This window comes from Ciconia boyciana, chromosome 8 (assembly GCF_034638445.1).
Source record: "Ciconia boyciana chromosome 8, ASM3463844v1, whole genome shotgun sequence".
Taxonomy (NCBI): Eukaryota; Metazoa; Chordata; class Aves; order Ciconiiformes; family Ciconiidae; genus Ciconia; species Ciconia boyciana.
This window is the reverse complement of record NC_132941.1, coordinates 29,764,918-29,906,235: the sequence shown is the minus strand read 5'-3', so window position 1 is coordinate 29,906,235 and position 141,318 is coordinate 29,764,918. Positions and strand designations below refer to the sequence as shown.

The following is a 141,318-nucleotide window of genomic DNA, read 5'->3' as shown; positions in this document are numbered from 1 at the left end:
GATTGCACTGAAAAGTGAAAAATGCCAAAGTCCTGTTAGGTGCCCTTCTTCTGGACAAGCAAAAAATAAAGCAAACTGGCAGGGAGAGGAGCAGGGTTAGTTTGTTTAAGATGTTAATTCTAAGCCAGCTGGTGGGGATGTTTTCCCAGTCTTGGAGCCCAGTTTTGGAGCACCCGCAGCTGGCTGTGGCAGTGTTTCCATCTCAGTTCAGTATGAGCAAGGAGAGGGTAGCAGATGCATTCCCAGAATCAGCCTGACCAGTACTGCTTCACTCGCTACTGTGTGAACCTCTGCCTGGTGTCAGCGAATACCAGAGGGGAATTTTCTACCAGACACAAATTGACTAAGTTTTCCCACAAAAGTGTCTGTGTGGAATGGGCCAGAAGCAGGTAGTTCAGGGAGAACTTTAGCTCTACATAGGAATTCCTCTGCATTTATTGGGCATCAGAAATTCATACAAAGAGCACAAATAAACTTACGACTGGCATTTGCAGGAATGGCAAAGCTTTCCAAAGAAGAAAACAAGGTCCTTTCCCATGCTGGGTAACATTCGGTACTATTTTGCTTGCCAAAAGCTCAGCAGGGTGGAGAGCAGGATGGATTCAGTGCTGCTGCTAGGAAAAAAACCCAGAATTTGTGTGCGTGTAGAGATAGAAATGTGTGTGTGTGTGTAACACAATAGCAGTTACCCTGTAAAGCCTGGGGGAAGATCCGCTGCCCCTCTGCGCTGTGATGAGTGCGCTCAGACTCTCAGGGGGTTGTGTTGAAGGTATTTGTTGTGTCTTTAGTGATGCTGAAGGGGTTCAGGGGCTGTGCTGTGGATGGGGAGGGAGCATTGATCCTCACTGCTTTCCCAATAGGCTCATTTCCCTGAGACTCTCTCTTATGCGAGCAAAGGAGGGACACCTGAAAACTCCCTTTCCCTCCCAACTTCAAGCTTTTTTTTCCTCCTTTTGCTTCAATGTCTCGAAGCATGCTGCTCAATTCTGCTTCCCAGGGTCAGCAAGATGCTCCAAGCATCCCCTGCCTCAATCTTTAGCTTAGTGTTTTCCACCCCAAAGTCATGAGATCTGCTTTTTTCTTCCAATTCCTCTGGTAGCTAAGTCCTGTTTCCTTCCAGCTGCCTGCAATCCTTGAACCTAGATGGTGTTATTTCCAAGCTTTTTGCTCCATCTAGGAGGGCTTGCTGTTGCTCTATGCCACATGGTCCTGCGATTCCAGGAGCTGGGCCTTTAAGAAAAAACAGCTAAATTGGAGATAAAACAATGAGACTTAACAAAATCACCGGCCCTTGAAATCCTCCTGGTGGTTGTAATAGATTATCTATTTGAGACATGTTTCTTTTAGCTGTTGGAGATAGTGGTGGGAAATGATTTCACCTCCCCGGGTGACTGCAAACAGCTACGTCTGCTAAAGAGCTATTAATCCGCCCCCTTTGAAGAAGTGCCCTCTCTTTCACCTAATCTTAAGTGCCCATCCAAAATAGGCAGGCACTTGCAAAGTTTAGGAGGTCACAGCCATGGTCCTTTAATGTCAGAAGAGGTCTTGCTTTCACTGCTCTGTCCTCTCAAGCCAGCCCTGTTCTGTCACACTAGCTGTGAGTTAACAAAACCCACGGGAGAAACCTGTGCTAGCTGTATTGCCCATTTCCAGCACGTGTTTCAGCCCGACCCTTCTCCCCTTGCCCTCTTGCAGACAGAGGTTTTTCCCCTTTCCTCCGCACTCAGCGGTGTGTGATGGCTCCCTAAATACACAGAGGTGCACATTCCCCACATGAGAGCCAGTCAGCTGTGGCCCCAGTGCTGGCAAAGGCTTTTTCAGCCACTTCCATATGTGTAGGGGGAAGGTGCAGCCGTTATGTCACTGGAAAACATGACAAGCAAGAGCAAGCAGGCTATGCTGACAAGCCAATCCTCTCTGTAAGAAATGTTTTCAGCATTTCTGCCAGGGCGAGAGCAGCCAGTTGCTGCTCTGGTGTTTCATGCTCTAGGTGTCCCCCAGATGAAAAAGTAAACCCCAGATCCCAGAAAGGAGATTGCAGACGCTAGGTTGCCAGAGACCACATTCTTTTGTTTTTGCTTTCAGAAGTCAACTTTGCCCTAAAATTGAATGGTTTTCTGTTGCTTGGGAATGGAAGTTTTCTCTTGGAAAGGCCAGTTTTAAAGGAAGACCCTTTCTTTCTGCTCTCCTGAGCAAAGCCAGCTTCTCGTGTTGGACCAGGCGGTATTTTGCACCATGCTAATGAGGGAAGCAGAAAAGGCTGGGAATTCGTTTTGTTTCGCCATCTCAACCCAAAGTTGAACTGAGGTCTCCAGAAGCCAAGGATTTTTTCTGCTGCAGTCAATGTTTTTTTAATAGACTGTGCAGGAAACTGAACTCCAGGCGCTCCTAAATTCCTGGTAGGTTTTGCCTCCCACTGAAGGGGAGCAATCCCACGGCACCACTGCCCTTTGTACTCCCCAGGGATGTGCAGAGGGATGTGCAGCCCTCCTGGGCTCCAGGGAGGCACCACGATGGCCAGGGATGGGGAAAATGCCCAATGCTAGTGAGCGCTCCATGGCTGGGTGGTACCGGTGCTCGGGGCGGTGCTCCCAGCCCTTCCCAGCAGCACCCGCACCTCGCTCCTGAGGGGCACCCGTCCTTGAGAAGGCTATTTCAGTTGTCCCAGGTGTTTCCACTACCCTGACCCCACAGATAAAGTCATGGGGAAATGCTATCACTCCTGTTCCTCTCCCGGTCAGGCTCAAGTCCTTCTCGGTCATCACATCCCCTGGTAAGTCCAGTTATGCTGCTTCTCAACTTGTGTGCTGGCAGAGCAACCCAGTCAAGGCTCCTCGCAGCAAACCTGAACTCTGCCTTCCCCCCCAGCCATTCCCCCTTGGTCCCTGGGGTGCCTCTGCACTTGGTGGGGCAGGGATCTGTTGCATGTTTCCTTGCAGATTTCTGTCCTATAAAGGGCCCTGCTGCAGTGTGTCAGACCCTTGCTGGATAGGAAATGACTTTTTGCTCCTGCCTGTGTGAACCATCACCCCTTCTCTGTGCTAAGCCCGATTCCCAGACATGGGAACCCTACCCAAATGTGGCAGTCTCATGTTCAGACATTTTGGTTGGCACATGTGTAGATCGAAACGGGAACGCGTATGTCTACATACCAGTGCAAGTATCCAAATAAAGGCTCCACTGTCCTATTTGTGCCCATGTTTGACCATTAGCACAAAGTGTTCGAAGCCAGGCAGTGCTGCGGAGCAGAGCCTTTCCATCTGGGGGTAGCAGCTAGATGGGAACATGCCCAAATGCAAAGATTCACATGTCTATGCTTTTAAACTGAGAAGGTAAACACAGATAAAATGCTGTATGGGAACTGGCAATTCTCCTTGCGTGAAACCCTCTCCTCACCCTGGTATCAAATCAACTCACTATCAAAACATTTCAGTCTACCATGCAAAAAAAAAGCTCTGAAAATATTCAATTTCTAGTCAGTCACAACAACCCTTACTGACTTTGACTTGCAATAAGGAAGCCAGTCCTTTCAAAGTGAAAAATGGAAGTGTTCCAGCCAGTTCTGCCTTCCCTCATCCCAGGCAGAAATATGTTGCTTTATTTTTTTTCCTCTCTAAAAGAAATTTTCCCTAAACCGATGCCTTCTTGCAGGAAGGTGCCCACTTACTTTGAAAATCAAGTCATTTCTATATGATCGTGGGCATGGGCTTCTGTTGAGCCCAACATAAGGCTATTGCTTTCGAAATGTTGGCCCTGGTTGTGAAGTAGGTCAGACAATAAGAAGATGCAACTGGGATGAACAGTTGGGCTTGAGGGTTAGAAGGGAAGAGGGAGTGACTCCTTAGCACAGGCACCCTGGCAGCTCAGTCTTCTCAAATAATCTCAAATCATTAACCAAGTGCGGTTCACAGGCATTAATGAATAACTTATTTGGATTGATTTGCATTTTCTTCACTAAATCACAGTTGTTGTAATAAAGTCTATGAGGGGTGGTGTGGATGCTGTCCCTAAAGTGCATTTTGCTCAGGACATGGGTCAATTTTAATGACTTTTCCAGTGAAGGAAGATGCAGTGGCCTCAGGTGAGGCCTCTATTGCCCCTTTAAGAGATACACAGATGGGGCCAGAGAGCAGGAGACTGACATGCCGGCACCATTAGAAATCCAAACTCATTGGAAATGAACATTTTGACATGATTCCACCTTGTGGAAGCTCTTGATAGGTTTTGTCTTGTTCTGCACTTGGAGAAAAATTAAGCTTCACAGCCTCTGAAGGTTTCAGGAAATGCCGTTGCTGTTTTCAGGCCACCTTCAGCTGCGATTTTTCAGTGGGACCCTTCTGTCTGTCCAGGTGTCTCCGTGAGCATAAGGAATCTGCCGCAGAGGAGAAGAGTACCTGCTTCAGATCTTCATTTTTCATCTGCTGAGTGGGTCTTCTGAGAAATGCGCCTTTCTCATGGGGACACAGTCACCTCTTTATTCGCCACTGCGGGCTCTTGATTTTGTAATGCCTGTCAGGAGGACCACATTTGGAGGCCATTACGAAACTCCCTCAGCCTGCTTCCAATCAGCCCCCACATTTCTAGTAAAAGACTATGAACTTTAATGCCTTTCTTCATTCCCAAACTGTTCTGCTCTGTCTCTCCCATCTCTACTTGGGCAGCATCCTCCAGTCCTACTTTTCCAAGAATTTGAGGCTTTGGTTTCAACGGTACTAATGAATCCTTTTGCTCTTTTTCCTCCCTTGACAGAAATTAAAGTTCCACTTGCCGAGACATCGAGAAGTTCGAGACACACATCAGCGATGCAACTGCCCGGCAGGTAGGAATCTGGGACAGCTAGCACTTTGGAAGGGCCTTTTTTGTCTACATCTTTTTGAAAGCTTTTTTTAATGCCGTGTGGTATATGAATGCAAAGTTATGCATACTTGCAGTGTGCTTGAGGTATACGAAATCAATACAGAGATGTGTGTAACAAGGCGGGTACATATGTAAATACTAACTCCTCATATGACAGAAACAGTAGGAAAAGTGATAGACATCCAGGTAGACATCTAGGTAGTCAATAAAGAGAAAAAGGTGCATCTAGAGGGCAAATGTTCCCAGTAATTTTAGACATCAATTCTGAAGTGGGTGGAATGGCTCTTGGGACGTGCGTCTTTCTTGGCTAATTTGAGAAGGCTTGAGGCACGTAGGCTAGACCCAACACCAAAGCTGGGCAGCTAAATTTTGGTGAGCCAAAATGGCTCTGGGGTGAGAAGATTCAAATTCCCTGGTGTTATACAATTATCTGAGGCATCTTGCAGAATAACAGCCTTCTGTTAGAAGCAGCCATTTATCAGGGGGTTGAATGAAGTGGTCACTCAAGGTCCCGTTCATATAACATACAGAAATATTATGGGATTGCTTAATTGCATTATGTTTTTAATCATGCTAATATCAAAAGGCTCTTTGAGACACATCTTCTGAAGTGGTTTCAATACAATAAGTGAGAAATTGCTATGGAAAAAACATTTGTGAATGGCATTTCATTCCATTACTATGAATCATGCAGCCTTCCTCATTGTCTTTTGATGCATTTGACTGTGTAGAAAAAAATAGAGAAGTGCCAGCTACCACTCACATCCAAAGTCAATGAAGTTTTGGGAGAGTTTGAATGTGTATATCCAAACTGAGTAGCTGAAGCTCATCTTGAAAAGAAAGAGGCAGGAAAGTTGTGTCTGGATGAACATCTGAAAGTGTCATTTTCATTTTCTGTGGTTTCTCCCTTGGTTCTCTTTGGTGCCCAATGTGAGGTCTTTCACAGTGTCTGGTGGTAAGCATATCAAAATGTATTTAAGTATGGTCAACAGTGTGATAGTGGTGGATGAAATAATGAAGGGGTCTGTCTTTGCTGTAGGTAATGCTGTCTTGTAATCAGTGTATTTAGACCTGTGTACAGACATAGGAGGTACAGTCCCTTGTCAGACTAAAATGGATTTGTAAGGTAGCAGCTTGTAAAAGCAACAGATAAAGATATGCAGGTTTGTGATGGAAAAGAACTAAAATCCAGGATCCAGACTTGTAGAACACTGGAAAATGCCTGATTTGAATAGTCCAAATCAGGACTGTTGGGTTTCTTTTTAGTCCCAGAAAGAAACAACAGGAACTATTTTGGTTTAAATTTAAAAGAAAATGTCTTCTAAGTATCTCTTCTCCAATGATCAGATCAAAACTGAGTTCAACTGTTTTTAAATTTCAATCTTTTCCCTTCAATGGGAACACAAATCATAGCACTACTCCATTTTCAAGTTCCTGCCTAGACTTGACATATAAATGCCATAAAACCACAGGAATGAATATCCTCCTGGTGTTTCTGAGCCAGCTTGGAGAAGAAAACTTAGAACTTGAATGCAGAGCAGAGAAAAAAAGAGACTCACTGATTTTTGAGGCCATCTGAATGTGACCCCCTACACCGTGTGTGTGATAGATGAATCACCCAAGTATTTCAGCATCAAGGTCATAATACTTGGTTACAGATACCCAACATCCCTTGTGAAGCCACAGCAGCAGTTGGTGCTGGATTTCTCATAACGCTTAGGTGCCCGCTCATTCCGTTAAGCTAATAGTATTTCTGAAGGACAGCTTTGGTTCAGGAGAACAATACTAATGAATGTCTCATAAAGGTTCAGGCTTCCTTTTTACCTATCAAACTTGCTTGTCTTCATCAAATATCCTATAGATACAGAAACTATTTGTAAAAATTTCCCCCATCTTGCCAGCTAATCTGTCAAGGGAAATGAAACTATGGTCCAAAGCTGATGCTGTGGCAGGTGAAGTCTTGATTAACTTTGGGCAGTGCAGAAATGAAGGCATCTCCAGCCAGCCATTGTCTCATCTCAGACCCTTTGCTCCGGGGTGTTTCCCTTTTGTCTCCAGGCTGATGCAACGCAGACCACCTGAAAGCACTGTCGTGCTGTTTCAACATGGTCTCTCTTCCAGCCAGAGACCTTGGGAATCCTTTTCCCCAGTGCATTTTTTCCCTTGTGTTTCAAATGCCCTAAGGACCAGACAACGTGACCCTTGCGGGAGACCAAGGTATTCAGAAGCACTGAGAAACGCCAACATGTTGCAAGACTTGGTGCATGCCTGTTGCTTCTCACTGGCCCACTCCACTGCCTATAAACACATTATGTTCCTCACCAAAAATAAATGTTTATCAGAAGTGACATTTGAGTTCATCCTTAACTGTGAGCTAGGTCCCTGCATAGCAAAGAAGGGGAAAAGGAAGACAAGTTCATTTGCTGACCTGTTCAGTACAGATGTGGAGGTCCTGGGCAGGGTCACCCATTGCCATAGAAGAGCTTCAGGACACAGCGGGTTATGAACATAAATGGTTTGGAAAAGCTGGGAATAGGGGAGCAAGAAGACTGTGAAGTGTGTGACTGCTGTGGCTATCTGAACGCGCATGATAAGGACTGTAGGAATAACACAGTCAGGGAAACAGCGCAGTTCTATTTATAGCAAACAATAAGGAAATATAAGTTTCCTTTGGCTGGGAAGCTGCTACTTCAGATCGCTTGGGCTGGGGCTGGGCGTGACTACCTGTGAGTGAGATGTCACTCCTTGGCATTGTGTTTTTTGAGCTCAGAGGTCGCAATGGGTTTCTCCAGCGGTGTCTCAGTGGGGAGGACACAACCCCCAAGGTTAGCACAACCTTCCTGGGTAATTAATGACTCAGTTCCCTTCCTCTGTATAGGTAACCTGTGTGATTCCTTCTGTCCCCACTATCTGCTAGACTGATCTGGGACAACTTCGTGCAGGTTGGGAAAGGGCCCCAAAGCCTCAATGGCAGCACTGACTGTACCCAGCTATTCACCACACCCAGACCCTGTGCCATGCCAGGGCCGAGTGTGGAGAGGGAGCTCACCACAGGTTTTGATCAAAGGTTGTTGTGTGCTAGGATGAGATTTGGGGAGTTTTTCTGGGGCTGAGCAGATGCTGGTGGGACCATGGGTCTAATGTCTAGGAGCGAGCCTCCCCTCATGACTTTTGCTCAGATGAGGGAAATGTTTCTTTTCCGTATGGGATCTGGATGTGGCTGAGAGCTCAGGAGAGCTACCTGAGGATGGAGGATCCTCTCACAGCCAGCTGACCTCCCTTGATTTCTGCCATGTAATAACAAAATGCTGTGAGGGAAAAACATTTTTTCAGGTTGAAAGGGTGAAAACCTAAGCTTTCCTAGTCTAATCCAGACCCAGTTGCAGATCCAGACCCTGTCTGCCTGGACAGTCTCAAACAGCCAGGGATTACCACCAAAACCCCCTCCCACAGCCTTCCTGGCGGAGGTGGGTGCTTGTGTATTTTATATACTGTGACTGTCTTTATTAGACCTTTCCCATCTTCCTCTCTTCAGTTCCTATTTTCACAATCCCTACGTGGCTGTTTTTCACTCTGCTGGCTCTCTGCTCCAGTCTTCAATATCCCTTAAAAAAAAAAAAGGCTGGCTCCTTTCCCTCTGCCCCCGCAATGCTTGTTTTGGTCCGGTTTCTCCTTGGGCAGGTTGGGAGCCCGCAGCACTGGAGGCGGTCAGCCGTGCAAGCAGGGAAGCGACTCGGAGGGAAGCCGAATGGCTTTTCCATCCCTCCCTGTGGCAGCACTTGAGGGCAGAGGAGGGAGCTGGGCTGCGGGAGGAGGCAGCTCTGGCCCCGTGGGCTCCCAGAGAATGGGACCAGTGGTCAGAGGGAGGTTGCACAACCCACCACAAACCAGTGTGTTTTCTGCTGTTACAGGAGGCTGGTGCAGGGCAGCTGCAAGGATTTTAGCATTGGCCAGGAACTGGGGTCCTCTCGGGAATGTCTGTGAGGCTTTGCAAGGAAATGTCCCCTGGGCATTTCTTCTCATACAAAACCTCACCCACGTCCCCTATCTGCCGCAGGCCAGGGTGCAGGGAAAGCCGCTTGGCCACTCTCTTCAGCTCCGATTGACCTTACAGAAGTACCAGCAGGAGCTGCTGCAACTCAAAAATGTTGCTGCTGTTTCCCTTCTTACAGGGTGGCCCGTGAGAGCGAAGGTGCAGCAGTGGCCCCAGTTGCACCCTGGGGCTGTGGGCCCCATAGTGTGCACACTCGGTCCAGGCATCCTGCTTGCCCTCTGCTCGCCCCCTTGGGTACACCCCTCCCGTGCCGGCTGGACCCCTCGACACAGCGGCAGCTGCTGGAGGAGGCCAGCAAGAAACGGCGCGGGGCTGCAGCAGGGCTTTGGCTCCCACCCAGGATGTGTCACCCAGAGCCGGCAGGGCCAGCTGGCGGGAGGCAGCAGGATTTCCCACGTCCCGAGCCCTGCCTGGCCCCGCAGGCAGCCGGCAGAGGGGAGAAACGTCGGGAAGGGCAGGACACGGGCTGGTGGGGATGGCTGCAGCAGGGGCAGGCCCCTGGGCAGCGGGGCTGAGCCCTGGCCCTGCAGCACCCGGGCAGGATATTGCATCCAAGGGGATGCATCCGTTTCTCCCTTGGGATTCTTATCTCCTCCCCAAACGCCTCTGGGGAGGTGAGCCAAAAAGGGGGTCAGTGCCTGAGTCCTGCCCGCTCCCCCCCGCCCCCGGCTGGGGTGCTCCGCCTCTTGCCAGGTTGTTTTCATGGTTTTTATGTTTTCTTGCTGTTGTTTTTAATGCGATCCTTTTCCAGCTTGCTGGGGCTGCTCAGACAGATCTGAGGGCTCCTGTGAGATTAAAAGCCTGAACACACTGGTGAGCCCTGAGAGGTGGAGAAGGTGTTTGGGATCCTTGGCATGGGGCGAGGGTGTGGAAAGGTCACCCCGGCTATTTAAACGCCAGCAGCCATGAGCCGTGTCAGTGGCCCTGGCTCAGAGCCACGAGGAACGTGAGGTGGGAGTGTGCAATGAAACACCTGTCCCTGTGGCCCTCCTGTCAGGAGGTGCACTGAACTAGTTGAAATGCTACGGTTTCATGTTTGACCCCTTCTCAGGACGATAAGTCAGCGTGGTTTTCTATGCTGACTATGCAAAAGGTGTTTTCTCTTTAAAAGTGTCTGAACGCAGCTTTTTGACAACCTCTAACCAAAAAATCAGAAAAAAGGACATTTGTCTCAAGCAGCCACTCCTTGCCAAAAGCTTTGAGCTTTCTGAATTGCCTTTCCCCATTGAATGCATTGGCAAAGCCCTCGTGGCCGGGCTGGCTGGAGAGCTGAGCTCTGGAGGGAGCAGTGCCTGGGCTGCCGCGGACGGGCATCCGGCACCACCGCAGCCAGAGCAGCATGTTGTTGTGTCAGAAAATGCGATTCGCTGGCACGGCATCCCCATGGCATGGCACATCTGGAAGAAAAATTGCAGCATAATCATTGCTTAAATACTTCTCCTCCTTCCCCCCGCCCTTTATAAGAAATCTCCCTGGGAATTGTATTATTCCCTGAAATTTAAATATATTCCCCCCATCCACATTTTTTGGGCCCTCCAGAGTATACACATACTTCAGCCTTGAAGGTTGCTCATGCGCCCTGGCCTGCTGGCTGTATTTTGGGTTGGGGTTTGTTTGGTTTAGGCATACTGTTGTTTCATTTGTTTTGAAGATGCAAACCACACAATGAATTCCATGGATTCTGTGAGCAGTTATGAATAGATGGGGATGAACAATTCAGGAAGAAAACAAACAAACAGTTTGTTTGGTCGCTTAACTCTCTTTCTCCGAACACGTAGGCAGCTGTGCTCTTACACAACTGCCCAGAGTGGCTCGAGGAGTCACCCCTGCCTTGGCTTTTGTCACCTGGAGGTTGCCACATCTGTGGCTGAGGGATGGTAAGAGGGAGCAAGGATGCTCCTTATTCCTCTAAGCATCAACTCATCCGGCTTAGTCTGCATTTGGGATTTAAACCAGCTTTATTAAGGAGTATTTAAGTGATTTTAATGAACCTGCTGTTGTTGCCACAGTGCAGACTAGGAGGGCTCGCGTAAGTCATTAATACAGCTGCAAGCGCTGCCTGGCTGCAAAATGGCTGGAGGGGCTAGCACTTCCTTACGGTGCTACCATGCTGATAGAGTTAGGAAGGCAAAAACCTCTGCCTTTCCCTCTTTATTCAAAATATGGTTAAAAACAGTCAATGCATTAAAAAGGGAAGGCGCTGAGGCACGATAATGGGCACAAATGCTCTGCAAGAGGGTGGCCTGTTTGTTTACACCCATCTGCTTGTTTGTATAATTCCCCCTTGCCATGTTCAGGCCTGTCTCCTGGACTCCCCAAGGCTCCTCACTTTGTCCTTTTATGTGCTTTCTTATTTTAAACCTTTTATTTTAAGCTTTTTTATTTTAAACTGGCTGGAAGGTGGAAGGAAATTCCTGCAAACACACAGAATTGCTGCGGGTCTTTTTCTTTGGAGGCTGAGCTCTCCCCAAAGCTGCAAACAGGTGAACATTTGTGTCCAGGTGTGCATGAGTCCTGGTGGCACAAGCATTAATGTTAATGGTGCTTGCATATTATATCCCAAATGTTATATCCCAGCCCTGGATAAGCCTTGGCTGTTTGGTACAGCCATCCGCCATCCAAAACCAGGGATAAACTAACCTCTTAGTTTGCATGGTGCAGAGAAAGATGTTGAGGACTAAATGCATGCAAAAGACAGAGATTTTGGAGGGAGGAATGGATGCACAGCACTGCACAGGAGCAGATATCCGCTGTGGGGGGCTCCAGCCTGAAGCACAGATGGATGCAGGAGAAAAGCATGGTGGCTGTGCCAATTTATATCAGGTAACGGTCCCACTGTGACCTTTACTGTCCCTGCCAGGCCGCATCTGAATAACAGGTCCAGTGGCAAATGGCACCCCGCATGCAGACCGGGGCCTGACAGGTTGCCTGTGGGGCACCCAGGACTCATGTTGAGGGCTTCAGCAGGGAGCTTCTGCATATTTGACGGGTTTGTGTACAGCTGTTTGGTAGAAGTGTTTACACCATTGCGTGCCTGTGCTTACAATGTATATGGTACATATGGGCATAAATCAGCGCCTTGACAAAGCAAGGCAAAAACATCCCAGCTGGCTGGGGAAACCCGAAGAGCACATTGCGCTGCTACTGTATGGCAACGGCTTTGATTCAGTGTGAGCATGCTACCGGGGTGGAGGATTTTTCCCAGGCCTGGGCTGTGTGCACATGGCCGGGCTGGTTTGCGTCAGCTGCTGACGCATGTCCGGGCCCCGCGACGTGGGTCTCGCGTGTGCTGCCCATCCTGGCAGCTTTGCGGCGGCCGGAGGAATGAGGGTGAGTCGCACCGGCCGCGAGGCTCGACAGCAGGGCACAGTGCCCGGCGGTGTCCAAGCCCCTTGCGCAAAGCGTGGGCGCCCGCCAGCCGGCGAAGAGCACCGAAAATACCCAGGATGGGCCAAGGGAGATGTTGCAGGCGCCAAGTGGCTCACTCCAAAGCTGTTTGCAAGGGGACTTTGCTCCAGCACTAATGTCAGCTGCCTCTGTGTGCTCGAGGGCAACGGGGAACTAAAAAGCAGTCTGCTGGCCTGGCCAGTAGCAGGGATGGCTCTGTTTGGCATCCCTGTGGTGGGGCAGAGAGTGGGGTTTTGCAGCAGGGCTGTAGAGGCCCAGGAGGAGCCCTCCTCTCTGAACGTTGGGTTTTGGTGTGGTGATACCTGATTCCCTCTTGGCTCTTCCAGGCATCTGCCTGTGCCTTTGCCCCAAGGGCCAGGCTGATCCGCTAGTGCCCAAAGAGTGTCCCAGGGTGCAGATCAACAGGAAGAGCAGAGGGGTGGCTTTCCTTCCCCCAGATCGCCTTTCATCCCCCCTGTGCCAGGCTGGGGCCACAGGTAGGGCTGATGGTACAGGGAGAGAGGCAGCGTTTAAAAGGGAGAGGTTGCATCATGCAGGGCTGGGCGGGCTTCGGCAGGCAGAAACCTCATCTGTTAAACACATACTGCCTCCCCCCGCCCCGCCGAGGAACATTCAATCCTCTCTTTGATGGATGTCCAAGAAAATACTTCTTCCACATCCTAAACTTGTTAGCACCAGTTAATCATCTTAACCTTCTTCCCCTCCGAACACACACTCCAATGAGTTTCCCATCGCTGGCAGCTGTTAAAGATGCAGCGACGCTTTTCGCGCTGGCCTTTGCGACAGCCATTAATTATTAAACATCCTGGCTGTCCCCCAGGTGGGAGAGCAGAAACCCACATCTCGTGCTGAAGCTGCTTCAAAGTGACTGTCCAGTGAGTTGCTTTGAGGGTGAATGCACTTGACGCAGCTCTCCCCTTCCAGGAGCTGGACCAGGTCTCTGCCCCTCTGTGCACTGCCTCTTTGACATTCATAAGCATTGTGAAACATAAGCCCTGGAAAATATTTGCTTGCATTGAAGCGATGCTCCGACGCATCCCAGATTAATGTTGCAAAATGCCAGCGGCATGACAATCGGAGGGTTGGAGAGATGTGCTCACGTGCGGGGTCTGTGCCGCGCAGCAGATGAGGGGAGGGGGCTGTGGCATGACACCTGCTAACTGGGCATCTCCCCTTCATTTCATCTGGCTATTTCTCCCGTTTCCTATCTGGAAACCCTCTTGTTGCCCATTGCATGTCTTTGCTCTGTTTCCCCCAAAACAAAGTTTTGTTTCAGATAGATAGGGGAAAGGCGACTCCTTGATGCATCCATCCTCTCTGCAGTGCCCATGGCTCTGGTGGGGCAGAGATGTGCCCTTTGATGCTATCTATCTCTTGCACATATGGGTTTGGGAGGCAGCCTGCTCACACAGCCTCCTCGGACCAATTCACCCCCTCGCTCCTGAAACCGAGACTGGGATGATTCCTGCTCTGCTCGCCCATCCCGTTCCAACCTGGCTGCCGAGGCTCGGTGTCTGTTTCTTCCTCATGTGATGTCTTGGGCGAGCAGCATTGCAGCCGGACTGTGCAAGCAGGAGGTAATTAAATCAGCATATTCTCCAGGGGCACGGCTGATTAACAGCACATTTTCCCCATGCTGGGGGGCTGAGACATACATGGGCGGTATCAATCCATCGCTTGCCTCACTCCTCTCCCTTAGGATGTCTGGCTTTTTCTTTTTGCTTTTCTTTTTTTCCTTTCTTTCAAAGAGAAGATGAAGATTATATCAGCCGAACTGGAATCTGAACTGACAGAGCTTTGTGCGAGGGATTTGTTTATTATGATTTGGTATTGCTCTGGGCAGCGTGTGCTGGGGACCACCCAGCAATCCCATCCACACACTCCCCTTGCCATGCGGCTCAACCAACAGCAGGTAGCGGGACACGGGCCATGCTTTGCCTTTGGGAAAGGGTCTTCCTGAGGCTGAACCTGGTACTGGGACATGGCGCTGGGTGGATGCGGCTGGATCCCAGTGCTGCTCGTTGCTTGTCCTCCTCTATCGTCAGCTGCTGCCACCCAAGGGAGGAGACATTGCTGGAGGCAACGGCAGCTGCTGGGAGTTGTGTGTTGGCCTTGTCCGTAACAGAGCTGAAGGACACAAGGGGCTGGGATTTTTTTTTTCCTTTTTTATTTATTTTAAAAATTTTTGCTCCTTATTAGAGAGATTTTGGCAGCAAAAAGGGAGTAGTTATGTCTCCCGAAATGGCAGCCATTGCCTACAGATTAACTCCCCCTTAAACCCTAGTATATACAAGTGCAGCACAGATGAAAGAGAGCGGTTGAAACCCCAAAAGCACCCCACAGAGTTTGCGGGTCTGTGGCACAGCCCTGGCCACAGCGAGGGAGCCACGTCTCAGCCCTCTGCTCACCAGGGAGCGATGTACCTGGCCCCAACCTGTCCGAAACCCAGGGAGAAGCTGTGGTATTGCGAGGCTGTTCGGCATCCCCTCTGCAATGTGATTTAACATGGGCTTAAAAACAGGAAAGGAGAAGGGGAAAGAAGTGTGGTTTTTTGAAAGATGTAGCCTTGTGTTTCTTAGTTTACCCTCAATTCATGTGTGTCGTGATCTCTTGCTTATGGATGACCTGTGTGCTTATAGCAAACATTTTTTTTTCTGGGGAAACAGGAGGAGATGGGGGCCATTGGGTGTGGTTGTGAATATTTCTCTGCCTGAATTTCAAAGCCATCTTGGATAGATCCCTATGCTTTGCTATTGCATTAACCTGACTCTTAATGGGCAGGGGTCCTGGAGTTTCTTGGGACAGCGACAGGAAGTGGCTCTCGGGTCCTTTAGGAAGGGAAGCTACAAATATGCGACTCTCGGACTGAGGGATGGTGCGAGGCATGCACTGTCCCTGGCCCTGCGTGGTTTGGCGTGCATTCAGCCATTGCCTCCTCTTCCACATGGGTTTTTCCACATGCCTTTCCTATGCAGCAAACTGCTGCAGACCTCGGCCCTCATTCCTCCTGTTTGCTCTTTTTTTCCTAGAACAGTGAGGGCTTCCTGTTTTGGTAGGACTTGGGGCTCTTTAGCAGTGGCTGAGCAGCCCCAAGAATTTTTTGCCAGGCGTGCATCCCTGCAGTGCATGTTAGCCACTCACCCCATGTACTTTGGAGGAGCTTCTCTCTAAATATAATGCCCTTTTCCTCTTGTGCCCTCAGAGCCTTTCCTTTTGTCTGGGAGCTTCAGAGTAACTAGTTTCTAAACTTGGTTGGTTTTCCTCTAAGTTATTTTTTCTCTGCTCCAGGGACAGGGGAAAATACCTCTTTTCCATCTTCATTGTGCTCTCTTTTCTTCTTGAGATTATCATCGGATCTCTCACTACCTTAAAAAATAATGACCTGTATGCCTAAATAAGAAAAATCTTTCAGTCTCAAACAAGACGGAGGTCCTGGCAGAGTTTAGCAAACTTATTCATTGAGTCAAATTTGCCACAGTGAGAAGATGAGAGAATACAGGTGCTTTCCAGACCACACTCAACAGGGAGGCAGCAGTTGGTTGGGGTTATTTTTTGCCTTTCCAATCCAATGGCTCTCTCTATAGTGTGTGCTGTGCAAAGCATCTGGTTTGGGCACTGGAGGCGACATGGAAGGGATCTGCATGCCTAGTTCATTCTAGGTAAGGAAAGCCATGAATCCTTTTATCCCTGTTAGCCAACGCGGGTTGTCTCCATATGTGCATGCTGCCCCAGCCTGGCTCCTACTGGGCAGAGCCTTGCGTGGGGGTAGCCAAGCTAAGCAAACCTCTGAGTTCGAGATGTGCTAAGAAAGCATCAGCCAGATTTGGATGAATGAATGCTTTCCTCTTCCTGTGCAATAAAACATGCTGAGCAAACCCGCTTGGGCTCAGAAACCCCATCGCATTTTTCCTTTTGAAAGGAAAGCCCCGCTCTCCTCCACATGCTCTGTTTGGAAACAAGGCAGTGCATCAGGAAAGAGCCTGAAGGAAGAATTTATGGTGTCTCTAATTAGTTACTTTGTTCCATCCTTGAAGAAGAGGATAACGAGCGACAGGGATGCATTGCCGGCCTCTGGAGGAAGAACGCTGTGGCTAGGCTTATGTCCAACTGCTGATAGGGTAATTAGTGGTAACTGGGAGCTATCAATCATCTTGGGTGGAAAACTGTCTTGGTTAAAGGAAAGACCCTCCCAAACATTTTCATAACTCAAAAGGGTGTGAGACATGGTCTGGAAGACAGTACTGGCAGTCCGTGAGGTATTTGAGGAAGGAGTCTATTAAAAGATAAATTGAACACAATGGTCTTTTGTTCCTCTCTGGGTAGGTGACAGAATTTGCTGTTATAAAAGTTGAAGTATTTTGGAAGGAGGAAGGAAGAAGAAAAGAGTTAGCAGATGGAAAAGAGGGAAGAATAACAATAATTAGGGGGAAAAAAAAGTAACAGTGCACTAGATATTAAAATCAGCTGCTAACTGCAAAAATGATATAGGAAGAAAATGAATCTATGCAATTTGACAAGTGAGTAAAATGTATCATTTGCATTTTAAGTGCATGATCAGAGAATTTGTTTAAATAATTATTAGGTATAGTAAGTTCCAACTTTTTACTTTTCCCAGACAACCACATTATGAGAGAGATTGTAATTTTCATCAGGAAGTAAAAGTGCCATGGATTTTGATTTTTGCTTTACCCAGCTGTGATTTACTTTGCCCAGTTTTTCCCGTGGTTCCTTCCTAATTCTGCAGCTCTCTGAGGAATAGGACTTGTGCAGGGCCTGACCGAGCGCTGAAGAAGCGGTCAGCTCCTTGATGGAGGAATATCAGACGACTTCTGAATAACCAGCTGCAGTTTTCAAACCGGTTTGGATCTCCAGAGCTTTCAGACACCAACTTCCATATTCCTGGCATGGAATAGCATGTGTTAGAGGATGTAGGGTGGGAGCTGCAGAGAGACTATCAAACATCTACTCTGCCAAGAGTAGGGTTTTATTGGAGAGGTAGCTTGCTGCATTGGCATGTGTGTCTTCAGACTAAGAGTTGCAAGGTGCTTGTGGAAATGTCCAGGTGCTTGAGGTGGACTTCAAAAACACAGAAGGAGCTGGAGAATTAGTGGGGTAGTGCCCCTGGAGAGCAAGAGCTGGGGAAGAAGTTGAGGAGACTCAGCAGTCTGGCAGGGAAATTCTGTTAAAGGCATGAGCTGAAACCATCCCAGTGCAAAGTAGTTATAGGAAGGGATCAACTAAAGAAAATCATAAACTCCTCAGTGAGCTGAAATTCAAGACAGAAGTAAAGTAAAGCTGGAAGGATTTAAAATGAATGGGTATGCAACATGAAAATCTGAAAGCCTAGGATGAGGTGGAACTATCAAGGACACCAAGAAAATGCTGAAGAAGTTAATTGTGAGTGAGAAGGAGACCTTCCTCCTCACTGGAGCATGAGAGCCAGTTGCACCAGACAGCGAGGACACCAGCTTCTTAGAGAAACACTGCAAGAAATGTCTGAGCCTTTGAGGGCTGATGGAGGCCTAGTGACATTTCAGAAGAAAAGGGCAAGGCAGAGGTGGTGACAGGGAGGAACTCGGTTTTCCTCTGTGATTAAGATCCTGCGGATAAGGGTGTCTATTTAAGACACCATGTCTTCTGCCTTCACCAAGTTGTCTGCTGTTGACTCATGCAGCGAGCCGGAGAGCAGGTTGCTATTTGAGAACTACAATTCAAGAGGCAAACGGGCCGTTGAGGGGGGGCAACGAGAACGACCAGAGGTCCAGAAAACACGGCCTCTGTGGAGAGACTGGAAGAATTAGATTTTGTTTAGTCTAAAGACAAGAGAAGACTGTGGGGAACAGGACAGCAGACTTCAAACACATAAAAGGTAACCGCAAAAAGGAGAGAAATAAAAAAAGCTGTTCTTTGAGTTTGCTGTGCATCAGAGGTCATTGACTGACTTAAACAACAACACTGGAAATGTTGGGTAGCCTCTCAGAAAGATAATAAATATGGCCTTATGAGTCAGGGCATGGGTATCGCCTGGACCGGATCACTAGGGAAGAGCGTGGTGTCTCCATCCCCAGAGGACAGCAACAGGTTAGAGAAATATTTGCCCAAATGGGCTAGGTAGAGACTTTTTTTCCTTTGGTTGCTTTGAAGATGTTCCCTCCTCGATTTCGTGTCCCTCTCATTCCCCAGGAATCCTTTAATCTCTGTTTGGTTTGCTCAGGGGAGGCAGAAGGGGAAGAGAAAGGGGATAGTCAAGAGCAGCGGTTTTCGGCTGGCGGTTGTGTGAGCCCGGGGGCACGCTGGCTCTTTGGCAGAAGGTGTCAGAGCGGAGTGAGCCTGCCACCATCCGGTTTCAATTTACCATCCAGGGGTCCACACCGCTACTGGAAAACCCCGAGGGGGCCTCCAGATCCAAAGCGCGAAAACCCATTGGGCGAGCTGACCCCAGGGGCCCTTCCCAGCCCTGTTTTCTCTGCTTTCTGTGGTGCTAAGTGCTTCAGCATGGCAGGGACAAATGCGATTGTTTGCTGCTTGGAAAGAGTTTGCTGACCCATGGATGCCTGCCTGAAATGAGCATTGTTCTGCCCTGTGTCAGCCATCCCACTGTCTCTCCCCTGGCAGTGCCAGAGGTGCTGTGTTTGTCCTGGGTGCAGCCAGCACCGTGTGGGCCATCTGCTCTTGGCCCTTTCCTGCCCTTTGTTTTCACAAGGGGCTCTCCCAAATGTTTGTCAGAATATTTCTGCTTGTCTGTTGTTGAACCCTTGTCTTTGAGCACTTTAATCTGCCTAATGGGCTTGCTACGGCTATGCCAACGGCCCAGGTTTTCCTCATGAGATTCTTCTGGCTCTGGAGGCTGACTGGCTCCTGTTGTCCTTATAGATGTTTCTTGAAACAAGCGGATGCTTGGAGATGCAGTTAGAGTCTGTGGCTTAACCCCACTCTTATTTTTGAGACTGCTGCTTAATCCTGTTAATTTTTCTGTGAGGCTCCACCTCGTTGTTCACATTGAGCGTGGCTTCCCATGGACTTCTCCTCTCAGTGCTGCGCTTGAGGCCTTCTCCTTGGCAGGGGCTGGTGGTGGTGGTGGTGTGCCGGGATGCTCAGAGTGCTTGAGCAGTGACTTTTATCCTCAACAGCTGCTGATATTAACTGCCGAGTCTCGGTGATGTCATGGGTTTGATTTCAGAGGCGAGCTTGAGTGACTGGCATAACCTGGTGCCTCAGCTTAGCGTTGGTCACATTTTTTGGCAGTGAAATCCTGATAGCCTTTTCGCTGTCCAGCATTTCTGAGATCCTTTGAAGAACCTCTTGCTGCTCTGCAAGGGTATAGCCGAGAGGGGGATGTTTTGGGGACGGAAGGGCCCAGCCTTTGTAAGGGGCTCGTGCTCCCTGGAGGGAGTTATACACTCACATTGTCTGCTATTGCTGACAAACCTGAAGCAAAATTTCTGGAGAGTGTGCTTTGGGTAACCCCTGTTGTTTAAAATTTTTCTTATTATTTTGAAGATTTCTGTTCCCTTTAATTTCCCCTACAACTAATAATATTGAATTATGGCAAGGCACATGGCATTTTTGCCTTTTCGTTTGCAGCTCTCTGAGTTAATGCTCCCTCCGCTTCCCCTTGTATTGTTTGTCCCCTGATGGAGGTACAGAAGATGTCTCAAAAAGACTTCCCATGAGTACCCTGGATCTGTTGTGTGAAAACTGCGGCACGGCCAGTCTTTAAAAAAGGCCAAACCCACCATCTGGGCTCCATGCACCCAACTGGGGTTTGTCTGCTCCGAAATGGGGTCACGCTGCACTGAATGCCCATGGGGCCGCGAACAAGGGGATCCCTGCCACCCCGGATAAGGTCGTGCTTGGGCTGCTGACATTTTAATCAGCATTTCATAACTAATTGCCTGGCCACAGCTATCTTGTTATCAATTAACATAGTCCTGAATGTCAGGAAGTAACTGTATCTCTCTAACTCGCTAAGGCTGCCTTCTGGGTCTGTGAAATGGCTGGATTTCCTCACAGGGATGGATTACATGTTTACATCTCCCCTTCTGCCGGAGTGTGTAGTGAGGATGACCCAAGGAAGCAACAATAACCTCTTTATGTTCCCTCTGTGTCCTCCTCGTCTTGTGTATGCTACAGAGCAGAAAAAAAATTCCCTCATATGTGAGCTTTTGGAGCAGGCTGGAAGACACCCACATTGCGGACACTAGACTGCCTGAATCCAAGAAGTTAGAGAAAAAAAAAATTAAACGAGCATTTGAGAGCCTTTTAAGAATGGACACTTTTCCAGATGTCAGGAAATGCCCTTAAATGGATGGGATCCTTTCAATGATCCTATCAGTCCAGAGAGCATTGCTGTCTCCGAAGCTGGAGGATATCTCTGCCATCAGCAGAAGATCTCACACCACTCTGACCCGCTCTAATGCTGTCCAGCTTTTAAGATCTGATATTCTGGGATATGGGACTTTCCAGATTAGGATAAATATGACCCACTTACAAAACTAAGCATCCCCTCTTCTGATCCCTAAGAGGCTACAGCATGGAGGGTGGCTTTTTATCTCTTTGTGTGGGTGACGGAAAAGGGGTCATTGGAGTTCTGTTTTAGATAATCACTGGTTGAATGGGCCACGGGCAAGGGCAAGTGAGCAGAGGGCTCTGTGGCATGGCCCTGCTGTTCATCACAGGTGTGAACCCTCTATATGTGCAATAAGGTGGACTCAGCCTGTCTGCAGACCATGGCTGCTAATTTGTTCACTTGGGCTACAGGAAAGGCAGAGCTTCTTTAAGGAATGCTTCTATCTGCATGCTTCTATCTGCATAAAAGCCAGAGCAGCTGAGAAGGGATGGTGCAGATGGTGCTAATTTCTAGAGGCTGTATGTTTGGAGGGACCCTGGGTACCCCCACAAGAATTCTTTGTTTTCTCAATGTTCATTTTCAAAGGTGCTTTGGAGGTCTCCTCTTTGCAGGAGGCCACTGTTTCCTCCCACTCGTCCACTCCTGACACGTTTGCTCCGTCCTTTCCTCTGTTCCCCGCTGCTCGACAAGCCCTGCAGCTGGATAAACAGTGATTGCAGTTGCTTACAGCCCTCCAGTGCCTTTCAGCAAGATGCCGGCACGGAGAGATGCTTCCTGAGCTGCCTGTCGTGGGCGGACAGTCGTGCTGCAGCCCGCACGCCAGCACCGGCATCACTCCAGTCCCGGCAAGATCAGGTTCAAAACACACAGGATCTGGAGGTGCTAATTACAAATGTGGGCTCCCTGTTCTGCGCAAGGCTGAGGAATTTGGTGATCTGGGAGCTCTGGGTCTGTCTGCTGGCTGGGCTTAGCTATGAAATGGACTTAAAAGTGTTCACAGTAGCTTTGATCCCTGCTCTGTTGACTCGTTGTCCCTTCTCTGATGGCTGTTTATGGAAAGGGGCTCTAGCTCATCAAGCAGCACCACCTCCATGTCGCCCCAAAAGAGCCTACTGTAAACATGGGAGAGGAAGAACCCCCATAATTGTAATTTGCACTGGTGGCTGTCGTGATTGTCGGCTCTTGGTTGTTTGTGGAGCTCTTTGGAGTTCATCACCATCAAGACCTTGCCCACCTGGTGGCAATCAGGCCTCTTTCTACACAGCTGCCCCAATCTGGCTGGGACTGCAGGAGCCAGCAAGCATGGGAGACAACATGTAGTGGTGTTGCGATGCTTCTGTTGCAGTTCACGTTGCTTTTATGAAGGGTTCTGTGCAGCCCGGTCGACTTGTAGGCTTGCTCTCTTGGCTTACAGGGTTGCCAGCATCCCTGACCAGGCCAGGGCAGCCCTGCCAGACCCCTGGCTGGGGTCAAGCCTGGTGCACTGCACTCAGCACAGCCGGTGCTGCCTGGGAGAGGCTGCTTAGCCTGGCCACCGGTGATTAGAGCTGTTGAGAGCAGAGGCGCGAGGATCCCCTCCCGCCTTTGCCCGCTCTTTCCTCTATTGTGTGTTAGATTACTTCTTGTTATATTAAAGACTGAGCCTCTTTAGAAGCTCTGCTCAGCCTTCTCGTTAATCACCGTGACAGAACATGACAAATCCACTGCTGAAGCATTATATCACTTTGTAAAATCCCCAGTGCTTTGCAACAGCTTATCCAGCAGCACCTCCTCCTTCCCCGCTGTCCTTGGGACATCTTCCCTCCTCCTCCTCCAGCTCATGCAAGACGATGTTGCCTTTAGAAGTGACTATATCCGAGGGCTTTGCTTTCTCCTGGGTCACGTGGACGGTCCCGGCATTTGAAGTCCAGTCCCTGGATGGTCTCTACCGATTGACTTATTGCAGCCAAGACTGTCTCCCTGCAGCTCACTGATGCGTGTTTACACAAGACTGTGCAGCACCCCCTTCACATAACCATTAATTTTATAGAGGGCATATAACAAAGATGGGCCTCCAATATGCCTCCTGCCTTTGATCTGTGTGGGGTGTGTGGCCTGATGGGCCCAGAGCTGCCGGCATCGCTGATTTACTCTGCTCTGCGGACGTAGCTTCTGGAGCAAACAAAAGCTTGTGTTTTCTCTCAGCAGTATTGCAATACTGTTACAGGCTGTGCTGCTGTCTGGTCACGTTTGGTCTGGAAGGGCAGGGATGGCTCAGGGTTTGCTTGCCTTTAAATTTTTCTTTCAACATTAGCTAAATGGTTTGGTTCATGCAATCCACAAGTGCCCCAAACTCGCGCAGACGGGTAGGCGGGTTATTAAGGGTCTATAGTGTTGCTAATGGAAATAAAGTCCGTGTATTGGCAAGCTATAAGCGTTGACCTTGTGACAGGGCGCTCACTCTGAGACAAAATCTCTCCAAAACAGTTCTCTCACAGAACTTATTGTCATCCAAGCCAAACTCTTTTTTTTTTTCTTTTTTTTTTTCCCCTTCTCCCAGTCTGGCATAAATTAGGATTCCTGGATCTGAGTCTGACCTTGCCCTCAAAAATGAACTCTCTGATCAGAAACCCTTTTGTTGTTTAGAGTTGGCATACCAGGTAGGATAGCGACCTCAGCACCAACACCGGTGGTGGGCGATTGCCAGACCAACAAAATCCAGGTCACCCCTGAGCTCCTGTCCTAAATTTGAGTGGAATTGTTTTGAGCTGTTCAGCCTTCTGGCTGTGAATGTTGACCTTAGCTCTGCTGGTCACCATGAAGGTGCTAAACTTTATTATTTTTTTTATTTTAACCAAAACGTACCCTTTAGAGGTAACCTCTTTTGATTAACCATGATGAAAGCTGAGCAGAAGTCTAAAAGTGAAATTTAACAGTGCAATTTTAGGTCACCAAAGCCTGATAGCCAAACCATTTGCTGCAGTCCCCAGTATGAAGGAGTCACGCTAAGTGAGTGATTTTCACTGTGGAAAATGTTTGTTCATCCAAAGTCTCCAGTTTCTTTTATGGACTTTCAGCCAGGGGCATTTTCAGAATGACGACGTATTCTGCAGGTGCTCACCGTGACATCCACCTCCCGTGCAAAGAAGAGGTTGCTGCCTGTTATCTGTCAGCTCGCCTGTTATGCTGCTTAGTCTTACTTCTTGGCACTTTACGTAAAGAAAAAAAAAAAAAGGGAAACAGAGCATCTATAAAGTATGGAAAATGTAGAAACCCCTGACAGTTGTATGGTGTGTCTAGCTTCTCCCGCAGAGAGGAAACCACAAAATAGTGAGTCCAGGGGTTTCTTTCCACACACACAATATCTGTCAGGATTTTGAGCAATTTTCTGGGAACTGATGAAAGAAATGTGCTGTTTAAGCCCTGATATATACTGTACAATGGATCTGTACAAGGAAGATGCAGTGCTGCACACTGGCAGCACTGCATCTTCCTTGTACAGATCCATTGTACAGTACAGATCCATTGTACAGATCCATTGCACACTGGCAGCACTGGCTTTCCAAAATAAAAGAAACTCGAAGGATTTGAGGGAATTTCTTCCAAGAGGGCAGATTGGCTCTGGTGGGAACAGAGGCAGAAGGGGAAAATTAGCTCGTACTGAAGAGAAAAGGTACCTGATGTGTTTAATAGCTGTAGTTTCCTCATTAACCTTTTCACACTTTTGCAACATCACCAACGCTGGTGGAAAATGCGTAGGCATTTTAGCAGCAAAGGGGCTCTTGCGTCCCCAGATTCAACTTTCTCAACCCTGAGGAGTGGACAGGATGTGAGGGGGAGTCCCACAACTAATGAGTCCCCCATGCTCAGCAGTGTCACACTCAGGGAGGGGACCCCTGTGTGCCAAAGGACCAAAAATGAGTGCAACAGTGTTGAGAGCCTGACTTACCTGGCCTTCCCAACACAGGGCTTTCTGAAGCTGCCCTATGCTTGTGGTGACTGTAAGCAGTGCTGCCAGTTGTGGGGATACCTTAATTAATCAGCAAGGAGATGGTGAAAGTGCATCAGCAAATGGCAGCAGCATCAGGATCAACCCCCAAAGATGGTACAATGTGTTTATCTAGCCCTTCTTGTTAGGATTTATTGCATTAAAAATCAATTGTTGTTTCTTTTTCTTCTCTCTTTCAGGTCCACCTGTAAGTACCAAACCTCTATGGTTTTAGAAGCTGTTGACACAGAGTTTGCGGGGCATGAACTAGCAAAGTCTCTGGTCTGTAGTGTCTGGTGCGGTGGCCGCCTTTGCAGTCCTGGCGCCCTGGCATCTCCCAAACAGCAAGTACTGCGGGTGCTCAGGACCCATGTTGGGGTGGGATTGCTCTTGGCTGCATCGCAGCTTCCAAGGGTGAGACAGAGGGAGTGCAGGGATGGGGACATGGCAAATGCGAGGGGCGTAGATATCTCTGTTTTACCACTTGGCCCCACGTACCCCGGGGGAATCAGCTGTATGCGCTTCACATGCATTGGATGCCACATGCTGAGTGAGACGTATTTGCGAAACAGGGAAAGATAGATCGCAAACACATGGCAGGAGCTGAGCTGTAGGGACTTGTTCCCTGCTTCTCACCCAGGCCTGCTGAACTGTTGGGCCTTCAAGTATAGCTGCACAACTATCAATTTCAGAGGAAAAATTGTGTTGACAGCTTCCTTTTCAAATGTTAGCTAATGCAAAACCTCAGCGCAGATGATTTAGGCTTCAGGAAAATAGCTAGGTTATTCCAGAAGTTTTCTTACAGCTATTAAGAGACCCACAGTGAACCAGAAGCAGCAATGCAAGGAATGAGCCATGTATCAACATCTCTCAGGCTTATAAAGAAACACTATATTGTCTCTAGCACGGTCCTTCCAGAGGAAATGGTTTATAGTCATGTACAATAGAGTAACTATACTGGGTTTCTGTGAAGGAAAATGAGAAGTTAAACATACGGTAGTCATCTTTTGTCTGTTCATGCAAAAATGTCTTAAACAGTTTGCAGATGACGTTCTGAGGAGAAGTAGTTACTGCACAACCTATTTTCCCCTTTCATCAAGTTGAAATGCTATAGACTGAACTCCCACAGATACACGAGCACAGCCTGATTTAATGACAACAATCTTCCAAAAAGTTGCACCTTCCAGGCCAAAAGGTCTGAAAGTGTTTTACACCTGGAAGCCCTGATCCATGCAAACCTTCAGCGATAGCTTATCTCAGGGGTTTTCAGGACTGGCCGCTGAAGTGGATGTATTTCAGTGTTAGCTTTGGGTTATTGGGAGGAAAGTACTACTCTGGAGAGGGCTGCAAATGGAGCCCAGCCAGGGTTGTGCTGCCAGTCCACCCTGGGCAGGCATATGTCAGCGCTAAAGGGATGGGGTGGGCACAAAATTGGTAGTGGTGTTGGCATTTCTATTATTGCCGTGAGAAATTAGAGAGAAATCAATAGGTCAACGCAGACGTCTCCTGGAGAGCAGTCTGTGCCTTTGCAGGGTGAGGAAGACGCACACTCCAGGCTTTCTCTGCAGCAATAAGGGTTAGAAACTTAATATCGTAATGAAAGATTGAAGCCTGGCAGAAACACATGGGACCACCAGAGAAGTGCTGACAATATATGCTACTGTATCCTGGCTTATTGCAACCCCTGAACCTGTCTCTGCACGTAGACTTTCAGGACAGGCCGCGAGGAATGCTACAGCCAATGGAAATAACAAGAGGAAGTCGCGCAGACTGAACGTTGTTAGCCAAAGTGGAATTTGTCTTGGGCTAACAGCACCCTCGTCTCATTCAGGACCTCTGGGGTTTCTGATCGGCTGGTGAGCGAGACCGGCTCAGTCACCGTGAGCAAAAGTTCAGCGCTGAAGAGTCAAGCAGAGTCCTCCATGTCTCCATAGGAAATATTTTCCCCCCTCATATTTCTCGTGATTAAAACCGCATGGAAACTCAAGTTTATGAGCAACAGACCTGGGCTCCTGCCTGGCTGGTTGTCATACGCATTGTTCTGGATAGTGATCCCAAAGCGCTGACGACCCCACATCTCTCCTGTTTTTTTTTCCCCAGCTTGCAAAACACAACATGCTGGATGGCAGGGCTTAGCCCCTGGTGCTGGTGTCGGCTTGAGTGTGGGGATGGGTAGAAATACTCATTAGAAATGCACTGAGCCCTGCTTGTAGTCTAGGACGACCAGGAGAAAAGCCAGGGAAATGGATGAGCAATACCCCAGAAGCAAAGGGGGCCTTCCTGCTCTCCTCTTGCCCAACAAATGCTCCTACCGTTATTCTTGAAGTCAGTCGAGGCTTTGGTGAAGGCAAGGGCATCCCGCAATCATGTAAGAAATTTGGTGAGATTGGGACTAAAAGGGGCAAAGGAAGGAAGGAAATGATGAAATCATGCAATAGCCCTGAGGTTCCCGGACTCTTTCACCGTCTGGACCACATCCGAATGAACAGATCCTCTCATGGACATTTTCTCTCCCATTTCTGAACATGCAACATTTCTGTGGCAACTACAGCAATTCCATACGTGAAAAAAAATATTTAGCAGATGGAAACTAAGGAAGAAAGTCAGAGGCCTGTAATTAGCTTGTTCTCCATGGACTTGCAGATACCTTGAGAGCCCGTGCGGAGGACTGTGGTAGAGCCATGCTGAAAGGAGAGAAAACTTCACAAACAAACAGATTAGGAAACCAAAGCAATCAGAGCTGATGGTCAAGGAGCTGTGGAAAGATTTTTAACCATTCTGTTTCTTAAACCCTTACATGTGATTTCTTCTCTTTATCAAACCCTTCTTCCAGAGTTTGAAGCTAACTTTTGTCTTTTCTGTGTATTTTGTTTCAGGGCCCTACAGGAAGACCAGGGCTCCAGGTAAATACTTCATTCTTTCTTCTTCATTCCCTCGTGCTCTCTGTCTGGCAGTACTTTCATCAGTAGGCCTCCAGGGTTTGTAAGCTGGGAGAAGGTAGTGATCTCGCATAGCAAACCTGATGTGGAAGAATAGCATATTGCAAACAGGACATGGCTTGTAAGAGAGCAGGGACCACAGGAGCTTTGTAGGACCAAACTTAAAGGTAACTTAATCCCTATGAACCCTCCTGCATGTGGGAAACACACTATTTTTGAAGATGCCTTTGTCAGCTTGAGGGTCTGGTTGAAGAGGTGCAGTATGCAGTATTCTTGCTGATGGGGCTTGCTGATTGCAGCAGGATTTAAAAGGCCTAAGTCACTCTGGGACAAATGCAAAAGTCCATAATAACAGTATCTTCATCTGAGATAGATAGTCACGAGTGAGGAAGGAGCGTGGGTTTCAGGGCTACAGCTGCACGCTTTCCTGGCGATGGCTCCCCTGCTCCCCAGGCTGCTGCTGACCTGGAGACTGCAACAGCCCTAACAGGCAGTTTCCTAATGCAAACCGTGCTGCTGGCCCTCCCCCCAACTCAGGACAGAAGCTGCTTGTTGCCTTTCGTGCTCCTCTAGCTTCGATGTAGGAGCTGCAGGCAGCTTTGCATGACTTCGTAACCAACCTACATGGTATCATCCGCTCGCGAGTGCTCTCTCCTGGCTCCCTGTCACAGACAATCTTTCCTTATAAACATCTGGTATTTATTTGCTGTCCTACCGGGAGCTCCCCCTTCGCTATTATTGCTTGGAGGGCTGTAACGCTGCGCAGTCACATACCAGACACAGTGCCGTCATGTACCGCTCCGACACCAGGTACTCGCTGGAGACCAGACACAGCTCAGCCCCGACCTTGGGCTCTTCCTGCTTGGGCACCAGCCACAGCAGAGCCAGAAATAAAATGAGCTTTTACCTCAAACCATGAGGGAGATCAGCCTGAGCTCAGCTCTGGAGGAAAGCAGCATTTAAGTGACTAAAAGCATAGGAAAACTCAGCATTATGTTCTCCAGCAGCCACAAAGTAATCCCAGGGCAAGATGCTGACACCAGGCGTTTTGCTCGCTGCCGGCACACAGAGATAGGCAAATGTTAGTGGGACTGAGAACCCGCCTAAAACCCTAGAAGAAAGCAGTTTCCCATAATATATCATCTACAGAATTTGAAATCAGGCAGCTGTTTAGCATTTCACCCATCTGCAATGGATGCTTTTGCAAAGCATGTATTGCTTTTCAATTTATCAAAACACATGCTGCATGGAAAGGAATGGCCCCAATACCAAACGGCCCCCCAGCTCTGCAGAGGGAGGTGGCTAGCCTTTCACCAGGTAATGGTTTGATCCCAGGCAATAATGTCTGAGTTTGGGATGCGTGGCCAAAGGAGCCTCTGCATACACCCGGCAAAACAAATAGAGTTAAGTGCATTCCCCTTCCAGAGATTTCAGACTACATTCACACACGGTGGGATTGAACATGGGGGAAGGCACAAAGAGGTGGCACCGATGGGGCTGTTGTCTCCAGCTGCAGAAACCAGTAAACCGGGTTTGTGTCTACAGATGCAGGCAGTCACAGGCAGGGACACTCTGTATTACATATGGAAATCCCAAACATTGCTGGAAACAGAACAGAGAGATTATTATCACGTCATTTTTGCAAAATATAGGGCAAAAGCTACATGAGCACTGAAGCCATAATCAAGATCCTTTCAGTAACCAGCTGCTATCTTCCAAATCTGCACAGCCTTCAGTTTTGGTGACCAGGAATGCAGAGGGGGTTGATTATTTTTTTTTACTTTTTTTTTTTTTAATTGCATAGTTAAATTTAACTGTAAGAGGCAGAAAACTGCCTTGTAGGTAAGTGGCTGAAGAAAATTGCCACGGGTCTTGTGTTCATGTGTTTATGAGGCTCTGTTCAGTGTCGCCTGACCCAAAGTCATTCCCCAAACGGCTGTTAGGATCATTCACACACCCTGACAATGCACTGGGAAGTATCTCAAAGGGGTAGAGGACACTGAACACAGCTGCTCATATGTCTTCTTCCAGACGTGCTTTTTCCTGTGTCAGCTTGTTTTCCCACATTTTTCTCTTGCTTCTGGACAGGACCGTATTTTCAAGTCTAAGAGAATCCTGTTTTAAAGTGATAACTGTATAAATAAATAGCTAGCACCCAGATGACTTTGGTAAAGAAAGAGAAAAATGTGACAGTTGGCTACTGCAGGAAGCTAGTTCCCAGGACCCGGATTTTATGAAGTGTTGGAAATTGGGGTTATACGTTGTTAGGCTGAAAACTCTTGCCCTTCTTTTGCTGCCTAAATCGCTGTATGTCATTTCTGTTGTGAGACGTGCTGGTTTGTCATATGCACAAGCAAACTGGTGGCTTACGCATGTTCTTAAAGACAGGTTCGGGCACACGCAAACACACTTTCCTCTCTCTCTCTAACTTGCTTTCTCCTTCTCTCAAAATCCCTGGACACTTGCAATGCAGCGCGAAGCCTCGTCAGTGGCACAGCTCATTTGTGCTGTTTTATAACCTTGCTTTTGGCCAGTTTCCAATTGCCTCTGATTTTGCCTTAATTGCCAGGGAGACAAAGGCGCGATGGGGATCCCTGGGCGGCCGGTAAGTCAAAACCTCTTGCATGTGCCTTGTTCTCCCCATCCTCTTCCAACCCTCAAGATTTTGGTGGGGCTTTCAGGTTGACCCTTGGTGGGTGTCAGCCTGAGAAAAGCCACCCTCCCTGAGCCCTACACCTGAGGGGATCTCCTGGTCACAGCAGGGTGGCCAGCCCTGCAAACCGCATACATGCTGGGGGGGTGTTTCCATCCCCTCTGCCGTATTGCTCAGACCCTTTTCTGGTTCAGCATCCTCCCCGGTTGGGTGCCTCCTGCTGCCACCTTGTGCACCGGCTGGGCTTGCTAACCAACATGCACCCCTGCCTACCACTGGCAGCTGCCCTTTCCAAATAACCCTGCCCTGAACAAGGTGGAGGCATCCCCTGCCTGGCTGAGTGCTGTATTTTGGAGCTGCTCTTCGCTCGGGCATCCCAGGGTGAGGATGGGGAAGAAGGCTGGGGCAGGAGCTGAGGCCACCCTGCTCATCCCAGCCCCACAGCCAGGGTTTTGGGGCGGAGGAGTGTGCCCTTGCCGCTGACGCCTGTGTTTGTCTCTCTTTCTCTCTCTCTTCCCCCCCTGCACCCTCTTGCATGTGGCTGCGATGGGTGCCACTGACCCAGGGACTAAAAGGGCAACCCGGAGAGAAGGTGAGTCGGCTCCTCACAGCACATAGCATCCCCAACTGTCCTCCTCTAGGGCCAGCCCAAGCCCCCTGGTCACAGTCATGGCTGCTGCAGCCAGCTTTGGGCTTTCACCCCCCCGAGCTGCCCCCTCTCTTCCCTGGCAGTGCGAGTTTCTCTCCCAAATTCTTTACCGGCTGCTCAGCCTCCAAAGACGCTGCGTTTCTTGTTTATGACAATTTACTAACAGCATAAGAGCCAGTGGGCACACGCAAGGCTCCCCTCAAAGCTTCCCGGGTTTTAACCATTGAGTTTCTTCCCCGCTGGCAGCTCCGCTTGCCCTAATCAAGCTGTAGCTCCCCTCCACCTCCCAGGTTAGCCTGATCCCCAGTGCAAGCCAAAGCAAGGAAGCAAATGGCACAGAATGCTCCCGTTTCTGACATGGTGGGACCTATTCCTCCTAAGGAAAACCGATGGTATGGTTTAAGTCTGTGGGATGCCATCTCCCAAACTGTTTGCTGTGCAGCAAATGGGTGTTTTGTCCCTCCAAAGAAGCAGTGGTTTGCAAAGCATCCTACTGCTGGCCCCCATGTTTTGAAGTGTTTGACACTTCAGCCTTAGTATATTTTCCCCAGTGTTGTGAGTACCTCCCACCCACAAGAACAGCATGATGGAGGTGTTTGGGGAGTGTGAATAAGTGAATAACAACATGTAGAAACTAGGAAAGGGATGAATATTCACCTGATAGGGGGATCATCCGTGTGGGGCACTGCCATACCAGGCCCATTTGCTCCTATTCATAGGAGATAGAGAGAAAAACAGCAAGGAAGGGCAAGGTAGGACAGAGATTCTCATTCCTTGCTTTCAAGCTTCTTGCTTGCTCATTGGAGCCAACCAACATTATCTAACAGACCAAGATTTCACCGCCTGAAGCCACCCTGCTTTTTCTCTGTATGTCCTTGCATTTCTCTCTGGCCAAAGCTTTCAACATGAAGGGACAGCAGATAGATACAAACAAACAAGGGAAAAAATCACTCTTAATTGCCCATGCTTCCCCAAAGCCTGCCGTGAGAGTCCTTGGTCCTTGGCAGGCCCCAGCTTTGTTTTGCAGAGAGCTCTGCTTGCTCACAGGCTGCTTGGTTTATGGGATGCTCCATCCCAAGGCTCCCCAGCCCTGGGCACTTCTAGAGCTGCCTGTCAGGAATACGCCATGTTTTCCAAAGGCAGGGACATGTCCTGCCCATTGCACGTCGTGGGTGGCTAGGAGCTGGAGAGGCAGCTGTTTTCTTTTCCATCAAGGACTTTGCTGTTTTCATCCGCATCCCAACTGAGTTTGAGAAGCACACAAGCAAGGCATTTCTGGAGGCAGCCAGTGAGCTTGCCCGCAGCTCCCATTTCCCTGGAGCCCAGCACATCCCTTCTTCTTTTCTTTTTTGTGCAGGACACAGTCCTCCTGGAGTCACAGGAAGGAAACAGCAAGGGTTTCAGGCCATCTTTCACACTTGTAATGGGGCAGAACCTCTGTTTTGCCAGAAAGTGTTTTATGTGTTTATAGTTTTCCTTGCTGTGCAGCTTCCATTTTCTGACATGTCTGAGTAGCTCCAAACAATATCTCTTCTCCCAAAGTGCAGGGCAAGGGCTGGGAGGAGGCCAAAACAGCAGCTGCCCCATAAGCCCTGAAGGTCTCACACCTTAAGCACCCTCATTTAATCGCAGTCTTGACAGGAGTATAATTGTCTTGGTATTTTCCTCTCCTCCTTTTCTCATCCCTTTTCCTCTCCCTTGTCTCTCTGCAGGGTGCTCCAGGAGAAGCAGGCATGTCTATCATTGGGCCCCGCGGTCCACCCGTAAGTGGCTTTTCTCTCTAGTTTTGACTGATGCAGGATGTGGGCAAGTTACAGGGAAAGACTTAGGAGGGGCAGTAAGACACAGCATCAGCTGGAGAGAGCAAAAACCCTGTATAATGTGGCTCCCATGCTGAGCCAGACTTGGTTTTATGTTGCTATTATATACTATATATAATGAAATTACAGCTCGTACTCCAGAACAAATGAGGAAGCCTTCCCTTGCAAGGAAATCATATTCCTGTATTTAAAAGGAAGAAGCATATTTCCTTCTTGCAACAGGGCTGCTACCACTTTTGGAGGAAATACGCACTTTGCCTGGCTGATCTCAGCATTTGGTTTCACTAGCAGAGGACAAACCCCCTGATTTTGCAGAAGAGCAGGATCAGAGATAAGCTGGTGACTGGGGAACTTACAAAGATGGGGAGTTCAGAGTTGTTCTGAGGTCCTTGTCAAGTACCCAAAATCTTGGAAACTCTTCAACAGCACAGTCACTGCTATCTGGAAAGTCCCTTAGCTGGCTGGGGAGCCGAGGAAAGTGTAGGCAGGATTTTGCACCCTCTTCCAGCAAAAGTGTCCCTGCAAGGTGCAATGAGTCAGCCAGGCAAAGCTTTTTGCAAGGATAGGGTCATAAAAAAAGACCGACATGAAGGGTTGGAGCATTTAGTGCCCTAAATGCTGGATGTTTCTCGCACTGTGGTTCAGCCTCTGCTTTTGTGCGGATGCAGCCAGTCCTCCCCACTCCATCCCTGCACAGCCTCCACCGGAGATTTCCATGAAAAAAGATCTGGAGACTCAATTTTCTCCCTCCCAGTGGGCGCTTCCGATTTTGATTAACCTGTGAAGAGCACTGTCCTTGACCTGCAGAGAGGATGGGCCGCTGGCAACTTTTGTTTCACAGTGGAGGTCAAGTGAGAGAGACCTAGGCAGTGTGAACACTTGGCTACATCTGGCTTTCTAATTAACTTTCCAAAAGCCCCATAAGTGTTTCTAATAAGAAACAGCTTTGCTGGTTCCCAGGCCCACCTGCCCCACACACTGGAGTTTGAGAAGCGACAGGACTGAAGCCCAGGACACAAACAGGTCTCCCCAAGTGTTTTATACCCAGTAGACAGTCCCCGGCCATGTGGCCAGGTGAGGAGGAAGGTCTGGCAGGTCTCTCAATGCCAAGCTCTGAGCGAGACCATCCTGCTCCACAAGCAGCAGATTTTGGAGGGTAAATGCCCCACTGCTTTTGGTGTTTCTCACAAGCTGTAACTCTCAGCCTTCTGGATAGTGTGGTTATAGTAATTGGAGAGAAAAGCTGTCAGTCCCTGTCACTGTAGGTCCTGCAAACAGAGACAGGTGCCACTGTTTTCTTGAAGGACACATGCCTGGTCTGGAGGCCAATTTTTAATGTCTGCTTTGGTGCTGCTGCTTTGCCTCATTGCTTTTGCTGCTGTTTGGGAAAGTGCAGAACACGTTGCATCTCCAAAGCAGCAAAAAACTTAGATGGCAAATGATATTTAAAATGGGCTTTTGCCTACCCCAGTCAAAGCCCTGAGGTGCCAGGACTGGCACAACTCCACACTTCCACCCCCAAAGCCTACTGTGAAGATGATCCAGTTTCCCGGAGAGCTGGTGATAGGTCAAAAGGATGGCTGAGCACTGAAGACAAACACGGAAACCCAGGCCAAGGGGCCACTCGGAAAGACGTGGGATGACAAATAGTTTCCAGATTTTTCTTTGGAGGTTAAAGTTTTCACTAGAGCTCAGAGCTTAACTTCTGGCCAGAGAGGGACAATGCGCCGATAGTGGCAGAAACAGACTGTCTCCATGTTTTGGCAGCTCCTGGGATTACATACTTTATATGATCAACATTTTAAAAAGAAGACAAGGAAAAACAGTCACCCAACAAAAACAGTCTCTTGGAATTGCTCGCTGCTGAACTGTTGTTTTGGCCTGATACCGTGCAAATCACTCTGCCGTCCTCCAAGGAGAAAGAGGCAGCAGTCAGTAATCTACAGAGGAAGCCAAATTGCACAGTTTCCAGGTTTTCTCCCTAATTCTTTTTTTAGCACTTCTTGTCCAGGGAGGTGTCCAGCAGGGAACCAAAATTAATGAATCGTGGCTAGGCTGTTCTTGATTCTTGCCTTTTCAGAAACCATCAGTGGACAGATCCTTTAATTTATAGCCTATCTTCCCTCCTGGTCACTGGCCAACAGGACCAGGTGGTTTTATATGTATCTTGCAAAGCAAAACTGACCAAGTTCAACTTTGCAGAACTGAAAAAACAGTGCAAATGGGATTAGGTCCTGCTAGCATTGTGTACAAAGACACAACTGTTCAGTGCAACACAAGGCATTTTGTGGTAGGGGCATCCCTCAAACTCTGCAAAGAGGTTATCTGGCCCCATCTCTGAAGGGCCAAATGTTCACCGAGTCTCTCTGCAGGTAGAGGGAGGCTGGAGGAGATGTAACCTGAAGGTGAAGGTTTTCCCTACCAACGTGGCTCTGAGCAATCTCCCAAGGGATTAGCATTGCTGCACTGTGGCAAACCTCAGCCTTGCATCCCAGCATGCCTGTCCCCTCCTTCCCTTTCCCTTCCCTTGGCACCACACAGGATAGCTCTGGTTAGGGCAGAGATGCACCCACATGCATTTCTTTTCAGAAGTGGACCCTTGTTTATACCCAGCTCTTTCCTAGGAGACCCTTGTGGGACTCAAAGAGTCCAGTCATGGTATCTCAAATTGCCTAAGAAAGCATTTTCTTGCCCAAAATGAAGCATGAGAACACACAAGAAACCTGGGCTTTTTGGCATTGTAGCATGGCTTTCAGGGAAGGCGAGATGCCGCAGTGGTCACTCGATGATTGTGGTACAGGATTTACCTCATCCTGCTGTTTCCATCTACATGGGTGTGCTTCCAGATCTGCTGAAGTCTGGTCCATATTGCTTCCAGACTTGGCTCACACGTTTTTTGGGAAATTGAGATTAAAAAGTCCTTAAGTAAAGTGGTATCTTTTCTGGATACCCACAAATCTAAGGTAACTGTGACCTGGGATGTCATAGGTCCCAGAAACTGAAGAACTATGAAAAATTAACAGCCAGGGCATTTTCTTTTTTTCAGTGTTTTTAAGTGGGTGATGAAGAAGCTGCCAAACACATCCCAAGCCAGTGTTAGCTGTACCTGATTCCCAAACTGGTAGCCAACACTGGCTAGCCAGAAAGAGGCGGGGGAAAGGACTTGGTGCTCATGTTCCTCTCATCATACTACCTAACTCTCCTTTTTCCCTTAGCTCTCAGAGGAAGAAAACAGAAAAGAAAAAAAAAATCCTCTCTTCTCCAGAATTATTTGTGAGGAAAATGAATGCACTGGGACATGAGATTAGGGGAGGAGGAGAAGAGGAATGGCTGTATTTAGACACCAGTGACCTGCAAGGTTTGTCTTGCAGAGAGCAGCACCCTACATTAAACGCCTCCAGTTTATGGCAGCAAGAATTGCCATAAAATGAGCTCAGCCTCTGGAATATACTCCAAAAGCCTAGTGTATGGGCTAGGGACACCCATTTAATTAATGTAGAAACTTCAAGGAAACTGCTTGCAGTCCAAACTGGACCTGCTCCAGGATTTTCTTGGCCCTGTACAAATTGGAGTGGGGATGAGAGATTTCCCCTCCTTCCCAAGACGCTTTCCCCTTGGAGGGGAATTGGGTCTTGGGTAACTCTTCAGAGAGTTGTAGGATAAATGGGCAGAGGCTGGAGGAAAGGCTCTGTAGAGAGGACTTAGGGTCAGTCAAAATCCACTTCAGTTCCTCTAAACTGCTGTCTCTGTTTCATCCTTCCCAGGGACAGCCTGGAACAAGAGGTTTTCCTGGATTCCCGGTAAGTGTAACTGCTAATTTATGAGGTACGGATGTGCAATATTCCTAGGAAGTGTCATTAGTGCTCACTGTATCTCATCATTTCTGTCTGAAACCAAGGACCTGATTTGGTATCACTGGAAAAAGTAATTTTTTCTTCATTTATTTTTCTTTTTTTTTCTTTTAAATGATGCTTAGGGAAAAAAAACCCCAAAACAACCCAAGCCACACAACTCTGAAAGGAAATTAATTTAAAAACCCCAAGTGTTAAAATAACCTTGTTGAAGCCAGATCTGTTCAGTAAAAGAAAACCATTCTAAGAAATACCCCTGAACAAAGAAAATAACCCCTAGGTAGGTGAAATTCCAACCTTAATTGAACCTTTAGGTGATACTGCAATAGCCATGAGCAGCTGTGATCTAAATGCAGCCCTGCATGATACTGCTCAGCTGGGGACCATGCTGGGCTGAACACCCTGGTCATGCCAAAGGGAAAGGACAAAAAGCATGAGGGGAGGATTCTTCTCCAGCACTGTTACAGATGGACAAGGGAGCAGAAAACAAGCCCAGGAGAGAACAAAGCAAATTTCATTTCAGTCCTACAGTTGCTGGCAACACACTCTGAAGCATTGAGGCCGCTGGAGAACTCAAACAGTTGCTATTTATTCTTATGCATTTATCCTGGACTACTAGGAAGCCTAAGGCAAAGACAAACACCCCCCTGCATCCCTGCTCCCGCCAGGCAGCTCAGCTGCTGCTCCAGCAGACATCATGTGCCAGAGCAGGTCTGCAGGGGAGCCTCTCATGCCTGGAAAACAGGAGGAATTGGCAGCCTCTGAGCCATCTGATGGGGCTCCGTGGCTCTGCCCTTTGTGAAAAGGGGGAGTGTGAGTTGCCCCTGGGCTGAAGAGAAGCAGATCTCTCCAAGCCTTTGAGGTCTTTGGCTTTCAGAGGAGCAGAAAACAAATCATCCCAGCTCTTGAGAAAGTGGCGGATGGGACAGTGCTCTGCAGAGCTAGTTTCTCATCAAATATTACCTTCAACATGCTGTTGAGCTGTATGTCACCTCTTCCCTGGAACACTTTTATTGTTCTACCATTTGCAAAAATTCCTCTTCCCCCAAAGGTGGGTGCCTTTTAAAATCAAAGTCTCAAGAAAACTGCTGATTCTCAACTAGTTTACAGGACACTGCAAAATTTGAAATGCTGAGGGGTTTTTGCAAATTGCCTATGAATCCCTCCTCTCTTCCCTTCCCTTCTTGTGTCCAGCATTACTGCTGAAATGGGCTGACAGTGAGCAGGTCCCTGCAGAAGCAATCGGGAAGGTGGGCTGGTACCCAGTGGGCCAAGGACCTGCCAGGCACTCAGCGGGAAGGCAGAGAGTCACCTCACCTCTGCATCCTTTCCCCAGCCCATGCAATATTGCAACACATATTGCTTGCTGGGGCAGATGGACAGACACCCCAGTGAAAGTATTTCTCATCATTTCTCCTTTTTTATTTCAGGGCCCTATTGGCTTGGACGGCAAACCGGTAAGCAAACAGCTTCTCTTGAGGCTTTCTGCCCTGCCTCTTTCTAGGTCCCACTGTCCCACCAGCCTGCCTGTTACAGAGTGTTTTTAAGAGGATTATTTTGCAATGTCATGCACATGCATGGATTAAAAGAAAATTAGAAGGTTGGCAGGCAGGAGGATACCACAGATGCCTTGGGGGAGATGCAGCAGTTGGGACATTAGGGAAGGCAGAGTGTGGCTGCTTTCTTTCTAGGCGAATCTATAAAACAGCACTTCACAAGTGCAACGGCATGGCTGCTGCAGGGAAAGCAGGCACCCCCACCCGGAATCAGACAGACAGGCCCCTAGGCACCAGCCCTCTGCCTTTGACAGCCAACAGCCTTATTTGAAGTCAATCCTACAGCTTCTTTCTCTTTGCTCCTGTGCTGCAAAGAGTTGCAGTAGAAGAGGAAAGGACCCTAAAGACCTTAGAGCCTCCTTATAATCAGCCTCATAGTAGAGAGAGACCTAAGTTCTTCCCATCCTTCAGAGAGCTAGGCACAAATATAGCTACTTCCCTATGAACCCAAATTACATGAAACCCATAGCTCCAGGCAGCCGCTTAGCCAAGTTCCCCACCACACTTCCTCTACCCATGCTGTAATGGAGGAGGAGCTGGTAGCACATACCTCTGGTACCTAATTCCCTACAGCAGGACACTGGTTTTGCCATGAGGAGCATCACCCTGCCAAGGCCAGCAGCATCTCTCTTATACTGCTCTGAGGACACACATGTGAGCCCCAGCAAGGCACAGTGCACTGCACTCAGCTGTAGCTCCTCAGCCAGCCTGAGAGGGGCTTAACCATGTCCTGGGCATGCCCTGCAGAGCCTTTGCACCGTGTATTCATCCTCCAGAGCTTTGTTCTCAGCATTTTGGGTAGCGGAGAGCAGTATCCTGTTAGATGTGTGAGCAAAGCTCCATGTACACATTATTGCACCTCCCTTGACAACATACAGTGACTGTGGGTACCTCCCGAGGCATGGGGTAATGGGTTGAGCCAACACCATCTAGAGACTGCAATGGCTGAAGCTGAGGCATGTTTTCTTTCTTTTGCAGGGTCATCCTGGACAGAAGGGGGAGATGGTAAAAAATAAAAGTTTGTCTGTGGGTGATGGGTTGGTTTTAAATTACGTTGCCTCTCAGCTGGAAACAAGCTCATAGGCAGGCTAGCGATCCTAGTTCAGCTAATGTACTAGCTGTGTCCCTGATTCTGTAACTTCATAATAGCAGTGCTGGGATGCGCATCTGTAATTTTTACATTATGGCTATCAGATTCATCATGTCACAACAGCAACTCTCTAGTTATCCATGGGATATGTTTTCCTTGCAGTTGGCAATTACGTTCTTTAAATATACTCTGGGAGCTGAGATTTTTCGTGGTTGGCCTCATAGCAGAAGTAGAAGTTGATGGAAAGTTTTCTGAAAACCCATCTGGCAGCTTTCAACTTATCTAACAAAAAAAAAAGCATGTTTTTTATATTAAATATCTTTCTTTTCCCTCTTGAAGCTCTGTTTCATATGTGCATCATACTAAAATGCTTTTGGTTGAAAATTATAAACTTAGGCCACACTTGATGGAAAACCAAATGTGGTCTTGTTCCTCTTGACATCTCTGATGATGAAATCTCCAAACATGAGTATGCCAAGCTAGCAGCTCTGTAATCACCTTCACTCACTGAAATGCTGAATGTTTTCTTCTGCTAATTCTGTTTTTTGAGCCTGAGTGTCAGTGTAACCCTCTGGCAAGCACATGTTGAAGATCCCCCTTCCCTGCTCCTCAGCAGAGGGGTGAGCTGACATCCCCCTGTTGTGCAACCCTAGCTCAGGCAGTTGCAGCTCAGGCTTCAGCCCTGGCTGCTTCTGGTTCGATCCCAGTGTGTTGGCCGAGGAGACACGCTGTCAACTGAGGTCTTGGGAACAATAAGGGTGTGTCTTCCTGATGGTTTTTCCCCTCTCCTTTTAATAATTACCCCCCACAGTGCAGCCAGAACATGTGTGCATTTTCAGTCCTCCACAGTAACAAAGGGAACCCAGATCTCTCTTGGGAACTTTTCTCCACAATTGTTTTTAAAAGCTGAGTTTCCATCTACTCCACATGCTGAGAGTTTTTGTCTTCTTGTCACTATAAATGGGAATCCATCTCGCATTCACGACAATGTGTTTCTTTAAAGGGTGCTGCAGGTCCCAGGGGACAACCTGTAAGTATCCCATCTCTTGCAATCGCACCTCCTCCTAATCCCTTTCCCCCTGCATGCACTGAACTCCTTCATTTACTGAGGGCTTTTTTATCACTTTCGTTTTATAGGGACCCCCAGGACAAAAAGGAGAAAAGGTAATTTTAATGGGAGATGTGTTGAAAATTAAATGTAAAAAGTGAGCAGGGAAGGGACTCGATGGGCTTGGTGCTGCTCGTTCTGATTTGGAGTGGCTAAGAAATACAGCAAGAACAGAGGGCTCTGGGGAGAGGGGACAGGAGGCAGGGTGCTTGTCGGGTGCAAATTGGCATAGCTGCACCGCATTCAATATAGTCACAATGATTTACACCTTCTGGGTCTGACCTCGTGTGTCTGTTTTGGTCCTCTGTGTTTGTGGTTTACACTCTTTCCTTTTAATCCCCTTCTTTCACAGGGTCAGTGTGCAGAGTACCCGCACAGGGTAAGTCATTAGCGTTATTATCGTCTGTCCCGTGCCTTCCTGCATGTTAATCCTCCTTCTTTTGAATGGCTTTTTGTTGGAAATATAGATCATTTCATTAACAAGATGCGTCATCAGGGCCCCGAGGGCAGTGCTCGGCTGATTGATGGGTTTCGCAGAAAAGCACAGATAAGGTTTTCCAGGAGGGATGTTGGTTCTCTGGTCTGTTCCTGCCCACCAGGGCTGACCCCCAGCTAAACGCTGTAATTGCTGCTTCCTGGAGACCCTCCCATGCTCTGTGCCGGAGCGGGGAAGGTCTGTGTCCTCACCCCAAAACCCAATGAAACCTGGGGTTTCTGGAGGAGTAGAGGTCACCCACTCATACCTTGTGCTGCTGCACCAGCTCTGTCCTGCTTCCACAGACTCCGCTGCAGTTGTGTGGCCAGGAGCAGTGGGGAGTTTGCAGACCTTGGGGAGACTCTTATTGTCATTCCTCCTGTTTTCTTCTCTCTCATGCTGGCCTCAACGCTGCTTAGAGACAAGGGGAAGGGTTGTGCTCCCTGCCCAAAAGTAACCCTGACCCCCCCTGGCCACATTGCTCTCATTGGTCCCTGGTGAGCTGGTCCCCACGCTGGGTCCCCAGGCCTGGTGGGCTTTCTGCCTGCAAAGAAGAGGCAGAGAGGGAGGGTTGATGCCAGCAACCATTTAATGAAAGCCAGGATGTTGCCCCACTTGCCAGCCAGGCCAGGACAAAGAGGCATATACCACAGCCAAGAGAGGAGAGAGTACATCATGGGGTTTGAGGGGATTACAGCGGTAAAATTTAAGCAGCTCTAAAAACAACCGGAGTGCTGAAAATCCACTGGAAATGCATTGGAACGACATCATATGAAGTGTCTGGAATTTGTAATCTGGGTGTACAGGGAGACAGGCTTAAGGGCTTTCTGTTTATTTTTGATGGGCCTCTGGACAATTAGCTGGGCCCTGGCCCTGAGAGAGCAGGGCCCTGGATACTCTGCGCGGCAGAGGCAGGGGAGCAAGCTTGGCTGGCAGTGAGGGAGAAGGTGTGAGGACCATCAGTATGTGCCAGTACCAGTACAATAATAGCTGGTCAGCTGTGTTTATTTAGGCGAGCTGGCTCACTAGATTGTTATGTTGAAAAGAAGCTAACAACAATGTTCACCCGAGAGGTGTCCTGGGTTCACATTACAGCCCTTGGCTCTGACTGTCCTCAGTGCTCAAGGTGAAAAGGAATGGCAGGACCCACAGCAACACTGGGAAATGGAGATGCAGATTGTGCATCACTGGGAGTAGCCTGGGCTTAGACCTAGGGGCAAAGGCACACTGGTTTGGTGGGTCAGGGTTGTAGGCACCCCGGGGTGACACGCCGCAGGGCTGTGACAGCGGGGAAAGGGCTGGTACAAAGCCTCACATCCCAGCAAAGCCTGGTGTTGTTTCCTTGGCTCTCATGGAGGCAGCAAGCTCAACATTTTAAAAAGCCCATAAGTCATTCCAAGGCAGAGACATGCTCACGGGAAGGGTGACTGTCCTCAGATCAGCTCAAGGGTGGGCTGTCCCGAAGGGTCTAGTCACAGGCGCAAATCAGCCAACAGAGGTGCAGTTCCCTCTCTTCCTCCCAAAATGAAAAGTAAGATAAGCCTTGTAAAAATGCTACACGTTTGACCGAATTGCAATTTGTTCTTGCTTTACTGGTTGACAAGGTCCTTTGTCAGATATTCTGGGTGAGGAAATGAAAATCAGCATCCTGAAAAACCAGGGATGTTGTTTCAGTTTTGTTTTGTCTTTGTTTTCTTAGGAAGGAAATGTAAGGTTAGGTTGTATGCCTTGGCTCATGTTGTAGTTTCCAATTTTTTTTCTGTATGAGTCTGTGTGGCCTGCACTGCTGTGAGGGACAAGCCCAGGTGTGGGGCTATCCATTCGGTGTAAGCTGGACATTCAAGTGGCTCCAAAATGCCACCCTGGGGAAGGGTGCTCAGCTAGGGAAGAGGGGGACCAGCCATGCTCCATCTGCTCTCAGAAATACTGTGTGTCTAACTGACTCCGTTTGTGTCATGTGTCTTCACTGTCCCCTAGGAATACCTAAGTACCACCCTTGCAGCCCTGCGCTCTAACCAGATCCTTACACTAAAGGTTTGTGGGTAATGGTCTGACGGGACCCAGTTCTGATGCAAAGGCACGAGGATGTGGATCCAATATTGCACAGTGCCTTCTGAAAAAAACTAGCCATTGGAACACAGAAGGGGCAGGGCAGGAGCTGGGTGGAAGAGGCTTCAGGTTTCTTCTCTAAACTCTCCCACTTGCACCTGAATCCATTGCTGGGTCTTGTCTCGCCTCTGTTTTCAGGACTGCTTGTCTCCATTTTCCTCCTTATCCTTTCCAGCATCGTCCCTCTGCTTCCCTGTAGGCTGCGTAGTATTTCAGATAGATACACTTCGGCACTTGAGGAGCCAAGAAAAGCCAGCTCAGCTGGGTCTGGGTCACTCGTACAGACATGCTAGGCACGCTTAGCATGGGGGTGTGGGATTTACAGCAACATCCCCCTTGAGAAGATCAGCGCAGTCCCAAATGCTCTCCTAAGCTATGGGGCCTCCTGCACTGTCTTTTAGAAAGAGAAGGATTTCCTTCAGATAAAATCAGCCTAGCTGATTTTCCAGCAGCACTGCTTTTGTTGCGATAGCTTGTGGCTGTCTGGATCAGTGTATTTGAACACAACTGCCTGATAACAGGGCAGCGATGCTGTAATATTGGGTTGCCACTTCACTTTGCAACAGGACTGGATCCTTGCTTTCACTGCAGACACGAAGAACAATGTTTAAAGGGATTAAAGTGCGCTGCTTGGATGCTACGGTTACTGTGGTGGGAGACCTATGGGCATACCTCTCAGACCTGAGCGCACAGCTCACACGGGAAAACATTGCACACAGGGGCACATTTTTGTGCCTGAGCACAGATAGCCTCTTTCTCTTCTCCCTGTGTAAATCAAGAGTGGCTTCAATGGAAAACTGATAGGAACAGGAAAGTGGATCAGGCCAGAGGAGCATTCCTGGGCCTGGAGCCGGCATGGTGGGTGCCAGGCTGATAGCAGCATGCATGCAAGTGGAAACTGGATACAGCAGAAGGATGAACAAACGCTCCTGAGCTTTAGTGCATTTGATTTCTGTGTGTCCGGGTCAGCTTTGTGCCCTAAGGCAGCATTCCTGGCTATAAGCAGTCAGAGGCTGATGTTACTGTTAAACGAGGAAAAGCAAAGCACAGGCTCCCAAGGCAATACCCTGCTCAAGGCTCAGAGGCACCAAGGTCTAGTATTCTCTTTTGGCCATGATGGCTGCGTCTGCTCAGCTAAATGAACCACACCAGGACCTGTTTGCTGGCCATGACACCTGCTGCTGGCCCTGGCTAGCATGTCTCCACTCCCACACCCCAAGGAAGGGCAAGGCCTGGAGATACACTGTGTTTCTTGTAAGCAAAGATGGAAAGAAATAGGAAACCATACTTGGAAAACGTGGAGAAAATTGGCATTTTGATAGTTACCTCAAATCTGATGATGAGAAATTAAGAGAAACAGTCCTGTCACTGGAGAGCTTAGCAGACCCAGTGGGGGAATGCCTTGCAGTCAAAAATCCCCCAGGTAAGTTTTATTTCTGAGCAGAGAAAGTGGTAAAAGCTCTGTGCGGTGGGAGAATCGGGTTGGTGAGTGGTCACCCTGTGCCTGCCAGGGCTGGCACGCAGCAAGTCCCCCTGTGAGCAATGCACGGCGCGGAGGAGCTCGGAGGTCTGCCAGCAGGTACCCATGCCGTGCGCGGCTCTCACATGGTGGTTTATTTTCACGGCAATGTCTCTGTTCCCCTTCTTCTCTGTTCTCTCCCCTGGCTGCTCTCTGACTCTCGGTGCCCTAACGGCCTTCTTTGCCCCACGACCTTCTGGTTTGATCTTCTTCAGCTGTTGCCTCTCCTCAATTCAGTGCGGCTGGCTCCACCTCCGGTCATAAAGAGACGCACTTTCCAGGTAGACTTCTCCTCCTCATTGCCTGTTTCTAAGCCTACCTCGACGCTTGCAATTAATCAGCTTGCTACCTGTCTTTCTTCCCCTACAGAGAGGTTTCCAAGAGGTTTGGGAAGAGCTGAGGGACTTTCTTTGAAGCAGAGGAAATCTTTGTTGTGATAATGTGGCTAAAAAGAAATGCAGTGAAGCCAGTTTTTTAAACGAAAAGAAGTGGGCCATGAAACTGTCCTCGGGACTGTCAACAAGCAGTCTCCTACCTTAAGGAGTCAGTTTCTGCATATTCAATCTCCAGAAGAGGTTAGAAACCTCTTGCTGAAATGCAGCTAATGGCTGTGAAGCTTAACTGAGACGAATGAATAGGCAAACGCTTCTTCTAAGGGCTAGTCTAGTTTGAGACACTTGGGAAAATGTGTTTAAATAAGCTCTTATAATGGTTTCATTAAATTTCATTAAATCTTTGTGTAAACACATTTATTTTGGTTTCCAGGGCCATAATTCGTGTTTAGTTTAGTTTATTTTGGGAATGAATTCATAAAATGAATTATGGACATATGAATAGTGAATAAGAGTGTCCATAGTCAGAGTTCATGTGGCTTTTAATGAGCCCACTTTAAGCTCCCTCATTCCATCAGTCGGGATTAACTTTCCTGTGTGGACAAACCGCTGTAATTACCCCGCTGAAGTGTGCTGGGCACCCTCTATGAAGTGGCTGGGTTTTGTCACCCCGCTGCCTGTCTAGACACTCAGATGCTAGCAGGGAACTGCAGTCTGCAATACAGGCCTTTACCACGAGGTGCCTGATCCTTGCCCAGTGCTGGCAAAATCCTGACGTTATCACTTGAGCCCGTGGTCTCAATTAAATTTCTATTGATTCAGCGTTTGCACCACACAAAGCCCTACGGCTTGCACCGCTTGCCGTTCAAAGCGACAGTCCGAAGAGCCAGGCCGAGGACTGACCTCTTGGAAAGGCTTTGAAAGCTGAAGTTTGTATCCAGGATGAAGTGGGAAACTTGAATAGCTGCCCCGTGTCCTGTTGTCAGCCAGGGCTGCAAATTCTCTCTGTCCCCCGAGGCTAACTTCACTGGAGAATTTTGCCGTGATCCCTTTTGCCATTGCCATATTCATTCCCTAAGTGCAACAAAGTGTAATCCACTCCTACAGATCTGCCAGCACCTAGCAATTCCAGGAGCCCAACATATGAATACTAAGAAAAAATGTGAGGCTGCAAAATAAATGTCAGCACCAGCGCCTGAGAGAGGAAAATTCTGCTGCTGCCTCTGAGCACATCAGCCTGAGTGCCTTGCCCAAGGGCTTGAGCTTAGCAGAGACATGAGCTGAGTGGAGACCTGTGTTAGGAGGCTGAACAAGCATTGCATTGCTGAGGCACAGTCAGAGTGCCTAACTGGTGTTTAAAAGAACTGAAAAATAGCTCCAGTCAATGGCTAAAAATATAGAATGACATCTGATGAAAATGACACCTGATCTCCAACTTACTGTATCTACTTACAGTCTAGTTAGACCCGTGGGGGTCTTTTTGTGCTGAATGCAATAAGACTATAATGATGTGGTAAATAACATTTTGCATGTTTAGGGATCTGTATGGATGGGCACTCGCTTACACAAAGCACTCTTTGTCTGACGTGGCGAAGCAAAGGCAATGCAAAGGGGAGTTCAGGTGAGCTCCTTCCAGCCATTCCCCGTGCTGGGGCAGGGCTCCAGCTCTCCCCATCTCCCCAACCCCTGCTGGGGTGCCAGCACCCGTTCCCAGCACTGTGCTGCATTTCCAGTGCCCTAAATCTGGAGCGTGGACTGGGCTGACAGAGAGCAGCTGAGGCGGGAATAGGGGAGGGAGAGCCAAAGGGAGACAGGCAAAGCCCCCTTTGCCTTCCCATGGTGCACCCATGGCGGGGGTGCTGTAAGATGCAATGGGAGGGAAGTCTCTGAAGCTGGGCTGAGAGGTCAGGGCAAGAGGAAATCTAGAAATATACTCCAGTGTCCTCCGAACCTCTTGTCTTCGTTGGATCCAAATTCCCTCCCAAATTAAAAAGCTACGAGACCATTTACAGGACTGTTGAATAGCGCTGAGTATGGAGGATAGGGAAGCTCAGGAAGGATCCTTTGTCCCCCTGCACAGGCCACAGGGTGAGCCAGGATCCCCTTACAATATGGGGAAAAGAGAGGGCACCTTCCCTGCCTGGCCCAGCAGGCTTCCCAGCGTGGGCTGCAGGTTGGGCGGCTCGGCGGCGGCTCTCTTGAGGCGAAGAGCTGTTGCTCCACACATGACTGAGCTTCCCGTGAGCCTGGCCTGCGTGTTGGAAATTTTCTTTTAAATAGAGCTCATGGCAGAAGGGATTAAATTTGCAGCTTATTACTTTCATTTATCATTCTAAATAAAGCAAACGTCCCTGTATCTGCATGTTTTACTAAAGGCAGCCAGGATAAACAGCACACTTGGTAGGAACACGTGCAGGGGACAGATTTTGTGCATTCTCCTGAACACACAAGTGCGTGAGAGCACGCTTAGTTTTACCCAGCAGCAGTGTATAAAGGAGTGTAGAGAGGATAAATGCAGCAGAGACCAAACTGCACACCCATTGATTTATAATTGAGAAACAGCCATGTTTGATTTCTGGCTTCCCATGGATTCACCAAGGAGAGTTTCTCAAATTTAAACTGGGTCACTAGCAGTAGGATGTCATGATATTTTATCTATGGAGGGGGAATGGGAGGAGAGCCCATGAGACAGCTTAGCGTGGGTGCCACGGTGCCTTAGGATTTTTCTGGATTCATCAATTATAGATCAGCAGTCTGGTATTCAAACGTGGTGCTTCCAACCCACTGTCTCCTCAGCGCCGCTTGGTCCCAAGTCCAGGTCCTTTGGGCCAGATGGCATTGCTGAGGCATGAGCCACAGCCGCCGAATGGCTACCGAGGAGCCTGGGGAGGAACCGGCTGAAACGGCTCCGTTCCAGAGAGCTTAAAATGGCAGGTGGCTCTGCACGCACTGGCTTGTTAAATCTTACAAAAACAGGCTCTGCCTGGCGTACATAGGCCTGTTTTGGGCAGGCTCCAGAAATGCCATTATGATCGTGTTATTTTCTTTTGGTTTTGTGGCGTTTCTACTTTTGGTCCTTGGCAAAACAGAGGGAGTGTTGTCCAACAAATATAGCACAGGGAAAAAACTAGGCTGAGGTAAGACACTGTGGCTCTGCCTGGAAGTGCCAGTGTGGTCACGGGAGGCTTTGCTTCACATATGACTGTCAAGTGCTTTGGAAAGCCTCCCGAGAAGCTCAAGAGATGTTGGGCCTTGACATATAAATTGTACTTGACTGACTCATGAAGAAAAAGACCTCTTTGGACTGCTCATTCATCTGTAGATCCCTTTTAAAGAGAGCTCTGACAAGGTGGCTTCCCATGTCTTTCAAACTGTAGGGTGCTGGCTCCCGCCGCCCAGGCAGCCCGGCCATCCTCAGCGAGGCTCTGCCTCACTCTTGGAAACCTCTCCTGGCACTAACCTTGGGACTTGCTTCTACCTCTTCTGCTTCAGCCAGGCTGACCTGCCTTGAGCCCTTGAGGTGGTGGTGTGAAGGGTTTGCTCTGCCTGCTGATAACCCCTTGTTTTAATGAACATCAGGGTGAACAAGGACAAGCGGGAATCCAAGGTCCCCCAGGGCCCCCTGGCCCGCCAGGGCCCATTGGACCGGCTGGACCCGAAGGGACCCCAGGACAGCCCGGGCCAGTTGGGCCACCTGTAAGTCCAATTACAAAAAAGCCTTCTGCTTCCTCTTTCCCTAGGGCCCAGACAATTTCCTCTGGCCTTTGTTGCCTCTTCTGAAGCCAAGATAGCCACAGACAGGAGATTTGCAGGGGATGCGGATATGTGGGGAGGAAGAGGTTCCCAGGAAGGAGGGGGAGTGGGAGGGAAGGTGGAGGTGTGTGCCCTGCACTGTTGCTATCTGGACACGCATGTGTGAGTGGGTGACGCCAGGCCTGTTTCCTCCTCCTCAGCCTCTGCAGACAGTCACGGGGAGGAAGTAACACATGGGGTGTAATTATCCTGCCCACAGCAGAAACCTGATTGATAAGAATCCTTGCGACCCCTTTGAAGTCCTGCCCCTGTCTTGTTCTCAGGCTGGTAGCAAGCAGCCAAGGAGGGCGAAAACAGAAGTACCATTAAAAGGAATACCATTGCTAAATGGCAGGGGACAGGGTAGAAAATCCTGCTAATGTACCTCTCTCTTGCAACAGGGCAGAGCGGGAGAACCTGGGAAGCCTGGCAGAGATGGAAAGGTGGGTACCAGAAACCAGCTCCATTCCTGGGAGCTTCAGGGAGAAACATGGCATGCTGGCCCTGTAGCAACTGCAGCGTGAAAGGAGTTTCCATCTCCAAGAGTTTTCAAGGCCTGCTAGCAGGACAAGCAAGTCTTGTCCCCTGAGGCAGAAGCGCCTCTCCATGCACAATATAGGGGTCTGGTGTCCTGTAAGCGTTCTCATCTCTCTCTCAGCTCTAAGGAACTAAAGATGTGATGACTAAACATTTGAACTGCTATAAGCAGGCAACACCAAGGGTGGTATAGGCATCGGATCGTATCTAGAGTAGTTTTCTCCTTCTGTCTGCTCACATCAGGAAGGCAGCTCCTGTATGGATATTTTGTTTATTTATATTTACATGCACACATATCCAGTATATTTCATGGTTTGTATCAGGTAAATTGTTTGGTTATTTTTCATTTAAAAACATAAGTGGTTTGTTTGTTAATATATTATCTCTATTTAGCTTGTCAGAGGAAGCTGCAAATGCCTGGTTTACTCCAGAGCTGCATGGTGGGCTGGGAACAAGTTTCCCAAGCAAAGCCAGAGAAACAGAAAAGATTCTGGAGCACAATGCATAAGGCAGAGCAGCTTTTTGGTCTTCAGATTCAGTGAGACCAGGCCTGGGGGAATGGAGCGTGAATGGGCATGAATTTATTTGTGAGTGTGGGTTAAGATAGTGTTCACATGAAGAATAGATCGGGGATGTTTGAGCTTACTAGTGCCAATCATCTCTGTAAAGGGGCATTTCAAACCAAAGCAGTCAGCATCTCCCATTACCCTGCAGTCCACGTAATGTTGTCTACATTTGCCAACTCCAGCGTCTGTTTTGATTTTATCTACAGGGCTTACCTGGGCCTCCTGGACCAAAGGTGAGATGTCTGGCCTCACTTAGGGAGCAAGGTGATAAACAGAGAGGTGGACGCTCCTGGCAAGGACAGACATATACATTTTAACGGGTGGAGGAGGAGGAAAGGAGGTTACATCAAATAGCTGAAAAAGATTTCTAACCCAGCTCAGTATTGCCTCTGGGGCCTGGCCCGTGTGCTGACTCATGGGTTTTGTCCAGGCGACACGTCTGAGTTGCATCTTGACTGAGCAAGGCACGCCTCATCAGCCCCTCTTGCAAAATTCTTTGCCACACACAGCTTTATTGGCTTCTTCCACTCTCAAAGCATTTACCAGTGCTTCAGGAACTGATTTTGCAATGCTATTGTTAACTCCACCACAGATTCCCATTTATTCACTTGCCAAAATGCAAATAGGGGGGTTGTTGTTGTTTTTCAGCTGCAACCACCCTCCCACCCTTTGTTTTTATTTGAGATATTTAGCTAGGGTGAGGAGATAGGAACCGCAGAGCTGGGGCATGGAGCTGGCATGAGTTATCCAGCTGCCGGTGCTTATTGCGCCTTTCCTGCTAGGGCTCAGCCCAGTGCAGGTAACAGTGACCCATGGGTCTGAAGGGTCAGGGACTCAGTGGAGTCACTCTGAGCAATAGGTGAATTTTCCCCATGGAATGCCCTTCCATCCCAGCATCTCCCCAGGGAAAAGGGCAGGGATTTGTCCTTCTCAGGCCAAGCCTCACTTTGTTTTGTCTTTTTGCCTTTTGTAGGGAGACCCTGGGATTCAGGGATACCCTGGCAGAAAGGTAAGAAGGGGAGCTCCAATATTGTTAAATGAATTAAGGTGCACTGATGCCTTGCAGGATCATGGCTGCAAATTTTTGGACTCCTCTGGAGCCCTCTGCTGAGCTCTGCTCCTGCTGGACACAGGGCTGTGACAGGCCCACAGATCCCCTGCTGCCACCCATGTAAGAAGAGGTTGGACTCAGAGATGTAGCTCTCCAGTAGCTATGGTACAGACGTCTCCCTGTCCGTGTGCCTCTCTACACCCACTTCCAGGCTGAAATATACCTCTTGCGCATCCAGACCTGAACAGGAGGCTGGAAAGGGCCAAATTCGTGGCTATGTATTGCTCTCTGGAATAAAGCAGGAAAGAGCTGATCCTGCTCCAGGTTAAAAGGCAGAAGCTGGGAATGCCCGAATGTCTTCAGCAGCAGCTAATTAACAGCAGGGTTGTCAAGCCCAGAGGGTGTAATGAAGAGACAGAAAGAGAGACAGGGGAAAGACACAAAGGAAGATCAAAGAGGGAGAGAGGGAATGAAGAGATAATGCTAAAGAGATGTCAGCTGGAGAAGGGGAAGGCGAATGTTCCCAGCAGGCAGGAGTCCCGTGTCCCATGTTATCTCCATGTTGCTTTACGGGTGCTCTGCGAGCAAAATGGCAAGACCTGAGAGCTTTTTAATTAGTTCTGTATAAACTGAGAAGTTTTTGTTATGTCAGGAAGTGGAAATTATAGCCCCCACGGACCACAGCCCAATCCTGCAGACAGATGCAATTTATTGCCTCTTCTTCCAGGGAACTGTTGGTTTTTCCATTAAAAGCCCATCCTGTTGTGTGAGCGCTGGGCGGGCGGCTCTCAGCAGCGGTGAGGGGGTCCCTGCAACAACCTTGCAGCGAGGGCCTCTCCTACGAGCTCCTCTTACATGAAACAACTTGTCTGGCTAATTTACTTACCAAGCAAAGAGCCTGCACTGATCTCAGAGGAATGAGCCCGAGGTTGTGACCTTTCTCTGGGAAAGGTGGAAGGAACGGATGAAAGTAGGGGAGAACATCCTCCCTCGTGAGTGGGTCAGGGGAAAGAGAAAAGAGGGCAAAGAGTTGAGCAAAGGTGTTAGTTCTGATGTGATGCAGGATCGTGGGATGGTTCCCTTCAATCCATACATTTCGCACCCTGAATATCTTTCTTCATGCAGAATGGTGCTCCTCGCTCAGAGAGACCCAGGTGGCTGGCTGCTGTGTGGTGGGCACCTCTGTGTGGGACATCCCTCTCACATCTTTGCTGACCTTTCAGGCATCCCACAGGCTACTTTTCTTGCTGCTCACTGTGTTTGCTTCTTCCTCCTTTTTCTTTCTTCTCTTCCTCAGGGTGAGGTGGGTGAGTCGGGCCTGCCTGGTGCGCATGGCCTCCCTGGAGCTACTGGCCCCAAGGTAACCGTTAAACTCAGAGTCAGTGGGGCCATCTCCCAAGGGCAGATAAGTGGCACCCAAGCCTAGAGATGCACTGAAGGAATACGGAGGGTCAGGGCCTGGAGGCAATTCTCTGGAGCCTGGTATGAGCCATGTAAACAGAAAGACTTGCTCCTGTGTAGAGGGCCTGAGCAATTTTTGGCCAGAGTGATTCCCCACTGTCCTGAACCAGTGCCAGGTGCAGCCCTGCACAAGCCCCCGTTAAAGAATAAAACTGACCCAGCCTTAGAGGCTTTTGCATGGGAGAATGAGGATATTCTGGTCCATGAAACAGATTGACGGTTTGTCTACATCCAAAACATGTGGGAAGCATTAGTACAGATGACCTACAGCGTCCACTCCAGCAACGTAAACTGCCTTGCGTTCCCTGGGAGGGGTGGGCTACAACCAGAGTTCAGGCTGGTAGTGTGTTATTATCAGGAGCCAGTTCTCTCTGGAGGCCTGGGGTTGTATTTATCGCACACTCCCTACTTCGGCTACTTTCTCTTTGGCCCTCGCTGTTAACAATTGTACTGCTTGCTTGATTTCATGTTCACTGTCCCTCTCTGTGTTTCCTCCCTCTCTGTTCTTCGCTGGGCAGGGTGAAAAAGGGGACACTGGCATAAAGGTAGGCATGAGAAATACGGTTTTCTACCGCGGTAGATCATCTGGGAGATACTGCTCCTTGGGCCGATGGGTTGTAAGAGGAAGTTGGATCTGAGGCAGCTCTGTGGGGTATTTAATGGAGTACACATCTGTGCTCTGATTAACCACAGACAGACACTCCAAGCTCAGGCAATAAAAGCAGCCTTTATCCATTTGGTGGAATTTGATTCTTACCAAAGGCATTTCTCTGACTATGAAGCTTGCTAATGATTTGTTACATCTCTCCATTTGATGGGCTGGGTTGGGGTTTCCTCATAAAATCTGGTTAGCTGACGCATCAAATCCACTCAAACTCTGCAACTCAGGCTGAGGTTTGGCACCAGGCTTTTCTGTCTGTTTCTGGACACTTTTTACAGGCTCATATGGCCTATGCCCAGATGTTATCTATTTGATTGAAATGTACTGTACCCATATATTTAAAGTATATTACTCAACGTATTCTGTGCTTAAAACATTACAACATTGGCAAGTGTTCATGACAGTCAGAGCATAGTGGGTCATGCCATACATCTTAAACATCATGAGAAAAGACTGGTCCTGTAATATTTTGAAAGGCATTAACAGTGACACATACATTTCAAGTATTTAGTATGTGGCATGCATCTCATTTATCGTGCAGTATATACACTTTCTATATTTTTTCCATCTGGGTGGATTACTATTTGAAGGGAGAAAAGGCCCCTTCAGAACTTGACATGGATGTGTTACATTAAGTTTAAAGATATGTTCTTTGGGAATGCAGTCTCTGGGTTAATAGTTGAATAGAACAGCAGCGATTGTTCTCTTAGAAGAAAACAATACCTCCTCAGAAATAATGCAGTGCATGTAAAGCCCAAAGGTTCTGCCGTGTCCATTTTCACATCAGTGTAATTCCCTTAAGCACAAAGGCATCGCTTTTGGTTTGTGCCCATGTAAATCAAAGCAGAATTGCACCCAGAACTAATGTGGTTTGGGGGCTAGGAGTTTACTGCTGTCTCAACAGCCAGGTGCTCTCCCATTAAGCAGAACTGGAGGACTGAAGTTGGAGGGTGGCCTGGGTGGGAGAAATGGCTGGAAGGAGAAGCTGTGTTCCACCCCGGCTTATATTCCCACGTTTCACTGCTAGCAGACACCTGCTCTGCTTGCACCCATGTACAAGGACTGATCAGCCTTTGATTTGGGCTCTGGCAAAGGGGAAGTCTCCAAGTCTTCCAGTGATGTCTCAGGGTCATCCACAGGCGAGAGCCTTCTCTGTTCTGTGTTGGAGAGCAATGACTCAGGGTGACCCTGAAGACATGGTCTAGCTACTTGGGCCCTTATTCAGTGGAGATGAAACCTGCCATGCTTTTTGTGGTACTAAATTGCAGCTCCAAAGGGCCACCTCCCCAGTCCCATAGCAGCTGCTTCTTTCACACACAGACTTTTGTTTGTTATTGTGAGGATCACTTTTCTCTCTACTTCCTTTCTTCTTTGCTCAGAGGAATTGAAATGGAAGTGCAGAGGTACCCTTAAATCAGCAGCCAGACATCACCCAGTAGCAGCTCCTGCACATCCGCACAGCACATGCATTTGTTGTCTTTGGAAATTGCTTCTTTCTGTCATCCTCCCACCTAGAAGGATCATTTGGGACTCTGGAAGGCTTTTGATGCTTCCACTTTTGGATCCAATTACCTCGGCTAAATTCTACCTTCTCTTTGTTTTGAGGAGCCCAGGACAAACACTATGATTCATAGTTTAGCTGTGGTGACCAATTTTGCATAGCATATCGCTGCTTTTGCTGGTGGTGAAGAACATTTCAGGCCTGAAGAGGCTTGCTGGTTTCACACAGACCCCTTGTTCATTTAATAACCTCTCCCCATCCAGTGACAGATGCAGCACAACATAAATTCTCTCTTAGCTATTTTCTTCTGTGGCTACCATTGGTGCTTTGATCATATGGAGGCCTACATCTATGTCCCATGAAGGTTATTAGACAACCTGTAAGTGTGATCACCTAGGTCATTTGAATAAGCATTTGACTCACTGCCCCCCAGCCTAGCCATCACATTCAGCTTTACTGACATTTTCTTTCTTTTTTTTTAAAGGTCTTTAGGATGAGGCTTTTTCTCATGCTCTGAGGAAAGAGCGATAAAGAAAACTGCCCACAGTCTTGCTCAATAACCCCCTCATAATCTGCCTTTCACAGCAAGGAGCAAAAAAGGAAGGGTCTGTCTTTTAATTGGCAGCCTGTAGCCAGTACTGCTAACCAGCTGATCAGCATGGCACATTCTCTATCATGATTGGCACCAAGTGGGTATAAAGCTGCTCGCACTAGGTGTAGGGAAAGAGAGAATGAGGGTCTCCTCTGTGGAAGGTAGAGCCAGAGCCCAACTCTGAGAGAGACTGGGGAGCATGGAGGTATTTCCTAAATCAGTGGGAAGCTCAGGAGAGCTGGGAGATGCTGACCGCCTTCCTGGAGCCCACTGGGGATGTGTACTGGGCATCTTGCCTTTCATATCTGCCTTTGGTGATGTTTCCCAGCTTCTGGCTTGGCTGCACCATTCCAGTGCTGGTTTTGGTGTGCTGCTGCTGCCTGGCTATGGCACCCTGTGCAGCCCAAAGGGCACCAGGGGATCACAAAGGGATCAGCCCAGTGGGTACTTACTGTATTACAATGGCTTTCAAATACATAAGGGTTTAAAGATGTTCTGCAGAGTTGTTTTTCCTGCTTATTCTCTAGCTTTGGGGTTTCTTTCTGCTCTTTAATGGTGCAGTGTCCTGTTTGTTGCTCCTGCTCTCTAATTAGCTCTAGTGCCTGTGTGATCCTGCCGGTGCCAGTGGGGGCTGTGCAGGTGAGCTGAGGCCATCATCAGAAAACGCAGGGTACTGTGGTTGCTCTGTAACTTGCCCCCTGTAAGGGGCTGCCTTGCTCCCTCTCACTGAGGTGGCTTTGCTTTTGCAGGGCTAAATAATTAAACAGCTCTTTGGGCAGGCAGTTTCTTCAGGAAAGTCTCTGGGATGAAGAATTACTTTTACATGCAGGGCTGCTCTGTGGGGGCAGACTCTGTGAGCTGTGTGGGTACCTCCCAGCAGAAAGCATTGGTCTTCTCTGCTCAGTCTCGTTTAAGAAAAAAAATAGAGTGCAGTTGAGAAGGAGGGACAGAGAGTGGTCCCCACTTCTTCAGTACAAAGCATTCATAATTATTGTTTTATTTTTCTTACAGCTGAAAATACCATAGTTAAGTATCCTGCATAGGGTAGGAGGTGCTCACACTGCCATATATTATGTATATTATGGTATTAGACAGTATTTTATAAAATATAGTTCACGGTATGCCACAATTAAAAAAAGTGCTTTTAAAAAAAGCATATGGGTATATCCCTGTGAAACATTCCTTCCAAGCAAGGACTAAACACCCAGAATAAAATAACAGCAGTAAGCAGACTGTCTAGAGATAGTTTATTTTCTGTTTACTACCAGATAAAATTCAGGCTAACAATACAAAGCAATGCTTGGCTTCTCTATTTCTCCAGATAAGTTTGTTCATCCTATAGTCACTGCGGACTGAGTGACTCCCTATGCCCTGCAGAATACTACAGCATGGGATGTGGTAGCAGAATACAGAAACTATCTTTGTTCCCAGCACTGTTGCTGTGGCATTTCAGCAGGGTCAGTCCTGCTGTACACGACAGGCTTGAGAGGTACCGCTGATGGGAAATGGCCCTGGCTAGGGCAATCAGCTTGGTGAGAGTCAGGTGGGGAAAATGGGTTGTGCCCCATCTCACCCAGGAGGCTTCCTCATCACACGTGCCCTGGGCACTCCTCACAGAGCCCTGGGAGGACTCATCTCGTGTCTCTTGCTCTCTTTCTCTGTGTTTCTTGCTCTGCTTCCAGGGGGAGAGAGGCATGCCAGGGCTGCCAGGAAGACATGGCACTAAGGTACCTTGTAAACAGTGGAGTGACGCTTGTCTGCCTGATCTCACCCATACCACTCAACTGTCCCTGATGCACAAGCATCACCTGGATTTGTGTGTGTGTCTGTTGGTCAATGACTATCCTCAGCTGAATTCTTTCTGCTTCTAAATTGCAAAATATAAGGCCTAATTTATGAAGGAGATGGTGGGGGAAGACGTGTTTTACAAAGCAAATGGCATGCCCAGTCTGATGCTGTCTTGCAACATCAGGATCTTAATGCTTTATGCTAGTGAGAGCGGTCAATCGCTGATGTTTCTAGGGAATTGGCATTTTGTAAATTTGGGGTCCCAAGTGACTGCTGCAACCTTCAGCAATGTGTGTTAGCTCCCTGCGATCAGTAGGGTTATGCAAGTGTGAACCTGGACTAATGCAGTGATGAATCAGGGTCAGTGTGTGAGCAAGCCTGCATGTGTGTGCATTGCAGTTTTAGGATAAACACTAGAAAATAACATCATCTGCATTCACTGATATTTAAAGGCCAAAGAGTGAGGAACAGGCATCCCAAATGCATTGTGAAAGCTTAACCCAAGCCACTCGCTGCACTTAATCCCTTTCATGACTCTAGCCCGTGTTCACTAAAACCTACTGACCCCTGAGACGATCTGGAATGCTTTTTTCCCCTTTTATTGCATAGAATCCCTGATCTCCATCTTCTGTCCTTGTGTTTTTTAGCTTTGTCCCTGATTTCTGTTTCAGAAAGCTGAGAGGTATGATCCTGCTGCTCTCTGGCTCCCCAGTCCTCCTTGTTTGAACTTTTCCAAGCTCTTTTCACTTTGAACTTGGCTCCCAGTCTTCTTCTCTGCCTCATGTGCTACATCCCAACCCCCTCTCATTTCCTACCTTCTAACACTACCTCACCTCCTCCCCTCTCCTTAGACCCTTGTTATCCCTCATATTTGCTTTTGTAACTGGACCTTTTCACCAGGACCTAACTAATACTAACACAGGGCATACAAAGATTTTAGAGCAAAGGGATGATAGGGAAGACCTGCTTTTTGCATCAGAGCTGTCGAGGGAAATGTTATTGTCCCTGTGGGAGCAGCTGCCTCCTGGGGTTTCGAAGCACCTGTCTCGGATTGCAGGGCAGGCTGGACTCCATGGTCTCACGGTGGTGGCTTGCTCAGCACTGCAGAATGCTGCCTGAATTGCAGTGCTTGGAAGTGTTTTTTTCCCATAAGGTGGCTGGCTTCAGAGCTCTCCTCAAAACATCTTACTGCAGGGTTTGTCTTCTGTGATAAAAACAGAGAGAGGGGAAATAGCAAGACCAAGGCTCTGGGGTACGAGCTGGCCTTTCCCGGGATGCTTGAGCTGATGTATCTGGGATCAAGCACTGAACTGGGTGTTTGGTCCTCAGTCTGTCTTTGCATTCCTCATATTTGCCACTGTTCTGCTTGTTGGCCTTTGATTCACTTGCAGGACTAAAACCAGGGGGGTGAAAATCTGGTTGTCTTGACCGGGTTGTGCTCATGATGTCTGCCTTTGGAGGAGCTTTCTGGAAAGCAGAGCCACTGCCATAGGTGAATGACCGGCACAGGGAAGGAGGATTCATGCTGTGTGGTGTTAAGCATTACTTCTGAGTTTTGGAAAGGAAAAGATGTGGATTTTGCCTTTTTAGTTCCACCTGGCTGATACTGTTTTGTTTTTAAAAGTTTGTGTCCGATTCATTTCAAACGAGGTGTTCCTGTCTTTCCTCTCTCTGCCAGGGTGCTCCTGGGATGGCCACCGCAGGGATGAAGGTCAGTTTTACACTACACTGCAATGGCTTAAGTAAGGCATGCTTAAGAGCAAGGGCTGGAGTTAGGAGAGCACAAGGCACAGGAAAATGGTCGGACAGCTCCCACTAAAGGGCAATATCAGAACTTCTATTGCTTTTGGCAGAGATACTAGACCCGTCTCCAGCAGCACTCCTGCTACTCCGCACCTCCCTGGGCAGAGAGGTTGGTGAACTCGTGATACTCCACAGCAGTATCGGGATGGCAACAGAGCGAAGGGCCAGGTGCAGATTTAGGGGGCTAGAAGTTACCCCGGGCATCCAAGATGTGCAATGAGACAACAAGCTGTTGTCCTGATTCCCTCCAGCTGCTGGGGGAAAAGACAGAAATAAAGAAGTTATCTCCAGGGCTGGTGGGGAGGGTTTTCCTCCTTGATGCAACATTGTTTCCGTATCAACACAGCCTCCCCCCCACCCCAGCTGCAACCGCAGCCTTGCTCTGCTCCGGAGCTAGGAGTAGGCAAATTCCTTAATGCCAGCAGAAGCCTTGTCATTTTATGCTCTCTTGTATCTGGTAAACCTTCTCTTGAAATACCACAAGGTGGTTCCTCAGTTTCATAAAAGCCTCTTGTCTGGGGCTTGCTCATTTCTTACAGCAGCCTAGGAGCTGGCTAATGAAGATAAAACAAGCTCCAGGCACAAATAATAATATCCATTTAAAGCATCCTCATGCCCTTATTTACAAGCCCAAGGCCTCCACAGATTAATGTTCTTTCCTCCACTCTGATAGCTCTAGGAGGTTTCATACTCTCTCCTCCTGACTTTTCACTTTATTTTCCTGTCTCTTCCTCACCAGGGCGAGCCCGGGACTCCAGGAGAAAAGGTACTCTCAGAAGGCTTTGCTCTGAGCCTGCACTTCTGGTTTGTTTGTATATTCCCCACACACACACACCCACCCACCCCGAGCAGTTGAGAGAGCTGAGGAATGTCTCTGTACTTCCTAGTGCCCAAATCCAGGCCCTAATGGCACGTGTCAGTGTAAGCAAAATGGTAGTAGCATACAGTGATGCCAAGTGAGAGAGGGACCATACTGCAGACAGATTCCCTCCCTCCTGGTCATGTATGTGTTGGTGGGAATACCCTCCGGCTGCCTTCCTCCTTTTCTCCCTACTCCACAAAATATGCACAGCACACTTTGCTTAGCAAGTATGTTCCCTCTTGCCCTTCCTTTGTCCCCTTCTGCCTCCCAGTACTTCTGTGTCCACCAGAAGTCTTCCCCTGTTACTGCAGGGGGTTGTTCTTCTGTCATGCACTGTATGAACTGCCCTGCACAGTCTCCCCTGTCTCAGTGTAGCGTGACCTGATTTGAGTTCCTGTGGCGGGCATGGTGCAAAAATACCCCATCACTCTCCATTACTAAGCAGCTGGCTTGTTTCTGAACAGCTGGCTCCTCTTGTTTGAGGCTCGCTGGGTTATGTTACAGCATACAACAGCCATATAACAGACACATTCTCTGTCTCTTTTCTTCCCCACGAAGGGAGATCCTGGAGTCCCAGGGAGGATGGGCCCCCCAGGTTTGCCAGGGAAGAGGGGGCAGCGGGTAGGACATTGTGTGTTTGGGCTTGGTGTCCTGGCAGTGCTGTGCTGTGTTCCCTGTGAGCGGGAGCTGGCGGGAGCCTGCTTTGCCTTGCGTTGTCATGCTTGCGGGGTATTATGTGTCCTTTTCTGGCTCTTGCCCCCCTTGGTGAAGTGTGTTTGTGTGTTCCTGCTCGCAGGAGGTGGGGGCTGGTGGCAGGCAGGAGAACGTGAGATGCCTGGGATGTAGTCTTGTCCTGGGAACAACTAAGGACGGTGCTGCATCTTTTGATGCCAGAAATAACACCCTAAACAGGGATACAGTAATCTGACCTCCCTCCTCAAGAAATCTGCTTCTTTACATCATCGTTCAGACAGCACAGGATGTTTTCAGTAGCCCTTATGGGCATGTGTACTGAAGACTAGTCCTTGAATGAAAAGTAGAATACCAAAAGCTGAGCAAGGCAGAATCAGGGATTCACAGAGGCCTGGGACAGGATTAGAGATTATATTCTTACAAAAACCCCAAAGGCCAAACCTTTTCTTTGGGCATGAGGTCCTGCAAATGTTTTCCTTCTTTCCAGGGGGAGAAGCATTAATTTACATCAGCAATGTGCATGCTCTGGCAGGGGAGGAAAGCTAGGTAGGGGCTTTACAGGTGGCTGGAGGCCAAATTACCTTAGAGAAAGGGGTCACTGGACTCTAGAATTGCCTAAAAAAAAAAATAAGATTGCTGCTTGTTAATTATTTTCCATGGAGCCACCAGTGCATGTCTGTTCCTGGAGCACTGATGCAAGTCCCCTGCATGTCAGATGTGTGCCCTTGAGCTCTGATGAGACTGGTGTGCAGCACCAGCCTCTGCAGGCAACGGCACTAAGAGGAACTCTTTGCTAGCCTTGCTGATCTGCTGTGGTGCTGTTGCAGAGAGAGCTAGGCACCTGCTGGGGGAAAGAGGTTTTGAATTGCTCTTTGTAATCTGTACAAGTTGTTAAGGTGTGAGGTGTGAAGATTGCAGGTAAGAACACACCTTCTTCTGATGATGCATTTGAAACATCTCTTCATGCTAACAGAAACCTCTGGTATCATTATCTGTCCTGGCAAAATGCAGACTCCCTAACAGGACACTGTAGCTGGAAACCATGGGTTTAGCAGCTGGATGGAATGGGCTGAATAGAACTTAACTTCAACATAAAGAGCACTAATTGAGCCCCAATATTCAAAAGATGACCCAGATGTCATGATGAACTAAGCAAAGTCATTTCACCAAGCCAATGCTGGGTGTTGGATGCCCTCCATACTCCATGGTGCCTCCCACAGCTCAGCCTGCAGGCCTTGCATTGTATCAGGGGTTTTACACACCATCACCTTCTGTCTTTGCCATTTTTGCGACTCGTGTTTTCACTGCTTTTCACCACCACTGCGTGTCACAGAGCTTGGCTGCTAACTGAGACACTGCGCTGCTTTTTTTTTTTTTAACAGCATGATGAGACTGGGATTTGAGGTTAGGGAACAGGAACGGGAAACACCCCTTGGGAGAGGTGTGGGAGTGTTGGTTGTGAGATCTTTGCCAAAGCAAAGCAGTGGAATTCAGTGTCATGAGGAGGTGTGAAAACTGGGATGGACCCAAGCAGTGGACAATTTCTGTGAAAAGAGCTGAACTTTGTCAGGGCACGGAGAAAGTCCTGCACTCCAAATAAAATTCGCCCTGGGCAACAACTTCTCTGGATGTATGGAATGGGGAGAGCCTGTGCTGAAGGGCTGACAGGGAAAAGGGTTTAGTAGACCAGATTGATAAGGAAGATGCACAGGGGGGATCCTGGATCCCTTTCCCACTCACCTTCCTTTGGAGAGAGATGGCAATGATGTGCAGAGATAGTCAAAAGAACAGGAGAAAATATTCACTGGCCTGAGCAGGTACTGCTGGAGGATGCCTTGTCTATGCCTAAAATAAAATCCCCTGGGGAAGGGAAAGAGGGTTTGAAACCAGGAGCAGCTCATCCTTTGGCTGGTCCTCCAGGACAGAGAGCCTGCAGAGTCAGCCCGACCCCGTCTGTTTTACCAACAGGGTGAGAAGGGACGAGCTGGTGACCCTGGGCTTCCTGGACTCCCTGGCATGAAGGTCTGTTTCTCCTCTGATTTTTTTTGGGGGGAGGCACTCTCATCCCCTTTCCTTCCTCCCTCCTGTGCCAGCTGTGCACAGCTCATGCACTCTTAGGTTCCTGTCGCAGCGTACAGCAGCATGTTCTGCAGAGCTCAGCTGGATGTCAGCATAAGAAACCCCAGCCAGGGATGTGATGGGGCCACAGAAAGGATGCCTTTTTGTAAGGAATCTTGTGACTTCATGCAGTGAGGGGGAGGCTGTGGTCCTGCGAACATGACCTGGGAATTGTGTTCCAGTAGTCCCCCTTTAAAAGCATGACCTCAGATGTAACATGCCATTTCAGCCTCCTTCCTGCTCTAAGGAGGTGTGAGGAGGAGATGGGCTTTCTGGGAGCTGCACTGCTGTGCTCTGGGTTGGAAGAGTAGCCTTGTGCTCGGAGAGACCCAGGGCAGGTGACCTAAAGCTAAGCTCTGAAGCTGTGGCTTTTTCCTTGTGCTCTAAGATGTGGATAGAAATCATACCCTTCAAGTCAGTCTTTCACAGGGTGCTTTTCCTTTGGGAACGGGAACAGTGCACTGAATGACAGTGGCCATTTCAGGAAAGGATGAGGGTGTAGTGGCAACTTGGTGCAAACAAAATCTGCTCTGTGCAAAGGATGTGGTCTGCAGGGCTGACTGTCTGGCTGATGACTACAGCTCCAGAGGGAGACATACCAAAAAAACCATCAGGTGGTTTTATCAGCTCAATTTCAACAGCAGAAGAAAACGGTTGTGTTCAAACTGGGGGCTGGGGGATGAGGTCTGTCCGCAGGCAGCTTTATGTGGCCCTGGGGAAGCCAAAGAGATGACGATAGCTATGACTGCTGGTGGGGCTCTAGGTGGAGCTCCCAGGCAGAACTATATTGGCCTGGTTCCTGGATGGCTGGTGGCTCTGGAGCAGTGACATTTCTGGGCTATCAAGAAGCCAGCTGATGGACCTTGTCTTGGCCACTGTCTCTCTAAGCCAACAGTTTGGCAAATGAAATTATGGAGATGGAGAGACTGAACTGTGACGCATGGCTTGTTCTTCCTTGCAAACAGGGGGAGAAGGGAAATGCTGAGAATGCCCTGGCGGGAGGTAAAGGAGAACCTGGCCCTCCAGGTCTGCCTGGGCCCCCTGGACCAAAGGTGAGTGTTTTTCCCTCCAGTGAGTTGTGTGGTGTGAGGGATTGTGCCCAGCACGAGGTGTATAGAAAGGGGCAAAGGTTACATTCATCTGTGCCCACCTCTGATTACATGCTGAAGGGATATCAGGTTCTGCAGGGTGTTTTAGTTTTGTTTTAAATGCTGAAGGTGAGAGAATTTGTAAACTGTGTTTCTAGGAAGAAAATACCCTCCTTGTGCTCAAATAACTCCCCTCTAGGCTCTGTGAGAAACCAGTTGCTCAGAATCAACGATAGCCTCTAGTCCCAGTGGTACCCGAGGCAGGGTGGACACGGGGAGGCCCTCCAAGTCTCCTCTCCCCTTCCTCTTCTACCTCCTCAAGGAGCAGCAGCAGTAAAATCCTGCCCCTTGGCAAAGGACACCAAGAACACTTAAATCTGAGGTCCCGTCTCATATGTACTTGGAACAGCCCTTCTGTGCACTTACTTTGGGTCTGAGTTGCGTGCTTTCCTTTGTACTGAATACTCCCTCCGCACTGGGTAGAAGAGAAGGGCACCTCGTGTGAAGTCACAGCAGGAGATTTGGTTACCTGAGGAGATGCAGGCATGGCAGGGGCACTTGGCTGGTGCAGTTCTTCCTGCTGGAAATGCAAAGCCAGCAGTGGAGTCACATCCCCTCCACACAATACAAACCCATCCCTTTCCCTTTTTGTTTCTCTCAGGGAGAAGCTGGTGACGTTGGCCGGCCTGGTGCTGCAGGGTCACGGGGGGAAAAGGTACAGAGTGCTTCTGCACAGCCCAGTTCCAGGTTCAGTAGCTGCAAATTTGATCCTACATCTACAAAACTTAGCTGAAAAGGATCATTTTAACACTGAGCTGTCTAGTCCCAGACTGTTTCAGAGGACTAGCAGAGAACAATTCCTGGAGTTCAAGCAAGTGAAGGGATAGGCTTTGCTAACAGCATGTTGTTCTTGTTACAGGGGGAACCTGGTTCACCGGGAGACCAGGGACCCATGGGCCCAAGGGTAGGTGTCTCTTCACTTGAAGAGTTTTGTCCCTTCAGAGGGGTCTAAGGGTAGTGGGACCACACTGACAGTCTAGATTTGGCCTCTGCTTTCTTGACAGATGTTCTCAATGTCACTAAAAGTGCTTATAGCTGGGCAATGGCTAAGTTTGAGACAGGCCATTTCTCCACTCCATACCCTCATGAGAACACACCCCCACCTTAGGGGAAAAAAGTCTTCTGAGCCGCCTCAGGGTGAACGTTTGGCTCATTTGTAGGAGTTGGGTCTGGACACCCCAGTCTGAACTCAGGCCCTTGGCATATCAGCAAAGGGCAGCAGGAGGGCTGTTTGGTGCATGCCCAAGTCTGACAATCAGTCAGACAATCCAGTTCCCGCATTCTGGCCTCAACTTCACCACTTACCAGACCTGCCAGCTTTGATGGTCATGGCATGGTGATCTGGGCTTGTCTGGCTATGCTTTGGTAGTGTTTCCTCTATAAAATGTGCTTTCAAGAGCTTTGCTCAATAAACGAAAAACTGGAGGCTCATGAAACAGGCCCCTCTGAGACCCCTTTTTCAGGGTGACCCACAGCTCTAAGTACCCCACGGGAAGGGCAATCCTCAATCCCTGGCTAAAGATCTGGTATTTTGCAGGGCCCCAAAGGAGAGCCTGGGAAGGATGAAATGATGGACTACGATGGTAACATCAGTGAAGCTCTCCAGGTGAGCAACTGCCCTCCTGTCCCATGAGGTGACTGCTGTGTGCTTTACTGTTTCCCAGGGGATACAGAAAACCAGGAACAATGTAGATCTGCTTCCTCGGCAGTAGCAGCAAAGGGAGGTACTTGGTTGTTCCATAGTCCCCTTCATCCCACAGCTCACTGTGTATAGTGTTTTGGTAAATATGCGTGCACCTTGTTTAGTTGATGTGTTAATGTTGGTGTGCACATAGAGTTCATGTGAATCCCCTCAAGAGTGGGCCATGGCTTGGGGTAGGTGGTGAATAAGAGGACTGCAAAGCTTCCTCGGAAGTGTGCACTGATGGTGTGCAGTCACTGAGCAGCTGTGCCCAGCTCTGGGTTAGCCTGGGTTCTACTTGGAAAAAGGAGAAATCATAGAATAACAGCTCTATGGAACTCAGAGCTGGGTTTTTTGCCTTCGTTCATTTTGTAGGCTCCCTGCTCGTTTGGGCCAGTATTACATTAGTGGAGAACAAACCACCTGCAGGAAAAAGCTTAGTTTTCAAATGGCTATTTTCATTTTTGACTTTTTTTTACTTTTTTTCTAGGAAATACGAACTTTGGCCTTGATGGTGAGTTCCTAGCTGTGCTGTGTGGTTTTAAGGAAGTAGCCATATGTTCATCCTAAGCAGATGGCCTGACAATTTAGGTGCAGCTAAAACATTTGGCCTTTGCTGTTGGGAACTAAAGTTGGGACAGCTGACAGCTGAAGGAAGAGCTCATCTTGCCTTCTGATCTTGGCACTTGAATTATAATCAGGCCCTTTATTTCTCTGCTTTAAGAGGTAATACATGCTGCTCAGAACAGGGAGTGCTCAGAAGGGGCAGAGAAGAGCAAGGGGGGGCTGACCAAAGCAGAGAAAAAGGAGGCCTTGGGTGACTTGCAAGAAAGCTTATACTGGCAGTCTGTGGTGGACACTTTCTGTGATGGGAGGGGAGGCCATATTTTTACCACTGGTAAGTATAACTTGACATAAGTCCTGTACAAAACAGCAGTGACTACGAGCCCTTTGAAGACAAAGAGAGGCAAAGTGGTTATTTTGAGCCAAAATAAGGGGAAAAGTGTCCCTGTATTTTGCTTCTCAGGACAAGAAACCTGGTTAAGGAAAAAAGATGGATTTTTAAAATGCAGTATGACAGGGCAGCACAAAATGGGTGTAAGTAGCATCACTTGCTAGGCCAAACTGCTCCCTAGGTCTCTTTAAAGTGGTAACTGCCAAGAGTGATCAGGAAATCTGCTCAAAATGCTAGTGCCATTTAGCTCTGCTTAAGCTGTGCTTGGTACCCAAGTAGTATGGTGTTTCCTGTGATCTCTATTCTAAAATTATACTTTTGTAGATAGGGAGAGAAAACCTTGTTAAGTTCATCTCAGTTTCAGGAGCAGATAGCTGTGGTCATTTTCATTTTCTTCCATGAAAATGTAAAGAAATAAATTTTCTTTATAAACAGTGAGGGCCCCTCACTACAAGAAAGACATTGAGGTGCTGGAGCGCATCCAAAGAAGAGTAACAAAGCTGGTGAAGGGTCTAGAGCAGAAGTCTTATGAGGAGCGGCTGAGGGAACTGGGGTTGTTTAGCCTGGAGAAAAGGAGGCTGAGGGGAGACCTTATCGCTCTCTGCAACTACCTGAAAGGAGGTTGTAGTGACATGGGTGTCGGTCTCTTCTCCCAAGTAAGGGGAGGAGAGGACGAGAGGAAATGGCCTCAAGTTGTGCCAGGGAGGGTTAGACTGGATATTAGGAAAAATTTCTTCACCGAAAGGATTATCAAGCATTGGAACAGGCTGCCCAGGGAAGTGGTTGCATCACCATCCCTGGAGGTATTTAAAAGACATGTAGATGTGGTGCTTAGGGACATGGTTTAGTGGTGGACTTGGTAGTGTTAGATTAATGGTTCGACTCGATGATCTGAAAGGTCTTTCCCAACCTAAACGATTCTATGATTCTATCTACAACTCCCTTTGGACTGACCTGCTGTTCACTCAGGACTCTCCACTGCTCGGCTTCCCAAGCAAATACAGTTTTAGGAGTCCCTAGGAAAATTCCCCTGTGATTTCATGTTAAAGTCAGAAGAGCTGTTTGGTTTCAAACCATGAAAATAAAAGCCCTGTTGATAATCTGAAAATGAGTTTTTCTTTATCTAGGGACCCCCAGGACTTCCAGGTGTGGCTGGACCTCCAGGGCCACCAGGACAGAAGGTATTTGCTCAGCTCAGCGCTTGCCTAACTAAGGGAAACAGAGGAGCAGTCCAGGCTGAATTCTGCCCCACAGCCCTCCCCAATGCTCCTATTCTCCCTGTGCAGCACTATCAGACTGTCCTGCTGACCTCTACCACTCCTCCTCATACATGATATCCTGAAAATCTCTTTTCCCACAATGATAATGCCTTATCTGAAAGATGGAGGATCCTTTCTACTTGCCCTCCCCTTTAGGAAGCAGCTTATGGGAACGGATCTCTGTGCAGGGATTGTATTGGTTGGGGACTATATTACAGCACTGGGGCCGTGAACTGTCAGTCAGGATAAACAAGACTGGTGAAATTCTTAGGCAGTCACACAATGTATTGTTTCAACAGGGGTTTCCATGCTTTTTTTTCTGTGACTATTAGTTACCAGAGTCCCTGCAGACTATTTCTGTAATGCCGACCCTTCATCATCACAATGCCACGCAGAAGGAGTCAGAATAGCTGCTTTCAAACTGCCAAAGTAATGATTTTGTGTTTCAGGGTGAAATTGGCTTGCCAGGTCCTCCAGGCCATGATGGAGAAAAGGTAAGACACGGTGCCTCTGTGGATTGCTTTTTCCTTCAGTGGTCTTATCTGGAGTTAGTATGTTACATCTCTGTCACTGACATTGCACAGTTGCTTTTCCCACAGGGGAAAAAAGTATTTTGCTTCACAAAAATGAGCATTAATGGTTTATCAAAGTCCTAACTTGTAAGGAGCGGCTGGGATGGCATGGTGAATCTCCTTTGTCCTGCCCTTGACTCCTCAAATGGCATTACTGTGAGTGAGAGGATGAGCAGTGAAAGAGGCCCCAGCCCAGGGAGTTGCTTTGCAGGAGTAACCTTACTCTTACCTGTAAATGTTTCACTTTGTGTTGTGTGTATTTCTTTTAGGGACCACGCGGCAAGCCTGGAGAAATGGGCCCCCCTGGCCCTCATGGACTGCCAGGAAAGGATGGACCACCTGGAATAAAGGGAGAGCCAGGCCATATCGGGGTCACAGGAGAAAAGGGCGATAAAGGAGAGCCAGGACAAGCTGGCTCACCGGTGAGTAAATTGAAGCCTCTCAGAGCACTGCTGGCTATCCAGGTTATGGGGCAAGGCCCTGGGACTTCTTGGATATCTAGGAGGCCCTCAGAAGTGGGTGCTGGAGGCACCTCATCGCTGCTGTATGAAGCGTACCAATACAGAAGCAAGGTCTTGGCTCCCTGGCAGATTGACTCCCTTGCTGGAGTGGCTATCCCCAGCTGCCTGCCCTGCTCTCTGGGTGCTGTGTCACTTCCTCAGCTTGCTACCTGACATATTGCTTAAACTGAAAGGCCACTGTAAGCAAGCAGGCCTGACTGAGCAAGGCAGCTGAGGTACCAGCACCCATGCCCTCCTAGGAGGGCAACTGCATGGGGTAACCCCTTACATCCCTGCCACTAACTGGGGCAGAGTACCCAGTCTCCCAGCTTCAGTCTGTTACAACTTCTGTGTCCCCAGCACTAGTCAAGAGGGTTTTATGCAACAAGCTTCTGCCTCTCTGCAAGATTACTAGGATAAAACTCTTGCTGTCACAACAGCTAGCTATTGGGGAGTGATTTCTAGCATGGACTCCAGCAAACTGCGTAACCATGAGCAGAACTCAGAGGCAGGAAAGCAGTCCCACATCCCTGCTCTGGGGACTGGCACATCCACAATGACAGGAGGGTGTTCAGGCATTTACAGGTCCAGTTTCAATACTAGTGAAGCCCTGCATTTCCCTGGGCATCTGACAGTTGTCTGGGGTTTCCAGCGTGTTCTTGGGATGACCAGAGCTAGTCTTAGCTCTTGCAATGATGTTTCTTATGTCTGCCTGAATTAGTCTTGAAAAAAATCCACAAATCTTTCTTGATTCATAGGGTCTTGATGGCCCCACTGGAGAGAAAGGCGAACGAGGTGACCAAGGGATGCCAGGACCATCAGGATTGCCAGGTCCCATTGGACTTCCAGGATTGACAGTAAGAGTAAAAAAGACAGGCTGCTCTTTCCTGCTTGGCAAAGAGAAAACAACGTAGAGCAACACACAAGGGTTCTTTTCCCAAAGCGCCAAGTATCTTGGGAGCCTCAGACCCCTACCCCTTAGAGTTAGGTGTTTGGGTGTCACCAAATGTGTATCAGGTCAGGTCTCCACCAGCAGGCAGGGGGCCAGCTGGGCATCTGTTCCTGTTGCCATCTGGAGGTGCTGGCTCTGGCAGCTGCCCTCAGAGCCTGCATGGCTAAGTCGGCAGAGGTGCCTAGTTTGCTGGCAGCATGGCACTGTTGCCAACCCGCTTGCTGTGCTCCCTCGCTTAGAGGCTGTAGTGCAGCAGAGAGGCATCTGGCCACTGTTAGGGAAAGGCAAGCATGGTCCTGTGGCACTCCCTTTGCACAGCCATGAGGTACCATTCCCGGAGGCCTCCCTCTTTGTAGGGTGTCTCCTCTGGAAGCAGAGATGCAGGAGAGCTGCAGGTGAGCTGTTTGTGAAATACACAGTATGTTCCTACTCCTCCTTTGGGGAGCTGCTGCTTCTCAGCATATGGGTTGTTCACAGATGGCTCCTGATGGAGCGAGACTCCAGAGTGCAGCTGGTGGTGACAGGGTCTGTTGTGTGCAGGGAGAGAAGGGCGAGCCCGGGGAGCGTGGAGACAAAGGAAATCCGGGAGAATCGGTAGGTCACCTTTCTCATTTTCCTTCTGCAATCTTGGCAGTAGGGGAGGGACTGATCTGGCAGCAGTGCTGCTGAAAACCAGCACATCCCACCCTCTTATGACACACCCTTCATTGAGGAAAGCAAGCTTCATCTTGTTGGGACTGAATTGCCAGCCACCTCTAGCTCCTGATGCCCTCCTTTTCCTTTACACAAGAACAATCTAGCTCATGACAAGCAAGCAATGATGAATGCCTAGGGAAGAACAGAAGATCACGTACAGCGTAACAAATATTTTCTTCAGCATTTGCGGCAAAGTGATTTCCTGAACAATACCTGCATGTATCTACATATATATTTTTTTCAATAGATTTTGGGTTCATGAAGTTGTCCATTCTCCCCTCAAAGCTCACTCCTAGCTTTTGTAGCGCCCTGCAGCAAGGAGTCCCACGGGCTATCAATACACTCTTCTGCCTGTGTGGAGCCAGCCACCTTCTTTCCTACCTTTTGAAACAGCTGCTAGCTGTTGACCTTGTGCCTCCTTGCAGTGGTAGAGTAGTGGAAGTGGACCTTTTTCTGGAAAAAAAATTCACTGCTCTCTTTCCTCCTAAATCTCTGCAACTGCTGCATAACCAGTCCTGCTGCTGCTTCTGAGCCACTCTGTCCTGGATTGCTGCCGCTTCCTAATGCAGTCCTTGGGGGGAGTCCAGATTTCCAAGCCCAGTAGTGCTCAGCTGCACCCTGTGCCCTGCCTTCCCTCTGAGCAGTTTCCCTTCACCTCTGAGGATAGCAGATTATGACAGTGAATTCTCTTGTGTTGCTTTCTAGATATCTGGACCCCCTGGACCCCAAGGCCCACCAGGACCTCCAGTAAGTTTTCAGTGATTCACCTGAGGGGCAAAGCACTGGGAATGAGGATGGAGTGAGAAGTGGCTGGGGAGGATTCTGGGCAGAGAAAACAGCCAGAAACGCTGCAGTGTTGAAACAGGAACATGCTTAGTATCACTTCCAAAATCACCCACCAGGGTAAGTCAGAGCTACAATGGGCTGGGTAGGTAAAGAGAGAAGGTTATGTTAGTCTGAGATGAAAGGGAAGACAGTAGCAAGAGGGGATGGACGAGATTAAAGGGATCAACTGCAAAAATGGTCTTAATAGCAAGCCTGGCCCACTGCCAGGTTGTTCTTGGCGGGAGCCACCTCATTACCAGATGAGAACAGTACATGAAGTGCCCATTACACAAATAAAGAGGCCTCTGGGCTAAGCATTTGTGCCCTCAGTGTGTCAGAAGGCTCTGTGCTGCACACTGAACTGGGATACCTGGATTTTAAAGCACATCCTTAAACATTACTCATATTTTGTCTCTTGTCCCAAATACAGGGTCTTCAGGGCCTCCCAGGACCGAAGGTAAGGCTGCAAAACTTTATATCCTGAAATTCTACTAGACTGTCCCAGGTGCAATAATTTTTCGATAACAACCTTCTAGGTTGCAAAAGTTATCTGCCATCTTGGTAAGAGGAAAAATACTTCTGAATATTTTCTTGAAGGAAATGGATTAGCAGCTTTCATTTTAGGACCCAGAAAACTGGTCATGTTCTCCAGTTTTCACCCAGAGAAGTGGGAAGCCACAGGCCCTTGGAGATCTTCCCATAGTTGAAATCTTTGTCTGCAGGGTGAAGATCTGTACAGCAGGATGGATGGCCTGTCATACAATCCTAAGTAACTGAGCTCTAGCTTAAAGTTAGCCAGGTTCTATACCCTGTAAACTCTGCTGTAAAGTCACTCAAGAACTTCACTGTTCTTGGTGATTAGAAGCTTTCTAATCTCCATCTAAACGTGTTCATGCTCAGCCTCACCATTGGTTTGCCTGCCATGAAACAGTACCTAGATGAAAAAATATTTGAGTGGAAATGTTCAAGAAGAGCTGTGTTTTTCCTCTGACATCTTGGCAAAGACTGGAAAATGTGGAAAGTGTCTTAATTCTTCTGGTTATGCTTAGTATTTGGTTACCAGCGCTATTTGGGTGCTAAAGGGGATGGTATATTTATCCTGATTCATCTTTTCTCCAGGTGTTGATTACAGATACAGTTATCTGTCTTGCTTGTCTGTAACTCACTAGTCACTGCTATCAAGTGTCTGGGAAACTTCCGTAAGGTGCAGTTGTCTTTGGAATATGTGCCAAACAAATGGAGGTGAAAGTTTTGCACAGCACACACTGGATTATAGACAGAAGAAGCACTGCACCGGTTTCTCCTTGAACAGAGGATCCATGTAGGCTTAATTAGCAGGTGCAATGAGATGTCTTGAGTGTGGAAGTTTTTGTTCCATCCCTGCAATTTGTAATAAGTCTTTTCGTAATGAGGCTTTCGGTAGTGGTGAGGAAGAGCGTTTTATACCCTTTGCAGACATGTCAGAAATAAATAACTCTTCCAGGTATGTGCTCGAGCTAAATAGTGTTGCAGGGCAGTGACACATGGCTGTATGGAAACTGGAGTGCTGGTAGAGTGAGCCAGCAATGTGCTGTCCTAGAATTGTAGAAGAGTACGGCAAGCAGGCTTACTGTTTCTGTGCAAGCTTGGTTCTTCTGACACTTCTGGTTCAAAATGCAACTGAGATAGTGTTTTAAAATGCCTTATGAACAGGAGTGGGGGAAAATAAGCTTTGGGTTGCATTTTGAATTTATGAAAAAGGAATATTTTGTTTAATACTGCTTTATAGTTTATAATACAGAATTTAAAAAATACCATTGGAAAGGAATTATGATTTTTTTTCCCAATTCTGAAATTGATGCCTTGCATTTGCAAAAGTCTTTCCAAAAATATTTCAGTATGATTTTTTTTTTCCCAAAGCTCCCAGACACCTGCCATTCACTTCCAGTGAATCCACATCTTAAATGTAAACCCACCCTATCAGATAACTTTTGGTTACTTATATTTACCTGACACTCCTGACACTCACAGAAGTGAGCTCAGTTCCCCTTTGACCATCTTTACTCACTGAGCCTGAATCTCCTTTTGCTGCCATTGACTTAAAACAGGTGCTCACACAGAGGTCGTTTAACTGATACTGGTTTTCTTCAGATTGGGCTGAGAATCTGGCTAAAGCATTGCTCTGCTGCCTCTTGTATTCTCTCTGCCACTTCTGTGCTCTCTGAAGGGAGGAATGTTTGTTATGTAAGTGGTGTTACAGTGGATTTATTTTCTGCTCCATCCTTCCTTTAGGGGGAAGCGGGGATTGATGGAATGAAAGGAGAGAAGGGTGCCCAGGGTGAAAAAGGAGACAGAGGGCCACTGGGATTACCCGTAAGTATCCAGGAAGCAAGCAGCACTTTATGAGCCAAACTTATATCAGCTGTAAAAAGATCCCTCAATAGGAGATGCACGCAGGGATTTGATATGTAAAGTCAAAGAAAGAGATGATCTATAAATAACTGTACCTTCACTTTTAAACTTAAAGCCTCAATTTCTGTACAGAACCTTCATCTTTTAGATCTGTTAAATAGATCAGTGATCACTTGAATTCTTCCTGCCTCTGGCAGGACTGAGATAAACAAGCAGTAGCTTTCCTGTGGGTTCTTTGCACTTCAGGGCAATGGAGCAAGACCAGAAATAGAAATCAAAAAGATGTGGAAAAGGAAATACCTTCCCAGCCGTTTGTCACCTGGGCCTTTGTACACCAGGCTTTGTACAAAAGCTTGGTGGATCTGAATGCATCCAGCTTCTTCACTAGCCAATACTTTTCTATCACTTCTGCAATGGAATCGATGCTTTCCCTGATAAGGTAGAAGCCTGCTGTATTCCCTGCTGTATGGGAACTCTGTCACCCTAGACTACTGTTAGTGCACTGCTTAGCTTAGCAAGGAGGAATTGTGGCAGAGTTATAAAGAAGTTACAGGAGCTTTAGGTACAACCCTGAAGACTTTGTGAAGCTCTTAGCTCACATCTGCTAAAGGCCTTTTCACCCACTGGCTGAGCTGGCAGCAGATAATGAATTAGTGGTAACTTAGTCCCACCCAGTTGCTCTGCCAGCCCCCAAGTTCTCTCCTCATAAAAAGCACTGGTGGCAGAGTACACCCTCTCCCTTTGCTGAACGCAATGCCTGGAAACAAGCACTGCAAAGCACATCTTGTGTACTGTGTGACTTTGTCGGCCTGTGTTCAATCACCCAGATACCTTGTCCCTGACTTTGGCTGAAATGTGCGTGTCTGTTTGTAAAATGTTTTCCTCTTTTAGTTGTGCTATATAGCAGTTACCTTCCGGGGCCTGGATGCATCTCGTCTAACTCTAGGCACCCAAGTGAGCTCATCGTGAGTGTGTTCACTGTAGCTCCATGCAGAGCCAGTGGGGAGAAAGGCTTTCGGAAGGCTCAAATGCAAAGGACTGTGCCTCAGTGAAGCAGTGAGAAATAAAAACACAGTCCCCATTTTGCCCTGAGAAATGCAAATGGAAGCTTTTTGTGTAAACGGTTATTCCCTCAAGTCCGTGTGGTATCAGGACAGGAGAAGGAGGTCCCTGTGACAATCTGAGCAGAAGATGCCCCAGCAATTACCTTGACAAGCTCATCAGTGTGGCAGGGAATGTGCTAGCTGGTTCTCCTACAGCAGTGAGCCCAATGAGAAACCAGGGTCCCTTGGCTTTTCACATCACTCTTCCTGAGCTGTGGAGGGGGGAACACTGGCTCAGAAGTGTCCTCCTAGAAATGTTTTGTGTTTGGATCAACAATATCAGCTGGGCAACTAGGAAGCACAGTTATTGAGCTGTTAGTAAGATCAGAGGGAGATTGTGGACCTTGTATCCCTCCTCAGAGCTACCTAACTCTCTTCATAACCTTTTCCATGCCTGATCCAGTGTGTTTTCAGCCTGTCAAACTAAATGCAGTTGTATTAGTAAGTGCCATACAGGTACTGAAATATTTCAGAGACAGACTGTAAAATCCCACAGCTGTATCTGCTGCCTTTTCATGTGTGACTTAGGGCTTGACATCATGCCAGAATTTTCAGCACTGATTGTCTGCAGTAGCCTTGGGCTTCTCTGTAAGGCCAACAAGCTGAGGAATTTGTCATACTCAAGTGGAGGAAAACTCAGTATTTGGTACTTATAGTCTACCTAAGCTTTCTCTCCTGGCCACCGTCAGAGCCAAGACACTGGGCTAGACAGGCCTTGGGCAGAACCACTGTTAGGTCTTATGGATGAGGAAATGGATGAAGGCAAGAGCCAAGCAGACAGAAGAGTGCCACTTAATCTCTATCTGTTGTAAGTCTGCACTGATGACACAGGAAGATGAGCCACCTGTTTTATAAACCTCCAAACAACTGGCTCCTCACCTCTTCCTCTGGACAAGAGATGCAGAGTGGAGCAAACCTGCAGCTGACTAAGTGTGCTCCTACAGGACCTGGGTTTCTTGGTAGGAACTTGAATGGCTGATGGCTCTGCACTGCTTGCAAATGCTTCCGTGACCACAGGCCTCTGAGCCCCTGAGCCTTGTGTCTCATCTGTATTGCCCAGCCTGCCACAAAGGCAATGTAGTTTCAACTCCACTGCCACATTGTCTTCTTCATCACCTGTCACAGAACAGCTTCTTCCTTAGCAGTTTTCTTGGTGGCACTGAGAGAGGGAAATTTGGATTCTGAAGGAGATATGAAAGTTGCAGGTCAACATTATATGTATTCAGTGTTTCTATGTTTTTGTTGGTTTGCTTGTAAGTACCATCACCTGTCCTTGAGATCTTAATTTTTGTTTATTGCAAGCATATGTTTGTCTCAAGTCACTGCTTCACTCACCTCTCCCCTCCCCTCTCCTTTCCCCCTCACCCTCCTCCCCCCTCCTCTTGCCTTGTTTTTGTTAACCCTCCCCCGTCTGTTCAGGGTGCTTCAGGTTTAGACGGCAGGCCTGGACCACCGGTGAGTTCCATTTCTCCATTACCCTACGTTCCTCCTCCCCAGTATCGTGATTTGTCTCGTCTTCCACCAGAGTCTTGTTTACACCAGGAATAACCTTGTTTTCTCCAAAGCAGGCTTGGGATGGGGGGTTAAACTTAGACTGAGAAGTGATGTCACATGCTTATCTTTTTTGATGCTAAGAGTCTGTCTAGATCCTGAGATCACAGCCTATTTGTTCCACTTTATCTCAATAACAAGATGAATGAAACCTCTGCATGGTTCCATAATGCTCTGTTCTCCTGTCCTCTTTATCGTGAGGGGTCTCCATCATGTCGTTCTCCATGGTAGCCTTGCTTGCCACGTTTTCACCACTGTAGTTCTTCAGTTTTGTCTTGGGCATAATAATGCCAGTGTGTTTTGTCTTGTGAGCAAAAAGCTTTGTGCATTGTTTCCACACATGGCGCTTACGGTTGCGTTGCCGTGGGTTGCAGGTATGCTTACAGGTATCTCTCCGTAGCCTGGGAAGCATCTCACCACGAGGAGAAGTTGCATCTAAAAGACCTTCTGCAAGCAGGACTAGCACTTCACCTCTCAGCAGCAGAATGCCATGCAACTTCAGCAACTCCAGACATGCTTTCCTTCAGTCCCAGATAGCTGGGGGTGGGGGCACTGGGGTGTGCTCCAGTCTAACACATCTGAGAGGTAGCAATATCTCATAGTGGAGCAGGAAGAGGCAAGATTCCCACCTCTTGTTGCTAACTCACTGTGAGATGTGAAGGAAATAAACTCCTTGTGCCTAAGCTTCTCAGTCTGTCAAATTCAGAATGAGACAAGTAATGCTAACCTGGTTCTGCAAACCATTCCGCTATTCTTGGGTAACAGCTGTTAAATAAGGGCCAAATGTTTTTAATGCCTCTTGGAAATCATGCGTCACCCATGTACAATCCATTTGGCTATTTAAAAAGAATAACTGGAAATAATTCAGTTGTTCTATAACTTCTGAACACAATCTGAATGGTAGCTTTTACACTCACTTGTTTTGGGAAATTGTAGATTTTATAAATGTACAGGTGTGATCTCAATGTATTTCATGGCACTAAATGATCTTAAAATGATGCATATGTGCAGGCAATTAAGATTTCCATTATATGAACTCCTGTGCATGGATCTAAGGAGAGTCTGATTTTTCTCCCTTCCTTCACTGTGTTGAAGCTGTGTGCTGCATGAATTACTTCTCCGTTTACATTCTGCAGATCTTAATCTTGTCTGAAAAGCTCTCCTGGTCCATATGAGTCATCCTGCTTACATCGGAGCGGTTACTTTAGTGACCAAGGATTGCAAGCTCACATTAAAAAGTGCAAGACCCTTTTCCTTAAGGCTGTTAGAAAAAGACTTCCCTGTTCCAGAAACCTCCTCCTTTGTTCTTCCCACAAGGCAGGTAATGGGCCTCAAAAGTATCTCTCTATTGAGGCTCCATTGAAGGAATCGTAGATCAATATCTGAATGGTTAGTGAAGTTCTTGCCAGTCTAAAGGTATGTGATGTAGGGTTAGGAAGGTAAACGCCTATCTATACTATGTAGTTAGGTGGGTGTACTACACACTACAGGTTTGAAGGCTATACTTTATCTAGACTGCAGAATGTAGCCTGGGAGAGTTGTAAGAGACCCTCCAACAGGGAATACTCCACAACAAGTTCAAGGAGTCTATACAGGGTTGAAAGTGCCTGAAGCTTTTTCTTAGCCAGAAGGACTATTGCTTAACTGCTGTATTGCCCACATGAAAGGTAAGCTTTGATTGGGTTAACTTCCCAAAGCCCAAGCAAGTCTCAGCAGCACTGGGAAGTAAGTTTGGTATGCTAGTGGGAGATGGCCCCTCTGTCAAAGGGTTTGCAAAAAGACGGGGTTTTCCTGTTAGCATGATTGAGAGCCTGGTGGAGTGACATAAATGGCAAAAAGGGAACAGAGGGACTGGGACTGAATGATACCCCTCTTAGTGTGCATCTGTGTAAGTATGCATCTGCGTTCAGCTCTGCAGCATGGTGTCTTTCAACTTGCATGACTGGCTGCCTGCCACCAAGTAACCAAACTCTTTCATTTTTGCTCAACTGAACTGACTCCAGGGGAAAAAAAGAAAACAAGGAAATAAAGAAAAGAAAATTGCTTATCATATTTCTAAATGGCCTTTATTCTGCTACAGCTTTCAGCCTTGTCTGATATAAACTAGAGAGAAAAAATTCCCTCCCGTGGAACTGGTAGAAATGCCTGCTGCAAGAATTGTCAAGAGATAGCTTCAAAATTAAAAATAAGTCTCTGTAAAATGGTGCTGGTGTGATCTAATGTAGCAGTTCCCATGTTCTTCAAATTGCCTATAACAACTATTTCAAATCCATCGACACCAACACTGAAAGCTGTAGTGGTGCTAGATGCCTTCCACCACCAGACTGTCCTTCCCAGCTGTGCTTTTTCCTAATGGAGCAACAGTGTCTCCTGGCTTTAATGAGGCTCCAGAATAAAAACGTCCTGATGTGTTTTCCTTCCTACAACTACAGGGTACTCCAGGACCAATTGGGGTTTCGGGACCAGCAGGACCAAAAGGAGAAAGGGTGAGTTTGCTTCAGAACTGACCAATGCTCTGTAACTTCTTTGAAGATAACACAGCTCCCTGCAATAGAGAAGCTCTAGGTTTTTCTGAAGCTGGAACTGCTCTCTCATTGTGCATATAAGACCCTCAGCTGTGCCTCTGATTTTTCAGTATCTCATCCTTCGGGTTTTTAAGTGCTTTGAAACATGTCCTTTACTTCTATAGTGCTGCTGTAGCCACCCCTTTGCTGCCTGTTTGTAATGAATAGGAATGTAACAATTTATACTCTTTTGTCTCCATTTCAGGGCAGTAAAGGAGATCCTGGAGTTGTAGGACCAATGGGGCCAGCAGGACTTCCTGTAAGTATGGGAGTACTATGGATTTGTTGTCTAGAGTGCCTTTTTCCTTGCTGTGGTTGATAGCTTAAGATGCTGCTGTAATATAGTGTTTGCAATTTCAACTAGGTTAGGTGTTAAAGAATTGAAGTTATAAGCTTATGTACGCTATGGGAGCAACAGAAAGAGCTCAGTAGCTTCAGATCAGTGATTCAGAATGAAGTGGATGAAGCTGAAGGGAAACTGCTAATTCACCTTGGTCCTTAAACTACCAAGAGCAGCTGCATGGGACTCCCAGGATATGTATCTTAGTCCAAAATGCTGCTTTTGAGCACATCTGCTCAATTTACTTTTCCACAGCTTGGGTGCCTCCCTTCCATCTGTCTGAGAGGGCCCTGTCTTGTCATTGCAGTGACAAAAGTGCCTCTGCCTTCAATGAGATTACTTCTGCCATTTGGGATCGCTGTTTGCAAAATGGGGCCAGTGTTGGAACTCTAGTTTTATGTAATCATGGAGCTGCTTCATTGTTTAACACACAAAAAAGGAAGTTTGCTGCTCTTTTCAGGGACTGTATTCGCTAAACTAGTTCGGTTTTTATCTGAAGAACCCTTAGAGTAATAGTAGTGGTGTTACAGCCTGGATGGTCTAATGGAGGTGAAGAGGAGATTGTCTGCTGGAAAAGTTTTGTTTTTTTTAACCACAGAGCAATTGGCACAAATGGAAAAAACACACTCTTGTGCACACATGCTTCTTGTTGAGTGGGAATATAATGGGCCCTACTTGTTTTAAAATATTTCTTTTTATGTTGATGTATTTCAGGGTTTACAAGGTCTACCTGGTGACAAAGGAATCCGGGTAAGTTACCCGGCAAACTTCTTGCATTTAGTTACTAACATCTTCACACAGTGATAGACCAGTTAACTCCTGAGCAACCTCAAGTAGCTAGCATGTAATTCTGTCTGCTATACCTTCATATACTAACTTTACTGACTTGTATTTTAGAAGGTGATACCTGTAGTTCATATAATCACCTGGGACATTGTGGTACATCTATCTGAAAGCTATAGGAAGGATTTTGTGATGTGTTCATTGTTGTCATAGCTCTCTTCTCACTGAAGCACAGGGCTTCATGTGTAGTAGAGTTAGGCCAATGTGGCACGCTGTAGGAAATCCTGCTTAATCCTGCTTACACACTGATGTGTGTAGGGATTCCCATGAGAATTAACTGAGGTGGAGCCAGCAAATCTTATTACGTTACTTTTAAATTTCCCCTGAAGCATGAATAATAAGGTTGCCCTCTAGCAAACTATCCTCCAGAGAATTTGGAAGATGGAAATTTGGGAAAGAGAAATTAAATTTGCCTACCTTAAAGAACCAGACATGAAGTTGTCCTGAATGGATGTGATGGTGAAGAGTTGGGTCAAAACCAATAACGTGAACGGCTGCTTTTCTGTCAAACCACCTGTCTGATAGAAATATAACCCTTACTAAAAAGTGCATGTTGAAAAGCTCCTTGCTTTTTCATCAGGTTTTCCACAACATAAGGAATTTCTTGCCTGTTAAGGCTCTGAATCTTTTTGATAAAAACAGTTGAGAGCTGTAGTTGAATATAGTTTATATTTTAAAATATAAATGACTTCTGGATTAGAGTCTGTGTAAGATTACAATTGTATAAATGTCAAGCAGTTCAGCATAGTACACGTATATGTCTTTATGCATGTACTCACGCATACACATATACCTTCTCTTCATAAGACTCTGGTATCACCTAAGTTTATCTGAAAATGTAAAGTTTTACAGTGCATGTGCCCATGTGGTGACTTCATTATATGAATTTGCTTTTTATACATAGTGAGTGTTCTCTGTCCTTTATCTGCAATGTATTTCTGACCTTACTCTGCACAGAATGGGCAGTTTTGGAAAGCAGTAGCCAACTGGCATCTTAAACTAGGGGAGAAAGGTCCAAGTTTCATGGGAGCTCCAGAGTTCTCCCCTTTTTTAATCATTGCATATCTGGCTTTGCTTCTTAACTTCCTCTTCATTAAGATGCATTTTGTTTTGTCTGTGTAGCTTCTAAACAAAAAATAACCTTAACAGAATTCCTAGACTTTTTCAGTTGGTTTGTAAACTGGGTATTTTATTTAAAAGAAGGGTCTCTCGCTGGCTGTAGGTAGGCTGATAGGATTTCCGTGAGCTCTCACATAAAAGCAAACGAAAACTGGGAGAAACTGTGCCTCCTGGTAGGGAACGAGTTGAAAAGCGTGAGTGGGAAGTTTTGCTGGTCCCTTGAAGCATGGATGCGTTTTGCCTCACTGCAACCAATATTTTGAAATGAAAAAGTGTGAGAAACTTGAGACTGTAAATGGGCAAGTGCAATATCTTTGCAGGTGGGACCCTAGAAAATACCACTTTTCCCACTGAGCCTTTGTACAGGGGCTTCCCCTCACTGCTGTCCCTCTTTCAAAATTGTGAACAGGTCACAACTGCTTACAGGAGTTAAACAGCACAGTTTTGGTGAGGCCCCTTTGTACAGCTGTTTTGTCTGAATGCCTCCATCCCTTTGAAGTCATTATAGACATCTTACAAGTACCATTTAGCAGAACTGGACACAGTGCCAGTTCCCTAGAATTTGCTATGCAGCCCCATATCCCCAGCTGAGTGCTAGGTCTCCCCTACAGTGGGACACACGGCTTCTGCGTCAGAACCTCCTCAGAAGTGCAGGACAGTCTCTCCCAAGTGCACTGCTGGCAAAACTATGGCAGTTTAGCCAGGAGACTTCAAAATGGACAAGAAGAAAGCTGTGAAGTGAAAAAGAGAAGGCAACACTCCACTTCTGACCTGTTCCACGGGGCGCTGGGATACAACACTGGCCTCTTTGGAAGGAGGAGATGTGTTCATTTGAAATGCCTCTCTTTTTCTTTCAGACAGCAGCAGTGTGCATGGTACTTTAATATGAAGATTTTCAGTGCTGAGCATATTCAAAATGAGGATCCACTTTGTTAAACTCCCAAATAGTTTGCCAAAATCGTCTCTGTTGCTTTAGGCAGAGTAGTGCTTTTGAAATCTCAGAAATGGTCCTGCTGCCCTTTGTTCAGTGTGGGAGTACAGCATAGCTGTGCCTGGGGACAGGCAGAGACAGTATTGTGGCACTAGGTAGCAAAGGGAACAGATGGCCTTTCAAGTAACCCAGCTGAAAAAGTGTAAACCCTGAACTTGTGCTACCAAGTTGATATCTTCACTGTTGTTTTAATGCCTGTGGTTTTTTTTCTTGTGTCTATGTGCATCTTCCTGCTCCTACAGGTCCACCTTTGTCCCCTTTATCCCTTCCTCCTCTTCCGCCTTTCTTCCTGGTTCCTTCCTCCTTCCTCCAGAGCAACCAACCCATGCCGCATTTTCCTGGATTATCCTCTCTGTTCCAGTGCTTGGTTCTGGGTGACTTCTCCTCATTGTCTCTCCTCTCCCATCCATTTCTCTTGCCAGCTTTGGGTTTAACACTTCTTTTTTAAAAGAAGAAACAGCAACCTGTGCTGTCTGATTTTATCCCTTAATTCCTTTAACCCTCCCCACAAGGACCCTAAATTCAATTCCCTGTGCAGCAGCCCCTTCCCTTGTTTTATGCTCAGCAGCTTTGAGAATTTCCTGTTATACAGAAAGATTTGGTATACATATAACTGGCAAATACCCACGCTATGCCTTGCCTTGGCTGACCTCCTACGGGTGGGATGTATCCTCCCTTGGTGAGGAGGGGCAACAGGGCATCTGGGCATTCCCTCAGCCCCTTTTGTGGCTGGCTTTCATTGACCTAATGCTGCCCCTCCACGAGAGAGCAAGCGTCCTCTTTGGTTACAATTTTTTAATTTGTTTCCCCCCTGCCCTGTCTCTGGTGTAAGCCAACCTGGAGCCTGCAGAGAAATTGTGATATCAAACCATTGTAAGAATTGCACCTTTCTAGGGTATGTCTGTGCTCCTAAATAAGAGGGCCAGGGACCAGTTGCTGCCCTGCGGCTGTGCTGCTGAGGACTAGTCCCTTGTCTAACAGTTTTTTCTGGGGGAGCACTACTCAGAGCATCCCAAAGGACAACCAGGCTGTGCAGACTGTTGGGGCTGAGTACTTCCATCATTATCTGGCTCTTTTCTATTTAGCAATGTTGACGCACCCCAGTGCACAAACCACTGTAAAACTCAGGCAAGCAAGCACACTTGTTCAAGTTAAAGCTTTGCTGCTCTGGGATACAGAAGTAATTTTACATCTTTAAAAAAAATAAAATAAAAAAAAACCCCCACCAAAACCACACAAATACAGTCCCAGTTTTTAAGGAAAATCTAGCAATCCCTGGTGGCAAACACAGTGCTCATTAAACGGTTTAAGGGAAAGCTTCTAAAAACACTCCCATGTGTGAGAATTTCTTTTAAGAATGAGAATTCGGAGTAGTAAGAAGAGTACAATCAACACAGGGAGTCTGGGCCAGCAGTGCCTTCCTACTACGACAGGAGAGCCTGCCTGGCGTCTGCTGCAGGTCTTGTCATCTGAGGCACTAGGCATCTAGATACTACCCTGGAGCTCCTGTGGCAGAGGAGGGACCCTCCCAGCCAGCTGGAGATTGAGACGAGGTGGCACGCTGCTGGCCAGAGGAGTGTTTTCCCATCCTGTGAGTCTAGGGTCAGCCAGTTCTCAGAAGGTGCCTCTTTCTCCACCACTGAATGTCTAGGAAGCCCAGAGAAGTAGTCTCCTGATGATGGTACTGATGGAGGAGGAGTGGTGCTCTGCTGGCTGACCGTAGGCCTGTCCATAAAGTTCAGAAGCACTTGTAATCCCTTTGATGCAGAGCCCTTATGGTCTATCACTGTGGGATTTTAGCAATGGCCAATGTGTTTATGCAGCTGAGTAATGGATAGTAGCTCCATACATTGTTTTTCACTTAACACCTCAAAGGGAGATTTCTCTTCTTTTAAAATGTTTCCTAAATGTTTATCTTTTTTTAAACTACGCTGACATTTGTTTGAAATGGATGATCCTAAAGCTTTTTTGTGTATTCTTTTTTTCTTGGACTAAACTATTATTTACAGGGGGAGAGGGGCAAGAAAGGCTCTAGAGGGTCTAAAGGGGATAAGGGAGACCAAGGAGCGCCTGGATTAGATGCACCCTGTCCGTTGGTATGTGCTGTTTCATCAAATGTATTGTTTTAAGATTTGTTGATGGGGAAGAAAGAAGGAAATCATAACATAAATAATGGTCTTGCAAAAGTACAACACTTGGACAAGGCCCAGCCTGGTTCCCACTGCAGTCTATGGCAAAGCTGCTTTCTTCAGTGGAGAACCATTGATCCTTTGAGCAATCAGGCTGTTGGGTGACCATGGTTATATTCCTTCCTCTTCCGGAGCTCACAAAGGTTTGGGGTACATGGGGGTGTCCCATGTGCTGGGAGCTCAGGGCTTTCTCCTTTGCGGACAGAGTCCTGGGTCTCTCTTGCTGCTAGTTGTGGCTCTTCTCTGGAAATGTTTAGTGTCATCATGTCTATGTAACAGCAAAACCTGAATGCTGTTTTTCTTGCCTTGGAATAACAGCCAGCTGATGTGATCGCCTGAGAGCGACACAGGGCACTTGAGCTGCATTACCCAGAGGGAAAACAAATCTCAGTTATTTTAAATGGGATATGTTTCTGTCAAAATATATTGTCTATATATCTAGACAAATGAATGAATATAGCAGTATGTATACGTTTTCATCTACACTCATATGCTGCAGCAAACACTGCCAAAAATCTGTAGTACTGCCATAAATCCCAGGAGTACTTGTGGATCATGCATCTAGAAATTCAGCTGCTGGGTTTCCTAGTGAGGGTAGGAAGAATGGATTATTTCAAAATGGAGGAAACACCATTCTCATCCTCTCAGATATACTGTAGAGAAGTATCTCCTGACTCGTAGATTGTGGAAAAACAGAAAGGAAACTGCTACTACTGATTACGCAGACAAAACTAAAACTGGAAACGCAGGCAATCTGTATTCTGGGTATGCAGCAGAGTGCCCTGCCACAGTCCCAGTGGGGGACTCAGCCTCTCCTCCCGTGACATGGAGGTGACTGGCATTAACTGAAATAATGATAGTGGTTGATTTTGTAAACAGGGTCTCCGAGGTTTTAAAGGCGAGAAGGGTGAGCCGGGGTTACCTGGGCTGGACGGCCTGGATGCCCCATGCCCATTGGTATGGCGTACCTTCCCTTTCCTGCATGCTTGTTTGCTTTTTGTATCTTGGTTGTTATTTTCTGATACCTCCGAATAGCTGCATGCCCTAGAAACACCTGGCAATTCCTTCCTTACCCATCTCCATCCTACCTTCCCTCATGCTGCTGTTGTCAGAAACAGGCCCTTGCCTTCATGCTATCATTCACAGCTGCTGTCAGTGTTACTTTGCAGCATGAGGAAAAAATGTAGCGGGAATGCAAATTTATTTACAACTGCTTCAATTCTTCCTTTGCCTTCACTTTGAGAACTTTCAGTAGACTAACGTATGAAGACCTGCCTCTGCACTGGCTTGGCTTTCTAGCAAGCAGCTGCAATGCTCATGTCCTTCGTTAACTCTATTTTTAAGTGCCTGTGTGTGGCTAGCACAGCCTAATGCCGCTTGGTATTACCTCGGTCACCCTATACATTAAGATGACTGAAAAAAATAGTTATCCTGTTAGCAAGCCCATGCGAAGCATATTAACTGGACACTTATGTCTCTCAATTCCTGCTAGTCAATTCCTATTTGTGAGTCTTCCCAGAAGTCAAAATGGTACCCATAGCATCCAAGAAACTTGAATTTTTAATTGCCTGTTTCCTGATATCCATCTTGTTCAAGTATTAAAGGATGATAATTGTTTTTATTGCCTCATCTAACCCAACTATTGTAGGACAAAGGTATTTGGGAGCACTTAACCTCCCTGACCACTGCTCCCTACAGCAGTCTCAACAACTCCATAATACATTGAAACTTATACTCCCCTGCCCTTCCAGCACCCATTTGGCATGACTACGTTGGCTTGAGGATGGTCATGCCAAGCTTTATGCTCACTTAAAGATGTTTGATGCCATTTACAAGGGTGAGATATCAGTTAGTTCAACTAGCTGCAAAAATGTGTCCCAAAGAAAAAAGCCACATTTAGTTTGGAAGGTTTTCTTAGTTTCCTGAGGAAACTAGCCCTGAAATTGCCATTAAAAGCCTTTGTTATTTGACCTTCATGAAGAGCTGACGTTAGTCTTCCATCCAGCATTCCCTCCTTTGTGCACTGCCATTGTCTCTTTGGGGCAGTGACGGTGACTACTTGCAAAGTCTCAGTTGCTGCTCTGTAAATTCTGGGTAATAGAAAGAAACTCTTCTGCCAATCCCACAGGTGAAATACCTGCCCAGAACAGTCCACAAAGGAGAAAAAACACTGAGCCATGTGTTTCGCCTCCCACTGATAATAGCCAGGTTTCTACGGAGTAAGTTTTGGCTGAATAAAGCACCTAATTTCACAGGCGCAAGGATTCTACCAGTGCTCTTTCTTTTTTGTCTCTGCTTTCAGGCATGGCCCCCACGTGGCCATATTAGAACGTACACTTCTTTTCATACTTATTTTTGTTAAGGGAAACTTGCCAGAAAATCTGGTGAAATACAGATGCCGTTATTTTTTCACATATAGTGTTCTGGCATGCAAGCTAGCTTGGGAACGTGAATAAGCATGTTTTTTGATCCACCTAGGTTAAAAGCTTAGCATCCAGCTGACACATCCATGTGTGTAACTTATGGAAGCAGTGAACTAATGCTTTACAAATCTGAGATATGTGGAAGGAGATACTTGGTACTAATAAGCATGTCACGTTTCCGTTCTCGGCAAATTCGCCTGCAACAAACACTTCCTTGTGACCCTGGTCTTCCTTTGATCCCTAAGCTATAACTCCCTGGCCTCCCATTCCTTTGTACACCTAACTTCCCATCTCCTCCTGCAATGCACTACACCAGTCATTCCTACCACCACCGATGTACCAATGGGAACGCCACAATTTACCCAGTAATTAACCCATAACTCAGTATTTCCACATAGTGGGTGGGAGGAGGAGGAAATATCACAAGGAGACCACAGTCTAAAAATGCATTCAGAAAGCAATACGGTTGTAGCATCATGGCAACATTCACTTCGTCAGTCCCTTGAAAGTGCTTCTCCTTTAAATAGTTTATTTCTCAGTATACTACTGTGCATTTGCTTTTCTGTTTGGTTTTTTTCCTTCCCCCTTCTCAAATGGGATGATAAGCACGGCAGATTTCTCACACAGTACTTGAAGAAGTGAGAACCAAGTCATTTGAATGAAGAAATGTGCCTGCATCGTGCGTTGTACAGTTTCACTCCCTGCTCTTGAGTTTTCCTGGGGAATAGCAATAGCCTACGAATCTGACATGCGCACACACAGCAGAAGTATTTGACTTCTCATGTCAGAGGTGTAGCTCCTTACATCTGACTTTATCTCCTGCTCAAGAGCACCTTATCATTGACATAATTTCCTGTTTTCTCACATCAAGTAGGGCTGCACTGAGATGGAGTTAAGGGCAGTAATTCACAAAAGCCTTTCCCAACCATATAGTCTCAGTCTTTTAGTAGCACAGCCCTTAAAGTATCCAAACTTCTTCAACATTAAAAAATGAAAAAAATTTTTAAAAAAATCACATGCCCACCTTGGGCTGTGTAGCCCAAGACTTCAGGGTTGCAGAAGTGCCAGGGATTTTTGCAGAAATCTCTCTGACTTTACTGAGGCAAAAGCCCCCTCTCAGGGATTCAGCTGTGACATCCTCAACCAGCACAGGGTCTGCCCAGCTTCTTGACTTACTAATTTCCCTGCAGCAGGATCTCCTCAGAGGCAAGAGGGGACAGCTGGGCAATCTCTCACATGATAAAGCAAACCCTTTAACAAACAGGGCAGAAAGGAAATGGAGTTTTTTTCCAGGACCTCCTCAGGACCCAAGGTTAATGCTGACTCTGGGGTTTGCTTATAACCTCAGCATTATAGAGTCAAGCCTAAGGATATAGACCAGCCATCTCGTGCTTTCTATTGACAAATTCCTGCGATATTTTTCTGGCTGAATGGGACCTCCTGTGTTCCTACCTTCCTTCAGGGAGGTCTAGCTAAACACCTTCCTCAGCGAGGAATGAGAACAAGCCTACGGACCCTGTGTACATAAGTTCCTTGTATAGCCTGCAGGCAAACCCCCCTCTTCAGCCCTGGCCCTTGCTTCAAGCTACACTGGTTATGTCAGCCAGAAGTCTGGGTCTCTCCAAAGGGGTGAGGAATATCTTTCAGACTATTCCTCCAGCCCTGGTTTAGACTGTTTGTTGCAGCTGTAATAGTTAACCCGCTCCTTCTTTCCTCGTTCTCTGCACTAGTTTCCATGTCCTAAACTGCTATTTCATCCATCTTTTTTGCAGGGGGAAGATGGCCTTCCAGTTCAAGGTTGCTGGAATAAGGTAAAATAATCCTGGAAATGTTGTGACTGTGCTGAGCTGGCAGTGCTACAGGTCCTGCTGATGTTTTTCAATGAGCCTGGCTAAGAGCAAAAGAGATGTGGAGGCATGGGATTTCCAGGACCATACCCCTGAAAAGCAGCAAGCAAAACTCTCCCTTGTTTGTATATTGCTGTTTAGTTTTATAGGCTAAATGGGAGAGAACTGTGTTTGTGGCCTTTGAGCTGCCTGGCCTTGAAGTGTTCTAATACTTGCACAAAAATTAGATTTCCACATAGTCAGCTCTATTACCAGAGGCTGGGAGCTGGCATATCCCGGGTAACCTGGGTGCTACGGGAGGCTGGTGGGAGCGGAGGAGGTTCACGGCTTGCTTTCAGCAGAGCGAGTGAGCTGCGGCTGGGTGCCCCTGCATGCCCCCGCCGGGCTCTCAGCACCAGACGCCCCAGTGCTCCTGCTGAGGGGTGGCCTGGCAGCTGGGCTGCAGTGCAGGGCTTGGGGCAGACCCTGCTCCAAGGGAACGGGCTTGTTAGCTTGCTTCTGGGCTAGCACTGAAAGGGGGGTGTAAGTACCTGTACCCTCCACTCTCCCTTTGTTTCTGATGGTTCAGCTGCCTCAGGAGTCCCCTTCTGAGGTTTCCATAGACCCCTCTGCCACTCCTCAGGGTCTAGCCCACCTTCATACCTGCTGTGTGCGTTAATGCCAAGTACTCAAGCCACAGCGATAGGAAGAAAGTGGAGGTAGAGAGCCAGCCCAGATCAAACCTCCCATCCTCACTCCCACTGAGATCCAGCACCATTTCTTTTCCTCCTGGAGACCCCGGAGCCAGCTTCCCTAACTCTGGCCAGCTGTCTTTCCATCCCATGAAGTGGTCCTTCCCCCCTGCTGAGCTGTCACTAACAATTGTTAGTGAATTGTCACTAACACTCGTTTATGTTTTCTTTTGCAGTGATGAGTCTAACCCTGGACTGGCCTGTGTGTGTTATTGTACATAGAATATTTATTTTTATACAGTGTTCTTCTCTGAAATGCCAAAAGTTATGCATTTTTGCAAATTATCAAAAAGCTGCATATTTTTTGTACAGAAAATACTAGATCTCCCTTCTCCCCCGTTTGTCAGTTCTCTGTATAATTCTATGTCTGCATTATGCTTGTTTTGTCATGGAGTACAGCTGTAATATTTACATTATATTTGTGCACACATGATGAATATAGGAACGTAATAAATTATTGCATTAAAAGTGCCCAAAGGATCTGCCCTGTATAGATTTAAAGGTCATTTTCATTTTTCAACCTGGAATCACTATTTCAAAATATTATGTATTTTTTATTAAAGTGAAATATTAATGATTTTATGGTGACTAAATTAAGGTATTGCTGCAAAAACTCACAGTAGCCGCTGTACACTGGGAATGTAGACATTCCATGATGAATAATTATCGAACAAGGTCTGTTTCATGATCAGATTCAGACAGCCAAGCGCAGCCCCTCGCCAGCTCCTCTAGAGGCTGCTCCTTGGCCATGCAGGAAGGGTAACACCTTCCCAAAGAGCTGTGGAGTTAGCATGTACAAAGAGAATCTCTTAGTCTCCTGCCTCTGTCTAAAGTAGAGCACCTCCCATGAGCTGGAAATAATAATAAATAAAAATAAAATAGAGCACCTCCCATGAGCTAGAGTAACCCTCATTTTTAACCCTAGAGTAACAAGCTAGAGTAACAAGCCCTGGTTGGCAAGAAATTCTAACATCTTTCTAAATTGTAGGCCTGCAAGTAGCTTAATTAAAGCCTCATTTAAAATTAAGCATATGGCAGAATACCTCAATGATATCCTAATGAATGTTTATTAGATAAATCAATCCACATGGCTTTTTTAAATGTTAACCAAAGGTCGCATGCAAATTTGCAGAGCGTGTCATTATAATTTGCATATGTACATCATTAGATTATCAGACTAAAGTGAACATCACAATATACTTTTCTTAGAAAATGAGCAAAGGAATGGAAGCCTAAATCTATTCCCTAAAACACATCCTCTTTCCTTGGTCCTTCATGTGCAGGGGAAAGGCAGTTTGCAACCCAGAAGTTTCAGGGGGATAGAGAGAAACTATCAGTATTTAAAGATCCCAATGGGGAAACACAAGCAGTAATTCATTGGTTAGACAGATCCACTGAAGTCCTGCTCTTTGCATAGTGCTGCCACTACAAAAGGAGTCCAGCAGCCTCTCCCACAGCGTCACTGTATAGTTTTTACCACCAGGGTGCCTGCAGTGCTGTACATATGGATCATGGACCGTGTTCACAACAGCTTCTCGTGGCTACAGCTCTGCCAGCTGAAGTGGTCACCACCACCACTGCCTCCTATACTCAGCTATTCAACCCCTGTACTCAACAGTTCATCTGTTTACAAACTATTATTAGTTATTTTTTTCCAACTGATTCTATACAGCCTTTTAGCACCACCAGAGTAAAATAACAGAGTAAGAGAGGGGCTTCTCTTGTATGTAGAGGAAAAGGCCTGCCAGGGACTGCCCAAGGAGCCAAGCCCAGCCCCTGACTGTTGCACTCCATCTGTCACCTCACCCTTTCAGAAATTTATTGAACGTCATCTAAAAACCAGTGAGGTTTCTACCACCCTGTGTCCCTTGCCTCCCTGTCCCGCAGGCTGTTCCTGACTCAGATTACTCTTGCAGTTAGGAAACTCCTTGCAACTTTCGACCTAAACCGATTCATGATATTTACAACCATTTCTTCTCATGCCAACATTGTCCTTTGGATGAAACTTTTCCATGCATGATGTTTTCATGAGGTGCTCAGGGTACTGGAGCTGAAATGGCACAGAGAGAAAATGAACTGTAGAGCAGTGAGGGATTCTTGTGTGTTTTCTCAGTGATATATCATTAATGTAAGACTGAGCTCTCTGTTATAGGCTTTGCAGCTGTGAAGCTTAGCTAATCGGAACAGTACTTATTTAAAGGAATGCCACACGACTCTGGTGTTTTAATTACACACCTGTTAAACACAGAACAGTTTCTAAAGACCCAACCAGGTATACTGATGGCAGCCTTGGTTTTGGAAGGTTATAGTAGTGTTATAGTAGCGACAGCAGTGAATTTCCACTCTGGTCTTGTAGCGCTTGGCCCACGAGGTAGGTAGTTTGAATGTGTCAGCCCCTTCTAAAAATGCTGGCTATGTTTAACCCTCAAAAACTTACAGATCCCTAGAAGAACCTGCCAATGCCTCCTGTTCCCTTTGGTGTCTGTAGTGTATTTTTGTTTTGTAACTGTTATTTGTGATTGCACTGCATGGGATTATCTTTGCTTGGGTTTGTCTGATCTAAAAGCAAACAAAGCATACATCTGTTACGTTGCCTTGACACAGCTACTGAAAGGTAAAGGAGTCTTGAGATGATCCTGTATCTGTTTTATTTCTTGGGCTGGTTTTCGGCTGATATATTTGTGAGAGAAAAAGCTTTTGCCTGAGGCACAGAGGACCTTGAAATGCAATTGCTAGAACTGTTGAAAGTACCTGACTTGTGTCAGCAAAGAGGCAGGGGAGGAGGGATAGTCTGAGCAAAAGAGGCTTGATTTTCTTGACTTGCAGCTTTGCCCCAGCATAATTCTTCTGTTATCAGTGGAGATGCTCCTGACTTACACCACTGCAAACCACAAGAGACTTTAGTGCCACAACTTCCATAGGACTCAGCTATTTTCTGTCAGCAAAACGCAGACACACACGCTGATTGTCAATACACGCTCTCATCCTTATTACCTTTTTCTTCTTCACTATCTCAGATCATTCTGTTTGTAGTATTGGTTTGGCTTCAAATTAGCTGCTGGACTCTAAAGGTGCTTATTGTGGGCAGCAGAATTCATGACCTTCTGAGACTTGTTTAATGTTTCCTTTTAAGTTCCCTTAAAAGCAAAAAGCATTTTAAAACCTTTCTGAGAAAGATATTTTGGAGGAGAGTCTACTGACTTGAAAATTTGTTTAATTTTTACTTGCAAACTAGCAGCTCCTTTTGCACCTGGGCAAAAGGGATTGATAGACTTCAGCTGTGAAGAAAACTCAGCCTAGACCTAATTCTCAATGGCACCGAGGTAGCTAATTCCCACAGATTTCTCTAGGAACAGGCACCTCAGTAGGAGTGGCACACCTAAATGCTTTCGTGAGCTCAGCCTGTGACACTGAACATTGACAGACGGTGCCTAATGTGTGTGGGTATTTTGGCAATCCCGCAGGGCCTCTCTGTAGGTTTTGCCTCTGTTGGGCATTGAGTCATGAGTGTCTCACTCAGCTGACTACCAAGAAAACACAGCACCTTACATGGCATATGCGCAGAGAGAGGGAAAGGACCCGAGATTATTTGCAGTGGTTGCACTAAAGTATAGAAGATGAAAGGCAACTGATCTAGCACTGGGGGAAAAGTATGTGTGAGATAACCACTCACCTGTCATAAAGGTGGGAAAATGGTGGCAAACGTTCCTGTGGCTGCTGCAGACCACAGCCTGTTTTTTTTAATGGAAGTAGATAGATAACCGGTTGAGATTGCTGTTCCTGCAGCCCCTCATATTGATACAATCTCATCAGCCACTGGGGAGAAACCAGAGGTTGCAAATCAGTGAAACTTTACTGATTAGCTGCTCTTCCCAAACAAAAGCGCCTTGCATTTCAAGAAAAATGGCAGAAGCTGGGTTTGCACCGCCCTGCATCTGTCAGTTTAGTTTTGGGGTCCATCCCTACTAAAACTGGTAACTGGGTTGCTGTCACTGTTGATGACTGTTAATTCTGCCTGGCCATTTTCATGTGAAACCATTTGTCTGCCACTTTAAGGGTCAAACTCCTTGGCTGATAGCCAAAAAGTGAGACAAGTCCGAGGGTGTAGAAGCTTGGGAAATGACAGCAGAATGAAAGGAGAAGAGAGACCTTCCTGAAGATTTGCTGGAGGTGTTTTGCAAGCTCCCTCCCTGGAGCTTGGCAGGAGTTCTTCAACTGCACACCAGGAATCTGTGCCCAGATGCTGCCTGCTGGGTCTGCGGGAGCTCAGCGTGCCAACGCTTTCTGCTTTGCTTTCTGTCTTCTCCCAGAGGCCAGTGGCAGCGTTCGAAAATGACACCATTTATATTCTTCTTCTTTGGTCGTTTTCACTTCATTCTATTATTGTGGTTAGACTCTTCAGATGAAGAATTAGGCTCATTTTCCAGCAGCTGCTGTATAAATGAGTGCAAGACATAGACACTATTTCTGTGGGGAGATCCTTTGATCCAAGAAAGGAATCTTTCTTGAACAATTATCCTTAGAAAAATCAATCAAACCCCGCATGTTCTGTTTAGAGTGCTGCTCAGAGAGGACATGATAAAACTTTTTGCTACCGTTTCTGGTTACCAGATGACAAACTTCCACCTATATCATTGATGATTCCATCTTTAACCTTTTCATCACAAACTTTCTTCTCCTGTTCGGTTATAAAGAAATGATGTTATTTTGCTGAAAAGAGAGAACCCATACTGGATTTTGAAGGCATGAAATATCTTGTCAGAGGAGGAAAATGTGGAGTGTGGAAAAAATCTGGTTTCACTGAATAATTCCTTTGCTTCCTGTACTTCTGCTTTGGTCTGCGCCATGCACACTGGCTGTATTTTGTCTGGAGCCCTCCAGAAATATTATTCTGCTGGCCCATTAAGGCCCTTTTTGTGGGTACCTCTCAACAGATGTACTTCCAGATGGAAAATAAGGATCATGAGGGTTAAATTCCACTGTTAAGTGCTTTAATACATTCACTGGAGGGAAATAAAGATTTGGCAAAGTGCTGAGGGGTGCAGAGGACGTTTTGCAGCTGCCTGAAGGGCAGAATATACAACTCTGGGTACTTTGTACCAACTGCCATGCAAATCTGGCATCCCTTACTCAGTTCCCATTGCTGACAGTTAAATTCTGTTCACATGGACTCTACAGTGTCTTTCGACCACAGCTCTTGCAATTTATTAAAAACCTAAAATTAATTATTAAGTACATATCTTATAACATGACTCATAACATTTCTACTTCATTGAGTGCATTGGGAATCCCATTCGCCCAAGCACTAAAACACATATTTAACTTTGAGCGTGTGATTCCCATTGGCCTAAATGATGCTATTTGCATATTTAACTACTCTGGTGAATCAGGGCCATTATTATTAGCGTTAATGAATGATATTATCCAAATCATTAGGCAGAACTAAATGATAAGCAATTCACGTTACAGTTCAGAGAGAGCGCGCTGGTTTCAAGTTCAAAGTGATGTCTTTTAAATCAGAGCAAGTCCCAGAAAGGCAATAACCTTTGTTCAAACAGCCTTTGTCAACTCGTCTGGAAGAATCCTGACCTTCTGATCAGGAGACCTGTACCCGGCACCCATGTCCTCTCACCAGCGCAGGGAAAGCCTAATGTTTAAACTATTCCAGGATTACAGAGAGCAGGGAAAAAAGTTCTACTTTGTTTCATCTGAAGAAAACCAATTACAGTTTTTTCTTAAGACTTCTACCAGATTTATTCAGTCAATAGAGTAGCAGGGGAAGAAATTGTTTCCATTAGGAACCAGGCTGATGAAAGGGTTAACTTATTTTATTTGTATTTTTTATTTTTACTTTTTTGTGGGGGGAGGAGGGAGAACCTGACCAGAACTGCAGGCGGTAGGTGTGCTTTTTTCCTTCTTTTTTAAATGAAAACAGTTATATATATATAGTTTGATAATGTTACTTTTATGTTGCTTTTTATTAATGATTTTCTAGGGGTGATTTGTTTGCTCTTTCCTGTTTTCTTGTGTTTTCTTCTATATATATTTTTAATGGGCTTTTGGAATAAGTTTGTAAAAGTTCCTCACCCAAAATGTCCTAAGGACATTCCTATTGTGTTTCTTCTCCCTAAGTTCAGTAGGAAAATGGTGCTTTCCAAAGGCAAACCAGTTTTTAGTGGGGATAAACATATCCACACAGGCCACGCCTAGGGACCAGGTACCAGTGACCTCTCCCAGACAAAATGGTCTCTCCAAAACTCTTCCTTTTACATTTACAAAATTCAAAAGGGCTATGTTAGGGACCAGTTGATTGAAAACGGTCTCTTCTGATCTTGGGTGGTCTGTCGTAAAGCAATTAGTCTGGCAAGAGTCGCTGTCTCCTCTTCAAGTAGCATTCTACAGCCCGAAATCTCAGGCTTAGCTAGAAAGCTCTGAAATAGCAATGGAAGGAAACGTGTTTTCTTGAAAATGGCAAGCTCTTGGTAGGTACCTACTAACCTATTGTTGTCTCTTGCTATTGTTTTCCCTCCTCTAAATCCAGCAATGCACTCATGTTCAAGCTTATCTTTAGGCTTTGCTTCACACTGAGCCTACGTGCAAATGCTTTGCTGGAGGAGGGTCTCCCCTTCTTTTACACTTCTTTGGTTTTGTTTTTTTTTTTCCCTTGCCCTGTTTTTGTCCCTATTGCTTCCAGATGTCCTCGTCCCGGACAAAATGGCTACTTTCTCTTCTGCATTTCCAGAAAATCTCTATTGGTCACATTTTGATCATTTTTCCACTCACTTGTATAATCTATCCTTCCTGCTATACTTCCTCCCTTCTTGTACCCCTTCTTTGTCAAACATTTTGATCTGATGAAAACATCATGGCAAAACAGGAATTAAGATTGTAGGTGTTTGTTGATAGTTTTTGGAGGTGACTGTAAATCTTTTACTGTTTAAAATGCTAGGCAGCAAGAGCAGTTTAGCTTTATAGCTTTCTTATTATTTTGTTTGCTTGTTGAAGTTATTAAATAAATTTGTTCTTTTTTAAACATACTCAGAATCAGTCAGAATATTGCAGAATTTTTTCAAAGAAAAACCTGGTAAACTTTTTTTTTTTTGCTGCAAAATACGACTTTGTTGAACTGTTGTCATACTCAGAGTTTAGTAGGTTAGACATATTAGTGGTAGGTATGAGAGGACTGGTTGTGAAACTTGTGGAGTGGAACTTGTATTCTTGCTTTCCATTGCACGCTGTTTGTCAGTCCATTGTCTCTGGTGGGGGTTTGCTGGGAGTGTGAAATTCCATTTTGTTATAATTCCATTGTTTTCTTATAGTAATGTTTCAAAATATTGCTTCAGTAAATCTTCCCTTCTACTCTCCTGCAAAGATTTGCTTTTACCCTGATGTTGCACACCACCAGCAGTGCCACAGACCAAGCATGCTATCTCCTGAAAATCCACAGCCTTTTCTGCAGCAGTATTATGTCAATGAAAAGAAGAAATAGATATTTGGCAGCAAGACTGTGTAGGCCACCATAAGCAGGCTCCTTCTACGAGCCTGGTCCCTAGGTATTCATTCATTACCTTCCCCATACCACTCCCTTCACTGTGCCAACAGAGCTGTCTGCGTGGTCACAGGATGACCCCGCTGAGAACTGACCTGCCTTGAAAAACAATCCCTCAGAACAACAGAGCACCTAAAGTGAGAGAGCAAAAGGGAAAGCTTACGCTGGCACTACTGCAGAAGTGCACATGGATCAACAGTCTGCGACTGCCTCAAAGGCAGAGGTACCCAAGCGAGCATGAAGGAGGGAGGTGGAGCAGAAGCAGCAAACAAGGCACCGCAGCAGAGGCTCCAGTGGCCTAATCTGGGCTGCTTCTCAGCTGCAGCACACACTTACCCTCAATCATTCTTTCCACTTCTCTAACCATATGGGATTACTCTATCATTCCTTCTTTTCCCTCACCATTTTAAATTTAAAGATAGGGTAAACTGGGGCAGAGCATTGTCATGTTGTGTGCGTCCTGTGTCCCCCCCAGTAAAAGGACTGAGAGCATCCCTTTGATGCAGGGTGGAATGGCCTGAGTCCACAACATTCTCACAGTTTTTAGTGATACAAAACTGACTCCAGATGTTGAACAGCACAGTAATGGGAGGGGAGTTTCTGATTTATGCGGAAAGCCTGCAGATGCCATGGGCTCTTCAGTGGTACAACTTGCAGTGCCTGAGTTACATGCCATATCTATCTATGTTACCAACCAGTGCAGCATGAGAAGAGTAGGTCTGAAGAACAAAACAGGCCCTGCCAAGGAACTACCTTGTCTCAGGAGGTTTAATTGTTGACTGCACTAGTCTGGCCTAGTGGTCAGTGAACTGCTAACCACTGCTGTTAGTGGTTAGACACGAGTCGTGCTGCTGGAGCTCACCTCCTGGTTCAGTTTCATCTAGCGGGAATCCAGTTTGCATATTCAGAGACCGTTTTGTGCTGTGAGCCACAGCACAGCGTGTGGGCACAATCAAGAGATTTGCTTTAAAAGTACACCTTTATGGAATGCCGTGCCAACACAGATGTGCAGGCCACAGCCTGCAACCTGCTCTAGAGCATGTCTACCCAGCACCACGCCGTGCCGTGTGGAGGTATTGCTCTCGATGCCCTGGCTTGCAAGGTGGGCGGGAGAGTGTCCCCAATCCTGGTGAAGTACCTCTACCAAGAAAGCTGTGTGGTGCCAAGGAGATACCTCCTTAGCATTCAGAGTCCTCACAGCAACAGAAAACCACCTCCCTGATGTAATTCCCCACACCTGGAATGCTTGCGTCGTTGGCACTGCTCTCTTTGTACAACTTGGACACCAAATTCTTTGATATCGGGACACTTTCTGTCAAAGATCTGCTCATCAGCCAACACTAGGCAAACATTAATGACCTAATCCCTGCAGGAGAATGATTTCTGAAGCAATTTGTTGTTACATATCTGGTTTCCTTGAATTTTACAAGAGAGATTTAACTTTTTTTTTTTCCTTTGGTGGCATAGAATGTACAATATTTAATACACCTGTAGTAAAGTGATGAGTTATGAGTAAATCTTGACAGGGCATTGTTTCTGCATATCTCTTATAAACATTGATTGATTGAGACATTTAAATCTGAATACACCTTTTACATATTTTTTTGTATATTGAACTTTTCAGCCTGTATGTTAAATATCCAATGTTATTTGGCATTCATTAATTTAAGTGCTGTAATATACTTTTGCGTTACCAGTAATTATGACTATCATCGTGCTGATTCTGAGACATTATTTCAACTCCCTTTGACATAGTTTAGCTACTTGGAATTTTTTCACCTTCAAGAAGATTCCACACTAAATAATTGCTAGAATGGAGAGAACAAAGGGCTGTTCTTTCCCACAATCTTTTCAACCTCAGTAGGAGCTTCTTCAGCCAAAATGAGCATTTTCTTTCTTTTCCACTTTTTCCTTGGCTATATGAGAACATTGATCTGTTTTGTCTTTTAATCCTGGAAATTCTGAATTCCATGTCGACCATTTCTAGCTATATTTTAGAAAAGCAGAGACAGCTGTGCTGTAAGGAGTTACTGATCATAACAAAATTGAAATATTGTAATTATTTTGTTTTTCTTTATAAATATTTTTCCACTAATAAGTTTTTAAACAAATCTTTTTTCAGTGTGATAAAAATTGAAAAGACACTAAAGGATTAAACACTTAACATGTATGAGGAAAGGGATTCAGTTAAATGATTTCCATCTGTATGAATGAAAAATAGCTTATGAATTTTTATGTCAGAACAAAAACTGTGCCTCAGTTACCTATTTCCTGTGTCCATTAACTAATCCAGTGATTTCAATGAAACCACACCTGTCCTTGAAACTAGGGGTACACTTACAGAACTTGCTGAATCACGGCTCAGTAGTAAAGTTCAGTTTTGTAAAAGTAAGCTGCTGCTTAATTATAGTGTCTTTAAAGCATTTCTACCTTCTTGCAAAAGATGGAAATTTTGTATCTTTAATCACCAAGTATCCATTTATCAGAAAAAGAAAATAGTCCTCTTATTCTGAGGTGCTTTTTTATATTACGATGAAAAGTGCTATGCAAGAGCTGTATATTGCTATTTTAAATGCCTTAGCCTATTCATGACATCATTATGAGAATAACGATGAGCGATTCCAGGAAGAAGTTGGTCTGGGGAACGGACTTTTGGAAAACCAAAGGAGGGCTGAAAAACCAGGCAGGAGGTAATGAAAAATGTCTTGGGCTGGGTGGTTGTTGCAATGGTAAACATGACGCTATATTTAAAGTACCATCCCATCGTTTTCCAAGAGGAGTCTGACGAATTCCCTGTGCCTTGTGTTGAAGTTTTACTCCTTTGTGTCAATGTTTTAGTGAGGTTTCTGTTTTAATTGGTGTGCCATACATATTCCAGTACAATTTGCATTTGTTACATATGATGTACATACTTTCTTCTCCCTTTTATAAAAATACCTGTTTACTTACATATAGTTTCTGTCTTTTGTAAATGACAGCTCATGCAAATAATAAACCACAAATTCATTTACACGTTGTCTTTCCGTTTGGGGATGGTTTTTAGGTTAATATCCTAAGGAGATCACGCCATCTGCTGTTCGCAGCCCCAGTAACTATGGAACTAGGTGGCAAATTTCAACCAATTTGGCAGAGGGACAGAAGTCTCAAACATACAGTTATCGCCAGCTCTATGAAAACAGACAGCTGGATAGAGGGTAGAGTCCTACTTAGTGCCTGTGCTAAGGGAAAGGCAGCAACCTCAGCTGAGCTATATTGCTGGACACCGGGGAATCTGCATGGGAGAAAGACAGCCTGAACCCTCCCACTGAGTGAATAGCCTTATTGGAGCTCTCTCTTAAGACATGCAATTAATCAACCATAAAACACAAAGCTACATGAATTGTGGAACTGCGAGAGCAAGCGCAAACAGAGGGGACAGAGCCAAGACCAGAGGAAAGTAGAGACTGACTCTCTAGTTATGCCCATGCGGAAATGATCATGATTATCAGCTTCGTGTATTGTCTTTTCTCAAATTTGAAAGAATCAATAACAAGGTGTACATCTATCTCAAAATCCAAGAGTCGGCAGCTATTTGCTAAGGGACCCTATCTAAAGTAAAATCTTCGCTCAGTTTCTAAGAATCCCTGCTAATGTGGGGGAAAAAAAGCCCAAATCAGATGACTGAGCCTTTGGCAAATGGTCTGGGGACAGCAGAATCTGTCCTGTTGACTTGGTTTTGGCAAGGCATGGTAATAAGGGGGAAGGTGCCTTTGGCTTTGAGTGCCACGACAGCTATTACGATTGCACTATATCCTACAGTGATATATTCCTCTCATCTAACTTTAGATATCTGAAAATGAGACATGTACATCAGAGCAGGTTTCCCTTGGCTCCTTTTGCAGCCAAAGGGGAGAAACAGGCAGCTCCAGGAACATCCATCTCCCCCTCCCTGCTCTGCTTAGAGACTGCTGTTTCCTTCTCCTCTCCTGTACACCTGGGTTTGTTTCTGTGTTAGCCCAAAGGGAACACCTGCACCGACACAGTAGTGATTCCTTGAAATGAAAGTGATTTGCTGAAAAACCTTTGGCTCTTGAGTTGCCAGACAGCAAAAGTAAGTGCCTCACTCCTGACCTCCTCTGGGTAGAGATATAATGAGCCTTGGATCATGAGGCAAAATCCTCAAGGATCTGGATGTTTAAGAGTGAGGGATGCATTAAGTTAGATAGAAAAATGAACATGTTTGGATGCTCCAACTTGGAAAGGAGAATGTGTTCGAAACATATGATTTCTATAATTCCTTAAGGCTTTAAGGTCACTTTCGCTTTATAAAAATGATGGCTCCTGGATGTATATCGTTATACCTTGGGAGAGCAGTAAAATTTTGCACTTATGCAATAAATAAATGTTTTGGAGGCTTGCTGCATACTGCCTCAAACAGACATGAGATCCAAAGATAAGCTTGTTTCAATGCATCTTCATTTATTTCTAGGTCACAGTTTGAGGTATTCATCATCCCCCCCCCCCCCCCCCCCCCCGAGGGCTCTGTAGTTAGCAGGGAAAAATAGTCAGTTATTCTAATGATTTAAATTGACTGTTTTAAATCAAAGTGAGGAACAATTATGAAAGCAGACAAACAAGCAGTGCTGTCCTGTCCTGTGAAGTTTCTCTGAAAAGAACTTGGAGCTTAATGGTCCCATCCAGGAAGACAACGTGCTTGTAAATGTCACCACAGGAGAAAGGAAATGTGTATCACAGCTGCAAACTACACCAAAGAGCGTAACTGCAAAGGGACAATCATCTTTACTAGCACAGGAAAAACTGATTAGACATAACTACAAAAAATCCCTTTGCAAAATTGTAAGAAGTGGGAAATATGATCTAGTTTTATACGCGAGGTGCCAGTGTGCTAAGAAAGTATCCTGCCGTACAGATCTGGAGTGATCTGTAGGTGAGTGACTTGATGATCAAATGCTGCAATAACACAGTGCTACATTGTTGCTCCTCCAACAAAAAAATGCCAAAACCAAAACATAATTGCATCAGAAGTCCCCAGGCACCTGCTGGGATGTGTCACTTTCTGCACTAAAAACCTATGCTATAGTAAAAGCACAAACATTTTGTTGCAAATAGTTTGCTTCAAGAAATTCATGCGTGTTACAGAGGTGGAGGCTTTTCTGCCTCTTAGATTGGCGGCGCTTGGTTACCATATTAATCTGTAGCCAAATGCATCACTCGCAAATTTATCACTTTATCCATCCAGTTTTCCTTGAACTCAGAGACTGAAATAAATTTTTTTACTAGTTAATATCAAAATTGCATTCCTTTGGAGGCATAGGGCAACAAGCCAAAAGAATCAGCCGTGTCCTTTCTCATATCACCCCTCAGTTTTCTTAGCTAGAATTCCTAACCTGTTTAATTCTTCAGAGAAGCCATTCTATACGTGTGATCACCACAACAATTTTCCCTATATCTTACCCATTTCTGGCTATTGTTTCTGAGTTGTGGAGAGGAATCCTACAGAGTATTCCTCAACTGAACACAATGTTATTTTCTGGTTTTTGTTCCCTTATTCTTTTTTCTGTAATTCTGAAAGATATATTCGTAGATCTCCATTTGACAAAAAAAATCATGATTATTGTGAATAACCATGACTATTCAAATATTTGTATTAAGTTAGCATTTTTACTTATATGACTATGAAATAATTGAGTCAAGACGACGATCTCTGCAATTTGCATCGATGTGTTTAAGGCTAAGTAACAAGGATTAAAACACTCCTTTTAAATAACAAGGATGAAAACACTTTATTTTTTTTTAAGCTAATAAGCAGCATTTAACTTTTAGAATCAGTTGGTGTTTGGGCAGGAAAGACCTCTCTCCTTCCTGGTTATGCATGAGCTAATCTGTGACTTTTGAAGAGATCCTAACCATCAGTCTACCTTAAACATGTCAGAATCTGACACACACAAAAATGTTTAATTCTGAAGTACATGGGATGATCTAATTTAAAAACTACTGCTATAAGAGAGTTCTCCAAGAAGTTAAGATTTAGCGTTTCTGGTTTCTTTAAGGAGAAAAGCTCACTGTACACAACCTACTAGCATAATAAGCCCATAGGCAGTATGGAGGGTGGAGGAGGGGTTAAAAAATGTCTCAAAAGGGGGGAAAAAAGTCATTACAGAAATACAGCTTATTTGCAGAACTCAGTTATTACATCTGTTATCAACTGCCATAATATGTACACACATCAGCTCTGATTGTATTAGGTTATCCTAATGACATGACAACGCTTACACTGATTTGATAAAATTCCTGGATTATATAGGCCCATAAGATAGAGCTTTCGGAGTACTTGACATTACTGTACTGCCAGGACGACCCTGGATGTCTGCCAGCCTAAGCAAGAGTAAAGCCTCTTGGTTCTGAAGCTATGAAATATTTATTACAATGTTTGAGATGTAACAGCTTCTGTCCAGAAGTAAGAGTGCCATAAACAGGCTGTTTTTCCAATAGCTGGAGAGTTAGGCAGTCAGCAGTCTATAAATGCTCCTTCAATAGATATGTTGTTTATTTTGACAAAGTAACAGATTGTGTTTGCACTCGGAAGTCGACTGGCAGATGGTCTTTGCACAACCTAGTGAGGGCAGACTCCGCTCCTGCTGACTGGGGAAAGCTCTCTTTTAATCCAGCATTGCAAATTTTTGTCTTGAAGAATGCTAGTTAGTAACAATTCTTCCCTGAACAACTAGATCTAAATGGCCAGAATATACAGCTATCGTGACCAAAACTCGTGGACTTTCAGTCATCTTCTGCATTACAGAATTTGTGAAGATATCCACGCGGCCTATTCCTCACCACGTGGTTTAGGTGACCTACTGCTTATCACTTGTCCATTGCAGCCTTAGTGTTCAACACTGAACTTGGAGCTGGAGAGAAAACCCCTTGCATCTTAGTTGCCTAAAAAAGCAGGCAGTTCCAACAGTGCAGTTACTGCAGAACGACTCACATGTGGTAACTCTCCACTCAAAAGCTGCCTTGCTCTGATCTGTTCTACTCAAATATTGTTTATTCTTGTGTCACAAAGCAACTCAGAATCTCCCAGAAATACTTGAAGAAACATAAGCCGTACGTGTAATGCTGTTAACATTTAGGTTAAGGATAAGCTGTATCCACTGGAGAAAGAAATACAGAGGTGAAATGTACTTTATCGTGGGACAATTAAAAACCACAAAGACAGGAAAATTGGTATTAAAATTCAGACATCTATGGCTGACTTAAAAAAAAATAAAATTAAAACCAGTGGTACACTATGAAGGTCTTTGGCGTCCTCCTCTCTCAAGCTGCTCCAGCACTCCTGCTTCCTTCCTGTAACAGGGAGGCCGCGTTATGGTTTGCGAGTTGATGGCCATTCCTTAGCCATTGCAAGGGTAGCTAAGCATCTGGGTTTACTCTGTGCAGGTGGTGCTTCCCCAAACACAGAAACTCTTCCCAGGCTGCAATCCCCACGGAAATAATGTAAGCAGGAGTGGAAAACAGCTGCAAAATAGGAGATCCCTTCTCTCATACCCGCTCTACTGCCAGGACCACAGTGACTTGCTCAGGGACACAACTACTCCTGGGGTGTACTGTTCTTACTGACAATGTGAAAACTGGTAGCAAGCTGGTGTGGGTGATAAAGAAGAAATTGAGGGAATTAGATTCTTACTTCAGGGAACACAAAAGCTGTGTTAGGAGGCCGCAGCCCCGCACTCAATGAATGCTGTAAGCCTCTTCTAAGACTGTGACACTTGATGACCACATTATACTACAAAAGGCAAATGTGAAGAGGAACCCCACCCTTACATCAGTTCATTTCCTCTGATCCATCTGAATGGCACACACCTACGTGGTGGATGTGACAAACACAAAACTGAAGCTGAAAATATGCCTGAATGTAAGGAGAATGTTGTTTATAAACAGAAAAATGTTTTTGTAAACAGAATGAGTTGTCCTAATGTTGGAAGTTTGTCTCAGAAGACATAATTTTATTTTTTTCAAGACCTCCTACACATTTGCGTTGTTATCACACAGCAACTATTTGATGTTAATCTGTAACAAACTGGGAATGTTTTCAAAAATTTGTGATGCTTATTTTGTCTCATCTCAAATTATTCTTAATTACAAAGCATGTACCACATGTGTGATTGCTGGGATTATTGGATGCAATTATTTGTATCTTGAAATAGAAAAATGTAAATGCTCTTCCTCCTTTTTCACATGGGTTTTAAATTGTCTTTCATTTTCATGCTTAGTACTTGAAAATCTTCTCCGTATTCCCCCCTACCCTCCCAATATGGTTCAATACACTTAAAATTCTACAGATAACTTTTCCTTTGCTAAGTTCAAACTCTCAACAGGGAAGATCCAAGTAAGACTTCCCCTTACATTTCAAGTAATTCAAACTCATACACGTGAGTTTTTCTCCTATGGTTTCAAAGCATTTTGACCTTGCTTTCAAAAAGAAGCGGGGCAGAGAATAGACTCCAAAGCATTAATCCACAGAAATGTGTTAGATCTGTTACTCATGCTTAAAAAGACGACTTGCTTAAAAAGAAGAAAAGTATCTTTATTTCTGTTCTAATGACAGTCAAAATACAGCCCTTGTTAGCAAAATGCTTTACTCAGGGTCACAGAGAGAAAACCCTAGGTTCTCAACTCACACCCTCTTTCTTCAGGAGATGGATGGTGTGGTCTACAATTAATACACCCTGACAGAATACTTCATCGCTTTTTTCCCTACCAAATGCAATTCTATACAGACACAAAAGTTTCCTTTGGCAAAGCCAAAACCAAACTCTGGGAAGCCAGTGAATCTTTATGATCTTTTACAACGACAAAGGGAAAGCTGAAAGCATGGGTGCTTCTTTATCACTTTGTTCTGTTGTTTCCAGCCACCCTCCTAAAGTAACATTGCACGTGAGCTGGAGTGGTCTGGGTTAATACTATATCTCCTAGAGCATTACAATAGCCCCCAAATACCTTTCAAGCGGAATCAGTGCAACGATGCAAGATGTTTGTACAGGAATAACAATACATACCCAATTTCATGTTAAAATATCCCTGAGATCAGTTTAAGAGGTGTAGCCCTGCACTCTTCTGTTTGCATCAGTCTGTGATCACATATTTGGCGCTGCCAACAGACGTACTGTGAGACGATCGTAATACAATCCCTTATTGCGTATCTTAGAGCTCAAGCTCTCGAATCCGTGCAACTGCAGGGGGAAAAAAACCCTCAGCTTTCATTTAGAAAGCAAGTTAAGTTTGCAGCCCTCGTGGCTGAGTTGAAAAGCTTGTGAATGCCTTAAACGATCCAACGCAACAAGACACAAAGAGCTGCCACTATTCTTTGTTACGGCCGTTTTAAGCCAGTTTGGGGATGCTGGAACATTTGGATTAGATGCACCGTACCAAGACGCGCAGGTCACCTTGCCTAAGGGATATAGGCACGGGCGGCTCCCTTCCTAACAAAAACCGGACAGGGTGGGCGGAGGACACCTCAAAACCTATCCTCAAGCATTAGTCCAAGCTGGGACTGCCTTGAAACCTCTACGGCTCCAAACTGCTTCATCCCGTGACCAGGGAAAGGATGGGCAGCTGGGCTTTCTTCCTTTATGCTCCCGACTAATGCAAGCCCAGCAGCTCGTAGGGACTGGGGTCAGGGGAGCCCTTTCTCTCCTGAGCGTGGGGGGGGGGGGGGAGGGCGGGAGTGATGGAAGCGGCTGGAAGGGGGTGCCTGGGGGAAGGCGGGGGCGGCAGCAGCAGCCCTGGGGCCCGGGCAAGGAGGAGCGGCGCGATGTCTGGGAGGGCGGCAGCGATAGGGGGGTTGTTGCAGGCCCGGGCTGCAGTGACTCCTCCTAGAGGCGGTATGCGGAGCAGGAGGAAACCCCTTCCACCCCCCCCCCCAAGAGGAGCCGCCGCCATCGCCATTGAAACATACAATACGGGAAGAGAGCCGGCGGCTGAGGCGGAGCAAGGGTGCGGGCGGGGGGTGGGGAAGCCAAAAAGGGAAGGGGGGAGGTAGAGGGGGGCAAGGAGAGGAGAAAAAGAGGGGGAGAAAACGAAAAAAAGAGGAAGGGAAGAAAAGAAGGAGGCGGCGGCGGGCGCCGGCAGGTGAGGGGAGCGGCGGCGCGGGGGCTCCGGGGCCGCGGCGAGGCCCGCTCCTCTCCTTCCCTCTCCTCGCTCCCGGCCGCCCGACCCACCTTCTCCTCCCACTGCTGCTGCCTTTCTTCGCAGCCGCCCGGGAGGGACCGGCCATGGCCGCGGCGGGGGCAGCGGCCGGCCGCCGTGAGGGGAAGGGGGCGTGGGGGGGGGGAGGTGCGGCTGTGGGGAGGAACCGCTGTGGGCGACGGTTGGGGCGCGAGGCGGCGGCGCGCGCGGGGCCGAACCCGGGGGGCCGGGGTGAGGGGGAGGGGGGGCTCCCTGGGGGCTGCGCGCGGGCCCCGCGCGCCTGCGGCTCTCGCTCGCTGCCTCCCTCCCCCTTCGCCCCGCAGCCAGGCGAAGCCGCAGCACTTCCCGTTCCGGGGACGCGCTTGGCGGCAGCCGCCGCCGCCGCCCCTCGCAGGCAGCGGGCGAAGCCTCCGTGACGGCGGGAGCGAGCCCGCTGAGGGGAGGGTGGGGGCGAGCGTTTGCGCGGGAAAGCCAACGGCCACTCCCCCCCCTCCGCCGCGCCTCAGGGCGCCTGCGCGGCCGGCAACGGAGCGCGCACGCGGCGCCGCTGCGAACCCCCCGCCCTTTTCCCGTAGCTCACCGGCTCCCGGCCAATCAGCGCGCTCCCTCCTAGCCCGGGCTCCGCTGCGGCCGCCCCGCGCGCAGGTGGGGCCAGCGCGCTGGCCAATCAGCGGGCGGGGCGGGGCGGTGCCCGCCGACCTCGCGCCGCGCTCCCGGTGCTGGGGGCGGCCAATGGGCGCGCGCGCCGCTGCTCTGAGGGGAGTGGGCGGGGCGGATGTGTCTAGGCAACGGCGTGGCGTGCGTGAGGGCGTGTGTGGGGCGGGGCTGCCAACGGCCGCTAACTGCCGCGCTGGCCAGCCGGCAGCGCTGAGCGGCCGGGGCCGGGGCCGGGGCCGGGGCCGGGGCCGGGGCCGGGGCCGGGGCCGGGGCCGGGGCCGGGGCCGGGGCCGGGGCCGGGGCCGGGGCCGGGGCCGGGGCCGGGGCCGGGGCCGGGGCCGGGGCCGGCAGCACAGTGGGCTGGCCTGCCTGGCCCTGAGGTGGCTCCAGGGGCCTGGCGGTGGCTGGGTTGGCCCCTGCGAGCTCGGCAGCTCTCAGCGAGGTCAAAAGAAGACTCAGTCTGAGTCAGTAACGAGGCCCATCCCCTCAGCCTGCGAGCCGTGCTGTGCCACGGGGGTCGGCCTCTGCAGTTTGTGAGGGGAAGCCACCTCTGCAAGGGTTTTTTCTGGCTTCAGTGTGCCTGTGAAGCTTCTTTCAGTAGGAGTGCACTCTGTGTATGTCAGTTTTGAGTAGGTTGAGTCCAGGAGACATGTGACTTGCCCACTGAATAGTGTTATGTTTGTGTGTTGGTTGTGCCTTACTGATTTATTCAGGTAACAAGCTTCTTCTTTAGGTCTTCTGAGTCATTTTTGCAAAGTGGTGTTTGTATATGAGTGTGCAGTCTAAGTTGACCCCTAGATAGCATGCAGTCTTAGTTGACCCCTAGTCTTTGGATTGCTTGTCAACTCTTAACTGTTCAAGTAGATCTTAAGCTGGAGATGAGGAAAGTGCAGGTGTGTTGATAGTCCTGCAAGTCCTTGATTTCAGTCTTTGCCTGCTGACTTCAAGTTTTCTCAATATTTGGAATCAAGACTCATAGATGCCAAGCACTCATGAACTATCTGGAAATGGTGTCCAAGGCATCATTGGTGAATATATTTGGTAGAAATGGTTCCGGTACATTCCGGTACAAAGCCTTGCAAAGACTCGAGCATTAGTTCTGTGAGCCAGGACACTGAGGTCAGCATCCAGCTGTGCCTCAGTGTTTTAGCTTGTGTGAGCTTCTGGTGTAGCTCCCAGTGTAATGTCTGCTTCTGAACCTCTGGTTGTCTGAGGGAGGGCACTTGGCATGCTGTGCTAAATTTTAGTTTGCCAGATGACGTTGTAGCCACCTGTAAAGTCCAGAAGGGTAAGCTGCAATGCCAGCTGTTTTAATCTGACCAGGAATTTACCTAATCATTGCTCAAATATTTAGTGACAACTAGTTGCTAGTATGCATTTCGTATTTGGTGTAGCTATTATCTTGGCTTGCTTCTGCCTTGTGTATGATCTGGGATGTGAGGAGGAACGGCCAGAATTTACTTTTCTCCACCAGTGTTACAACAGTTTTGGTGCTATGTTGAGCAAACTAAGCTTTCTTTTCTTTTACTGTCTTCTGTGTTTTTTCTTAGAGAAAAATTTAGATTTGATGTATCTTGGGCATTTTGTACTGCACTGAACTTTCTGATGTGCATCCATGCTTTCTTGCCAGATCTTGACATGTTAATCTCAGAAAGCTGGCCAGGAAGTAGTTTCAAAGTTCAGGCTCACTTGGAGGTCGCAGTCTGTTTCTGTGTCTGCAGGTTATTCTTGCTTTCTAAAAATGATATGTGTCCTTACTGCCTAAAGATGATTGAGATTTTGTTGTTCTGAGCGTCTGTGTAGGAAGGACTGGAAAGTGGTTTTAGGGTTGCTTTGATAATCCCTGACCCGTCGGGATGCGGTGTGGGATACAAATTGCACAATGGTGAGAGGAATGTCCCAGGGCAGTCTGTTGTTCCAGTGTCCTTGTGTAGCAGTCATCACCCTCTGCTGATAACCATGGCGGAAGAACACGGGGTGGTAGCGTCTGTAGTGGAGGGACCCTCCAAGTGGCCAGCAGACCCACCTGAGAGAAGCAAGGAGGTAGAGCTTTTTTCCCAGCAGACAGAAGGAAAGTGCTGCTGCTTGTTTTGGGCTCTGAAGAAGATTTAACTCACAGAGGAAGGCCCAGCTTGCAAAAGTCTATCCTATTTTCATCATATTGTAGAGAGCTCTGGGAGATCTGGTAGCTACTAAATCCCCCATAGCAACACAGGGATGTTGGAGTCATGGCAGAGTAGGAGTGTGCCGTGACCAATTAAGGGATTGGAAACATTTAATTGCTTTAAATTGCCCGAGCCTCATGATGTCGTGGTAGCCAGATATAGATGCAGTTCTTCTAACTCAGCAAGGATGGACTTCACATAAATGACATGTCTGTGTTTTTTCATGGAGACTGTAGTTTATAAGGGCAAACGTAGAGACAATGAATCAGCTGGCAGTGAGGGAACTAATGTGGGTAGACTCAAGTGCTTTTCAACTGATAAGCCCTGGACACTTAGCTGTATCATCCAAAGAGAACAATTAGGACAGCAGTGCTGAACTTGTAGCTCTTCAGCTGTTTGCAGCTTTGGAGCGGTTCAGGTGAGTGCATCACATAACTGTGTCAGGGCAGAGCTCATGTGCATCCCCCAAGGTAAACCAAACCCCTGCCTGTGGGAGGAATGAGCCAGCAAGGCATGGACCCCTGGGGCCTCGCTGCAGACCAGGACCTCGCTGCAGGACCTCGCTTGCTCCTCTGTGCAAGAGAGCTTCAAGATCCCAAGGACTGACAGTCACCTGAGCCTGTGAACCATTCCCTTAGTGTCCACCCCCCAGGGTGCCTAGCATAGATAGATGGCAACCCCAGTGTACCATGTTTCTTTGTCCAGGTCCACAGGAGTTGTATTCTAGTAGGTGTGACTATGCCATAGCTTGTCGTTCTACCAAAAATTGCCTCCCATTGGATTAAAGACAAGATGAGACAAGAACATACTGTTCTATGTGTCACTCACCAGTATACCCTGGTCCATGTAAGTTGCAAAGAAGAGAGAGAGAGACAGTGTTAGCAGAGTTTTGAAACCTCTTTTGTATTTAGGCTCTCACAAAATTCTGCAAATGTACCTGATCTGTTACCTGCAGTGTATTTGGAAAAATGTTTTGGGATTCCAAAGGTTGCCGTTGCAGCAGGGGAAAAAGTAGCTGAGAGAGAAGGGAAAAATAAAGGGGTAGAGGCAGAGGTAGAAAGTTCAATGAGGCAACAGAAGAATGAGCCAGAAGTGATTAAACAGAAATTTATATAATGCAACAGCATGCCCCAGAGCGGTGTGCTTAGTTATACAAATATGTTTTGATTTTCCATCACAGAGATCAAGTGCAACCACGGTATTTTCTGTGGATGCAATCTCATGATGTTTGCTTTTTTTTTTTGTTGTTGATTTACATGCAGTTGGGATTTGGTACTACAGGAGCAAATATATGAGAGGTTAGCTTAATACTATTTTGATACATGATTGTTTGTAGTGTGCTCTTTCAGCGTGGCTCTCTGTAGGGATTTCAATGCAGGACTGAACTCTCGGGTGATGAAACTGTCCTGCTGGTATTGCAGGAATCAAATCGTAGCCTAGTGCATACACTTACTAAGTTCCACCTTAAAATGAGTTATTGTTGCTCATATTACTCATAAGAGGAGGCTGTTCCAGAAGTTCGCTCCTCTGATGGCTAGAAACCTAATTCCCAGCCTACGTTTCTTCATTAATTTGAATGTCAGTTATCACGAACTGAAAAGGACACTTCACAAAGGTTAATCGGTAGCATAATATGAAATTGAAAGTTTATAAAGGGTTTGTCACGAATTGCAGATTTCATTGAGCAAGAGGGCTGGAGGAAGGGACCTCGAGAGATCACCTCATCCAGCCTCCTCTCCCAAGGCAGATCCAAGGCTGCCCATGCCATTTCTGACATATATTCTCTAACCGTTTTAAAGTTGTCCCAGCGGGAAGATTCTGCCACCTCCCCATCTGACCGAGTCCAGTGCTCTGCTCTCCTCCTTGCTACACAGCTTTTGTTAGAGTCCTGCTCTTCTCCTGTCACTTTTATAGGGAACGCTTACTCCCTCCACCTTTGAAGCAGCCTTTTACGTCTCTAAAGACCATTATCGTGTCTCCCCGCTTCTTTTTGCCTTCCCTTTTAGTTTGTGTCAGACGTCTGGTCGTTCTTATCGCCCTCCTCCGGATGCTTGTTGCTCTGCATGCCTGAAGCGCGGTATCTGTGGTTGGACATAGCTCCTCAGCTCAGCGCGGGCTGTCCTCTTGCTTATACACCTTAGCAACAAGGTTTGCCTTTTCGCAACAGCTCTTTTTCCCCCTGCTGTAACCTGCTGGTCCTAATCAGCGGAGCTGCTTCCTAGCAATTGTTCCCTGTCCTACACAACTGATTACTCCTGCATCAATGCAATTAATGGATTGCTTGGGAATTTTTTCCACTTGTATCTGTTTGAAGTGGCCGTTGCCTTTAATCCACACTTGCAAGTGGTAGTTTATGAGCTTTTTTACCACCACTTGTGATTCCAGGCTGGCAGTTCACAGGGAACTCGAAGTGGGATGATGAGCAGCATCAATTTTGAGGTGTCCGTGTCTGATAGGTTTACTGGTTTAATCTTTCCCAACTTTTGTTATCATGCCTACATAATATATTGCATGCAGAAAGAAAAAATTATCTGGCTGATAGACAAGGACATGCCAGGGTTTTCTGGATCCCTGCAGACCCTGTGGTGATTTCATTTCCTTGATGAAATGAGTGAAATGAGTGTTCAAGTTAGGTTATAGTAGAAACCCACCCTTGAATTTGGCTCTTACGGATCAGCTGGTTTCTGTGAATGTCTGGCTTTGTATGGTGACCCTCTTTGTATATGCACTTGATTTGTAATAAGCAGAATAAGAATGAAACACATATTTCTGTGCCCTCCTTGTAGTGGTGTCAAATGGCTTCTTTTTTTTTTTTTTTTTGGAAGGCTATTTAAAATGCAGATTGTGATAAAATTTAACAGTATCCCCTAAAGTCATGATAATATTTTTCAAATTGTCTCCCTCCTTTGTTTCCTTGTTTCACTGAGGTGGATGAATATTGGGAATTAAGTAGCTGTGCCTTCATTGTCAGAAATACCATCTGTGGCATGCATGATCTTCGTTTATTTCGGAGGAGTCAATCTTGATCTATTGTGTTGTAACCAGGATCATAATTAGGCCACCAGGGCAGCTACCAAAATGGAGTTAAAAACAATTTTTGGACACAGAGTTAAAAACTTCCCCATTATGTGACTGAGAGTGAGAACGAGGGATGTAACTATGACCTCATGCACACTTTGGAGTGGTTGACTCCAGGTTTTGTCGTCCATTTACCTGCAATCTCACTGTTGCCAGACAAACAAGGAGAAAATGAGATTCGTTTTCTTTGCTCCTATGTATAGACTAGACTGGCTTTTAATGCAGGGAAAACCCACATATTCAGGGAGCTTGATGGATGGAAAAACCTGGTAGCCAGTCCTTTTAAGATGAGAGATTAAAGACCTCCCTTTAGCTCTGTGGAGGAAGGCTTTCTGGGGCTCCCAGGAGCTGCTGTGAAGGTGATCCGGGGAGAATTATGAAAGTGGTGAAGCCTGTGAGCTGGCCCCCGGGGCTCAGTTCCTGAGGCCAGAGCAGCACGAGGGGAGGTGCTTGAAGCACAGCTGCTTGCCTGCTTCTCCTCTTCAGCCATGCATTGAAATTCCCCATGTAAAAGACCTGTGAAGAAGCAGTGTGTTTGTAGGTAGGTTTTGTCTTCTCCTGTGGGAGCAGTACGACTTCCTCTACTTGTAGGTGGCACCAGTATCAGCTTTTCAGCTTGTTTAATGCTGTCCATTATGCTAGTACTTCTCAGCTGTTTATAACTTGCTAAACTTAACAATCATCATGGAAATCTTCCATGCTGCGGATGTCTGCCTTGGTGTGATTTGGTTTTGTTTGGTTGGTTTTTTTTTCTTTAAATATTAATTTAATGTGCATTTGTTGTTGTTTTTTTCTATATATTCTCCAAACCACTTTTTCTGTGGTATTGCTACACTTACAGTGCAGTAGTCAACAGAAAAGCTATAGCAAATGTTCCAGTTATCCAGCTTTTAATTAATAATGCCTCAACTTTAACAGGTATTGAGAATGGGTTTGGATTTTTTTCTTCAGGAAGAACAAGATAATGTATAAAGATGTTTCTCACATGCTGAAGACCAATCCTGTTCATTTTCTCTTGCAGCTTTTGGATTGGAGCAAGGGGATAAGAATCACCAGCAAATTGAAAAGCACAAAGCTGCAAGATGTCGGGCCGAAGTGGGAAGAAGAAAATGTCCAAACTGTCACGCTCGAGCAGGGCGGGCGTTATTTTCCCTGTGGGGAGGATGATGCGCTACTTAAAGAAAGGAACATACAAGTACCGGATAGGTGTTGGAGCACCAGTTTACATGGCAGCCGTCATAGAGTACCTAGCAGGTAAACCAAGAACCTGATCCTGGAAGTGCTGATCACACACAGAAGCCAGGGATATCCATGGGATGGGGTACAAATGTTTCAGCACTTCTGAAAATTGGGCTCTGCAAGTGCAGGATTTTTTGAAATTTGCTTCTTGAAGAGGCTGAGGATGGAAATTTTCTCCTTTAGAGGTACCATGCTTGGTCACTAGGTAGAAGGATTATTTTTTGTTGCTTTGCAGAGTGAGGAGTCGCATCTAGGTAGCTTCTGTCCGAGAGAAAATGGATATGAATTAGCCTTTACACCTGAATGTGAATAACAGGAGGAAAAAAAAAAGCAAACCCACCTTGTACATCTGTTGTGCTTCTTAAGTGAATAAACTGTTTTGTTGGCTGCATTTCTCCTTGCAGAACAGTGTCAAAGTGTTGTGAAATATGGAGGTGGTTCATTTGTATTTTAAAAATCCTTTTGGTTTGCCTAAGTGTATAAAGAAACTGTGTCAAGGTTTAAATCTTCCCACATACTCTGAGTTTTCTTTTCCCTTCCTTTCTGAAACTGACCTCAGAGGAAGGGGAAGATATCACATGGTGATGCAATATACTGTGATGTATTGCAGTATTTCAGACTGTCCTATGATCATATCTGCTTGGTTTCTTATTTAATTATGGAAATTGTTACAATGCCCGGTGCAGAGAGGATTCTGGTTCATGTTACTTAGGTGTTACAGATCAAGACTGAGGTGCATTAGAGAATCTGTGAGTAGTCACAAGCCTGGATGGAATTAGTTGAGTGGATTGTGTTTGAGGACTGTAGTTTATTGCCAAAATGGCATGGAAGAAGCTTGCATGGAGGCTGGTTGTTCATGTAACAGCATGTCAGTCTTTATGCAAACGTTGCTGTCTTTTTTACATATGAAAGCCTGTTCTCGCTACCAGACAATAAAAGCACTGTTTTATTTCAAAGGTGTGGAGAAAATCTGAAATAGTGATAATTTCACTATTAAAACTACATTTCTGATGATGCCTAATAGCATGTTACAGAAACTTCTACATTTGTGCTGATTAGTTGCAGGATGAGAATTGATTTTTTTTTTTTTTTTTTTTTTCCCCTTGAGGCTACTTCTGGAGTTGGAGTGAAAAATGCAAGCTTAAACATTTTGTTTACATTATGTTCACCTCCAGCTCCTTCAAGAGATAAGTCTTGCAGGGCTACTCATATTTGCACAATGCCGTTTCATACACTAAAAATGAAGTCTTGTAGCTGCAGAAATCTCCCTCTCAGTGGAGCTGGTGCAGTTGTGCTGTATTGGGGAAGTCTGCGACTTGCAGAGCTTGTTTAGCTGTCTGCAACGTGGAGTGCTACTCATCAGGGATGCTCCAGAGGCTGCAGGGAGTTAGGGGGAAAGGTAGAGACAGGATTCATAGTTCTTGTAGCTCCCCTGCTCTACCACAGTGATTTCCAACCTTGTTTCAGTTGGTAGGCCTCTGTATGTTTTCTAGTGGAGGTTCAGGCCTCTTCAGGAATGTCATAAATATTAATTTCTCTATAGCAAGGTGTGTTTGCTTTACTTTATCATCGATTGTGAATTGCATAGAAGTAATCTACAGACTTCTGGATGTCTGGGTGTTGCAAGATGAAAACCATATTACATGGGTTTTGGAAATCGCACTGACTTTTATAACCAAATAATGTGCTGCATAATGACTCTGCTGACCTTCAGTGTGGGGAGGAATACTTTTTTCTTTTCCCGCTCCACAGGGATCGATAGCATTCAAAGGAGTTTCTAGGATAAACATCTGGAGATGCTTGTTCTCAGCTGTGGCAATTATCACAAGGTGTAGTAATAAATTGTCAACAGCGCATCTGGTATATACAGCGCATCTGGTATATGCAGCACTTCAGTAGTGCAGACTGAGTTATGGTCATCTTTTTACAACATACAGTGCAGCACTGTTTACCTATGATCTGAACTAGAACAGTGTGTAGCTTGGCTCTACTTCTGGCTAGTAAGTGCAGTTTAATTTAAATCTGCCATATTAAACTGCCCTTACCATATTAAACCATTAATATGGTAAGGGCAGATTATGTGTGGGCCTACACTTTGTTTTAGAAAAAAAGAATGTGTAGTCAACCAGGCAAGAAAATTGCTAGATGTGTAGGCTAGGGGCCCACATAAATTGTAAGGGAATGTTATTTTAAGCTGCTTGGTTCAGCAGAGAGAGAACCCACTCTCACCCCAACCCTGTATATATTGTAATAGAATGGAGTAGTGTTTCTGGGCAAACACCTATTGCTTGCGGATAGTGGTCTTTCCAAACCAAAGTTTCTGTGCTCTGCCCAGAGTTTTGTTTGAAAAGATTACAAAGGTGGATAGTTCAATTGAAAAACAGTGTTGCAACATCTAACCCTGCTGATCTAGTTATTCTGAATACATATGGGTGAATATAGTCTTTGGTTTTGGGAAGCCTTTAGAAACAAAATGTGGTTTTCCAAGGCTGTTTGTCAAAGGAGGTATTATATATCAAACTGGTAACATTTCTTAACATTATCTGATATTTCCTATTACAAATTTATTTTCTCTCATGGACTTGCAACTATGAAATGGTGCCTACTCAGGCTGAAAGCCTGTATACAAGGGAACTGCTTCAGGCTAAATCTGGGAGGGTGGGAGTAAGGGAGTCTGGTTCTTTAACTGTTTCACAGAAGCAGGTTGAACCATGGGGTTTTGTTATGTTAAAACATTCATGAGAACTTCTCCACTAAACGCTTGGGTGCTTCTCTGTGTTTGAGCAGAGACTTGATGCTTTATGAAAGGGGAAGGGTGGTCTCTGCCATCTCAGAGAAATCTGCTCTGTTTGGCCAAGCTGTAACTTTGAAAAATCACAGGTTGCTCATACTCAGCAGACTTCTTTGATTTTAACAGCTAAGATCTCTGACGACTTGGTCCTCACTGAGCATGCTCCAGCCTCTCTCAGCTCCCAGTGCTGCCCAGACTGCTTATGCATCGTCCCCCCAGAGCAATGGAACATGCTTCACCTCTCAGCTCTGATGTGTGACAGGACTGCACATGGGCCACTCCACGCAGTGGCTGAGCATGCTTCAGCCCGTGGCTACAGGTGCTCAGAAGGACTTTCCCTCTCACTGTTGTCTCCGGCTGCTCCTGGTCACAGCACTGAGAGCAGGGAGTGGGCTTTCTGTGGTCTCAGTGGTACCGGGCAGCAGAGGAGGGGGAAGCTCTCTGATGTGAAGGCAAAAGCTGCACAGAAGCGGGTGGCAAGAGGTTTGGGACTGAAGGCAGGGAGTACACGAATAGGAGTTGAAGGAGAGGCTAATCCTACTTGCTGTCTGTGAGGTGGGGAGGGCAGGCTGGAATTAACTGGATAAGCTGACTGGGAGACTGTGAACAGGCTCCACATTGGCCAGAGAAGGAAACTGGGAACAGAGCATAACATTTTGGGGAGACGGTGGTTATGGGATAAGAATATTGATGTTAGAGACAGAGCCGGGGTTGGATCTGGCTAGTAGGGATAGCTGAATGGATGACCAGCGGGCAAATAAATGGCAAGGGGTGTCCAAAAATCCTGCCAGGAAGCTGGAGAGTAACTTGGAAAAATAGGGCATAGGCCAAAGATTGGATGGAGGGGGGGATGATAATGAAGAACCTAGAAAGGAAGATTGAGCCTGAGTATTACTACAACTGAGAAGAGTAGACAGGAGAAATGGAGGCTGTCCAGAAAAGGCAACTGAGATAGAAGTCTCAGGTGTGGATTGCCAAGGAAAGGAGAATGGGCTATGGAGCTGGGAAAGCAAGTCATGGCTGGGATAGGGGCACGGTGGATGAGGCTGGAAGGGTCAAACAGGACCAGAGCTGTCTGATTGCCTTCATCCAGGGCCTCGCATGGACCAGCAGTTCTCCTGGGAGTGATCAGCCATGCACGTGGTCTGTTGATGGCCTATATTTGTGTTGCCCTGAAGCACTGAGCCTCTTGACTAGCATCATCTGGATGGTGCATATACATCTTGAGCATCCTTATTCCCAGTTTCCACATGGTTCAGACTGCCTTTTGGCTTTGGTATGTGTTCTGTGTCATGAGCTACTAGATCCCCGTTTTTTCCCTTTGTATGCAAGACTGATTGTGGCTGCACCCTACAGCCATTACCAACGCCAAATCTGCGCTTTGGCTTATCAACCCCATTGTTAAAATGCCAGCAATCATGGCAACGTATCCCAAGAAGAGGTACTTTTACCTTGATTGATTAGCTAATGTGAAGAAGATCTCATCAGTGTTCTAAGACTTTTTTTTATAATCTCTCTATGCTGTTTTATATCTTAGGGTTGAAAATCATATTGCAAAACTGCAGCTTAATTCCTATCCAGAAGGTTGTGTTTACTGGAACCATGTTGGGCTCCACTGGCTTCAGAGTTAAAACTCCATGAGAAATTGGCCTCGGTCCCATTGGATTTATGGACTTTGCAACAGACGCATGCCAGACTATGCTCTGAGTGTGCACGGCGCTGACTACAGTCATCATCATCTAAATCAAACATCAACTGCATGTGTCCCCTAATGCACCTTCCCAAAATGTAGGCAAAGAATACAAATGCCCCTTGCTTAGGAAGCAGAAGACATGTGAATGGTGTGCTGGTCAGAGGAACTCACAGAAGATGTCAATGGAAAGCCATCTTCTCAAAATTAGGGCAGAACACACCACCAGCAAATACCTCCTCCTTCAAAGGACATCAGCTAGCATACTCCTCTGTCTGTTTCACTCATCTGCCATCAAAAGACAAATCGAGCAGATACTTTTCCACTTGCAAACAGAGGACCAAGGACTCCATCATCTGATACGTCCTTTCAGAGCAAAGGTATTATTGCATAGATTTGTACATGGTAGTGTAACAGCAACTGTCAAAACTTATCCTAAAGGGGAAGTGGAAAACAAGATAACCTGTCTGAAATCTTTCCGATTCTGCTATCAGTAGTTCTCATATATCTTCCTTATCAGTCCAGCTGAGCACTTCACAGAAGCGGGCTGAGCTCAGCTGAACAAATAGCTTTGGCCTGGCTATGATGCTTTCAGTTCCCAGACACTCCAAATCTGTTGATCCATCAGCTAAAGAAACCTCTTTTTCCTGTATGTCACAGGATGAGAAGATGTAATCCCATTCAGGTCATAGCTCGGCTGCTGCTTGTGTTGGTTGGAAGACAGTTATGTTCTTCCCTGGTCCCGAGTGCTTATCAAACAGGAGAAGAGGCTCTATTAATAAGACTGGGTGTTGTGTAGAGTCAGTGGACCCATCTGAACTTTGCTCTGTTGACATAAGTTCGATGTCTGTCTGAGGCTAAGGTGAGCTGTGGAGTGCATAAATGAGCTTTTAGCCATCTGTGCTGAAGATGTCTGAATTTGAAGTTACGCTTCCAGTGTGGAGGCATCTTGTGTGGATTGTGAATCTTCAGGGAAGCAAGATTATTTCAGATTTCACTTTAATTCTTAATGTCTGCTGCTGAGAAGACGTAAAGTAAAACCAACTTGTGTCTGAGAATATCAAGATGCCCAATTTCAAGAGAGCTTGTTATAGTACAGGACTTCATTATAGGACCTATATTCTCAGACTAGTCTTCTTATTAGGTAACCTCAGCTGTCAAGATGTCTCTACTTGAAATGTAAAGCAGTTTCTTTGGGGATCTTTATGTTCTTATCAGCAGAGGATGGGATAACGGAAGCCTCCAGATTTGATGTGCATTTTGCAAGTGCCATTTTGTATTAAGACTGAATCCTTGCCTCTAGCATTAGAAAAACATGCATATAGAGAATTGTTAGAAGGAGGTAAGGCAATTATTTACCTATGCAAATAATTGGCATCCTTTGATAAGTTATGCATATTCCACAGTCTGCCATACATCATCTCTGCCTTGGATTCCCTTCTTCCCGGTGTCCTGTGGTAGAGAGCTGGCATTTGAGTGTTCTGCATTTTTTGCTCTTAACATTAGGCAGAGGACATTTGAGTGCACCATCAGGATGCTGCTGGCCAAAGGACCCAGAACCTGGGGGAGTGGGGTGAGCACACACAGGTAGCAGGATGTGCCTGTTGTTGGCACACCTGAAAGAACTTCAGTTACCACGGAGGTAAGTATGTGTTGCTTTTTTTTTCCCCTGATACAATCTTCTTCTATCAGCACCAATCTGCAAAACCCACTGGAGAAGTCCGAGTCTCTTTTCTTGCTTTATGTTGGTCTGTACAATGGATGGCAGTCTGTTCCTGCTGTCTGCTGCTGCATCAGCTCCACTGGCAGAGGTCTGGGAGTTGGGTCTGAAACTTCCAGCCCTGCAGCCTCCACAGGGGTGAATATAGCGGGATTATGCAGGATCTCTTTTTAGCCTCCTTCTTTAAGGGCCAAGTCCAACACTCCAAAGTTAGGAAATGCCAGAGCCGAGTTTGCTGCCCTAACTTTTAATGTAGGCCCAGTGTATATTTGTGGTGTGATACTATTTCTGATTGTCCGATTGCACACTGCTTTTTCCTTGTGGCAGTGGCCTGGTTACCGCAACCACAGTTCTAATATTTCCTAAAATATAAGTGCTTGCCTTTGCAACTTTGATAATGTTTCTTGAAAGTTTTGCATGAATAATTGTGAAAATTTTCAACAGATATTGGCTGTTTCTTAAACAATTCACTGTGAATATGCACATGATTCTAAACAATGGCTTTTGCCTCTCGAACATTCAGTGAAGTATGTATGCTGTATAGTAGTGAAAACTGGATGACAAGTATGCACTTTTGTTATTCTCACTGAGTGAAATTGAAAGCTTGTATTTTTCCCATGAACTGAGAGCTAAACTTCTTGTTGAAATCCTTTGGATTTTAGCCAGAGAGCATTATGTAGATTTCCACTAGATTTTTCATGAAAGTTCTTTTTATAATAGTTACAGTTCTTTATTTAGTTGATAAAAAGGAGTAAGATAGCATTAATAGGACACTGATGGGCTATAACTTTCTTACCCCTGTTACTGACAGATGTCAATACAAAAACAACAACCAGAAGGACACTGGATACTTTTAAAATGAAACAGGGTGTGAATATGATTTTTATGATTACTTGGAGCAAAACATTCCCTTCTCCATCCTTCTCAGTGTTTCAGTAGGGTTCTTACATGAGAAATAACTTCTGAGTAGGGGCCAAACTGTGTAAGTTAGTGAATTATACTGATTGCTACAGTTTATTTAAACTCAGAAAGATCAGTGTTTCCTCTATAACAGTTAGAAAAAGCTCAGTGACTTTATACTCACAGTATAAATGTTATTGCAAATTTAGAGAAACTACTTTTGAAGTGACATCCTGTTCCTGGAGATGTAGAAGGAACTTCCTACAAGTAGTTCATGCATTGAAGCTCTTATGTTGTCTCTGCTTGCCTCTAAGTCAAACTTTTCATAACCTGTTCTGAAATGAAGCTTCTCACAGATTTTCAATGCCCTTTAATGCAGAATTGCAGCATCACCTGGCTAGTTTGTTGGCTTTGAAAGTATTTCTTTAAATGCACCTCAGTCTTCATCTTCCTTGGTCCTGAGAATCCTTGCTGTTTTGTCAGAACTGTCTGTACTAGGTTTGGTGTTTTATTGCATGCCTTACTGTTTTATTGTTAGAGGGTTACTGCTAAATTTTGGACTGCTGATGTACATTTTTATAGGGTTTTTCTTGGTTTTTTTGAAAGAGAATTCTGACTTGGGACTTGTAAAAGAAGTTATGTGAACCCAGCTTAGCATATTTTTTGCTAGCTATCCTTTAGGGAATTAGGAAGGACAAATTATTCTACGTAAATTCACAAATACATTGAGTGTGCTTTGGTTTCTGCCTTACTGTAGCAAAGACCATTTAAACTGGGAAACACCCCTGAAAAGGTAAATGGATATTAAGAAGGAATGTAAAATGTGTATATAGGGTGTACATAAGTTGCATTTTTGTTACTCATTTTTATCTCAATGTGTTTACAGCTGAAATTCTAGAATTAGCAGGAAATGCAGCACGAGACAACAAGAAAGGAAGAATTGCCCCCAGACACATCCTCCTGGCAGTTGCAAATGATGAGGAACTGAATCAGGTACCCCTTTACATTTCAGTGCGAGAGTTAAATGCTGTGGCATGAATGAAGCTGCTACCATGGAAGGTTAGAAACAGTTTAGCCTGACACACGGATGAGAACACAGTTATTGGAGCAGAAGGCGACAACATTGTGCCCACTTGAATAAAAGCAAACAAAAAATAAGGTTCTGAGATACCTTATCTTAAATCCTCTGGATATAAGTTTTGCTTCTTTCATAGCCTGTGAGTCCTGTTGAAGTGGGTAAACTTGATGCTTAATTTTTTCTCAGGGACATCCAATACTTAAAGAAAATGTGCCATATGGAAGACCTTTTCCCAAAAACTGTAGAAATGTGTGTTTTCAATTATACTGTCTGTGAGGCCCATCTTGGGTAGGGATCTGGCTCACGCTCTGCTATTGCTGCTTCCAGGACTGCCTCCCCCTCTGTATGCCCAGGTCCCATTAGCACCCAGACTGTGGTTTGCATTGCTCTGACTCTGAGGATCACTTGTGGGATCACTTCTGGTAAAATTCCTGAGTGAGAAGAGAGATTATGGCATGGGCTCTAAATTGCAGCATTCAGGGGTGCCAGAAAGGTTCAGTCAGCATCAGAGGATCTCTTCTTGGTTGGCCCCACATGGAGATGGATGACATCATTCACACTTTGAAAGATTCCTGCACTTTAATTAAACTGCTTTACATAGTGAAAATGTGGTGCCCATGAAGTCATCTAGCTCTGTTTCCAGGCAAGGGGACAGAAAAGTCAAAATAGAGGCCCGGAGAGAGGGAAAAGTATGCTAACACTACCAGCCCATTCCCTGCTCCATGGCGCTGGTCACTGGCTGTGAACTGGGAACTAAGTCTACTGTTGTCCGTCAGGAATTAGCCAGATTTTGTCCTCCACCTAAGATCGCAGCCCATTCCTATTGTTCACCTCTGCAAAGCAGGTTCTTGGGGCTCATGCTTGCTTTCACTGAATCTGTTTCCCTGCCAAAGGGTTCTACAACCAGTCCTTCTTTGAGCAGGGCTGTGGTGCAATCATTTTTTGAAGTAGCCTGCAGGCACTTATCTCCTCTTACCCTCACTAACTGCTTGTGAGTCACCAAGGACAAGTATGCAGACAGACCAGCACTGGAAGAGAGAAGAGTGACTAACCTGTACAGTAATGGAGTTCTCTGGGATGTGCTGGCTGACCTTGCTGTGACCTACCAGGTTTCTTGTTATTGTGGATTTTCTCCCTCATAGTTTTTGTTGGTTTGTTGTTTTTTTCCCCATGGTAAAGGGATGAGGTGCAATGCTTTGGGAAGTGTGGACTCTACTTGCATATGTGTAGTATAGTCAGCAAAAATAGCGTGAGTGCAGACTAAGAGAATCTGTAATGTGCTCCTTCACACTGCTTTCTCCTTGCAGTTGCTAAAAGGCGTCACTATTGCAAGTGGAGGAGTCCTGCCCAGAATTCAGCCAGAGCTTCTAGCCAAGAAACGGGGTGCCAAAGGCAAATCTGAGACCATCCTTTCACCTACTCCTGAGAAGAAGGGAAGGAAATCCATGGTGAACAAAAAGAGTGGGAAGAAGGCAAAGTCTACCAAGGCCCGGACACCCAAAAAGGTAAGCATGAGGCAGATATGGGATTCCAGAGGTGTGGGAGAGGGAGTGGATCAAAACCAGCTAAGATAATTAGGAGGAATAAATTACCACTTCTGCATTGTTTGTAACAACTGGAAATGGGAGGTAGGAGTTGATAACAGACACACTAGGATTATTTTTTTCTCTAAACTTTAGAAATGAAAGCAAACACAGTATTTTTGTAATGCATTTTCATAACAAAAACCTTTAAAGCTTTGAGGGAAACTTTTCAGATTTCCATCTCACCCTTTGCAATACTTTCTTGATAACTGTATAGAATCTCTTTACCTCCACACTAACTCTGTGGCGGTGGACTCTATCTTTTAAAATAAAGGAAGCTGTATTTTAAAACATTTTCTACTTGAGAGATGTCACACCTTCAGCCTTGTACGGTTACTGGGTTGCTGTTAAAGATTTTTCATTGTCCAGAGAACTTGTCCTGACATGGTACATAAGTAAAATTTTGACAAGCTGTTTGTTTCATGTGTTCTTAGGTGTGCTGTTGTTAATGGTTTTTAAGAGTTGCAAGAATAATAAAGGAATTGGAACTTGACCACTGCACCTTCCCTTACGGTTGCCCATCCTCTATCACCATCCAAAATGGTTTAATTTGGTAAAGCAGTAACCCACATCAGTGCTCTTGGTTTGTCATTCCAGAGCATGCATCTTAAAACACTGCTAAATTTTTGATTGGGTAGGATTAAACAATATTAAGCTTTGACCTAAGCTTTTTAAACTTGTGTTAAGCACATCTTTCTGGAGGCCTCTAAGCTTTAATACATTTCCATAGCTAAGAATATGCAGAAACAACTTTTAAAAAGAAAACAGAGTTGCTTAATGGGAAGCTTAATAGGATGCCTCTGTGTATTGATCTCGGCTACCACCTTACTTTCAATTGTGCCCATGCAGAGTTTGGGACTTTTTAGGAAGAGTTAGCTTCTTGACATACCTTAAAGCAAATAGTGAGAGATGTGAGAAGATGCTCTGGCAGCCCTGGTAGGAACAGGTTTGCTGCTCCTGGAGCTAGGCTGTGTGAAGGAGTGTGTCCCACAAATGGGATTTTGCATTCAAACTTCAGCTATTGATTATTTCATTTTGTCATTCTGACTGCTGGTATGGAGGTGTGATGGCTTGCTCCTGTCAATATGGATTCAGATTTATGATTTATTAGCTGAGATTTATGATTTTTTTTCAGATCATAAAGTTGTTTTTTCGTTCAGATTGGAGCATTTGACTGGGTTACTAAGTTACAAAGTTTGACTTAGTATGAGCTCTGCTTTGTTAGCAGCAAAAATAAACTAGCACACACCCACCCATAAATACAACCTTAATTGTTAGTAAAACTACAGATGGATGTGGGTGCCCCAACTCTTAATGTGACTACAAACGTATGTAGTGCCTCAGATGAACCACTGATTTTTTTAGCATTACACAAACAGCAGAGACCTCTGTTGTTAGATAATCTTTGGGGATTAAAAGGCTATGAGTAATATATTGATCTGAGAAGATGAGATTTGTAGTAACTGATTAGATCTATCCATTACTGAATAATGGCAAATGTTGATTTTTTTTTTTTCTCCTTTGAGAGTTTTTGCTTTTTTTTCTCCCCCCAAACAGAACAAACAAAAGGACAATGAAAAAGAAGGAGCTTCGAATTCAGCATCTGAAGATGGACCTGGGGATGGTTTCACTATCTTGTCCTCCAAGAGCCTTGTGCCAGGACAAAAGGTAATACAAAGTTATAACAGATTGGGATCACAGCAATGGAGCCTAGGATAAACGGAAGGATGCTTTTGATCTAACACCAGTACAAAATCTTCTCTACATGCTTCCTTAGTGGTCCCAAATTTAAGGCCAAAGCTCACTCAAGTCATGGGCGTGGTAGAGAGTGTCAAAAAATACGTCTGCAGATAAAAAATTTCCAAGAATAATGCTGGTCAGCCTCTCTTCTCTATAGAGAACTATACTGATTCATTTCTTGGCCTAAGCTGTTATTAGAGTTTTGTTCAGTTTGGACTTGGCTGTGTTGTGCCTGACATACTGCCAAACCAAGTTTAACCTTCTAGGCTATTTATTATTTATAAAAGAGTATTTCTGGGCTAGGTCCCAGGATCACCCAGAACTTCCACATGTTGGTTTGTGCCAGAAGCCTGGATGCTCCATGTGAAAGTGGGCTGTGGGGTGCCGGTCTCTCGCTGTTCAAATTGAGGACCTCGCCAGAGCTGCAGGGCATGCCTGCTTCTCTATTTCAGCACAGACTGTGACACCTCAGCTGGCCAGAATTACAAAACTGTCCCACCAAAATACCTGCATGTCCTCAGTGTCCAGACAACTGTCTGTCCCATTTTTTTTTTTTTTTTTTTTTTTTCCTTGTATTCACCAAGAGGGAGAGATTTTGCCTTCCTTAATTTTTGGACCCTCTGAATGAAACTGGAGGTTTTCTTACAAATTTAACTATGGAGATATAGTCAAGATTTATTATTATTATTATTTCCAATAGTAAGGTCATCTGGAAAAAGTGTTCTTCCTGAAACTGCTTCTGTAAGCCCCCTGTACTGATGGTATACCCTGCTATATGAAGCAGCGCTTAAGAGTTCAGTATGCCTGATCCCATCTCTTGCTAAAGCAGTGGTCTAGAATGGGCCAGACACATACTAGATCCAAAAGATTGCTAAAAGCAGTAATCTGGTTAGGTAAATGAAACTTGGATCTCCTTTAGTAGGGTTCAGTCCTGTCCTAAGTTCCTCCAGAATCTGTGCAGCTTCTCAGTTTCTTCTCTAAAATGGGCAGTGCTTATTGTTCTGGTTAAGACATAAATACTACAGTGTATCCTGGAAGAAATGAGGCGTGCTGGGCATGTGTTCAGCAACTCTAAAGTCTTTTTAATGGTTTTTAGGGTTTCTGTCCTCTGTTGTTGCTCAAAGTGATGAGGCTGTGAAATCTGGGGAGCAGCCTTTTTTGAGCACCTTAAGACATCAAGTTTTGGCCAGTTCCTGTATCCAGATGCATGGGTGGGTAAAGCATTCCTTCTTTTATTTATGCCAGGAAGCCAAAGGGAAATTAATTACTTGGGTGGTGAAGCTTTTATAGATCAGGATAGTGTTCAGCCCTTCTTCTCAGTCCCTGCAGTAGTTTACTGGGGGCAGTGTTTTCTGCAGGAGAAAAGCTTTTTAATTTTAGTATTTTTCTCTTTAAACAAAAGCATTTCCAAAGTCAGCCTTTTCTCTTCAAAGTGTGATGCTAGAACATGAATTTTCCAGCAGTAACTTCTTCTGGACCAAGCTCCCAAACTGTGGGCATATCACAAAACAATCTGAGTGGTGTACAAATTAATTCGTTAAAGGCTAAAAATCCAAATCGCGCATACTGAACACAATAAAACTACTGATGTCTGAAAGACTAAATCCAGCCTTCTTTCATTTTAGTTTTTTGGTATGAAAATGGTTTTGCACTAGGATTACTGTTATATTTTTTTTTCAACTCTCTTATTATTATTTTACAGCTTTCTCTGACACAGAGTGACATCAGCCATATTGGCTCCATGAAAGTAGAAGGTATTGTTCACCCTACAACTGCTGAAATAGACCTCAAGGAGGAAATAGGTGAGGCTCTGCTACACGTAGAAAAAAACAGATCTAGAGTTGGAACAGTAGCTGGTCTACTAGCTGCCTGCTGAGATCCCATCCTGTTTCATCTGAATCTTCCCCAGGCCATAAAATATCACTTACAACACTTCTGAAAATCAGGCTGGATCTGACTAGGTATAACAGGCTAATCACTAATTTATCTTTTTTTAATGATGGCTTACAACAATCAAAACACAGATAATTTGTTGAAGCATATGAACAGCAAAGGTGTAAATAATAATTTTTGTGGTCTTTATTGGATTATTTTTACATTTGCCTCTGAAAATTCCGTGAAGAAAATTATATATTAGTAACTCTTCTAATTATGCTTTTTATTGTAGGATTTTACATACTTTAGAAATACTCATGTACAAAGCCTTATACTGCTCATGTGAAATAAGGAAATATTATTACTGCTGGTGTACAAATATGGAAATTGAAGCAAGAGGGAGGTAAAAAAGAGATATGCAGTCAGTGGCATAGAGAGGCACAGAATCCAGTAGCAGGCTTTTGGATCACTGTTTTATACAGTCAGTCATCAAGACCTTCACTGTCATCCCAGCTGTGTGTGTTTCAGAAAGTAGTAGGGTTTGTATGTTGAATTGATTTTGGATGCTGAAAATCTGAGTCCTGAAAATCTCACTCTTCACTATTTTAGCCATAAGCCAGAGTAAGATAGCATTCTTAATTATATTAAAGTAATTTCCAGTAATAACATTCAGGGATTTTCAAAACCAATAAAAAGTAAACTTTATCTGTGGCTAGATAGAGTGGTAAACATAAACTTCAGCTGCTGCTGATAGAGGGAAAGACGATAATATGTGTACAACGTTCTTCTTTTAAATAACGTAGAGTTGTTTTTTTGCGCTGATACTTTGAAGCCAAGGCCTTTTGCTCTGTGTCCTTGCAGGCAAGGCATTGGAGAAGGCTGGAGGGAAAGAATTTTTAGAAACTGTGAAAGAGCTTCGCAAATCTCAAGGACCTTTGGAAGTTGCTGAAGGTAAAAAGGATACTACACTCTCTTTTGGAAACAGCTCATTCCATATGTTCTTTTCTCTGGACATTCTAATCTGTTCTTGATTATATATGTGCCTTTGCTTATGTGATGTAAATGTTTCTGTTTCTTGTTTGAAGCTGTTGCTGATATGGACAGCCTGCTTAGGGAAAAAGAAAAAGGAAGAAGAACAGGATACCCGTGTGCTGTGCACATCCAGTCTTTGAGCTTCTAGGTGTCACCATAAGTTACAGCAGGCTGATTAATTTACCTTAGGCAATTTCTGTCTGTGAGAGTCCAAAAATTAAGGAAAACTTGTGCTGTCACCTTTGTGCCATCTTTCCTGTCCTATTTTTGGACTGCATTCCTTAGTGAGGATCAGAAACAGCTCTCAGTCTAACATGAGGTATAAGAACAGTGATAGTTTATAAATTATCCTGTTTTATGCATATTTGATGAACAGTATAATCCAAACAATTACCTTACTTGGAACACAAATAAAGATGTGATACCATCTTTAGAACTGATGTCCTTTTTGGAAGAGCAATTACTGCTCTTCTTCCAGGCACTACAGCTACATTATAGAAATATAAATTACAGAAGAGCTCCCTTCAGATGTTTAACACATCTGCAGCAGTGAATAGTTTGGGGTTTGAGATTGAGATACTCCTTTGTCAACGAATTAAGCTAATTCATACGAGTTGAAGGTGGCTGGAGGACAGATAGAGAGAAGATACAATGTATCTTCCAGTGCCTTATTTGGCTTAGTATCTCAATACCCAAGAAACTAAATGCTTTAAATAGTCTAGTTTTTAAAATTTCCTAAATGAATAGCCTAGTTTTATAATCTCAAATGACAGGGGAAATTTTGTACAAGATACTTTGCTTCACTTTTGCATCGAATCAAAAATATGTGCCATAACATCAATGTAAACTACTTTTCTCTGTTAACATCACCACCTAACTAGAGAATAGACTCCTTTTATGCTATTAGGCCAGTCCCAGGAAAGAAGATAATCTTAGTTTAATAGATAGGAAAATGTATGCTCTCAAGCATTGTGTTGTGTTGCTATGTTTGAAATTGCCCCTTCTACTGGTTTTGAGGCAAGCGATAATAAATGGTTGTTAATCACTGGAGGTCTACTGCAAACACTTGAGCTCCAGCCTAATGGGCTTGAATTCAAGTGCTGCTCACAGGATACCTGTGTTGTTTTCAGTCAGTTTGCTCCCTATGGTTAAAGGCCTGATATTTCTCTTCTGGTTGAAATTTAAGTAGCACAATGAAGCATTAGACAGAATTCCTCTGTGCCTGCAACAAATTCCTCTGTGATGGTGGACAAGTGAATAAATCCAAGTTTTTCATCCCTGGGCATTAATTGCACAGCTAATTTAAGGGTGTTTAACCTGAGATTCCCGAGACCCAGATTTTCAGAAGTGCTAATGGTCACAATTGCAACAAAAGCAAACTGATGCCATGCTGTGGACTCTGCAGGTCCTGGAGAAATATTACACTTTCTGAAAAATTAATCTGAGATTCCTAATTGGACATAACTGGTGGGGGCTTTCAATAAACATCTTTGATTTTCATGTTGTTGTCTGAAATTACCCATCTGTGAAGTGGGTCTAAATATTACTCCCTAACACGCTGGAGCTGTAATGATGATGCAGGATATTTGTGCAAAGCATTCAGATAAGGCTGTGACAGCACTGCAGAAATGTCTATTGGGGGATTAATAATACTGTGTTCAGTGCAAGGTTTTGATACTTTGCATAACAGAAATCCAGAGGCCATGCTGAATGAGAAAGCTTAAAAATATTATTGAACAACTGTGTGTTAACCAAATGAGCCCCGGGTTCTTTGGTCTCCAAAGAAATAATAATTGATCACAAAAGTAATGACGAGACAGTCTGATTATGATTGCAAGTGAGCCATTGTGGCCTATTTTAATCCCTAATGTATTTCTTTGGAGAGGTAATGTAGTTTAAAAAAGTACGTTGGATTGAGAGGTCATTGCAGGGTGGTTTCTATTGAAAACTAAATGTTATATTTTCGTTTGTGTTAGCTGCACTTACTCAGTCTAGCGGCCTAGCAGCAAAGTTTGTCATCCACTGTCACATCCCACAGTGGGGCTCAGACAAGTGTGAAGAGCAGCTTGAAGAGACTATAAAGAACTGCTTAACAGCCGCAGAAGACAAGAAGTTGAAGTCCGTGGCTTTCCCCCCGTTTCCCAGTGGCAGGTATGACGCTTTCTGCATAGGAGGATTCTGTATCGGGTAGCAATGGTATAATTAGCTGTCAGAGGGCTGCTGCTGTGATAGGGAGGTACCCTCTGATCTGTGGCATGAAAGGGGCTGACCCTGCCTACAGAGAGGGCTGTGGCAGGTGCCTTCCGACACCGTGCTTCTCCAGATTAAAGGAGTTTGAAGGGTAGTGCTTGCATGGAACAACCAGAAAGCCTTTATATAGAGAAATTAGCTAACCCACAGGAGAGCTGAGTGGACTTGCTGTGTTTTCTGCTAAGGCAGTAATTTTCATTCTTCTACTATGGGCCTGTACCACCTCAGTTTTTATGTCCCTTCATTTTGCTGTGGTGAATCTTATTAAAACTACATTCATACTAATAAGATTATACCACCATCATACTGAAGGCAAGTAACAGTGATGCAACCTGAGCTAGGTAAATGTGGGGTGTTCACTAAAGTCATCCTGAGAATATATATTAAACAGACTAGTCACACAAAATATTTTCTTCCAAAAGAAAATCAATGTTTCTCAAATATAGTTCTGCTTTAAAAAGGGAACTATGAAACCAACTCTGAAACTACACATTTCTTTCTCAATAACTAGTAAATAAAATGTGCTTGACTAAGAAATCCAAAGTATTTATCTTTTTGGGTTTTGTTGTGTTTTGTTTTGTGGTTTTTGTTTTTTTTTTTTTAAACCAACAGTTCATTAATCTTGCTTGGTCTCTGATCACAAGAAACCTTACACAAGCCCTGCTAAGTGCAGAAGTTGTTCTTTCATGTTGGAGTTCACACTCTTATGTTTAATTTGAAATGTAACTACTGATTTTGTTAGTAATGCCCAAAGAGTAGAGTACATAGTACAGTCCGGTTTTGTTGGCCCAGTAGTGAATAAAATGAAAGTAAAACTGTGTTTTGATCAGTGAAATCACCACACATCACTGAATACACAGGAGGTGAAAATTCTATTTTTACAGAGGCACTTTTCAAGACAAAATAATATTTTTATGGATCAGGGCAAAAGAATAAATGGGGGGCAGTGCAATTTTTAATGATTTTTCTTCCTTTACACACAGATCTTTTTGTTTATAGTGTTCAGTCAAAGCAAAATCTGATAAATTGTTTTACCACTCTTTAATAATGACGTTCAGCTTTCAAAAACGAACTGCAGCTTTTAATGCCAATAGAAATAGTCTCTATAGACCTCATGTCTCCTGTGAGCGTCATCTAAGAATAATCCTGTCTTGGAGCATTAGTCTTAGTGCAGACCCTTCTGCTGCTTAGTTCCATTTCACACTCTGTTGCTCTTACAATTACTCCTGCTAACAGAAAATAAAGTCTTACCAGGTGCTGCTGGTTTACACTTTATTTATCAAAGGACCTCAAAGTTGTCTGAAAAAAGGCAGAGTTTTTCAGATAAGACTTAATGGTTTTGCTGTCATTTTATTCCACCTACCTGTCTGCACAAGAAATGCTGGGTTTGTTGGGTAGATGAGGAATTATGCTGTACGGGTTCTGTGAATTTTCTTCTTTCCTCTGTCCCATCTTAGGGACTGTTTACAGTTAACTGATATAATGTAGCAATAGATGGGATATCTCAATTGTGCCAGGGCTTTTCACCTCTATGATCTTGTCATTAAAAAGTAGAGAAATGCAGTTTAGATTAAATTACTTGTGCTGTGAAGCAGATAGAAATTAACTGAAAAACATTTTCAAGAAGTCCTTCTCAATAGCTTGCTGCCAGAAAGGCGTATTAGCAGGGTTGCTGCAGATGCTGTCTAGGGACTAAAAGTAGGAAAATCTGTTTGCTAGTAATCATTTGGATTACAGTGAATATAGATACCGCAGTTGTTGGTGACTAGTTTCCAAGCTGTTTTTTGGATGTTTTTTAATATAAATATGATAAGTAGACTGAAATCACTAACATGAAATTGAGTAAGGAGAAGTGAGTAGTACTAACTTTAGAAGGGGAAATAAAAACAAATGCACATCACAGTGCTATCGGAGAGGGGGGGGAAAAGAAAAAAACCACTGCAAAGGCAGCTCTGGATGCTATTAAAAGAAATATTGTAATTTTTCAAGTGTAAGGATTGTTAGACAGTGGGATGGCTTATTTGTGTGTTCTGATGTAGCCCCATCACTGAAGATCTTTAAGTATAGGTTAGACAAACTTTTTCAGAAGCAGAAAAGTTATATGTAATCCTGCCTCAGAGGAAGGACATGGGCTAGGTTGTGCTGGCCAATTTTTTTGGCATGAATCTAACTTCCGCTGGAGCATTATCATGCAGTAGAATCTAAATAGGAGGCATTAAACTCAAGAGCAGCCAGCAGTTATGTCCAAAGACCCATCTGAAATCTCAGCTGGGTCTTAACTCACCTTCAAACAATTCAGCATGTCCCAGTAAAGTCTCATCCAAACTCTCCAAGGTATGTGGCTTCCTACATGCTCATGTAGGAAGCACTGTGTTGACACTCTTCAGTGTTGTGCAAAATCAGCAGAACTATTACAAGCATTGTCAGGCAGTGGAGAAATTCCAGCAGGGAATGCATGAGAATGTCCTTCCCTCCAGATGTCAGTGTCAGACACACTTATGTATCGCTTCAGGAGGGGATGCTTTCTAGGTCAAGGAATCTGTTTAGTGTTAGACAAATAGAACAACGTGGAGACCTTCCTAAGCATGAGCATACTGCAAGGCAGAGTATTTCACTAGATAGGCATCAAGTTCAAACTGTAGAATAGTTCTTTGAAATTATGTCCAGTATTATAGCAGTTTTATTTTTATATAAACAGAGATGCAAAGCAGCTGACCTTAATAGTAACTGTGATCTTTGTGACGTGCTCTCAGCCAGTTCCCTTGTAGCACAGACATGAGGGTGAAGAAACTGTGTTGCAGCTAAATGGTTTTGTGACTTGAAAAAGGAGTATGAGAATGATTAAGATGGGGAAAAATGCTGCTACCAAGAAACTTGAATCTCAAGGATGTGAGCCAGGTGCCCCAAGAGATGTCAACACAGTTGAAAAGTCCACTTACTGTAAAGACTGGTAGCTTTTAGCTTTTCAGATTGTAGGTTAGAGAATATTACCATAAAAATGAATGAATTAATGTGTCTTGGCCTTAATTTGGCTTAGGGTTGTAATTTCAATTATTTTCACTGAAGTCTCAAGTGAAGTATTTTTAATGACAGAGTGAGTAAGTCAGCTAAGTAGTTGATAGGTTTTTTGGGGGGTTGGTTTTTTTCAGTTTTCAACTAAAAAAATAATCATCCATTGAACTTTTTAACCTGCCTAGCATGGCATGGAAAAATTTAATTCTAAGGGAGAGCGTTAAAAAACTTTGTGTGGTTATAAAAAGTGGAAGCAAATGAAAGCAGCAACTATGCCAGCAAGGAAACTAATGCAGCAGCAGATGAATATTGCTATCAAAACCTTGGGGTTTGCTTCTGGGATATACACCTTGCAAAACTGCAGCTGGCAGTATCTGAAGAGCAGCCTGTAGTTGGTACATCTATGGCTTGTTCCTTTCAGCATCATGTGTGCATAATGCTTGCACAGGTGGCTGACACTCACTTGTTCTGTTTTCTTCCCCTACCACATAGAAACTGCTTCCCAAAACAGACGGCAGCCCAGGTGACTCTAAGAGCTATTTCCACCCATTTTGACGGCACCAGCTCTTCCTCCTTGAAGAACATTTACTTTCTGCTCTTCGACAGTGAAAGTATTGGCATCTATGTGCAAGAAATGGCCAAGCTAGACACTAAGTAGCAATGGCAGCCAAATGAAACTTTATTTTTCAACAAACTTGAGTAGCATTAAAAGCATTAGAGGTGGGTTTTATTTTTTCAATGTGATGAGGAGGGGGAGTGGTAGTAGTGTGATGTGTTTTGACTTGAAGAGCTGTGACTAGAGGTGAGAGGGGTTTAGTCCGATTTCTTCATGCTATCAGCATCCCCTAGCCATTTATATCACCTTAAGCAATTGAGTTACCATCTCTTTTCAGGAGTTTGTTTAGTGTCCCTTGTTACTTTAGTTTAGAAGTTTTTAAAGAGTAACCTCATTTTAGATTTGTAGTGATAAATTTTTCACACACACACACACACACACACTTTAAAGAAAGCTCTTAAAAATGTTCTGCTCCCTTTTCCCCTCCCTTGAGGGTAGATGGTAAACTTCTGCCTCCAGCCCACAGAGAGGGGAAAAGGATTTTAGAAGTGATGCATGAGGAGCTTCTGTTTTGCTTTTAACTCACAATAATCTCTGTAATTACTGAGAATATTTCATGGTGATTTTGTTTGTTTTATAAGAAAAAAAGAAAAAGATGTGTCAAGTGTGGTTATTGTTATAAACCCTATTTTTGCTCTGGGAATTTCTCACCTTAAAAAAGAAAAAAGCAGCAGCATCTGTAATTAAGTGCTTGCTCTATCACACTTAACACACAACTAACCAGCTCTTCTGGCTGAAGTATAGTGCTATAAGTGACATAATTAAAGCTGCTGTGGAGATGTTGACACAAAGCTGCATTATATTCTGTTGAGTTCCAGGATTGCTATAGCCTCTTCAAGGGTGTAGGCAGGCTTTCCCCAGGCAGTGCTGTGAGCCATTCTTCCTGCATGCTGCAGAGCGGATTCCAGATTTGGAAGAGGCAGGTACTTTTTAGAAGAGCAAGAGTAGAGAAAGCCAGGGAAAAACCACATAACAAACAAACCGCAGAGATTTTGAAAACCATAGTGTTTATTGTTACAAATCAAGGTAAACAAAGCTTCTTGCTCAGAGCTATCTTCTCATGATAAAAACCAGGGAAGGAATGTTTCTTTTACTTCCCTGTTGAGAACTTCTGTGCAATTAATTTGGAAAGTGCCTCTTTCCCCTTTGCAGCTGGGCAGGGCACACCTTTAATGCAGCACACTGACATCTGGCTTTAGGAGGTGCTGCAGGAAACAGTATCAGACAGTCCAAGCAATAAAAGTGCACCCTCACCCTCTTCCAGTTGCTCTATTCCTTGCTGGTTTGTTACTGATACCCTCTTAAGAGGGCATTGTCTGTCCCATCGTCTTCCAGCTCTTGGAGACAAACAGGTCCCGGCTCTTAGCAATGGTCACCAAGAGACGTCCCACATAGTAACCGTTCACCTGGCCTACGCCATCATTCCTGCCCATTGAAAGCAGGAATGTTAGTGACCCTGGAAAGAAGACGTAGAGGTTTAAGTTAAGCAGTTTCAAAGCTAAGTATCAAACTCTACAACATGTAGGTGTTGCACGTCCTCCAAACCCTCCCTTCCCACCCTCCCTTATACCCACATGTACTGCTAAGCACAGGACCCATGTGCTGCATGACAAGGAAAGAAGCAGGCCTAAGGAGAACTACTCACAACTCTCTCCTTTCTACCATCTGCTCTACCTTTTTCAGTAATGGGACTGCTGAAGAATTGGGCTGCCTGTATGCATGGTGTAGAATGATTCTCTCCTCCCAAGAGGGAGTCCAAGAGGTAGACAACAAAATTTAAGTAGAAAGAAATGTAAATAGACAGGGCAGCCTTTAAAAACCAAACTGCTGTCCAGATATCCTCCATCCATGTGGAACAGCTTTCAACATAGTTATGGTAAGTATTTACATCAGTTGTTTATTAATGAGACCCACCACCTAGCTAGATTTTTTGAGACTAGATTGTTCAGTTTGTGTTTGTTGTATAGTTTAAGGGGAGAAAGGAGGAAAAAGTCAAGTCATCTCCTTGTTCCTAGGATTCAATTGGACAGTAAGCAATTTAAAGAAAAGGAAACAAGTTTGATGAATAGCAGACACCCACCAGTAGATTTATCAGGAAGACATTAGTAAAGAAAGGACATATTATGTCTGTAGACTGACACAGGTAATTAACGTCTACAATGTCTTTGGCAAGAACTAAGATAAAGCCTGATTTATAACCTTATATAGTCAACCCCAATTGTGAGTTCCTTCACCTCTAATCAGTGTCCCATGCAAGTTCTGATCTGTATGTGTTAAACAGCTGTTCCCTGCAGAAAAGCAACCCAACAGCTAAGACCAGGTGCTAGGAGATTACCTTACCTGGCTCGTAGGTTTTAAGAGGCTTATGTGTCAGGCTGTTAATTATATTTGTCACCACGATGTTGGCATGGAGCCCAGCATGGTAGGCCATCTTCGGTTCTTTCAGATCTGCGCAATCCCCAATAGCATAGATGTTCTCATAGCCTTCCAGCTGGAGGTGCTTGTTAACTTTCAAAGCACTGTTACTTGCCATTTTGTCCCCTGTTTTGCCAAACAGTAAGTTTTCAGAAGGAGCTTTGTGTTGCTTGTTGTGGCCTGAGACCCCAAGATGCTGATGATGTTATCAAACATGTCATTGACACAAAGTGAGGAATTGGTTTTTCACCCTCTTTTCTACATGTTAGGGAAGAGATGCTTTTTGCCTTGCTGTAGTTAATGATTGCAGTCTCATGCAATGAATCATCCTCTGATATTTCAGTAGAAACATTAAGAGCTAGCGTACACAGGCTGAGAATGAGACTGTATAATGGTCATACTGGTCCATACTTGTAGTGCCATAACTGAAATGGGGCTGTAAGAGGACTCAGACTGAAGATGTACCACCAAATAACTAATTGGCTGAATGCCCTGTGACACTGATAGTTCTGCAAGAAAGCTGAATGTATTGAGCCTATTTTTGCTCAGAACTCAGCAAGCTTATATCTAGGATGAAATCCTGGCCTTGACAGCAGGAGTTACCAATCAGCTTCTAGGTGTCAGCTGCCTCATGCTGAACTAGGACAGTAAGGTTCCTTGGAGGTATTAGCAGAAGGAGCTGGAGAAGACTGTTGGCCACTTGATCTATGGTCTGTAAGTTTCTGAAGGTCACATTTCATAGTTAAGTATTTACCGTGATGTTAGAGCATTTGCTGTATCATGGAATAACCACTGCAGGTTGTATAAGGTTGATTCCTAACCTCACAGTACTCAAGACATTGAAGAACTGTGTTGCTTCTCCCCACCCAGTGTTTTTTTCACTTACCAAATGCAGCAGCATATGCTGAAGAGTTAATCTTTATCCCCGTGCACAGGACCACCATGTCAGCAACCACCTCGGTGCCCTTTTCTGTCCTTACTACTGTGTCCTTCTGGAACTGGTTTGGTGTGAGGTTTTCCACGTTGCTGACCCTTTCACCTGTTGCAACAGAGAGCCCTGGGTCACGAACCTTTACTAGGCTGCCGTTTCCAGCTAGCCCAGCTCTATCTAGAGAAAGAGGAATTCAAGGGAGCCATGCTTAGTCAAAAAAGTCAGAAAGAGGACATCAGAAGGAGATGCTTTGGCTAAAGGAAGAGCAGCTTATAGAGCTTCAGAGGCATTGTTTAGTACGTACTTAATAAGAGGTGCACTCCTTTTCTGAGGAGAATCTCTTTCAACTCCTGACGGACACTATCTAGCAGCTCCGCATCAGCTAGTGCAATTTTTGAGTGAATGAGGGTGACCTGTTGGGGACAAAACAGCAAACAGGGGACACAGGAACAGGACAGGACTCACCGCATGCTGGGTGGGAGCAGCTATAGCTAGTTTCCTTCCACCCCGCTTAATGCCCAAGGAGAGTGAGCCAGCGAAAGGCATCTAGTGCCAATAATTACTGGTGACAGGCTATAGGGTGCCCTCAAAAGAGGAGGCAGTAGGGGCGAAGGCTGCCATTGCATGGAAACTCCTGATTTGCAGTGATCTCAGATATCTCCAGCAGGACCATCACAGAAGAACCATCTCAGAAACAAGGATTAAGTTAATTGTAACTAACATGCTACTACCTCTTTGGCTGGGTACTCTGTTTTGATCTCTGCAGCCATCTCGACTCCAGCAGCACCACCTCCCACTACCAGGATGCGCTCAGATTTCTCAATCTTGAAGTAAAGAGGAAATTCGTGTTACAAGAGAACTGTTAAGTGCAGGAAGTCAGATACCTTCAGCCACTCCATGAACAGACCTTTCTGAGATACAGCACTGGCCCAATAGCAATAAACCACCTAGTTCATTAAGAGGAAACAAAAAACAAGAATGCCATGCACTCTTCCCGTGTACACTGTAACACTGTTCAGCATTTCAGGTTTCTCCTTGTGCAAACAGCTGATCTTCCCTGGAGCACGCCGACCGCTAGACAAGCTAGCACATGCTCCTTGTCCTGGCCTGTCCCTGCAGGTATCGTGGTCTCTTGTTCTTAGACGCAGATGGCTCCAGATACCGATAGTGGTGTCTGGAACAGGGAAGCTGAACAAAGGCAGGCAACACTTCCTAGGAAATAAGTTGATTCCTCACCTCTTTAACCATGTCTTCATAGGTCTGGATGGCACTTTCCATGTCAATGACTTTGTTGAACTTCCCAGGGAATGGCCCATCACTGCCTGTTGCAAGAATGAGATGGGAGTAGTGAAGCTCCTGGGAGGGCAGAAGGTGGAATAGGGTGTTAGACCTCTTAAAAACAGAGCCTAGAACACAGTTTTTGCCTCCTCGGTACTATTCACTCATTGCCTCTCCTCCAGCCCTCGCTGATAACTAGGAAAGTACTTGCCACTGTCCAAAAGTGACTTTAGGAAGAGACCTGGTCCAGGTGACACCAAGTAACTGCCTGCCTCAGTGTCTGAGAGAAGCGCCATTCTTCAGGTGAGCTGAGAGCTTTGAAGAAATTACCATAAGTTTACAGGAAATAACCTGGTATTTATGCCAGACACTGCAGCTACCATCACAGCTGGCTCCAGAGACTAACTTCTCTCCTTCACCCTCTTCTGAACAGAGATGAGATGCTCTGGCTGAAAGGAGTTATCAGAGCTGCTGCCCTTGTTTCTTCCTGCAGTTAGGTAAGGATCTGAGCTCCAGGGTTAATTGTTGAACTCTAAATCCAGCTCTAAGAATAAAAGCTCATCTGAGCACTAGATGGGGTGCAGTATTTACTGCACACCCACATCCCAGCACAGCTCTAGGCCACTTAGCTTGGCTAGAAGGTGCCATTCGGCACGTGCAGGGAAAGATGGTCTCCGTTGCCAAGCTCTTCAGGATGATTAAATGCTACAGTCTTTCCCCACATTGCCTCTTGGGTTTAGAGGAGATGGCTGGGGCCCTGCTTCTCTCTGGGACAGCCCTCCGTAGAAGTGGGTCATTGGTTTCATTCCTCTCCACCTCCTAGCGTTACAGGGCCAGTATTAAGCATGAGCATTTGTGTATCTGCCCACAGGTGGCAGAAGCCTGGAGGAAAGCAATCGGTGACTTCCCAGAGGGCTTGGCTGTGGCTTGTTTGGGGTCAGGCATTTCAGCCAAGCTGAGGGTTACATCAGAACAGGAACCCTGTTGTGCATGTGAACTCTGGGCCCAAGGGGTACCGGATAGGTCAGGGTTCATGTGCTCAGCTGATCTGCACTGTAGGAGATTTGAGGGTGTTTGCCACAACTGAACAGCATTCCCAGCTCTCGTCCAACTCGAGGGCAAAGGTCCAGTCTGTTTTTCCCAGAACCTGATTGTGTCCTGCCCACACACACCCCCTCCTCTGGCAGATGAGTTACACTCCTCTTCCTGCTCAGAGGAACATTTTCTGTAGGTGCCCTGTGGTCCTGCTCATCTCGCTCCTTCCCCCCAGGAGGACTCCAGGCGTGGACAGCAGTCTGAAACCTAAATTCCAAGTCACTTCTCCAACCAGACATCACCAGTCAAAGCCAACATAGCCCAGATATGTCGTGGCATTCTCGCAGCCACGACATATCTGAAGAAAAACCCTAAGGAGGAGAGATTCACAACACCCCCTTGCTGAAGGCTGGCTCTCTGCATTAGCAGGTGATCCCGTAAGGCAGCCAAGTTACTCATTGCAAGTTATCACATCACCCACCTCACCATCACTGAGCAAGACTTGTTGCCTCCCAGGGTCTATGCCAACAACCTTGCCTTGTCGGAAGCTGTCCCCAAAGGTGACAGAGTAGGAGATGAAAGTCTTCTTGGCAAATCCTATGGTAAGAGGAGACAACAGGGAAGAGATCTCCCTCTGTGGAGGCTAACAAACCCCTCTTCCCTTCTCCCCTCATGCCATCCTTGCTCAGACAAAAGCATTGTATGCACCTGGGACCACAGGCCGGGCCTCTGCTGTGCGTTATCTCTGCCCAGCAGTGAGCTTCAGGGCCTTTGCCTCAGATCTGGTGACACACACCCTCGGCTAGATTGCTTTGTCTCTGCTCCCCATTTCAGAAATACTTGAAATAAATAAAAAAGGACCATCCCAGTAGTTTTTGCTCAGTTTTCCCAGCGGACGTGCAATTAGCTCAGCACAGACGGCCTGCGGGTCCTCCCAGAGCCAAGTATTTGTTTTCCAGACAGAAAACGTCAAGTCTTTCACCATCACGGGGGCGGAGGAGGCACTTTCAGTACCCCGTTCCTTGTTGCTCCCCGAGTACCTCCGAGCTGCTGCAGTCACTGGTGGGGGTAATAGAGCTGACTCGCCGGGACCCACGCAGGGGGAAGGCCGTGGAAATCAGCTGAGCCCTTACCGCTCTCCACGGCGGCGCGCAGGGCGGCGACGTTGTGATGGAAAGCGTCTTTCACGTCCACCAGCACGAAGGGGATGGCCCAGGACTTCAGCAGGCTGGCGGCCGCGGTGCCTCCGAAGCCACCCCCGACCACCACCACCCGCACGGACTCGTCCACCGACACGCGGGATCCCATCCCAGCTGCCCCGCCCGCTGCCTGACTCAGCGCTGCGCCCGGGAGGGCGGGCGGGCGGAGCCCGGCCCGGCCCGGCCCAGCGGGGAGCCGAGAGCAGGGGCTGGCCCGACGGGCACGTCCTCCCCCGCGGCAGCGTCCTGCCCCCGCCTCCGCCTCGCTCTCCGCCTCTCCCCGCGGCGGCTGGAGTGCCGGTAAGCTGTTGCAGCCGTAAAGCTGCAGGGAGGAGCTGGGTTTGTCGAGGTCCGAGCCCAGCCGGCAGACCGCGGCGCTCCCCGGCAGGGCGGGCGGCAGGGCGATGCTTCCTGCCAGGTGCGGCCTCTGCCCAGGTGAGCACCAGAGTCCCAAGTAC

General features: G+C 46.1%; 3 protein-coding genes and 1 long non-coding RNA gene across 7 annotated transcripts in view; 3 read left to right on the top strand and 1 right to left on the bottom strand.

The window, feature by feature from the left end:
* The window catches only part of LOC140655908 (uncharacterized), an 8,546-nt gene extending 3,725 nt beyond the window's left edge, over positions 1-4,821 (top strand). The window contains exon 3 of the long non-coding RNA XR_012043906.1: positions 4,750-4,821. This is a non-coding gene — a long non-coding RNA (uncharacterized lncRNA). The remainder of the gene's footprint in view (positions 1-4,749) is intronic.
* A 22,697-nt stretch (positions 4,822-27,518) lies between these two features.
* COL13A1 (collagen type XIII alpha 1 chain) lies at positions 27,519-89,273 on the top strand. Its single transcript, XM_072870962.1, has 38 exons — positions 27,519-27,539; positions 30,145-30,180; positions 30,794-30,820; positions 32,590-32,640; positions 36,462-36,497; positions 37,979-38,005; positions 39,083-39,109; positions 40,198-40,224; positions 40,332-40,358; positions 40,655-40,681; positions 42,755-42,811; positions 48,317-48,433; positions 48,931-48,972; positions 49,839-49,865; positions 50,606-50,641; positions 58,365-58,397; positions 59,229-59,255; positions 62,013-62,066; positions 63,128-63,214; positions 63,912-63,965; positions 64,170-64,214; positions 64,848-64,916; positions 65,482-65,505; positions 67,074-67,127; positions 67,655-67,699; positions 68,047-68,199; positions 69,036-69,134; positions 69,770-69,823; positions 70,631-70,672; positions 71,181-71,207; positions 73,022-73,102; positions 75,664-75,699; positions 78,228-78,281; positions 78,565-78,618; positions 79,414-79,449; positions 83,662-83,748; positions 88,037-88,075; positions 89,019-89,273. Exons 2-38 carry the CDS (start codon positions 30,160-30,162, stop codon positions 89,019-89,021), a joined length of 1,806 nt encoding a protein of 601 aa, XP_072727063.1. The 5' UTR covers positions 27,519-27,539; positions 30,145-30,159; the 3' UTR covers positions 89,022-89,273.
* A 16,993-nt stretch (positions 89,274-106,266) lies between these two features.
* MACROH2A2 (macroH2A.2 histone) lies at positions 106,267-135,015 on the top strand. 3 transcript variants are annotated; one of them, XM_072870969.1, is made up of 9 exons: positions 106,267-106,384; positions 113,498-113,730; positions 121,703-121,809; positions 123,202-123,399; positions 125,035-125,145; positions 126,920-127,019; positions 127,954-128,043; positions 130,101-130,275; positions 133,879-135,015. In XM_072870969.1, the coding sequence occupies exons 2-9, from the start codon at positions 113,559-113,561 to the stop codon at positions 134,042-134,044; spliced, it is 1,119 nt and encodes a 372-aa protein (XP_072727070.1). In that variant the 5' UTR covers positions 106,267-106,384; positions 113,498-113,558; the 3' UTR covers positions 134,045-135,015. The 3 variants fall into 3 exon arrangements, with proteins under 3 accessions (XP_072727070.1, XP_072727069.1, XP_072727071.1); XM_072870968.1 differs by lacking the exon at positions 106,267-106,384 and adding an exon at positions 106,430-106,519; XM_072870970.1 differs by lacking the exon at positions 106,267-106,384 and adding an exon at positions 112,636-113,017.
* Positions 135,016-135,303: 288 nt separating this feature from the next.
* On the bottom strand, positions 135,304-141,043 carry AIFM2 (AIF family member 2). 2 transcript variants are annotated; one of them, XM_072870966.1, is made up of 8 exons: positions 140,795-141,041; positions 140,143-140,258; positions 138,585-138,704; positions 138,080-138,172; positions 137,653-137,761; positions 137,304-137,456; positions 136,343-136,543; positions 135,304-135,458 (listed from the first exon to the last, which is right to left on the bottom strand). In XM_072870966.1, the coding sequence occupies exons 1-8, from the start codon at positions 140,967-140,969 to the stop codon at positions 135,304-135,306; spliced, it is 1,122 nt and encodes a 373-aa protein (XP_072727067.1). In that variant the 5' UTR covers positions 140,970-141,041. The 2 variants fall into 2 exon arrangements, with proteins under 2 accessions (XP_072727067.1, XP_072727068.1); XM_072870967.1 differs by lacking the exon at positions 136,343-136,543 and having other exon boundaries at positions 140,795-141,043.
* Positions 141,044-141,318: the final 275 nt, after the last annotated feature.

Coding starts and splice junctions, on each gene's coding strand:
- MACROH2A2 (XM_072870969.1), top strand. CDS start 113,559: ATGTCGGGCCGAAGTGGGAAGAAGAAAATGTCCAAACTGTCACGCTCG. Junction 125,146..126,919: donor GCCTTGTGCCAGGACAAAAG/GTAATACAAAGT, acceptor ATTATTTTACAG/CTTTCTCTGACACAGAGTGA. Junction 128,044..130,100: donor ACCTTTGGAAGTTGCTGAAG/GTAAAAAGGATA, acceptor CGTTTGTGTTAG/CTGCACTTACTCAGTCTAGC.
- AIFM2 (XM_072870966.1), bottom strand. CDS start 140,969: ATGGGATCCCGCGTGTCGGTGGACGAGTCCGTGCGGGTGGTGGTGGTC. Junction 138,705..140,142: donor TCTTGCTCAGTGATGGTGAG/GTGGGTGATGTG, acceptor CTGCCCTCCCAG/GAGCTTCACTACTCCCATCT. Junction 136,544..137,303: donor AGCATATGCTGCTGCATTTG/GTAAGTGAAAAA, acceptor TTGGCAAAACAG/GGGACAAAATGGCAAGTAAC.
- COL13A1 (XM_072870962.1), top strand. CDS start 30,160: ATGGGGATCCCTGGGCGGCCG. Junction 58,398..59,228: donor TGGCCACCGCAGGGATGAAG/GTCAGTTTTACA, acceptor CTTCCTCACCAG/GGCGAGCCCGGGACTCCAGG. Junction 69,824..70,630: donor AAGGAAATCCGGGAGAATCG/GTAGGTCACCTT, acceptor GTTGCTTTCTAG/ATATCTGGACCCCCTGGACC.